We start from the raw sequence: 118,170 nt of genomic DNA, 5'->3' as shown, positions 1-118,170 counted from the left end.
ACCAGGAAGTGAGTGAGGAATTACCTGGCCAAGAAGCAGAAGGGGATAGTGTCTATACATTCAGAGTGCTTTTGTCCTGGGGGGCATTTTTAGATTCAAAAGAGATGGCTGAGAGGTTTAATGTCCACTTTTGACATCTAGGGGAACAAAATATGGAGTCTAGGACCTGTCAAAAGTATAATTCTGAACCTGTCAAAAGTGGTGATTTTGGTAAACCGTATTTTGGGCTGGTCTTCACAAGGACAGTACCCTGGGAAGTAAGGGCAAACCAAACTGAAGCAGTCTCCCCAAGAGTCCCAATCATCTGGGTTTGTTGGTATCACCAGGTGCCTGCCAGAAGAAAATGAAAGTCCTCTATGGAAAAAAATCATCATATGTCCCACATTATTTCTTCAAGTGATTCAATTATGATATCCAGAGAGATAAAAGCTAAGATCGACAGTTTTGGCAAAAAAAAAAAAAAAAAAAAAAAAATGATGTCATTAAAATGAATCTAACAGATTTTAAAAAGAATCAAATAGAAATTTTAGAACCTAAAATTAAAAAAAAACAAACTGAAAAACAAAATTAACAGCTCAACAGATGAATCTAACACTATAGGAGAGAGAATTAGTAATCCAGAAAATAAACCAGAAAAAAAGCTATTCAAAATGAAGCATGGGGGAGATAAAGGCATGGAAAATTAAAAAGAGAAGGTAAGAGAAATAGTGGATAGAAAAGATCTAACAAACATTTCATTGGAATTATAGGAGAGAAGAAAGAGTGGGGCAGAAGCAATATTTGAAGAGATAGTGTCTGAGAATTTTCCAGAACTCATGAAAGGCACCAATCAATATATTCAAGAGGCCCAATGAATTCCAAGCATCATAAATAAAAAGAAATACACTTCCAATAACTTTAAATCTCACATTTAAAGCATTTGTCATAATAAATCCCACTTATTCATTCATTAAAAAAAAAAAGAAAGAAAGAAATACACTTCCAGACCTACACAGTAAAGAGCAGATAAACCAAAGTCTAAGAGAAAAAATCTTAAAAGTAGCCAGAGGGGGAAATCTCCAATGACCTTCAAAAAAGTCATGCTAACAGCTGACTAACAGAATCTTGGAGTGATTTTTAAGCGTACTGAAAGAAAAAAAACTGCTTTTACCCCACTTCTCCTCTGACTCTTGCCTTGCTCTTTCACATATAGGACTCTTGTGATTCCTTTGGACCCACCAGGAAATCCAGGATAATCTCCCTATCTCAAGATCCCTAACTTAATCATATCTGCAAAGTCTGTTTTAGAATGTAAGGTAACATATTCACAGATTCCAGGGATTGGGATGTGGAAACTCTATGATGGGCCATTATTGTACCTACCACATTACCAATCTAAAAAAATGCTCTTGCCCTTTATCATGAGTGGCTCTTTTCTTCTACGAAGCCCCATAGAAAAAAGGAAATCAGTGTTTCCAAGAAGCAGAAGCAGATAGGCATTTTTCATGCTATGTCATTTAAACCACTATCAACCTTCAACCTTGGTGAGGTAAATATTATTACCCCAATTTTAAAGATTCTGAAATTGAACATGAGAGAGGATAGGTAACTTGAACGAGGTCATCTAGCTGGTAAAGTGTCTGACTAGAAATTTGTATCCAGATCACCAGACTGGTCTTTAAGACTCCAACCAAGCTTTTCTACCATATCAAGTACAGTTATCACTTGGCTTATCATTGTATGAATAATTTCTGGGCAGTATGTATCTTATGAAACACACTCTAACTTGGTGGGTTTTAAAAATGGTGAAAAAGAAATAAAGAATGGGAGAAGGTTTCAAACTGGAGAGACACCTTTGAATAAAGTGTGGTAGTCCCCACTTACCTGAGGGGATATGTTCCAAGACCCCAGTGGATGCCTGAAACTGCAGATAGTACTGAACCCTACGTGTACAATGCTTTTTCCTGGACTAATAGGTATTAACGCACATATGTGGAATTTAGAGAAATGGTATAGATAAACCTGTTTGCACAGCGGAAATAGTCACAGACGCAGAGAACAAACGTACGGACACCAAGGGGGGAGGGGTGGTTGGACGGATTGGGAGATTGGGATTGACGTATGTACACTACTATGTGTGAAGTAGATGGCTGGTGAGTCCCTACTGTACAGCACAGGGGGAAAAAAAAGGTACAATCTGTTTGCAGGACATATATTAAGTTAACCTTAAAAATGCATTCCAATATACTTTAGGTGCAGACAAATACTGTTTGATTCCACTTATACGAGGTACCTAGAATAGTCAAATTCACAGAGTCAGAAAGTGCATTGGTAGATGCCAGGGGGTGGGGGGTGGGGAGGGGGAATGGGGAGTTAGTGTTTAAAGGGGACAGAGTTTCAGTTTAGGAAGGTGAAAAATTCGGGAGATGGATGATGGTGAGAATTGCACAACAATTTGAATGTACTTAGTGCCACTGAACTGTACAGTTAAATATGGTTAAAATGGTTTGTTTTATATTATGTGACTTTTACCACAATAAAAAACCATTAAAAAAAAAAGTGCTAGACAAAAAGATGATTCATTTCCAGGGCTGGTTGGAGTGGGATGGCTAAAGATTACTTGACACTACTCAGAACGATAGCAACTTAAAACTTAGAAATTGTCTATTTCCAGAATTTTCCATTTAACATTTTTGGACTGCAGTTGACCCCAGGTAACTGAAAACCTCTTTAAGGGAGGACTGCTATATTGGTGGCAAAAGCTTTCTTTATTAACTACGTGACTCCGGTTAAACCACTTTGATTATATTGGCGGCAAAAACTTTCTTTATTAACCACGTGACTCTGGTTAAACCACTTTGGTTCTTTTTTTAAAAAATAAATTTATTTATTTGAATTATTTATTTTGGCTGCGTTGGGTCTTCGTTGCTATGCACGAGCTTTCTCTAGTTGCGGAGAGCAGGGACTACTCTTTGTCGCGGTACCCGGGCTTCTTGTGGTGGCGGAGCACAGACTCTAGGCACACCGGCCTCAGTAGTTGTGGCACACGGGCTCAGTAGTTGCAGCTCACAGGCTCTAGAGCGCAGGCTCAGTAATTGTGGCGCACGGGCGTAGTTGCTCCGCAGCGTGTGGAATCTTCCCGGAGCAGGGCTCCAACCCAGCTCCCCTGCATTGGCAGGCGGATTCCCAACCACCGTGCCACCAGGGAAATCCGATTCTTTAGGCCTCAGTTCCCTTTCTCATCTGTAAAAGATGTTTGGATCCAATGACACCTTTTCCAGTTCTCTGACATTCTATGAGTCTAAGAGTGAAGCCCTTGCCTCAAGATACCTCCACCTTATAGGGTGGGTCCGAGGGGTACCGCATTCAAGTTAGAGGCATTTAAACTATCCCAGAGAAAACCAACTGCAGCTCAAAGGAGGAAACAAATGAAGAGAGATGAAAGGTTGGGGGGGGGAGGTGGGACGCGGAGGAGATGAAAGAAGACGATGCCGATGATACAGATGGAAAGATAAACAGCATGCAAATGACACAAGTAGCATGCAAATAACTCAAGATAATCATCAACAGGTAACTAGCGTTTACAAGGCAAACGAAATTCTGCTGGTTTCTGAGGTGGCAGGGGTGAGACATCCTCTCTGGGCGCTCACAGAAAGCGGAGCTACACTTTGTATTTCATCGTGACATAAAACTTCCACCTCTCTAAAAGCCCTGGCTGTGAGAAATGTAAGAAAAACTGAGAAATGAAAATAGCACAAAACGCTTGAGTCTGCCAGGGACAACGTGAAACCACAGTCTCTGGAAATGACTGGGACCACCCCCGCCCCGCCCCGCCCCGCCCCGCCCCGCCCCGCCCCGCCCCCCAAGCCTAATCCAGACACACAAAAGAAACCGCTTGCGCCCGCCGAGGTGCAGTTTTTCTTCTCCGCCTGCGGAACGGGCGGCAGCGGAGCGGGCGCACGCCCCCGGCCGCCCCCGCCTCGGCCCTCGGAAGTGACGCAGCGCGCCCCGCCCCTGCCGCTAGATCCGCTGCTGCTGCCGCGGCGGGCGGACTTGCAGGAGGTAGCGGCGGCGGCGGCCGAGGCCGAGGGAAGATGGCGGACGGTGTGGACCACATAGACATTTACGCGGATGTGGGCGAAGAGTTCAACCAGGTACGTGAGGGCCCTGGGCCCACGCCGCCGAAGTAGGCGGCGGTGCGGCCGGGATGCGGACCCGGGGCCCACCGTGGGCCGCGAGCCGCCGCGGCTGCAGCCCGTGCGCCCTTGGCGCCTGTGGGCCGCGCCGCCCGACCCAGGCGCGGCGCCCCCCTCACCCCTCGTTCTACCGCGTCGTTTTGCGGGCGGCGGGCGCCGCCACCCGCCGCGGGTCCCCGAGCGCGGACGCGGACCGCCGTGCAGCCGCCGCCGACCCCTCCCTCGCCGCTGCCTCGCTCCCCATTGTTGGCGGCGGCCGGCGGGCGCTTCCCGCCGTGTTAGGCCTGGGCGGAGGGGCGGCTTGGGCGCGGGGGGGAGAATGGGCCGCCCCTGCGCCCCCTCCCCGGCCGCCGGGGCGAGGAGGAAACCTGGCGGGGCGCGCGCCGGGCGCCGTCTCGCCCCCGGCCCTGCCTCTCAGGCTCCGATTCTTCCGGTCGCTCCATTTTGTCTCTGTCGGCGCACGGTCGCCTCATGGAAGGCCGCATTCACGGCCCTTTGTATCCCGCGCGCTCTGCTTCCTGCGCTCCCCTGCTCGTGTTTGCGACAGGTTTCGGCGTGGCGCCTTCTCCCTCCTCCCCTCACACTCTGGGAAGGCGGCTTCGTGGCGGGCACGTTTGCAACAAGTCCTTTGACTTTCGGACCCACGGATCGTGTTTAAAAAGTCGGTGAGCTGCCTCCCTGCCTCGGTGGCTCAGGGCTTGTAGTGCCTTTGAGGCCCAGTCGTTCGTGCTTGGCCTTTGTGATGAAAATACCTGTGAAGATAGGTGGCCCGGGCGAAAAGGAAGACTTGGACGCCCGAGGGTTGGATGGAACAAAAAAGGCGGTAGCTCACCAAGAGATAAGAGGTGTGATGAAACAATCTCACCCGAAATTCACATGGTGTTAGTTTTAAAATAAAGGATTGTAGCTATGACCCGATTTCCGAAAGCAAAATGTTTACTGCCCTCCGAGGGGTTTTGAAAGGCTGGAGAAAGTGAGAATGCAAGGTTTTTCCGGTGTCTCACTGGCCACAGTAGCCTAGAAGGACTAGCTGCGGAGCTGTGATGTCCGATGTTGGGCATCCTTGCGAAAGGTTGTTACTAGAGTAGTGAAGTTTAAGCTGTAAGCCTGCTGCTCACATCTCTACTCCCTTTTATGTAGTAACACATTTAAAAAATCAAATTGTGCCTAATTGCAGTGCACCTAATCGCTTTATCTCTTATATTTTCCAGGTCCATATGAGAAGCTTAGTAAAATTCTGGTTAATGTGTTTTTGTGGGTTTTTCCCCCCTCCATTAAGGATCTTATTTGTGACTAGGGGCTAAAGATTTTTTTTTTAAATAGGGAAAGCTAGAAATCCTTTCTGGTTTTTTTGAGGGATGATTGTGCCCCTGGTTTAAATATTAGAAAAAAAAAATCCAATTAGCTTTAAATGTTTCCTACTCCGTTAAAGACTGAATGTATTTAAATGTAACCCACTGTAATCAAACATTAAGTTTAAATTTTTTTTTCTTCTTTTTGTTGTGCTTATATTTTGGATATGTGATGCCTGAGTTGTGTCAGTGACAGTTTAGAAAATTACCTTGAGTGCTAAACACAGTCAGATTCTAATCCTTTTTTAAGGTCAGTAGACAAAGACTTCTCGGAAATTTCTTTTCCTTTTATTTATCAAATGAGTGTAACAGTCCATCGAAAAGAGGTCCGTATCTGGAAGTAAAGGAAGAGTTAAATGTTCAAGACAGTCTTCATTAGCTTTCTTACAAGAAAATATATTTGCTTTGTCTTTCTACCCACAATAAAGGAAGAATTGGGCTACAATTTTAGAAGTTGAGCTTTCTTCAGAACGTTTTAATGAAATATTTTTTAGGCTTTTGCCTATTTAATTTGGGATGGGCATTTCTCTAACCTGTATAGCTGGATGTAGTGATACTTGCTTATCCCTGTGCAGTAACTAGTGCTGACTGAGCAGGAGGTAAGAAGAGATTAAAATTCTGTGGCCCTGATGAGGAACTGCTTTATAGGGTTCTTTTAAAAATGTAACTTTTTGTTGATTTGTACATATAGTATTATATTTCACACATAGTTGGATGATTTTTACCAGAAAGATATTTATACTTTTCAATCGGTTAATGGGATTAAATAGAGACTTTGTTTTTGTTATTATTTTGCATATCACTGGCCTTTGTAATCTTCTGCTTGCTGTGGTAATTCCTGTTCAAAATATGGCCACATAAAGATAGTTGGTGGTTTTTAAGGTTCATCCTTCATTTTTAATAATGTTACTATCATTGAAATATTTATCTGAAATTTTATCAGAATTAGAGGCAACTACAAAATTATTGTTGATTGTTTTATTTTGCACTCTTATTAGCTGGTGACATTACTTCTGCTGGTTGCTACAGTAAACTATGACTTTTTTTTGGCTGTGTTGGGTCTTCGTTGCTGCACACAGGCTTTCTCTAGTTGCAGCGAGCGGTGGCTTCTCTTGTTGCGGAGCACAGGCTCTAGAGCGCAGGCTCAGTAGTTGTGGCGCACGGGCTTAGTTGCTCCACGGCATGTGGGATCTTCCTGGACCAGGGCTCGATCCCATGTCCCCTGCACTGGCAGGAGGATTCTTAAGCACTGCGCCAGCAGGGAAGTCCCAACTATGACTCTTTATTTTGTTGTAGTTGAGTAAAATGTTTTGCTATGTATAACGGGTCTTGACTTTGGCTTCTAAACTGCTGTAAACATTTGAAAAAAATCTTTGTTCTTCAATGTGAGCTGTAGTTTTAATTGCACAGTATGCTTTGAAATTCTTTGTAATTCATGTATTTTTAATTTTTTTAAACTTTAAATGGTCATACTTTTATGATGCTTTTTTTTCATGTGTGTTTTGGTAAAGAACAGTATAAACCTATTTCAAAATGTTAGATATTCAGCTGTCTTAGAAGAACTTTAATTTGGAGATGGTGTGAGAAAAAGTTAGTGAAACTATAGAATAGTTCCTTTCTTCACCGGATGAATTAAGAATGGAGAATGAAATTGGAGAAGGGGAGAAGGCACAAGGGACTCAGCTATTCTTTTTTTTTTTTTTTTTTAACATCTTTATTGAAGTATAATTGCTTTACAATGGTGTGTTAGTTTCTGCTTTATAACAAAGTGAATCAGTTATACATATACATATGTTCCCATATCTCTTCCCTCTTGCATCTCCCTCCCTCCCTCCCACCCTCCCTATCCCACCCCTCTAGGTGGTCACAAAGCACCGAGCTGATCTCCCTTCAGCTATTCTTTATAGCTGTTCTTTTAGTTCTTAAGTTGAAGGTCTTTGCATGTAACCAACCAAATTGAGAACAGTTGCTCCAGTGGAAGAATTTGAACTTCCAAACCTCTACCTTGGATTTGGAGTTGAGAAGAAAGTGGTTGGTTTCAGCCTCTATAGTGTGTATCAATTCAGTTTGAACTGGGATTTGTACTTGAAGGTAGTAGTTACTAGCCTAATATTTAATAATTATAGATTTTTATTTTGACCAAAACTAAATTAAAAAATTTTTTAACTCAATTGTTTAATATACATTTCTTGAGTATTTGTTATATGCCAACAAGGAAGGATACAAAGTTTAGATAGTCTGTCCTTAGAGTGCACTGTGGTGGGATTGAGAGACACATACATAAATATAACACTCTGACAGGTCATGTGTTATAGAAACTACTCCTTTATGTGTATCTTTATCTGTAGAATTTTTGTTGGCAGAGGAGAGGAAAGTCAGATTCTATGAACTTCAGGAAAGCTTATACTGGGTGCGTCGAAATAGTGTGTATTTTGCTTGTTTGGGGAGCAAAAGCTCTTAATGTGGAATTTAGTTATTGATGTACCTGGTGGTAGGTCACTGATAGCAGTGCTCACTTAGTAATCTGACTATCCAACTTTAAAATGAAAATGTATATAGGTAGTGGGAAAAAATTCATTTGGAAGCTAGAGACCTAGACATGCTTATAACTACTTGCCTTTATGAGTCGTTATAGTTTATATTTAGTTATTGTGTATCTACTATAGCCAATGTCTAGCTAATTTTGGAAAATAAGTTTATTAGGCAAATATCAGTGAAATCTTACTTCTAATAAATTTATGTTGAATAGAGAACCCTCTAAGATAAGGCTTGTAAGGTGGAAACTGAGGTAGGTAGAGATTGATTCAGAAACTTGGATAGAAATGTTTAGGGGAGCTGGAACTCTTCTTACTCAGTTTTATTACTTATGAGTAGTTCATTCAGTTGCCCACTTTGTGGTTTATGTGGCATATTTTTAGTACCAAGTTGGCTTCCTTACCATTAGTTGAGCTTTTTACAGGGATTACAAACTAATTTTAATATCTACTTGAAACATAGACAAAATCAGAAAGTGAAGTATTTTCTAAAAAGATAAATATGTATTAGATTATCTGCTGTTGGATTTTATGTGCTGGTATATTATATTCTCGTCCATGGTATAGAGTACATTTTGTAAATGCAAAATAAAACCTTTCCCCCTGCTATATTTCTCTAAATGGAAATGACTATTAAATTTCCTTTTTTTTTTTTTTTTTAAACTACAGGGACTTTGAACAAGTGGCCTTTGCTGTGCCATTAGTGGTAGTATCATATAATGCAGGAGTGGTATTAATACAATTTTAGGACCACCAAAAGCAGTCTTGGGCCTATCAGGGAGAGTGAAGGTATAGTACAACTATACCGCAGTCATCCCAATAATGGTATACAGTATATCTGTGACATTAAAATTTTATGGGAGGTGATTAGGGAAAGTGTGTCTAAAAAATAACTCTTTGGAGGGAGGGTTAATGATAATGAAAAAAAGGTTGAGAAACACTGCTTTTAAAAGGAGCTAATTGAATTTTGGTTATTTTACTATCCATCTTAAGTGTTTTCTCTGACTCGGCAACAGCTACTCATATATCATGAGGAACATAATCTTGAAGTGTACAATCTTGAAAGGATACCTTGCCTTTAAAATGATTATAGTAATTAGAATGTAGGGAATGAAATAACTTAGTGGATTTTTTAACAAACCCTAAGAGCTGTTGCCTACTGGAATTTATATATAATGTACAGTTCTATTGGTGATTAGCTGCTATGAAAAGTAGATAGTTACAATTGGGCAGTATTTGGTATCTAAAATAATTAGAGGGGTAATGTTGATTATTTTTTGTTGTTGTTGTTTTTGAATGCCATTAAAATTTCCTAATGGTAATAATCGAAAAGACTACATAGTAGAACTTGACACTGTGGACTATCTCTCTTTGACAAAGTTTGTCCAATAGACTTTCAGAGCTCACCTTCTTTATATGTGACCTGTGATATACATTTTCCATAATTTCAGAATGTGCATGTTTTCCCCCTTTTTAGAGTGGGAACAGAAAGTAGGATGTGTTCTGTGTGTGTATATATATATATATTTTTTTTTTCCTTAATCTGGAGGATAGGTGTGATATGCTAAAGCTGAAAAGGAAGATTACTGATACTACAGAAGAGTATGTGTTTTGAGTTGCATTTTAGTAATGGTGGCAAATGTATTCAGCTTCATTAATATTTTTTCACCAAGTCCAAATGCATACCATTGGGGCTAGAAGTACAGGCTGTGGCCTTGGAACTGAGCGAAGCTAACTAGTCCACATGGAGATCAAACCCCAGGACCATGGTCTCAATTAGCATCATACTTCAACCAATTGGAAGCAGTCCAGCTACCAGACAAAATGGCTGATCCTAAATATTGGTAGAATCATATCAGTATGGAAAATTGGTTGGTGTCAACATAGGAATTCGTGGATGGACAAAAATAGTAAGTCATGGTGATTCACCAGGTTAGTGTAGCTGCAATTATGCTTGTAAACGATTGTCTACTTATGTGAACATTTTCCTAGATTTACAACTAATGAAAAATCATAATGTGTTAACCTGTTTCATGAAAGTGTAAATCTAAATACTTTTATTTTAGTGCTGCTATTAATAACCCTTGCATTCTCTTTTACTCTCCCTCAGACCATATAGTGTGATTATAGTCTCTGCTGAGGAGGATGGAAACACAACTGTTTTTGAATGATAGTAATAATAATTCTACTTGATGTACAGAACTGGATTGCCAAAGAGTCTAAAGTGCCCACTACCCCTTGCGGGAAGGTTTTTAGTATCTTAAGTGTGTGGAATCACTGCTGCAGCCATGCCACCCGAAGCTTCAGCTACACTGAAACTTCATAACAAAACTCACCCTTCTTTTTTCTAATTTTTGCTATCACTGCGATTTGATCATGTTGCTTGGTTTTTAAAAACTCAGTTCTCAAAGGTTATTTTGGTATTGTTGTACAAACAAAATTATGGCATTATTCAGTGACTTGTGGTCTTAGTTTCTGCCCATTGCTAATGATAGTTTTGTTCTCTGACTTACCTTGAGATTTTTGTTCCTTATTAAATGTTACAGACATTCAACCTGGTTAACAATGTTGTTATGTAGAGATTCTGTTACATAATCAGTAAATTGGATAACTTCGTTATGCAGAAGGTTACCTGAAATGACTTTACAAATTTCAGGTCCCTTTGGCTATGTGTTATAAGTGGTATTTCCCCTTATAGATTTTTTTCTTCTTTTTCTGTTTCTTTTTTAAAAAATCTTTTTCTGGCTCCCTTCTGAATAACAAAACAACAGCCATGTTCCCTTGGGGCCTATAATAAGAATATTTTGTTGATCTGTTCACAGTCATCACAAATACCTTCTCTGTGTCATTCTTTATCCATATAATAGTTAGTCCCTAAAACTATTAGCTTTTCCTTATGTGCCATTTGTATTCATCCTTAGTGAATTGTATTGATGGAGAGGATATGAGTTATGTCTGAACTCTTTAAGTTTATTGTTTTCTAAGTGTAATTGCCTCTCTTCTCTTATTATCTCAAATATTCTACCTCATAAGAATAAAATAGTTCACATCCATCTAGGTACTTAGCGGTGGAAAGGGAGGAAGATAAAAATAGAACTTTTCCTCTGATACTGGCTAGTCAAGCCTATGGCCCAGTAACTGTTACCAAAGGCAATTTAAATGGTGTTCAGTGTTCTGCCAGTACCTGCATTTCATTTTTTGTGCTTATTTACAGATTGAACCCTATTTTTCCATTTTTCTCCTGTTCACATATTTGCTTCTTTTTCGTTTACCTCTTACTTGCGTATCACTTGGGCATGTAAGTGGCATCTACTAGCATTGCTTTAATTCTGCTGGTGACAGTGGCAAAGCTTTACTAGATCCTTGTTCGTATCCCTTTTCTCTTGGGTATGTAGATATCTTTTGCCAATTGATTAATATCTAAGAAGTCAGGTAAGCATTAACTCTTTGTTGACTGAGAATAATGAAACTATTAATAGATACTAATTTGGATAGTTTAACCTGTGTTTTATTTATTGTTTCTCTTTCCCCTGTTCATTTGTTGTGACATACGGAATCATTTACATACCCACATTTCTTTATCCCTTTCCTATGGCTTAGCTCACTATGCTTTTTCTAAAACTAATAGCTTTCACAGAGTTGGGAAGCAAGATACTGAATACCAAAGAAAACAGTAGTTGTATTTTTCTGTTAAATATTAAAGATTTGTAATGGCTCTGATTTTTGTGATATTTTTGTGTCAAAAAAAATTTTAAGCCCATCTATTTGTATTCATGTGTTGTTACTTTTAGAGTATTTTATTTCCATGGAAAGTTTTTAATTATTTATTTTGTCTACATGTTATTCTATTCCTAGAGGAATGTTATTTCCTGTATTATAATAAATATCGGTGGGAAAATAGGATTGATTGTATAGAAATTCGCTTTATAGGCACTGTTCCAGAAGAATACGTCTGTGGCATAAAGTGAAAAGATTTGTCCTGAGATCTTTGGCTGTTTCTATCTTCTACCAAATGTTTAAAACAAAGTAGTTGAATGAATTTGCATTCAAATCTGTTTAGTAGTAGTCTGACTATTGTATAATCTAGAGCATTATTTCTGTATCTCAGGAAGCTGAATATGGTGGGCATGATCAGATAGATTTGTATGATGATGTCATCTCTCCATCTGCAAATAATGGAGATGCCCCAGAAGATCGGGATTACATGGATACTCTCCCACCAACTGTTGGTGATGATGTGGGTAAAGGAGCAGCACCAAATGTTGTCTATACGTATACTGGAAAGAGAATTGCATTATATATTGGAAATCTAACATGGGTAAGTGACTTAACATATGAATTAAATCATAGGTGATTGATTTCAAACTGTTCAGTAGTTGTTTTTCTCCAGTTTTATAAAGTAAGAATTTGAAGTTACTAGACTGGTTCTACATGCTTGCTTATGCAACGAGGAGGGAAATGAAATACAAGTACCTTTAAAATATCGTAAATTCCAGATCTTCTAGTTCTGAATTTTGTAGACATTCACCTTGTTTTGGTAGAGATTCCAGTTAATTATAGTTTGATTTTATCTTCAAATCAATTCTTTTTATTTTACTACTCCAACACTTCAGCTATCCCAGTTTTACAAAGAAAAATGCTCACATAAAGTCTCAAACTGGGATTCAGAAGTGCAGAAGAGAAACACAGTACAACTCCTGGTTTTAAGAGTTTTCATTATCTAAATCATACTACAGACATGTTGAGTTTCATTTTCGCTCATAATTTGAAATCTGATTTATGGAAATGCTGCTATATACATTGTATTTTAATTTGGGTTACTTATGAGACTGTAGGATTATTATTGGTTGGGAGTTTCATTAGCTGGATGTTCAGTGTTATCTATATTTTATTAGTATTAAATCTTAAATATTTACTAAAATAGTCCTATAGAATTTTTGCATCTCTACTTAGAAACATTTGTTACACATACTTGAAAATTTTTAAATTGTCTAGAAATCAAAACTTGTTACTGTTCCATTTCCTTAATAGCATTTTATTTTTAAATGTTTACATTTTTAAAAAACTAATTGATCTATCTCCCACTACCCAGTCTGAGGAAATTTTTTTTTTTTTTTTTAAGTTTTTTGGGGTTTTTTTGATGTGGACCATTTTTAAAGTATTGAATTTGTTACAGTATTGCTTCTGCTTTATGTTTTGGTTTTTTGGCTACGAGGCATGTGGGATCTTAGTTCCCCGACCAGGGATCGAACCCACACCCCCCTGCATTGGAAGGCAAAGTCTTAACCACTGGACCACCAGGGAAGTCCCTGAGCAATTTTTATAATATTGGAGACAGTAACAATGTAGTTATGAAGAGTATGGTTGCTAAGTAAGCCTCTGAATCTTAGTTTTTACATATGTTAATTTTATAACCTTGGAAAAGCTCTTTAAGCTCTCTATAACCTCTCTATCCGATGTGTAAGATGGGAGTGATATAGGACTTTTATGTTTTAAGAATTAAATACTTGATATAAAGTACATGTTAGGTGTTTTGTTTTGTTTTTTTTCATCTTACATTGAAACAGAAGATGGAGTTTATTTCCCCAAATAATTTCCTTTAAGGAAAGGAAGTGACAAGTGAGGTTGGTTTTATTGAAAATTTAAAGTTGTAGCAGTTGAAAGCTGTAAGAGACCAAAAACTCATTAAGAGTTTAAAAAAAAAAAAAATCTATGTTCTCTCTAAGGGTATGTACCTTCTAATTTCCAAAACTCTTATCAAGGGATAAAATTATGTCCTCAGGTGCTTTTGTGCTATTTAAAAATAGAAGGCTGACTGGCAGTAATTGTAATTTGCACTGAGCATTTTCTCTTGTTTATCCTGAGTTTACCCTTAAAAAATAAATGGAAACAGTAAAAATCTTGGATATGTTTTGATGGTTAATGAGGGGGAAATATCTTGCAGTGGACAACAGATGAAGACTTAACTGAAGCAGTTCATTCTTTGGGAGTAAATGATATTTTGGAGATAAAATTTTTTGAAAATCGGGCAAATGGCCAGTCAAAGGGGTAAGACTTTTGTTTTAATTCTTTTTTTTCCCTAATGGAAGTTAGTAGCTAGTGATTACAATTTTGGGGGTAACTTTCCTTGAAGTTAATGCTAACTACGCATGTGTAGGATGTTTTATTTCTACATTGTCAGGAGGTTCTTGGACAAAGATTCATACTCATTTCATGTATCCTGTGATCTACCTCACTAAAACTAGTGGAGCTGGGAGTGTAGATAGATTAGGTCTCTTTTCCAATTTTCCTGAATTTTCTCCATCTATGGTTGAAATGATTTTTGAAATGACAGTTTGAAGAAGCATTGCTATCCCTGTAATTAAGGTATAGTGGAAGATGGGCAACTGAAGAATAATGTAACATGGATGTTTTGCTTTATTTTTTTAAACTATTAAACTACACAAATGAGGTAGGATCATTACGGGATCATTATAAAATACAGATGTCCAAACGTAAGAAAATAAAAAGCCACAGTCTCACCATCCATAGATAATCGCTCTTGACATTTTAGTGAATATACTTTCAGGTTTTTAAATTTTTACTGCAAAAACAATAGGATTACAACTCACTTTTTTAATGTATTTGATACACGGAGTAAAACGAATATTTAACAATAAACATATATCTTCCTTAATGTATTAGTTCTTTCCATCATACCTTGTATGCTACTGTAATTTATTTTACCATTCTTATTTTTGGTTATTTGGGTTTCCAGTTTTTGCCTATTATAAATAATGTTGTGGCAGGCTTCATTTTATATAAATCTTTAGGTGCAGATTTTGGACTTTTTAAAAGGTAATTTGCTAGATGCAGAATGATAAAGTAAAAAATATGCTTAATGTACTTATTTTATATTGTTTAATGTGCCAGTTTTCAATAACTAGGAATATTTTCAAAATACGTTCAGAGTCTGGCTGCTTTTCATGAACTTCACTTCTACTACCTCATCCGAGCCACTGTTATCTCTTACTTGAACTTCTGCAATAGCCTCCTACGTGGTGTTCCTGCCTTCACTCTGATTCTCTACAGTCTATATACATGACACATAGCAGAAGTTGAAAAAAAGTGACATCAATATTTGCCTGCTCAGAATCTTCTAATGGTTATCTATTTTATTCAGAGTAAAACCCAGAATCTTCACTGTGGTCTACAAGGCACTAAGACCGGTTTCCCCACTACCTCTCTGACCTCATCTCCTACTACTCTTTACCTTCCCTATGCTGCTTCAGCCACATTAGTCTCTGATGTTCCTCAAACACATTGCTACTTAAGACCTTTACACTGTTTCTTCTTTTTGGTTTATTTTTTCCCAAAATGTCCACATTTGGGATCTTTCACTTCATTCAGGATTTTGCTTGAGTTCCCTTCCCTGGCCACCCTGTGCAAGACCTTCTGCTCCCATCACTGTTTCCTTTTTTTAGTTTTTCTTATGGTGTATTTTACTCATTTATTGTCTTGTCTCCTGCTAGGTTTAGATTGTAAGCTCCATAAGAGCTTTGCTCACTGTTGTATCCCTAACCCTAGAATGGTGCCTGGGATATAGGAGGTGGTGCTCAATAAATGTTTGTTAAATTAGTGAATTAATTAAATTATTTCTAAATGTTGTGAGCCAAGATAATCTTGAATCAAACAGCAGACTTTGTTGACCAAGGATCTAGTTTTTTTAAAAATATTTATTTATTTGTTTTGGCTGTGCTGGGTCTAAGTTGTGGCATGCGGGATCTTCGTTGCAGCATGCGGACTCTTAGTTGCGGTAGGCAGGCTTCTTAGTTGCGGCGTGAGTGTGGGATCTAGTTCCCCCACTAGGGATTGAACCTGGGCCCCCTGCATTGGGAGCACGGAGTCTTAGTGGGCCACCAGGGAAGTCCCAAAGGACCATTTTGAATACCAGGGAGAAAAGGCTCCTAAGAGTCCTTCTGAGAATAATTTAGAATATCATATAACTGTGAATTGACACTCGTTCATTTTTTTTTCTATTTTAAATTTATTTTTCCTAGTGAGATATAATTCACATACTATAAAATTCATCATTTTAAAGTCTTCAAATCGATGGTTTTTAGTTTATTTATAAAGTTATACAACCATTACCACTGTCTAAATATCCAGAATATTTAATCACCCCCAAAAGAAATCCCATATGCATTAGCAATCTGTCTCTGTGGATTTGCCTATTCTGAAATGGTATCATAAAGAACGTGGTCCCATGTGACTAGCATCTTACACTTAGCATATTTTCAGGGGTCATCATGTTGTAGCATGTGTCAGTACTTAATTTCTTTTTATAGCTAAATAATATTCCACCATGTGGATACACCACATTTTAAAAATCCCATCCATCATTTGGTGGACATTTGGGTTGTTTCCATTTTTGCTATTATGAATAAGACCCCTATGAATATTCATATACCAGTTTTTGCATGAGCATATATATATATATTTTTTTTATTTTTTATTTTTTTAAGGAAATTGTTTCATCTAAATAGGTTACACTGTTATTGTATCTTCTACCACTGCTACTACTCGATTAAATAGCTTGAATTTGGGGCAGTTTTATAAAATGTTAATTTTGAAAAATAATTTTGTATTTTTAAACACTAGATTCTCATAAGCAAAGTGAGCTACTCATACTGTGAGAAGCACATGGAGATGAGATCTGACTGGAAACTGTGTACTAAGCATCCCATTTCTTCTTCATTCTAAGGTGCAAATTCTCTGAGCCAACAATAGGTTGAATTGCACTATTAACTTTTTTTGTCTTGTTTGGGGGGAAGTTTATTATTGGTCCAACACATTATACCTGATTTATGTATGTTAATTGTGTAAACAGGGAACTCTGTAATAATACTGATAAAAAATAAACAGCATCAGCATAGCATGTGAAAAAAAAAGATAGGTTACACTGTAGTCCCCATATGATTTGGCACTGTTCCAGAACCACCCTTTCATATAGACAGACAAATATTTAGTGAAAGAAGTTAAATTTATAAATATTTATAAAAATTTCCATTTTTGTTCTTATGAATAATGCCCCTGTGAATATTCATGTACCAATTTGTGTGAACATATATTTTCAATTCTGTTAGGTACACGTATACACCAGAAGATTTATTTTTCTGCCATGAGGCTTGCAGGATCTCAGTTCTCCAACCAGGGATTGAACCTGGGCCATGGTAATGAAAGCGCCAAGTCCTAACCACTAGGCAGACCACCAGGGAACTCCCAGGAGAGAAGATTTATTGGATTGTATTTTTAACTCTGTATTTAACCTTTTAAGGAGCTGCTGGGATATTTGTCAAAGTGGCTGCACCACTTTACATTTCCCATCAAACAGTGTATGTGGGTTCTAGTTTTCTCCACATCCTCACCAGCACTTGTTAATTGTCTTTTTGGTTACTGAATGTGAAATGGTATCATTGTGGTTTTAATTTACATTTCCCTGTTGGCTAATGATATTGAGCATCTTTTCATGGTGACATTATTTGTAATAATGAAAAATGTGGAAACAACCCAAATGTCTATCGATTTTTGGAAAATGTGGTATATCCATATAATGAAATATTATTCAGCCGTGAAAAGGAATTAAGCACTGACACATGCTACAACATGCATAAACCTTGAAAACATTATGCTAAGTGGAAAAGGCCAATCACAAAGGACCACATACTGTATAATTCCATTTATATGAAGTGTCCAGAATAGGCAAATCTGTAGGGACAGAATGTGGATTAGTGATTCATTAGGGTTGGAGGATGGGAAGAAATGGAGTGACAGCTAACAGTTATGGGGGGTTTTTTGAGTGATGAAAGTTGTTCTTAAAATTGATTGTGGTGATGTTTGTAAAATTCTGAATATGCTAAAAAAAAAAGGAAACCACTGGGGCTTCCCTGGTGGCGCAGTGGTTGAGAGTGCCTGCTAATGCAGGGGACACGGGTTCGAGCCCTGGTCTGGGAAGATCCCACATGCCGCAGAGCGACTAGGCCCATGAGCCACAACTACTGAGCCTGCGCGTCTGGAGCCTGTGCTCCGCAACAAGAGAGGCCGCGATGGTGAGGGGCCCGTGCACTGCGATGAAGAGTGGCCCCCGCTTGCCGCAACTAGAGAAAGCCCTAGCACAGAAACGAAGACCCAACATAGCAATCAATCAATCAATCAATCTTTAAAAAAAAAAAAAAAGCCTTTATTAAAAAAAAAAAAAAGAAACCACTGAATTCTATACACTTTAAGTGAGTAGGTAGTATGATGTGTTGTTATAAAAAAAAAGTTAAAGATCAAAGTGTGAGCTTTGTATATTTCTAAGAAATATTTTCCGTTTTCTTAGGTAAAATTAAATTCAGACCATTTCCTTTTTAGTAAGAGTAGTAACAGTTAATCCCTCCTCACTTTCTACCCACACCCCTTTAAACATCTTTTAGGTTTGCCCTTGTTGGTGTTGGATCTGAAGCATCCTCAAAAAAGTTAATGGATCTGTTGCCTAAAAGAGAACTTCATGGTCAGAATCCTGTTGTAACTCCATGCAATAAACAGTTCCTGAGTCAATTTGAAATGCAGTCCAGGAAAAGTAAGCAACCCCTCAAAGGCTTTTATTAAAAGTTGTACATTTTAACTAATCTTGCTAGCATTTGTTAGATGTTATATTGGAGAAGTCATCTTAATATTTATATTTAGTATTTAGTTCATTGTAGAATCCATTTTAGAAAGTCCATGCTTTGAATTTGATTTAAATTACCGATTATGACTGGTCCCATGTACTGGGAACCTACTCCCGTTTTTCTCTAGATGTCACAGACCCAGCATTATACAACAGTGTGCAAGTTCTGTAGCCCTGCCATTCTTGTCCTGTCATTCCCATCGTAAAGAAAGGAAGAAACTACATTCTAATCCTTAGATTGAAGGAAAGTTACATGGATGTCTGTTATGGTGGGGGAGGAACCATTGATAATCAGAAAGTATTTGTTGATTTTCCGCTTAGCACCAAGACCTTTCACCACTTGGTAAAGTGGCTATAGAGAAGATTTGCCATTATACACTTACAAATGTTATCACTTAAAGAGATAAATGGATGATCAGGCAATTAACAGAAATTCAAGTGGTTGTTTTAATGTTCTAGCACTTAAAACTCAACTGATGAATGTTACAAAATTTAAATGATTTATACTTACTGACATTTAGATTTCTGTTGGAGAATTTTGGTCTTGGCAGCTGCAGAGTACTGGTTTTTTGAAAGTAACTCATGTTTGCTTATTGGAAATACATTTAAGCCTGGATCTTTTGAGGCTTCAAAAGAACTTAAATAGATATGAATGTTTTCCTAAACCGGTACTTCTCATGTAGTTTGGACAGGCCCAAGGCATCTGCAAGTTAGTATATAGTGTAAATGAACTTTGAAATAGAGTTGTTTCAATATCTAACAGTGGTTATGTATCAGCTATTTTAATAAATGCTATTTATGAGTATTTGGATATTTGCAGCTACACAGTCAGGACAAATGTCTGGGGAAGGTAAAGCTGGTCCTCCGGGAGGCAGTTCACGTGCAGCCTTTCCACAAGGTGGTAGAGGACGGGCCCGTTTTCCAGGGGCTGTTCCTGGTGGGGACAGATTTCCTGGGCCAGCAGGACCAGGAGGGCCACCTCCACCTTTTCCAGGTAAAATTTTTCTTAAATTACCATGGATAAAATGTGTCTACCTAATACCTCTTTTCCTTTTCTCTCTTTTTCAAGTAATGCATTATTAATGTGACTTACTCTCCTTGTTATACTATTTTTGGAATCCAGGAAATTTGATCAAGCATCTTGTTAAAGGAACTCGGCCTTTGTTCCTGGAAACTAGGATTCCATGGCATATGGGGCACAGCATAGAGGAAATACCCATTTTTGGCCTAAAAGGTCTTTATTTTTCTCCAAACTTGCTTGACTTATATATAGAATATTTACATCCGTCTTATTTTCTTACCTCTTAAAAAATCCTTTCAAGACCATTTTTCCTTGTTTCACTTTCTAGCTTGGCATCAGAGTAGACTATAAGGTGGGTGATTTCACTGTAAGAAGTGTGTGTACGCTGAAAGATGGAAACTATCTCTAAGCAATGTAATCTATTGAAGTTTTTGTTTCAGTAATTTTTCTTAAGCATAAATTGAGCTAGTTAAATGTGTAAGGATAAACTTCACCTTTGTAATTGTTAGTGTAGCATTTACCATATGGGTTTCATTTAAAGAGAAAGAGTCTTGGTCTATGAGTTACGCTTTAAAGTATAATTTTGGCATGAAGATTAAACTACCTTATTGAAGTTTTTTTTTTTTTCTCTCTCTCTCTCTCTCCCCTTTATTCTATAGCTGGACAGACTCCACCACGTCCACCCTTAGGTCCTCCAGGACCACCCGGTCCACCAGGTCCTCCACCTCCTGGTCAGGTTCTGCCTCCTCCTTTAGCTGGGCCTCCTAATCGAGGAGATCGCCCTCCACCACCAGTTCTTTTTCCTGGACAACCTTTTGGGCAGCCTCCATTGGGTCCGCTTCCTCCTGGTCCTCCACCTCCAGTTCCAGGCTACGGCCCCCCTCCTGGTCCACCACCTCCACAACAAGGACCACCTCCACCTCCAGGCCCCTTTCCACCTCGCCCACCTGGCCCTCTTGGGCCACCCCTTACACTCGCTCCTCCTCCGCATCTTCCTGGACCACCTCCAGGTGCCCCACCACCAGCTCCACATGTGAACCCCGCTTTCTTTCCTCCACCAACTAACAGCGGCATGCCTACATCAGATAGCCGGGGTCCACCACCAACGGACCCATATGGCCGGCCTCCACCATATGATAGGGGTGACTATGGGCCTCCTGGAAGGTAAGTTAGTATGTATCTATAAAAGTAGACTTGGTGTATTTGATCTGCAAAAGGTATTTTTCTCTGTCAGTGAAGTTTTAAAAAAATCATGACCTTTTCCCCAGGTACATAATTTTCTGTATTGTTTTCTCTTAGAAGAAGCAGTGTGATATGGTGAAAAACATACTGAACGGGGTTGGGAATAATCCAGCTCTGCCACTTATACAGCCATGTGATTTTAGGGCAAGTCACTTTGTTTTCATCATTTTTAAGTTAAAAGAGGTTAATAAAGATAATTTAAGCTAGCAAATGGGATCCTTAAGCTATTTTTAAGGTTTTAAAGTCAATCTCATTTACCATTGATGACACTACATAGAATATTAAAGTTTCTTCATTGGTTTAGGAATTAGGTCAGTTTATTAGATAGGTACTATTGATTATTTCATGCTTATCAGGAGTCCTGAGTAGCAGAATTACTAACTTTTAATTAAAATGGGAACATTAAATAATTTACAAGCATATTTGGGTAGACAAAGACTTATAAAACACAGACTTTATGGAAATTAAAATGGTTAATGGCAATCCTTAGAAAAAAGCTGCGTGGAAATCACGGTGGAACTAAGTGATCCCTAAGCCCCCTTTCAAAGTACTTTTAAAGCTATCCATACTCAAATCATAATCTGGAGATTAATCTCTAAGAACTACTTGAATTTGCCACGTTCAGTTTCTTTTGAGTTTATCATTTGATTTTATATTCTTTAACTATCACTGTTGAATGACTTTGTATTTCGGTTTGTCTGACAGTGTTCTGCAGGGATGGATTTGAGCATCTGCCTAATTCCATACAGTTGCACAGGGCCAGGGAAATAAATTTGATGTTGTAAACAAAGTCTCCTGACAGTTATTTATCCATAGAGGTTGTGTCTTTATGTGACTGCCAAAATTGCTTCGTTTTCTTTTGAAAAACGTTATAACTAGGAAGCTAGCACAACTTTTCTCCTGTTCAGCTTAATTCCAGTGAACAACTACCTATTAAGTGTCCACTCAGTGTATAGGGGTGGGTTAGGTGGCTTGGTTTGACAGTTTAAAATTTGAATCTCATGTCCTTTTTCTAACATAATAGAATTTCTATAGTGCCAGTTTTTCTAAAAATACATTTGTGTATATATTTTTGGTTATTATTGAGTAATTTTTAATTGAAAATTGGAGAAAACTGATTATCTTGCGTGGGTTTTTTTTTTTTTTTAGGGGATCAGATGGGTATGAGTCACAGAAATTAATTGAAATCATACATGGATTTTGAACAACTTGTGATTTGGTTGGGCTGTTTATAAAGTTTTGGGAATAACAGTAATACCTTATAAACATGAGGAAGGTTATATTAGCTGTTTCCTCATTTCATTGGAATGAACTGCTACTGCTTGCCTCAATTCAACATCCTACCTAGTAACTAATAACTAAGATGGCAAAAAGTTTACCTTTTCCTATACTACACATGTAGTCACAATTTTTAAAGTTGTCCAGCAGCTTTAGAAAATCTTGGGATTTTACTGGTTTTTTCCAACAAATATTTACAGGTACTGAGTGCCTTTTATTTGCCAGGTAGCCTTCTAGGGATTCAGTGGCAAACAAGATAAGTCTAAAATCTTCTCCCTCCTGAAATTTTATTAGTCCAACAGACATTTATTATCCTCCTCTTGTGAACTGGGCCTTGCGCCTAGAGGATCCAAATATAAATGAAACCAAATTCCATCCCTTGATTGTGTAGGGTTGTATTTTTTGCAGTCAGGATTTTTTGTTTAGATATACATACGTGTCGGGGGGACATCAGAACAATTTATTATATCTGTTTTTGTATGACTCTGAAAAATAGTATATTATAGTTACATAAATAACATAATTTCTGGCCTCCAGAAAGATGAGGTTTCTAAGTTGCTACTTTATTTCAGCTGAAAGATAAGGGAATTTTGCTTAGACCTTCTCTCTTTGTAGGAAGAAGATCACATTTCAATCTGAAAGAGTAACTATTAGCTCTAAGGCACTTGTCAAAAGCAATTATTTGAATTGCTTTACACTATTGTGACTGATTTAGAAAATCTTTTGAGTATGATTTAAGGTTTATTTCGATTTTACAGGGAAATGGATACTGCAAGAACACCATTGAGTGAAGCTGAGTTTGAAGAAATCATGAATAGAAACAGGGCAATCTCAAGCAGTGCTATTTCAAGAGCTGTGTCTGATGCCAGTGCTGGTTTGTATATTTCTTTCTGTATTAACATTTCTTATTTATGTTATTAGGAATGACCTAAAAAGTACAGTCTTGAAGATGGGTAATCTACATGTAGTAGTTATTTCCAAATCATTACCTATACTTTATTTAAAAGGCATTGAAGGGAACTGTATGTCACAGTGTAGTGGAAAAACCCCTAATTTAAAAATTTTAGGTGTAAATTTAAATATTAGCCCTGACATTTAATGGCTCAGGGACCTTAAGGCAGCTCATTTATTCTCATATTTACTAAATGATTGTGTTTCACACAGCTATAATAGTAACAAATGGTGTTAACTTCATGTACATTAAAGCCTTTCAGAATGGTGAAACTCTGAAAAAAATTAAGACATCTTCTGTAGTGATTTTAAAGTGCATTGCTTTTGTAAAATGGTTGCCCCAAATGGTTTGGTGGTATTTTGAAAACAAAATTTGTTTGACTTTGGCCCATCTCCTTCCACTCACAGGTGATTATGGGAGTGCTATTGAGACATTGGTAACTGCAATTTCTTTAATTAAACAATCCAAAGTATCTGCTGATGATCGTTGCAAAGTTCTTATTAGCTCTTTGCAAGATTGCCTTCATGGAATTGAATCCAAGTCTTACGGTTCTGGATCAAGGTAAAACTTTCCTGTCTCATGTCTATTTAAAACTGCTGCTTTGCAAATAGAAAAAATACTGTGTTTGGGACTTTATAGGACTTTGATTTTACTTATTACTGTTTACTTAGCAGCTAGTGTGATTTTGTTGTTGTTTTTGTTTAAACCCTAAATCAAATGTTAGGTGTTTGCTTGCTTAAAACCCTTCAATGGCTTCCAGTTATTCTTAGAATAAGACTGTAAATATTGAAGTGCTGTGTGATATAGTTCTGCCTATCTTTTCAGCCTCACTGTGGACCTCTCCTCTGGCTCACTGTTCTCTAGCCACATTGGTCTCCCTTCTCTTCTTCTTGACACGTCAAGCATTTGCCCACCTCTCTGTTTTTGTACTTGGTATTTCTGCCCACCTTGCTGTTTTTGTACTTGGTGTTTCTTCTGCTGGGAGTCCTTTTCCCTGGCTCTAATAGCTGGCTCCTTATCCTTCATGCCTCAACTCAGTCTAACTTGCTAAGAGGGGTCTTCTCCCAGGTTATTCTGTCATGTTCATTCTGTTTATTTCTTTCATAATACTTACTATAGTCTATTCTTATTTATTACTAATGCACTTTTTTTTTCACTAGAACACATCGAAAGATGGAAAGGACCTTACCTGTCTTGTTCACTACAATATTTGTAATGATCAAACAGTGCTTGGTACAGAATGGGTGCTAAATAAATATTTCTTGAACAAAGGAGTTAATGAATAATCTATTTCTTAGTATTTTTATTTTAATTAAGCAGTTCCCTTTTTTTGGCATTACTGCTGACCTTGAAATTTTACATATTTTCAAAAGGTAGATCTTTAACCTTGACATGATACTTTTAGGTCTTTAGTGTACTTTATCTAGTGGTAGAGTTGTCTTCATTAAATTAGGAAAAGAGAGTTTGTCTTTGTCATAGTCCCCAGCTTTATAATTATTACCTTTTTGACCCAGTATAAAGATGTTTGGCTGTGAACACATTTGTCATACCTAAAGACCGTATTTATATAGTCTTCTTTTAACTATTTAAGTCCAGAATAATAACTTCTACTTTGATCACAGGCTTAGCACTTAATAATGTTTGCTAAGTTGAGCTGTCTGGTGCAGAAATACAAAATAGAGATTAAACTAATAGCCAGTTGTTATTTCCTTGTTGTGAATTTCAGAATTTAGAATAGTAGGATTTCTAAGATACATACTTTGGTTAAAGTACCTGTTTTTTGTTGTTGTTTTTAAAGGCAGTTCATGAAACATTTCTCTTTATTAAATAAAAATGAGAATAGTATCTCAGTCTTTTCTAGTGGTCATGTTTACTAAGTTTCTTCTCTGCTTCCCACCATGCCCCTCAGAACCACCACCCCCCAAGCATACCTATGTATATATTTCATTAGAAAGTTTCTTAGTGGGGTGACACTCATGATGAACCATATTTTGGCTAGTTTTACATGTAAAATTGATATTTACATATAGGTTTAGGTAACCTGTATTAATGGGTGGTAGTTTTATGTATTTAAGTCTCATTATATATTGAGTGATTTCATGAATTTTATGTCTAAAAAACTACCTTCTATATGTTCTTTAGCTTGAAACACAAGTCCTTTGAAATTTTCTCTCCTTTACCTTTCTGCTTTTCATTCAGTAAATACTGCATGTCTGTTTTAGGCTGCTAGTTATAATAGATGTAATAGACGATATGGTGTATTGCCATGGTGTGTCTGGTTCCCAATTTTTATTTATTTATTTGGCTGCGCCGGGTCTTAGTTGCAGCACATGCAATTTTTAGTTGTGGCATTCGGGATCTAGTTCCCTGACCAGGGATCGAACCCAAGGCCCCCCTGTATTGGGAGCGAGGAGTCTTAACCGCTGGACCACCAGGGAAGTCCCGGGTGAATGTTTTTAAAAATGGGATTTCTAGTTCATGCTTGTATGTGAGTAAATCATTATTGGCAGTTCAGGATATTTTAGTTTAAATTAGATTTATAAGTTATTTTTTGCCTTAGGTATTTTTAAACACCAAAATATTGAATATCTTTTTAAGCTATCTAATTATGGAGAGCATTAATCCAGTAATTTCTTTTAGAAGACGTGAACGATCAAGAGAAAGGGATCATAGTAGATCACGAGAAAAGAGTCGGCGTCATAAATCCCGCAGTAGAGATCGTCATGATGATTATTACAGAGAGAGAAGCAGAGAACGAGAGAGACACCGGGACCGGGACCGGGACCGTGATCGAGAGCGCGACCGAGAGCGCGAGTATCGTCATCGTTAGAAGGTGGGTATTCCTTGTTCCTGTTGTATTTAACATATGTATTATTAATAGTAATTATAACTCCGAGGCTATTGTTTATACAGTATATACCCACATTTTACATGGTTCAACTACTTGTTCTGAATTTAATCTTCTGGAAACATCTGAGATAAATGACAGGTGAGTAATAACAGGTAAACATTTTGACCTCTTATCCTTGAATATTGTGTTGCTTGCTTGAGTTACAGCTTTTAGGTTTCAGGTTAATGGTCCTAAGAAATAATCAAGAGGACTCATTGTCTACTTCTAAAAATCTAAAAATTGGAATTCTCTTAATCACATACATAGTTTGCATGTGATTTAAAATATAAAATATAGGGAGTTAATTCATACTATATATAATATGCTTGGACTTTAAAAAATAAAGTTTCTCTCCTGAACTAACTTTATTTATCCCTAAAAATTTTAAAGAAAATCTGACAGTATAATAGTTTATAATACAGGAAGAATATAGGAGGGTGGTTTCTCAGCATTGAGGAAAACTTTTTTTTTTTTTTTTTTAGAAAAGACACTTTTCCTGCCATCTGGGTTTTGTTTTTAAAAGAAAAGAAACAGTATTCTTTAATTTGCAAAGAAGATAAGAAAGTTACTCAATTAAAATGGATTCAGGGTATTCCATATAGAGAATTTTAAATTGTATCAAATCATACATCCCAGGTTAGAATAACCTTGAAATAATTTTCTTTGATGTTTCATTCATAAACCATAATCATTGTCTTTTATTTCTGTATTTTAAAACTATTGTGTACATTTTTCATAAAGCGGGAAGAGTCTGTTTATACTTCATTTTCACGTGTAATTTTATTTTTATATTTGTGAACAGCGTTTATTCATGTGAAAAGTGGGGAGAGGGCACTATAAGGCTTGTGCATGTGACACAAAGGTTATTCTGTAAACAGATTTTTTTTTCTTCATATGTTGGTGGCATATCCAAAATAAATTAGGCTAAAACAAACCCCTTATTGGTAATTACTCTTTACATGATTATTTTCCATAAATAAAATTGGGAAATATTGAAAATTCAGTTATGGTAATTGTTAGTATTTAAATTGTTATGGGCAAAATCAAAGGCTTGTATGTAATTCTGTGACAAAATAACAGTTTCTTTAAAGTAGATATATTTTAGCAAACAAGATCCTTTTTAAGTAATATTACTTAGAAAATAAGCATGTAAGTCTTATTTTTATGGTACACAAATAACCTATTACATTATTTACAGTTTTAAGGGCTTTTTGAAGTAAAAAGGCAAGTTTTAATACTTTTCCTTGCATTTTGAATATGCATCTTGAATATATATCAAAACCTTAATTTTAAAATAGTTCTCCATGTACTGTATTATAGAACTTAATATAAATAATTCTCAAACATTATTTTAATATGAGGCAAAACTTTTTATTTTTAAAACTAAGCTTATTGAAATTGATACTGTTTTTGGATGTAAGAACTGAATGTTGTATCATGTAAGACTAAATACTAAATTTTAAAGATGTAGCCCTCCGCCTCTCCCACTCCTGCCCACCCCACCCCCCAGTTGAATAGATCTGATCCCATCTTAAGAAAAAATTCTGTGTCCATCAGTGCTTAAGGTGAATTGTGGCCAACTTAGGGAAATGCTTAACGTATATCAGCCATTTCATTTAAAGTAAGATACAGGTCCTTCAAGTTATATTTTTATTTAGACTTTGTCAGTTATCAGCAAGCTTCTAGTTACTGAAGTCATGATAATGGAACTTGCATACATTTTCAGTCATCTCCAAGATTGGATATGCCCATCAAGGGCATTCTGAACCAGTTTATACCCAAAGTTAATTAACAAGTCTTCTTAACGGTTTTAGCATAGTTAAGTAAACTCCTTCTGAAAGGTCCATTGTTAATTTTAAATACTTTGAATTAACATTACATTCCGGTAATGGGTACACCTAACTATATAATGGTTTGAGTTTCATTACATTCAGACATTAACTATGAATTCCTAACTTGCAAACTATTGTTGACATTTTTTCTTAATCACTGATGTGTACCATACCCAAATTCCCATGTTTTGTTTGTGCATTAATCAGAATTGAGTTGTAATATTGTTATGTGCCTTCATCCAAGCAAAATTTTACTTAAGCATTTCCAGTGCAAAAAATTCTGTTATCCTGGAATATTGTACCTTTGCTATACCAAACAGTATTTATTGTGAACATAGACGTGACTAAATGGGTAGGGACTGGGATTAAATATATCTGAGTGAAAAACTTTTTTGAGCAAATAAAAAATATCTGCACATTTAATCACCATCATAATGAGGTCTATTGACCTTTTTTAGAAGTTTTAAAATATGAGTCCTTTTGAACTTCCATGTAAATCTTAAATGGACTGAATGGAATAAGAGTAACTTGGAAGCTAAAGTGAATGTCAGTAGTAAGTCTGTATACAAATAAAACAATAATGTAATCTATTATTAAAGTGATGATGAATGGCTAAAAGGGCGAGTTCTTAATTTAACTGGAAACTTAAATGATGTTGGCAAGCTGTTAATGTCTGTCCCATCTTAATTTTTTTGTGTGTTTGAACTGTTGGTAATGTTAATTGCATTCTCTCATTTAAAAAATGTATTAGTTTTTCTAAAAGCATTTAATATCTAAATTCAAATATATAATATTTTAATGGGAATATCGGTATTGTAAATTTCAGTATGTAAATATATTGTGCTTCATATTCTGTAATTTCTGCCTCTATTCTCAGACCACTCTGAGCAAAACAAAAGTAGTTCAGTGTTTTAAGATTATATGCTTTTTACAGAAATAATTTTGTTTTCATAGTTGTTTTCTTCTGTGTTCCTCTTATTATTTGCTGGGAACAACCCTACTCAGCAGATTTCTGTTAACAGTTCCACTTTTCTTTGTATACTGAAGAGTAATGAAATGAAATTATTTTTTTAAATACTCTTTATTCATGCTTTTTCTCTCTCTGACACATGATGTTTTACACATTCTCAAATCATTATCCATTCCTTTGATAGATTTTAAGCATCATGTACGGGGTATAGGTTAAGTAACTATACTTTCCTTTGCTGTATGATTACTTTTCTCCTATCACAAATACCATGATCTTAGATTTTGTTGTCATTGCACAGGATTTAGGGTGTTTTGCATTCCTTATTCAATTTATAGCTTTGCATTAATTTTGGGGGGAAAAAAAGCCAAAAGAATCAAAAGTTCTTGCATAAATGTTAAGATGTTTTTATCTCCTGAAGAGTTAGTGTTACTTTGAGTCTTATGTGAAAATTAAATTCTTCTAATTATCTGATGAATGATACTGGTGGTAATGAGATTTAAAAATTATTTCTGCAACTCTTAAGTCATCTGAGATCTGACTAATACTGTCCAGCCCTGTGTTTATGGTTTCCCCATATATCCTAACTGCTTCATCTGGATATGCCAGCTCTCACTTTTTTCGCTCTAATTTTCCTTGCTTTTAGTGTTATTTGCAAAACCTGCCTGACTACACAGTTATGTTAATTAAAGTGAGAAGAGGGTAAGAAGTGATCCTAGAATGGATGTATAGTGTGTGTTTTGCTCACTGTGGTTTAAGAATATGGTTTTGTTTACAAATGATTAATGTTCCTTGTTTAAAAAAAAAAAATCAGTGCCAATGTGAGTCACCTTGATCTCTCACCTTCATCTCAGTGTGAAATTTATTACCATTGTTTTAGCTTGTAAATTAGATTGTTTGAATAAATAATGATTTGAATGAATAGTTAGCATTGTTTAAAGGAAATCTAATAACCAAAAAAGGAGTAAGGGTGTCATATATGCTGTCCAAATTTACTAATTTGCCTTGGTGGTAGCATGTTTTAACTCTCACAGTGAAATCTAAATCACACAGCAGCTTATTTTGAAATGTCCATTTTGTCAAATTTTTTGGGCAAAGCTGGGTATTCTTTAACTGTGAAGTTTATTTCTACTATTTAGTGAACTGCCTAGAGCAACCATCCTGTATATGTTTTATAGTGTAATGAAATGCGTTAGTTAAAATGAGGTAAGTACTATCTCCAGAGGTGCAAAGATGAAAGTACGAAATGTTTTGGTAGTAAGGGAGTTTTTTGTAAACATCTACAACAAACAGGATTTTGTGTAATATGTTCTAGTCAATGCAAGAAGGGATTTTGATTTTAAAGAGTTCACTTGTATTTAGATACTTCTAGTTCTTTTGCCCACTTCATCTCCTTTCCTCTCATTAAGAAAAAAGTGAATTTTATTATACTGCGTTAATAAAAGTATATCTCTAAAATTATATTAGAATCCTTCTAATTCAGTGTATTAATGTGAAAACCTGTAAAAGATCCATATCTAATATATATTTGAATCTTTTACTTGAAAGGTGAATTAACTGATACCAATAAATTTGCTTGGATAAGTTTTCTAACAGAAACACTCGTAATTTGAGTTGTTAGTATTGACTTGATCTTGCATTATCTCAAAATGCAGGTGCTTCTCTGTATTGAAATTTTAACTTAGTGCTCACTTTATATACTTCATTAAAGAGCCATAGATTCTGTCTGTCTTAGTTTTTTTTAACAACTGCTTACGTAGATCTTCCTTCTATAACTGATAGCTAAAGCAAGAAATTGTGTGGCTTTGACATTATAGATTTGACCACATGGTATTCTGAAAACATGACCGTTGAATGTATTTGTCACTTTAAGCTTCTTTTTGATATCTTTGTTCATGTAGATTTCTACTTAGAAACTTGAGACTATAATATGGAATTGGGTTATTGGAAATGGGTTGTATTGCCTTCAAATTTGCTTTTTCTTTTTTTTTTTTTTTTAAGATTGTAAAATTTTGTATTTCCAAATGGATAAATGTAAAGTGTTTAGAAATAGAAATAAAAACTGTCAGATTATCCCCCAGATTTTGTCTGTATGGTGAAAATTAGAGACTTATTAATAGTAAAGGTCTATCTATAAGGCAAAAGATAAGTGCATTCATCCTAAAGATATGTGTTGTAATTTCACAAGCAGGATTCTTTACCTAAAATGTAGTAAAAATTCTCCATTGGAGTGATATAAAATTGCAGTGTATGCTATGTTTTTTGGAAGGGTTGGTTGGGTATTTTTGTTTTGCTCACTGTGACTTAACTTTTCCCTCTTATTTAAATCCCTTCCAGCATGACAAAATAATTAGGGAGATAACATCCTTTTGCAATAAGATTTATGAATTTCCCATTAATCTATTTTTTCAGATTAGAACATATGCCTTGTCTCTCTTTAATACTTCAATACCAGTTTTTTTAAGTATATTGCAAAGTAGTAAAGATAAAATGTGTGAAAGCTACCTTTCTAGATTTTTTTCCATGAAATAATTCCACCAAAAGCTTTATCAGCATAAGATAGAATACAATGAAAGGTAACATTAGAAATGGCTTAAGTATCTATTTGAAAAATATGGGCAAATTAAAAACTATTTAAAAGTCCAGGATTATAACATCTGCTTTTTCCTTTTGTAGTTGTAAAATTTAAGTTTTTACTGCTAGGCATTGTGAATGCATATGTGTACTGATGCTCTTAAGATGCTTACACCCTAATTGAGGAGGAAAGGACATAGAAGAAAATTTATAGTTGTGACAGAATATTAATTACTCTTAATTGTAGAGCAAAAAGTATTTTTCAGTTACTTTTATGGAAGACTATCACTAAACATTGTGCCCTTTTGCCTCTTACATCATATTATTGAAACACTCTCTTGGAATTTATATTTTAAATATCTGGTGTTTCAAGTGATCACTTATATCCATGTTAATTGAATGTTTCTTTTGTGAACCTCTACCTGAAGTTTGCATATTTATGTATTCCTGAAATTTTAGGTTATCTCATTTATTGGGGTTTTTTTTCTTTATGTGAGTTTTCAATGAAATTTATCATTGTAGGTTCCCATTTAGCTTGTTTTGGCTTAGTTTATATACTTACATTAGATATTTCAGTGTAGGTGGAATAGAGGGACGGTAATGTTATAAATTTGTATATGTCTAAAGATTTGTACGTGGATGTCATATTTATTTAAATGTGCATACTGAGCTTATATTTATAAATTTTGTAACATGGAGGACCGTTTGATTTATAACATTTGCAGAAGTTCCTGTATGTCAAATAAATACAACTAATTTGTAAAATAATTTATTGCATTTATATTCAGTTCTCATTTAATTGTTTATGAGTTATATAGAATTTATGTGGATGAATGAAAATATTTACATTAAAATCATCCAAGCGTTTTTCCATTTATTTTTGTAGTACGCATACTTTAGAAAAATGACTTATAATTGTTTCCATCTTCACAGAAACAGTAGCTGCTACATTTTCATTTCTGTTTCAGTCATTAAATTTATAAGGCAATAATATTTAAGAAGAATGAAATCAGAATGTCTCAGTTTTAATCATCACATAAATTTGGGAGCGTTTCTCCATCACAAAGGCAGCTACTGTTTCAGTTAATTCTTATTTTGTGTTAGAATACATAACAGTGTAGATGCACGACTTGTGTATGTATAGTTAAGCCAGCATTTTTCTGTGTATTATGGGGAATAGCAAAATCTACATCATAAATTTTGACACATTACAGCTGAAGGAAGAGGAACACCTTCCAAGACAAAACAGTCTTCATGGGGGAAAAGTGACGCTTGTCCAGCAGTTTGCTTCTTGTGATTGAACTGAACCTGTAAGGATTCATGGATAAAATGAACAGGAATAGATCTGAATAAAGCAAATCTGCATAAATGGTAACCAGTAGCTCTACTTTTATTTTTTATGTTGCTTACCTGTTTTATTTGAAGGAAACCTGTGTGATTTAAAAAGTTATAGCTTTTGCAACTTTATTACTGGTTATATACATTTAGCCATTATAATGTGCAAGCAATTGGAGAAAAACGTCAAGTAAATGCTTGTTTTATAGTAGTTTGTTCTTGTTAAAAATGTTCATATGATAATGTCTGTAAACAGCACCACTTTGATTACAATAGATGTAGTGTTGTAATAAACTGTTTAATGGGGCTGATGTGTAAAGCTGTTCAAGTTATTTGATGTTTACACCTCAGGGAAAGTCTTGTGTTCAGCAATATCTAAAGATAATGTTACTATGACATTTATACTGTCCTTTAAAAAAACATTGCAATAGCATTTTTGGATATGCATCAATCTAATCTTGCGTTCAGTGAATTAAACATACTAATTAAGTGTCTCTTGCCCTTGATTTTGATATTAGAATAGGTGATTACATGGGTATTTAATATTTCTATATTCTGCTTTTCTAGCTGTTTTTACCTAGTTAAGCTTGTGACTTTGCTGAATGGTATGTAAACTTGTAAAAACTGAAATTTCACAACATAGCAATCCAGTCATTGTGTTAGGGGTCAACAAAGATTTTGTGGTTTTAACATTTTAGTAAAAACCCACACGTGATTTGCTACAGTAATGAAGCTTAATTACAACACAGATGTACTGAAACGCTTAATTGTAAACTGCTAGCATTGAAGAAATATTTTGACAGTTCTGATTTGATGTGGCAGTTATTTGCTATTTTATATTGATAGTGCTTATGGTTTATTTTTGAAGCCATGGGCAACGTAAATATAGGCAGCCGTGCAGCAGACAAATGTGAGTAAAGAAAGCCTTAGTTTTATTTTCCAGTTACAGGAAATAGATTTCTGAAGGGTGTGATGTTTATTAACGTTGGGTTGTATTCTCCTATATGTGTAATAGGAGATTATAGGTGTACCTATCTCCATAGTTTAAGGAGTTCTATGTATTCATGCAACCTATTAATTCATGCTGAAGTTACCTAATCAAAGATTTTTTTCAAACCTGCCTTGCATATAAGCCCACATTAAAAGCACCTGGCTAGCATGTGTTCTTAATTGTAAAATTAGCATAGGCAGAGTGTCAATTTGATTAGACATTTTTATAGAAAGTTCATTTGAATCATTACTTCAGAAATTTGAGTTAAAATCCTTAAGCAAGTTAATTTGTTTTTAATGTTTTTAAAATCTGATTATCTTTGAGAGATCTTCTGACAATACACTTTTTTTTTTTTTTTTTTAAACGTATAGCCAAATTTTAGGACGTTGCTTATTTAGGCACCCTAAATATTATGTAAGTGCAACCTTAGAAGCCCTCCAGAGAACTGCAGTTCTTTACTTTCATGTTGTCCACCATCATACCAGTTCCTGCAGAATTAGCTGTTTTAAATTATCCATATTATTGCCAGCTTTATTTTAAAACATTTTGTGGTTAGAGTATTTGTGCATGGAATCATTGGTGTTTATCAGAACTGTTTGCTCTCAGAAATGATTTTTTAAGTGTTCTATGTTGTTGAAAATGCAGTTGCCTTTTTAACATTTGGGAGTTGTATCAAAATCCGTTTTCTTGCTTTGTGTATAGATGTTGTTAGTTTTTGTTATTTCTTAGATTTTTTAATATTACAATGCTGTAATGCGAAGAAGTATGGACATAAATATATTACAAGGGAATTAGTTAATAGTAAGCTTAAAAGGTAAGTAAATGTCCATGAGGATACAATTTTCTCTGAACAATTTAAAAATGGAATCATAAAAATCTTAACCGTGCTTGAACTTGAAATGAAAGCTGGAAATTTTGTACTAATTAAATCCTTCATTTACCTTTTCTTTTTTTTTTTTTTTTATCAGTGGAACCCTTTAATTGCTCATACTTTATCATTCTTCTCCCTACTTGGCTGATCTCATTACATGACTTTTGTTGCAGACAATGTGAGTGTACTAGAATTGTTTGCTGTTAGTCTATTATAAGTTATCAGAAGGGAATAACTTTTTGATTTGACCAATTTTTGCAAAGTCTTTCTCTATCTGATACATGAATATATAGCAGTGAAGGTGAAAATGCAAGCTATGTTTTATTCTTCATATCCCTTTTTTTTTTAATGGGCTGATGTTATTTGAAAAAAAATTTTTTAAATGTTTAAAAACAATCCAAAGAGATAAATCTCTACATAGACACCAAAAAAAAAAAAAAAGAGTCCCAGAGATCTTTTCATTTCTTCCTAATAATAATTATAGTGGATATGAAAACAAAACTGAATTTAATTTTAAACCATAGCACTTGTTAGTGCTATGCCATCACATTCCTTTCAGCCGGTAAAGTTATGAATGAGTGATGCAGCACCTGAATGGTATTGCTTTTGAAGCAGTACTTTGAATTGAATGTGCTTCTTTTGGTTAATGGACATAGGTTTTGGAAAGGATATTCCAGTATAAATTTATAAGTGTTTATTTTGTCAATTTTTATAAGCAAGATTTGGAGTAAGTTACAGTGGCTAGTGATCATAGTTTAGCCCATTTACCTAGAATATTCTTAAGCAGTTAACTACAGTTTGGAGTTCACAAAAAACTTATGGATTGTAGCTTAAGGTATTACTTTCAGTTAATTCTCCTGTGGAGAATATTGCTTTGTTTTCTACTAGTTTAAGGTCAGTTCTTAAAATAAACATGGAGATTTTAATGAATGTTGTATAACATTTTATAGTGAGGGGGAAAAATTGTTGGAAGGGTAAAGACTTTCTTTCCCTTATGTATTTAAATGTGCTAATAACCTAAATACATACTGTTTTATACAATGAGATGCTACTACAAGACTTTCTGTTGGCATGCTCTTGACATTTTGGTTTTCATACCTGAATAATCATTGCGTTTTCTGTATCTTGTAAAATGGCTTCACTTTTGTGTTTTAAGCTTCAGCTTGTTATTTTAAGAGGAAGTTTATGTTCTATTTCTTTACTGAGAATACAGTATTGAGATCCTAGCTGTTTTACAGATAACTGCCTTTTAAATTTTATTCATTAAGTTCATTTGCATCCCATAGCCATCTGTAATATTTCCCGTAGTTGTATGTACTTTAAGTGCACGCTTACCCATTGTACACATTAGACATTTTTGTGCTAAAATATATTAAGTGGGATTTTTGTAGCAAAGCATTTTTCTGTTTTTACAGTGTGTGTGTGTTGTTTTTTATGTTAACCTTCAGTTTAAACACTGGTGTATTTTATTTTTTAGCAACTTGACTCTTAGAAGCCTTAGACTAATTTTTTAATAAATATTCAACCAAAAATTATAAATTTATTAAGATGTGGCCTTACATATAGCATTCCTTGTGTTTGTAATGTGAGATTTTTGATTTAGAGAACTCAAAAGATTGAGGATTAAAGTATCTTATTGTAAGTTGAAATAGAAAATGTGTTAAAATGTCTAAAGTGTCTAGGCTTCTGGGAGGAAGTTCTTATACTCTTCTTTCTTGGTATTAGAAAGAAGCATTATGAATTTCTATGAATATTCAAAATATTCAGGCAGTTGTATCTTGTTCAGATTGATTTAGGTTTGTCTTAACCAATTTCTTTAAAATTTCAGGTTGTTGGCATTCACTCTGAGTATGCAGCTACTATGGTTTTTGTATGGGACATATAAACACTTCGTTAGGTATAGACAGATTTTAATGTTTTAAAGACTTCCTGCTATATTAATTAGCATATTGTAATGAGAGTTCTTTAAAATATTAGGTGGCGTTTAATTGAAGTCACACAAATCTTGAAGTGGTATCTGCAGATAATAAATACTATGGAGAGTTTTTCCTGTGGGAGTATCCTAAAACTCCGCCATGGGTGTAAATGTTTTACATTAATTTCATAATTGGACAGACCCTGCATTTAGTGAAAACATTTCATTTTGAAGATGTGTTCTTTTTGTCTCATTGTTACTGCGTAACACTTCTCAGCATTCTGTAAGTTAAATTATTTTAAAATGGTGAATTCATGTTTATTTTTTTACTTTGAAAATTGTAGTACTCAGGTGGTATTTAATGGGAAAGGATCCTTTGGGGTAAATCATAATGTATTCTAAGGAATGCATCTATAACATTGACTTTAGCCTTAAAGAAAGGTCTATTATTCCTTCTTCCTCTTCATTCCATGGTATGTTAGCAAAGTAGTTTACAGCCTTGTACAGCCTTACAAAGTTGTTTTACAATTTTTAATCGAAAGCCCTTAAAAAACTGTATCGTATTACCAGTATACATGCATTACTGAACCATGGTTTGTAAATAATTTGACTAATACCAGAAGGCCAAAGAAAGTCTTAAAATTTTAGCTATTGACTCTATGGTGACTTCACAATAAGATTTCTGTGCAAAAGGTAAGGTGATATTTGATCAAATAAACATCTTTTTGGTGTCCCTGAGAACTAGACTTCCATATTAGTGTCTATTAAAAAGCTCATCCCATTTTATTAAAATGTTTGTAATTGCAATTTTGTGTTTAATGTTTACTTTCTGTCTTTTCTTTCTTTAGCATTTAGGTGACTGTTCAGCAGTTTGCTATATGGCCATTGTTGGCCTTTAAACTGCACTAGTAACGCGCATGGTATTTATCTTGTATTGAAAATAAAACACAGTTTTCATAATACTTTGCAGTTTGTCTTGTTTGTTTGATTTATAATTTGTTAACCATTGTGTATGGTGTGAATAATTCATATCTAATTGCAATATGCAGTATAACAGAAATTGTACTGTTTGTATTTTATCTTTAAGCCAGCCTCCTAGATACCGGTCATTTTCTTTTGTATTGGCATTTTGATGGTCTTTAAAGCAGATGATATCTGACTAAAATTAGGATTTAGAAACCTAAAAGATTTCTAGGCTGCTTTATTTTTAAGTCTAAGATTCAGAAAACGTTTGTCTAATTTTAGAGGATTATTAACCTTACTAGACTTTAATCAAGTAAAAATGTTTCTAGGTTGCAGCAAAAATATTTCATACTAGCTTTGAAGTAATATAGAGTACTTTTTAAACAGGAACAAATTATGATTTCAATAAAGATTTGTGTGCCAGGTGTTAAATCAGGCCCCAGATTTCTCATCTGTATGATTCAGTGTATGTTGAAGGTAGCAATTCTGAACAGTTGAAATAACGATATAAGAAATAAATGACCATTACTAGGATCTCTTTCCACGACCCCATTAAAATTGTGCTTGAGGTTTTATTAGTTTCGCTAATACTCTTTGTTATATGTTTACATTTTAAAGAGGATTGTGTTCACTGATCCTCACTTGCATTGAGTTAATTGAGTCTCTTGAAGAGTATTTGAAAGAAAAGATTATTGGGAACATCTTTTAATCAGGTGCTACACAAAACTTAATTAGGAGTCAGTCAAGGCCTGATTTGGTGAAAGAGGGAGTTTTTTAATAAAGGATTTGTAAGGGAATTCCCTGGCGGTCCAATGCTTAAAACTCCGCACTTCCACTGCAGGGGCACAGGTTCGATCCCTGGTCAGGGAACTAAGATCACTGCAAACCGTGTGGCACGACCAAAAAATAATAATAATAAAGGATTCGTAGACAGAATTTTACCAGTCTTCTAGTTTTAATTCCAAAAATAAATGATATTAGAAATGGTTTCTAATGCTGTCTTGTATCTTTGTTTCTCTTTTATATTTTACTAACAGAGTTCTTGAATTTTCATGTTATATCAATTCCAGTCAGTTGCTATTTTCAGTGTTAGATTAGGAATATATATATATATTTTAAAAACCTTTCAAAAAACCTATAGCTTATAGGAAAACTTGAGAAAATAGTTTACTTCCTTAAGTTACACCGAGTCCTGAAGAAGGAATAAGATTTAACTTGGGGAAAAGGGAAGGGGAGTACCTTCTAGGCAAAGGGAGGTTTGCACAAAAGGCCTTTTGGTGTGAGGGAGCGTATTAGGAAGAATACTAGTTTGACTGAAGTAGGGAGTGTAGAACATGGCCTGTGTGGGGGGCTCAAGAAACAGACAAGGACCAAGACTCTGCAGGGCTTGTAAATCACACTAAAGATTGTCCCAGGAATGATGTGGCATCATTGAAGTGTGTGTAGTGTCAAAGCATTTCTGAAAGCTTCTTGGCTGCACATTAAATCAGGTAAAGAATAGATGAGGTAAACCAGTGAAACCATTACAAGAGCCCTTTGACTAGAGAGAGATTGGGAATAATAGTGGTAGAGAAAAGTTGATTTAGTGAAAGACTTGAGACAAAACTGGTAATAACTGTGAAAGTTTGGAAGGATGATGTTTAGAGCCTAGTGGTATGTCATTGCCTGAGTTGGGAAACATTGGAAAAAGATGGAGAGACACTGAATTTAATGCCTTTGAGATCCAAGAAATAGCAAGTAGTCATGTATCCAATAGTTATATGGTTTTGGAGTTTAGAAGACATGTGGATTAAAGCCATAACTTTGTAGTAACAATTAAAAGAAACTAAATAATGGGGAGAGTCTTCATCATTTTTCACTTTAATGGCTGTCAACCCAGCTGCAGAATAGAATCACCCATGTCCTCATTGTTTTTTGGGGGGTTGGGGGGGACTGCTATCAGGATTTATTACATGTTTGATTTTTTATATTCTGCATATAAATGATATCATAGGGTACTTGTCTGGCTTATTTTACTTAGCATATGCTCAACGTCCATCCATGAGCATTTTTTAAAAATTGCTGTTGTACCTATTATCTCGATAGAGTTTCTTACCCTGTCGAATACACAAGGTGGTTTTCTCCTTTTACAAGTGAGCCAACAGGCTCTGAGGGGTTATGGCTAGCAGAATGGTGAGTTGAAGTTAGAGTAGGTTTACGACTGCAAAGCCACACAGCTTGTGTGCTGAATGGTTATCAAACTAAGCCCCCAGTGCCTTTAAGTGCTAAATTAAAAAGCTTTATTGATAGCTGTAAGCATTTAGGAGTATATTACTTTAAAATGTTCATTTCTGGGACTTCCCTGGCCGTCCAGTGCTTGGGACTCCGCTGTTCCAATGCGGGGGTGGGGGGAGTGGGGGGGAGTTGCAGGGTTTAGATCCCTGGTCAGGGAGCTAAGATCCCACATGCCGTGCAGTGCGGCCAAACAAAACAAAACAAAAATGTTCATTTCCACAAATACTGAGCATACCTGTTCTGTAAAATATACTGTGCTGTATAGGACGGGCCATAGCAACTCAATTGTATCTTGTTATTTTTATTTAAAAAAATATTTCATATTAATAGTTGTACAGGTTCTACTGACATAATTACTATAGCTATCCTATTAGATAAAAGATCAGTGAGTAACATTTGTGGAAATGTTAACATTGTGGGAAATTTTGGCATTGACTCAGGAATTGGGCCGCACCCCAGTGCAGTATAGAAACTCGAGTATCACTGTGTACCACTTTAGTTCTTTTTCCCCTGAAACTGGTAAGTCATTTTACATTACTCTTTCTTCAGCTTTTCCCAAGTAAGGGAGAAAATGAAAACACAAAATGCTGGAATCTAAGCATCTAACTTAACCTGAGAACATGCTCACTTTATTAGAAAGTGATTTGCAGAGTGAAGACTGGAGCTAATGGTTATTCGCTGAATTTAGTGATGGCTGGCTTTTCACAGTTAATAGTAGTATATCCATTGTAAACATTTGTTGAAATCATTTTTAGGCATCTCAGAAATTGTTTCGGGATGGCTGGCAACCAACATGCTGTGTATATCTACACACTGGGAAACTGCCTACCTATAAACTTCTGTGGTAATCAGTTTTATGTTGTCCTTGGCTTTTTAAATGATCCGAGTATGTAGATGAACACTAAAGGGAGGAGGGAGATAAATGGCACAACTCCTCACCCCTGGGTGAGATAACCTGAAGGTACCTTTTACCAGTTGTTTCGCATGCTTACGTGAATGTTGAGGATGGAACATGCCCTCTTATTAGAAGTTGATCAGTTGAACATAAATAGGCAGATAAAATGGGGTCATAAATGAAGATTTTTAATTTAAAATTTTATTATTCCTTACATCCTTCTTAGTCTTCTGTTTCTCTTCCCTAACTTTTGAATTGTGGGGTACTCCCAGGAGGCTTAGCCTCCCTGCATTCCTTGGTGCTCTTTTCCTGTCTCATGGCTCTAAGTATTAATATGCTGTCAGTTTCTAAACTTATATTTCCGATTCAGACCTTTTTCTCAAACTGGAGACTTAAGTGTCTACCGACATCTCTACTTGAATATCAAACAGGCATCCCAAACATAACATGACAAGGCTGAATTCTTTCATCCTCACCCATTCCCCACCACCTGCTCAGCCCACAGTCTTCCTTAACAGCTAACATCAACATCATTTCAAATGCTTAGGGTCAAAACTTGAAATTATTGACTCTTCTCACACCCCATATCCAGTACATCAGGAAATCTTTTTGTCCACCATCAGAAAATACCTAGAATCTGACAGCCCATTACTGCTTGCACTACGTTCATTCTTTGCCTGTGTTACTGCAATGATTCCTAATAGCTCTTCGTGCTTTCTGCTCCTGCCTCCCTACAGTCTGTTCTTAGCACAGCTGTCAGAGCTTCTGTGGTTTCTGTTCAAAATCCTGCTATGGCTCCCCATTTGTACTAGAGTAAAACTCCAGTCCTTAAAAGGTTCCTCCATGATTTGGCTCCTATTACCTGTCTAACCAGACCTCCCAGTACCTTTCCCCATGCTCGCTGCATTCCAGCCATTCTCGCCTCCTTTTTTGGCCATGCCACGTGGCTTGTGGGATCTTAGTTCCCCCACCAGGGGTTGAACCTGGGCCCTCGGCAGTGAGAACTCAGAGTCCTAACCACTGAACTGCCGAGGAATTCCCCTGGCCGCCTTTTTCAAACAGTCCAGGCATATTCCTCTCTCTTAGCCTTTGTATGGGCCGTTTTCCTTGCTTGGAATGCTTTGGATATCTGCATGACAGTGTCATTTTAATGAGATTTTTTTTCACCTTTCTATTGAAGAATGGAACCCAGTATCTCCCTTAGTTCTGCTTTATTTTTCTATGTGTTACCTAACACAATATATGTTGTTACCTAGCACAATATGTTATCTTTGTTGTCTGTTTGACTATAAGGCACATGAAAGCGTGGATCTTGTAAGTCCCAAGTGCCTACATAAGAGTATGGCACATAGATGTTCAGTAAATAATGAATGAATGTCCTTAAGGTTTAGGTCTACCACATTATCCTGTTAGCTTATGCTTATGGTAGTACAGTTGTAAGAGCTAATTCAGCATCTTTCAAATTGTGAAGTATATAACAAAAATTGCCATTTAAACCATTTTAAATATACATTTTAGTGGCATTAAGTACATTCACAATGTGCAGCCATTACCACTATACGTTTCTAGAACATCCTAAACAAATTCTGTACCCACTAAACAGTAACTCCCCATTCCTGTCCCACTTCTAGCCCCTCCCTGGCAACCTCTACTGTACTTTCTATGAATTTGTGTGTCCTAGGTACATTATATAAGTAAATTACACAATATTTGGTCCTATGTGCTGGCTTATTTCACTTAGCGTAATGTTTTCAAAATGCACATTGTAGCATGTGTTAGAATTTCATTACTTTTAAGACTGAATATTCCATTGTATGTATATACCACATTTTGTTTATCAATTCGTCAGTGGACATTTGGATTGTTTCCACCTTTTGGCTGTGGTGAATAATGCTGCTGTGAACATTGGTGTACAAGTATCTGTTTGAGTCTCTTCTTGAAATTCTTTTAGATATATACCTAGGAGTGGAATTGTTGGATCACATGGTAATTCTATATTTAACTTTTTGAGGAACCCTGAAGCTTTTCCACAACAACTGTACCATTTTATATTTCCACGAGCCATGCGTGAGAATTTCAGTTTCTCCACATTTTTACTAAACCTATTTTCCAGTTTTCTTCTAATAGCCATCTTGTTGGGTGTGAAGTATGACATTGTGAACTGTGATTTTTATTTAATTTTTTTCCTGGAGTTCTATCAGTTTTTGCCTCATGTAGTTTGATATTCTGTTGTTAGGCACATACACATTAAGAATTGTTATGTCTTCTTGGAGAATGGACCCCTTTCTCATTGTGTAATGTCCCTCTTTATCAACTGTGATTTTTAAAGTGACTCATCTTTAGCCAGTCTTTCCAAAGCACTTAACGTAGTTTTCATTGAACCAGTTGTGTTTGCACTCACATTTTATTGGTTTACATAGTGTTAAGTCATGAAATCACAGGAAAAAATACTATCGATATAGTTTAGGAACACACGCACTGAGTCTTATGTAATGTAATTAGTAAGCAGAAGTTCTTGGACATGAATGTTGTGTTAATAAGTCAGTTTTATAGAGGGACTGTACAGGTAGGTTATGTGGAGGGCATTTTAATTCTTATCATTGGGTATTCAGGTTATCTCACTAGACTTTTGACTTGTATAAAGGATATTATAATGAAAATCCTTACAAGTAAATCTAAATGCACATCTTTTCCAAAAAGTGTCTTTTGGTGCTTGATTCAATAAGTATGAACAATTGAGGTTTTTGACACATGAAGTTGCCCTCTGATTGACCTTCACCACAGCTGTATGTGAAAATGCGTATTTCTCCACATCCTTTTCAATAATGGGTGCTTTAAAAATTATCGATTTTAGAGGTGAAAATTGGTATCCTTTAAAATATTTTGTGATTTTTTTACAGAGGCTTAATATTTTAAAATATTAGTGTGCTGCCATCTAGTGATAACTATGTAAGAAAAAAAAGGGTAAGTTGTAATTTAGTAAGTTCATTTTATAATTGAGGAAACAGTTAAGTGTATGCATTCAGACCCAAAGTAATAACTAATTAAGGACAAACTCAAGAACTGAAAAATCCAAGCCAGGCTCTCATCCAAGAAAGATCTGAAGGATTCTTTTCTAATCCATTGTCCCTGTTAAGTCACAGCAATATAGTCAAACCAAAAGATCAGAGTAATAATGATAATATTCTGATGAAATCAGTTAATAAAACCTTTTTTATTTCCATCTTTATACTGAAAATACTTCTAAATTTTCTCAGTGCACGTAATAAGGGTCATTTGAAAAGAAGGAATTTTGTACCTACATATTTTGTATTTATATATAGATTATTTATATGGAGAATATATTTAACATTTCTTTGAAAAGTATAGTATTCTAATGTCATTCTGAATAGAATTCTTGTGGTAGGTATAAGAGTGTGGGCTTAATTTTACATAGCTATATAATACTTTTTTTGTTTTTAACCCTAGGTGAAAAAGCCTATCTTTTAGCATTTGAGTGCCCACTCTCTGCTATACGTGGCATTCAGGAAGGGGACATAAGCCAAGGAATATTCTTTCTGCCCTTCGAGAGTCAGGAAATAAAGTAATTTATACTCAGTGAATACTCAAAATGACTGCCATGTGCAAAATACCATGAATACACAAAGAAAGAAAACCATGTGCTGTCTGGAAGAAAGCCATTGAAGAGACTAATATATGCTGGCCACTTTCCCAGGTGGTATTTTTAATGTGAGCATCAAATCAATTCCATTGGAGTTCCTCATTTTACAGGTGAGGAAACAAATTTAGGAAGATTCAATAGCAGAGTAGTAATCCACTTTAGGGTCAGAAGAGCCAATCTAGAGAATGTGACAATGGGATTTACTGGTCATTACTTACAGAAGATAGGAGTTGGTATGAAAGATTCTACAGATAAATTATTAGAATCAAAAGGTTAGAAAGCTCTGTGGGCACAACATCAATATTGAAACTAGATATAAAGTAGCTAGTTTTAAATCTAATAAAAGATGTGCAAGCCCTTTTGGAGAAAGTTTTAAACCTCTAATGGAAGGCGTTCATATAGACCCAAATCAATGGACATACCATGTTCATGAATAGGAAGATTTAATGTAAATATGGCCATTCCCTCCAAATTAACTTAGCATCAGTGCAAATCCAATTAAAGTTCCAAGAGGTTTGTCAGGTCTTACTGGATATGACAATCTCGTTCTAAACTTTATGCGGAATTAAAAGCAAATGATAACCAAGAAAGAGAGGGAAGAGTTGCTCTGTCACATATCAAGGCCTGTAATAAGATAGTGCAGACTTTGTACACGAATAAGTAAGTAGGCCATGGAACAATATAGAGGGACCAGAGACCACATATATATGAAAGATAGATTTTATGCTAAGATGGAAATTGCTATGGGTTATACTGAAATAGAAAAATGGGATCTACCTAATGTTAAATGTAAATATCAATTCTAGGTGTATTAAATGTGGACTTAATGGGAGGGAGAGGCAAAGCTGGTCTATTAAGAAGAAAATATAGGAAATAACTTTATGACCTTGGATTAGAGAAGGATTTCTTAAGATACAGGTACAAATCATAAAGGGAAAGATTGATAAATGTGAATAAATTAAATTAAGAACTTCTGTTCATTAAAAGACACCACAGAGAGTGAAAAGAGAAGCCCCAAACTGGGGAAAGACACTTGGAACACATAAAACTGACAAAGGATTAATATCAAGAATATATAATAAACTACAGACCTATAAGAGAATGACAGAAACCCAGTAGAAAAATGGGCAACAGACATGAACTGATATTTCACACAAAAATATTCCATAAGTATATGAAATGTTACCCAACTTCGTTAGTAATCTAGGAAATGCATATTGAAATCACAGGTACCATTTCACACCTACTAGATTGGCCCCCCCAAAAAAAGTTTAATCAGTTCTAAATATTGACTAGGAGATGGTGCAATGAAGAATACTGCTGGAAAGGGTGTGAATTGTTAAAACCACTTTGGAAAACAGTTTAGCATTACCTTGTAAAGTAAATGTGCATGTATACACCAGGGAAACTTGTATCTGTGTACTTGGAGGCATTTACAAGAATGTATATAGCAACATTATTTCCAATAGCAAAAAAACTGGAAACAGCTCAGATGCCCACCAACAACAGAGTAGATAAATAGCAGGGCATCCATAACAATGAAATACTACATAGGCTGGAAAGACAAGAACTCTAGCTGCACACAACACCATAAATGAGTCTTAAAATTATATTGACTGGAAGAAGCAAGTCACAGAATTCACACAGTATTATTCTATTTATATAAAGTTCCAAGACAGGCAAAATTTTGAGTGTGTATTAGAGATTCCTATGTAAGGAAAACAATAGAAAAGTTCAAGGAAGTCATGAACAACATTTAGCATAGTAGTTCCGGAGGCAGGGAGGTAGAGGAATACAGTCAAGGGAGCATGCCACAGGAGGCTCCTAAGGTGGCATAATGTATTTGTTAATCGGAATGGTTGACACTCATGTGTTTTTACTCTTTGGACTGTAAATATATATATTTTAGATATATTTAATACACAATAAAATTGCAGTGATAGAAATAGCCTTTTGTTGTGTTAAGTACAACTGAATTCTAGATGAAGCTATCATCATACCTAGATAATGCTACTAACGAGTATTTAAGATAATACTTAAGGTATTTTTCCAAAAACATTACAAATGCTACTCTAAAACAGTTGATTTCTTATTTATATCTGAAGATTTATTTGAGTACGAGTTGACTTGAAGTGGGAGATAGCACAATCCATTGAGGGTATGGCGATAGCAGATAATGTTATAACCAGCCTCCTGCTCTGTTCTCAACATGAAAGATGTGTAGTTTGGAAACACTACCATTGCTTTGATGTGTTTTATTTCAAAATTTCAAATAACATCAATGTAAAGCATAAGGTTTATATTAGAAGTGAGCTTATGACACTACTTGCTCTCAGAACAGCCTTAAAATTAGTCTTAACACCGTACTGGTTAAAGGAAGCCACATGCCTGGTCACCAGTGTCCCAGCATACTGGAGTGGGTGTTGGGAGAAGTGCAATTGCCAACAATGGTCAGTAACAAGATAAACATTCTGAAACTTTGAGTTGCATGTCAGGCTGCACACAAGTATATTTTGTGTATTCATTGTCGTAGATGGGATGCAGTGGTCAGTACAATCAGTGTACTTGGATGTAGACTGAACAGTCGTCCTCCCTCATCGAGCAGACTGTTCTGGAGTTCTATGCCTCCTAGAGCCACTCTGGGTGAGAGCCTTTGCTCTTAGACAGTAATAAACGTGCCAAACCATCTCTGTCCTCCTTACGGTGATGTGGTGCCTCCTTTTTTTCAAAAACTGTTTTGAAAAACAGCTACTTGTGCTAACGGCTGCCAAATCTTGGAATGATGACCTCAGTTGGAGTCTGCTTCTTGAAGAAATTAGCTAAGATGGGGATTACCAGAACGAGTCTTCTTGGGACAGAATGGGCCCTAGTATAGTGTTAGAAGCAACTACCACTAGGTGGCAGGCCAAGATGGGTTAGGGAAGCTATCGATACTATGTGGGTGGCAGTGAAGAGTGTCTTCCAATACTTGAAAGGCCTTAATTACCAATGGGTTCTGTGTATTCATTCTTTCAGGAATTACTGAGTTGCTTACTAGATGCCAGGCACTGTTCTAAGGGCCAGATTGGAAAAAAAAATCCCTTCATCTCAAGATTAGTGAAGAAATGAAAAGGTAATTTTTCTCTGAAGCAGTGGATATATTTTCATCAATTTGGGGGGCTCCCAGTCTTCTATGACTGAGTTCTTTTTGCATATTATGGAGCTAACTTGGCTGAAGAAGATATAGCTCATGAACTTCACTTTTTGAGTGCTTTTATGTGCATGCTTTTAAGGGTTAGCCCCAAAAGAGGTGGTGCTGCAGTATTCAGGATGTCTTGGAAGAGGGGTTTATGTGAAGTCATATATGGTGTCCAAATCAGGACATTGTGTAGTTAGCATCTCTCTCCAGGTAGGAGAGATTCATTCATTTAACAAATGTGCCGACCACAGATCTAGGAGCTAGAAATGCAGCACTGAGTGGAACAGACAACATCCCTCTTCTCTTGGAGCTTATTTTTAATGAGGAAGGATAGACAACGGTCAAATATACCAATTGGTGTTAAAGTTATTAAGTGAAATAAGGCAGGATATTTTTATACAGGTTCATCAGGGAAGGCCCTTTTTTATAAGGTGCAGTTTGAACAGAGATCCAAAGATAGTGAGGGAGTCAGCTATGTAGATGTCAAGGAGAAGACCATTCTAGCAGAGGGAATGGTAAGTGGAGATGCCCTAAAGGGTAAGTGAAGCAACAAAGGATGGTAGGATGAGGGAAGAGGAGAATGGTTAGCAATGGGTTTAGGGAAGTGTTTGGGGGCATGATTGTGTAGGGCTTTATAGGGAATGGTAAAGATTTTAGCTTTTACTCATGGTGTGACAGGAAACTTGGAAAGATATGAGTAGAGGAGTGATATCCTAAATTTTATCACAAGTCGCTATCTGAAGAAGCGGCTGTTAGGGAGCAGTTGTGGTAGCAGGTAGACCAATTGGAATGATTTTGCATTAGTGTAGGTTTGAAATTAAAGTGTGTGTGTTTTTTTTTTAAGATTTTTCTTTTTTTTTGATGTGGACCATTTTTTTAAAGTCTTTATTGAGTTTGTTACAGTATTGCTTCTGTTTTATGTCTTGGTTTTTTGGCTGCAAGGCATGTGGGAATATTAGCTCCCCGACCAGGGATCAGACCTGCACCCCCTGCAATGAAAGGCGAAGTCTTAACCACTGGACCACCAGGGAAGTCCCTAAAGTGGTTTTGATGAAGGTAATAGCAGTGGAGAAGCAGTGAGACTGAGTATATTTTAAAGGTAGAGCCAACTACATTTGTTGATGGACAAAAGGTGAATGTGAGAGAAAGAAATCAAGGCTATCTCTGTAGTTTTTGACCTAAGAAATAAAAAAATGGAGTTATCTTCCACTGAGATAAAGAAGACTGGAGGGTGGGGTAGAAACATTTTCTGGTGGGAGCAGGAATAAAAAGTTTCATGTTGGGCATGTTGAGTTTGAGAGAACGATTAGACTACCAAGTGGAGATATCAAGTAGTCATTTGGATGTACATATCTGGAATTCAGGGACAATTTCATGGCTAAAGATATGACTGTGCAAGGTATCAGTGTCTAAATACTATTTAAAGCTGTGGGACCAGGTGAGGTCACTGAGAGAATGTGATGGATAAAGAAAAAAATGTCAGCAGCCTGAACCATAGAGGACTCCTATGCCTAGAAATAGGGAAAATAGAATGATGCAACCAAAAAGACAGAGGCGGCAGCCCGTGAGTAAGAGAACCAAGGAAGAGGGGAAGAGAGAGAGGAGAGAAAGAAGGGGGCGGGGGGTGGGGGAGACAGGGAAGGAGGGTGGGAGAAAGAGAGGAAGGAAGGAAGAAAGGAGGGAGGGAGAGAGGGAGAGAAAAGGAGGGTGTCTCAGAAGTCAAGTTTCACAAAAGAGGGAGTGAAGTGTGTCACGTGCTACTGAGGGTTTCGATAAAATGAAGACTGAATTGACCTTTTGGTTTGATATCTGGAATTCATTGGTGACTTTGAGTGGAATGATTTTAATGGAGTGGTGAGGATAAAAGGATGATTGGAGTGAATTCAGGAGGGAATGGGAGGAGAGAAAGGAGATAGTTTTTAGAAGTATTGTTGTAAAGAGCAAAGAAATGGGAAAGTAGCTGGAAGGGGATGTTATTATTAATCAGTGGATGTCTGGGGTCTCACACAAACCGAGTGTCATGATGAATATTCAGGAATGGCCAAGTCACATTTGAAAGGCCATCTTCCACTTGTTGCCTTATATAAAGTTGAAGCTCCCAGGGAGCACAAATTTTTACAAAATACCCACCCTCCAGTAAGCTACTAACTGGTCAGGGAAAAGTGAGAGTACATAAAAGTCTGGAACAGTGACCTCATTAAGGCCTCCACAGTCCTAACAATGGAGCTTCCCATTTTTTCTAACAATGCAAGTACTTGACAAGGACACAAACTCACAGTAACGCAATAGCTTTACATATTGCAGTCACACTTATACTATGGAGAAGTTCATTTGCCTCCATGTACGAATATACTCATTATATATATTTATTTATTTATTCAGGATAATTTGTGAGTTAGCATATGGAATTAGGACCCAGTCCTTTTTTTTGGAAATCATGTAAGCAATTCTAGTAACAGAATCCTTTTGTAAAAGTAGAGAATAATGGTGGGCAGTGAACTTGATGACAGTTTAGATCCAAAGTTCTTCTACCTTCTAGAAACCAGCCAGAGCAACAAGGGGGCAGGGGAGACACCCTCTGTATTTGTTTCCTAGCGCTGCTATAACAATGCACCACAAAAACAGTAAATGTATTGACTCACAGTTCTGAGACCTAGAATTTGGAAATTTAGATGTAAGTAGGGCCATGTTCCCTCTGAAAACTGTATTCAATCCTTGTCTCCTCCTAAAACTATAAAACTCCTAGATGAAAACATAGGAGAAAAACTTGATGACATTGGATTTGGCAGTGATTTCTTGGATATGACACCCAAAAGCACAGGCAACAAAAGCAAACATAGATTAGTGGGACCACATCAAACCTAAAAACTTCTACACGTTAAAGAAAATAAACAACAGAGTGAAAAGGTAACTATGGAATGGGAGAAAATTGTAAATCATATTTCTGATAAAGGGTTAATATTTAGGATATACAAAGAACTCTTAACACCTCAACAACAAAACAATTAAACCAATTAAAGAATGGGCAAAGGACCTGAATAGACATTTCTTCAAAGAATGGCCAACAAGCATACGAAAAGATGCTCAACATCAGTAATCACTAGAGAAATTCAAATTAAGCCAACAATGAGATACCACCTCATACCCACTAAGATGGCCACTATCAAAAAAAAAACCCCAAAACAAAAAATAAAATAAGTGTTGGTGAGGATGTGGAGAAATTGGAATCCTTGTGTACCTTCGGTAAGAATGTAAAATGGTGCACCCACTGTGGAAATCAGAATGAAAGTTCCTTAAAAAACTGAAACTAGAACTACCATGTGATCTGGCAATCCCTCTTCTAAGTATATATCCAAAAATATTGAAAGGCAGGATTTTGAAGAAATATTCACACACCCATGTTCATTGCGGCATTATTCACAATATCCAAGAGTGGAAGCAGCCCAAATGTCCATCAACAGATGAATGAAGTGTGTTTTATTCATACAATGGAATATTATTCAGTCTTAACAAAAGAAGGAAATCCTGTCACATGCTACAACATGGATGAACCTTAAGGACATTATGCAGAGTTAAATAAGCCAGTCACAAAAGGACAAATACTATATTATTCCACTACCATGAAACATCTAGTTTAGTCCCCAGTCAAAATTATGATTCCAAATTTTCTATTAAAATCATGGAAACAAATTTGAATGGTGGCTGCCAGGGGCTTGGGGAGAGAAAAATGGAGAGTTGTTTTTTGGTGGATATAGAGTTTTACTTTTTCATGAAAAAGTTCTAGAGACCTATTACACAACAATGAATGTTGTGAATACAGTTAACTCTACTGAACTGTATACTTAAAAATGGTTAAGAGGTTAAATTTTATATTATGTATTTTACCACCATTTTTTAAATTGCAAAAAAGTGATAATAAAAGATTTTACCATATTGTAAAAATAAGCGTGAGCTTATACAGATATAAACAAATAAATTGAAGTTATGGGTGAATTGATAAGGAATGGGATATTTGCACAGTTTCAAATATCTCCACACAAAGTACTTACTAATTATAAAGGGGAAAACATTAATTTTACAGTGGAGGTACGTTGTAGACACACCTTAATTGAAGTGATCAAAGTGATTATCATCAGTAATGAGACAAACAGAAACCATGTGCTACCTAATAGGATGCATTGAAAAGAACACAGCCTAGTATCTGCAATATTCCTGCCAAAGGTACACAATCTGAATCTAGTCATGAGGAAAAATCAGACAAACTGAAATTGAGGGACAGTTCTACAAAGTAAATTACTATGATTTCAAAATTGTCAAGGTCATAAAAGTCGAGAAAAGACTATAAGGAACTGTTCTAGCCCAGAAGGACCATAGAGACATGACAAAGTCAATGTGTGATGGTAAACTGGATTATTTTGCTCTAAAACACATTATTGGGATAATTATCAACACTTGAATAGGGTCTGAGTTGGTAGTAAAGTATCAGTGTTAATTCTCTGATTTTGATTGTGGTTATGTAGGAGAATGTCCTTGGTTGTAAGAATACACCTAACATAATGGGTATTAGTTCAGCAATTTATTCTCAAATGATTCAGGGAAAACAGTTCTTTATAATATTCTCTTTCACCTTTCCTATAATCTTATGATTGTTTTAAAATTTTAATGGTTTATTTGAGCTTTATCAACTTTTAGGAAAAAACATGTTGCACCTTCTTGTGAGTTTTCTCTCCAAATCTTTGAAAATTTGTTTTAGAGTCCTTAGTATGTTTTTGAACCCGTGTTGCAAAGTTTGAACAGCTTTATTATGGGCAGATCTTCTAAGTTGGCATGTATGTTTAAAAATACTTCATCTGCCAGATGAACCTGAAAAGAACACAAATAATAGTTGCAAAACGTTGAATCCAAGTCAACACAGGCTGGTAGTGAGGAAGCGACATTTTCTCCAATGAATTTAAAGAAACTAGACAGAGCACATATTGTGTACTTGTTCATGCTTTAAAAGAATGCTTTGTTCACATCTTTCATTACAGCTTTGTTATCATACAGCTGACCACAAATGTCATTCACAAACAGATTCAGATCATCCAAAACTTGCTTCAGTTTCTTGAATAAAGTCATAGCTAGTTTATAGTTGACAAGAAAGTTAAAAATCATTCATAAGGTTTTCTATAATAACCGTATTACACAAAAATCAATAATTGGTCAGGGCTGTCATATCTGAAATAAAATCTCCAATAATGGACTATTACTTGCTGTTTGATTTATTTACCAGCTAATTTTATACATATTTTCCCATTTTAAAATTCATTTTTAATGAAGTGTTTTGGATAAATGTTAAATTAGCTTTTCTCATTTTAGTATTTTCCCGAATGCTCATGGATTAAAAGCAGCAATTATTTTGATGATTCCTATGAAATATTTGTTATTTAAGAATGCCACTGTTCATTCTGACCTCTGAAAAGAAATTCTCTCTTTTGCTTTAAAATCTTAAGATCCACAACTATTAGCACTTCAGAATAACACTTAACGTTCTTTCTTGTCTGTGTTTAAGACTTTGGTCTAGTGCATTTTTATTTGATTTATGTGTAAACCAAGAAAACATAAGACATGAAAACAAATGTAATGTGGTATCCTATGTTGGGTCCTGGCACAGAAAAAGGACATTAGTGGAAAAACTAGAGGGATCTAAATAAAGCCTAGAATTTAGTTAATAGTAATCTACTAGTGTCAACATCTTAACGTAACTCTAGTTCATTTGTCAAATCTAAGAAATTAACATTGGGGAAACTCAGTGACGGAATTGTCTGTACTACCTTTGCAACTTTTCTGTAAATATAAAAAATGTTTTAAAGGCACAAAGGCAATGTAGTGGAGAAAGGATAGCCTTTTAACAAGTGGTGCTGGGACAATTAGACATCCATATGCAAAAAAATGAACTTGAACCCATACCTTACACTACGTATGGAAAATAACTCAAGGTGGATTGTAGACCTAAATGAAAAACCTATAGAACTTCTAGAAGAAAAATAAGAGAAAATCTTGTGACCTGTACGTTAGGCAAAGATTTCTTAGATACAACACCAAAAGCACAATCAAGAAAAGAACAAATAAATAAATTGAACTTCAACATAATTTATAAAACTTGTGCTTTTAAAAAGACACTGCTAAGGTAATGAAAAGACTGGGAGAAAATCTTTGCAAAGCACATATTTGATGAAGGAACAAGAGGAATCTTTTGGAGGTGAAGAATATGATCATTCTCTTGACTGTGGTGATGGCCTCACAGGTATATGCATATTTAAAAACTTATCAAATTGTATTATTTTAAAATGTGCAGTTTATTATATGTTACTTATACCTCAATAAAGTTGGGTTTTTTCTTTTCTTAAAGAAAAGGAACCAAGGGGAAATTCAGATAAAAACTAATAGAATATGAAACAAAAATTATTTTTTAAATGAGCATATAAATGAATAAAAGTTATCCTGACGTTGAGTAGCAAATTGTAACAAATATTTTCAGATCATACAAAAGCAGTAATTCATAAGAGAAAATTTTAATAAAAGTAATAGACTTATGGACTGTCTGATAATACAATTAAAGAAGAGGAGTGAATTATAAGAACACAATAGGAAATTTTAAAATTTCTCGCTGATTTGACACAAAATAGTGACATCTACAAAGATAACACAAAATTCATGTCACTATGACAAGGATATTGGTGAAAAACTGGTTGTTGAGTATTTAAAATTAGTCAATTGCACAAGAAAATTTTGAAATGCCCTGAAATCTGACAGCTCATTTATGAAAAAAAACTTCATAGAAGTTGTGTCAAATTTGATCGCCACCCTAAACATTTACTAGAAAATACCTTTACTTTGTGATGCTGGAACTTTTTAAAATATCTTCAATAGCAAAAAGTAAATTTTGACCAACCACTCTAGAACAAAGACTGAATTCTCTTTCCATTTCCCATAGGATATATTACAAAATTGCTGTCATATAAAGGTAGTCACATAATATACACTATGAAATTCTAAGGAAGGAAGTATTATGAAAATTTTCAGCAAACATGTACCTATCCCCAAGTATTACCTATTCAAAAATAAAGTAAAATGCATCAAGCATGTTTGCATAAGCCTTAAGGATTTTGAGGGGCTTTCTCTCCCACTTTAATTGTGAAATAATTCACTAGGACAACATTTTTCATTGCCTCATTTATTATACAACTTCCTTTTAATGAGGATGCAGTATTTACCAGAAGCTGAAACAACCACCCTTATATAGTGAAAATAACCACTTGGTCGTATGATTCCTTCCTTCGAGGGCCAGTCAGTTAGGATAGGTTAGGTTATGCTACAGTAACAACAACAACAACAAAGTCCTGAAATCTCAGTGGCTTAAAAACGAAGATTTTTTTCCTTATTCATATTACGTGTCCATGCTTGATCACTCATCCTCATTCAGGAGCTCAAGTTGAATGAACACTCCATCTCTATCTACAAAAATTTACAATGGTGGCAAGTCAAAGGGAGTGCGGTGGTGTCTCACACTGGCAATTAAATGTCACTCCCATGTTTCATTAAAGTAAGTTACATGGTATATTAGTTTCCTATTGCTGCTGTAACAAGTCACCACAAATTTATCCACCCCGGCCTAGAACAACACACTTTTATTATCTCCAGTTCTAGAGGTCAGAAGTCCAAGATGGGTCTCACTTAGCTAAAATCAAGGTGTCAGTAGGGCTGCATCTCTTCTGGAAGTTCCAGGGGAGAGTTTGCTTTTGATTTATTGTTGTTGTTGTTTTTCCTTTTCCAGCTTCCACAGGCTCCACCTTATTCCTTAGCTCATGGTCCCTTTTTATCTTCAAAGGCAGTAATGGCCAGTTGAGTCTTTCTGACGTTGCATCACTCTGACACTGACTCTTTTGCCTCCCTCTTCCATATTTAAGGACCCTTTAACTTACATTAGGCCCATCCAGATCATCCACAATAATCTCCTTATTTTAAGATCATCTTATTAGCAACTTTAATTCCCTGTGCAACCTTAATTCTCCCTCACCATGTATCATAACATATTTACATGTTCTGGGAATTAAGACACGGGACATCTTTGGGGACCCATCATTCTGCCTACCTATGTCTAAATTCAAGGTCCATCCCTGCACCTTCTTACTGCAATGCCAGATGAGTTGGCATAGTGGATAATAAGATAATATTTCTGGAAGTCATTTCTACACCAGGTCAACTAGGAATAATTTTGCTGTATGTGAAAGTGACTGCCATCCACATAACCGAAGCTAAAATTGTCTCTTTAGTCTACTTTCCCTTAACCATTTCCCCAAAATGTTTACAGCCAGATTCCCTCTTTTCCCTTCCCCACACATCACACAAAAGGAGAAGTAAAGGAGGGGAATTTGGAGTGGAAAGAAACAGCAAGGTTAGTTGTTGAAGTTAACACATCTCATTTTTGGAATTTTTACAAACACATATGACCACGTAAATATGTTATTAGGGCCCCTCTTGGGGCCTCATGAAGAGCCCATGCAAGTGAGGGGCCCCAAAACTTAAGCTTCATTAGCTTCAGGGTAAATCTGCCTAATAATGTAGCACAAGGTATAAATTCAAAAAGTACAAGAAGATAATGTAAGGTGAAGTTTCCTCCAAACATGTCCTTCAGCCACCAGTTCTCTTCCTTGGAGACAATAAATATATTCTGTCTCCTATGTCCTGCCTGAAATATTATGCATAGATAAGCATTTTGTGCTGAAATATTTGGTAACCTCCCTCCCTCTTTTCTGACACAATTAGCCTGTTATATACAATGTTCTGTACCCTGCTTTTTCTCTTAGACACCTTTATTGAGATATAGTTCACATACCATACAACTCACCCATTTAAAGTGTACAATTCAATGGTTTTTAATATATTCACAGAAATGTATATCATCACCAACGTTGATTTCAGAACATTTTCATCACCTCAAAAAGAAACCAGGTACCCTTCAGCTATCACCCACCTGGCCCTTAAGCCCAGCATAAGGCAACCACTAATCTACCTTCTGTCTCTATTTTCCTGGTCTGGGCATTTTATATGAATGGAATCACATAATATGTGGTCCTTTGTGGCTGGCTTCTTTCACTTAGCATAATTTTTCAAAGTTCGTCCTGTATCAGTACTTGTACTAATCAGCACATGTATCAGAATTTAGTAATTTGTGTCTTCTTTCTCTTTTATTTGGTTAGCCTAGTAGAGGTTTATCAATTTAATCATTTTTTCAAAGAACTAGATTTTGGCTTTGTTGATATTCTCTATTTTCCTGTTTTCAATTTCATTGATTTCTGCTCTAATTTGTATTATTTTCCTCTGCTTTAGGTTTGAATTGTTCTTCTTTTTCTAGTTTCCTAAGGTAGAAGCTTAGGGTTTTTTATTTTACATCTTCTTCTCTACCAATATATGTATTTAATGCTATAAATTCCTCTGTAAGCACTGTTTTCACTGCATCCCATACACTTTGATAAGCTGTATTTTTATTTTCATTTAGTTTAAACAATTTTTTCATTTCTCTTGAGACTTCTTCTTTGACCCAAGTATTATTTAGAAGTGTGATGCTTCAACTTTATTTTTGAAAGATATTTTTCTGTGTATAGAATACTAGGTTGACAGTTTTTGCCTTTCAGTACTTTAAAGATGTTACTCCAATGACTTCATTGTATTATTTCTGACAAGAATTCTGATGTCACCCTTTGTTTCTCCATATGTAACAAGTCTTTGTTCTTTGGCTCCTTAAAAAAAAATAACAGCTTTATTGAGATAAAATTATTTTCATCACCCATTAATAGTCACTTCTCATTTCTTCCCAATGCTCCTAGCACTAGGCAGTCACTAATCTACTTTCTGTCTCTATAAGATTGCCTGTCTGGACAACTCTATACAACATACAAACAGAAGCATATAATGTGTGGTCTTCTATGATTGTCATTTTTCACTTAGCATAATGTTATCAAAATTCATCACGTTGTAGCTTATATCAGTACTTCATTTCTTTTTATGGCCAAATAATATTCCATTATATGCATTCTGTTAAATATATGTACCACATTTTATTTATCTGTTTATCAGTTGATGGGCATTTGAGTTGTTTCCATTTTTGGGCTGTTATGAATAATGCTGCTATGAACATTTGTTTACAAGTTTTACATGAACGTGTGTTTTCATTTCTTTTGAAATGAAACCTAGAAGTTGAATTTCTGGGTCATAAGGTAACTCTGTGTTTAACCTTTTAAGAAACTGCTAGACTATTTTCCAAAATGATAGCCCCATTTTACATTCCTGCCAGGAGTGTATGACAGTTCCAGTTTCTTCACATCCTAACCAATGCTGGTTATTATCTGTCTTTTTGAATCTAGCCCTCCTAACCAGTACCACACTGTCTTGATTACTATTGTTTTGTAGTAAGTTTTGAAATTGGGGAGAGTGAGTCCTCCTACTTTGTTCTTCTTTTTCAAGATTGTTTTGTCTATTCTGGGTCCCTTGAATTCCATACGAATTTTAGAATCAGCTTGTCAGTTTCTACAAAGAAGTTACTGGAATTCTGATAGGTGGAACAGTTTGGAGATTTTGGGGGGGGGGGGATGTACCACTGTTTTTTTTGTTTTTTTTTTAACATCTTTATTGGAGTATAATTGCTTTACAATGGTGTGTTAGTTTCTGCTTTATAACAAAGTGAATCAGCTATACATATATCATATATCCCCATATCTCCTCCCTCTTGCATCTCCCTCCCACCCTCCCTGTCCCACCCCTCTAGGTGGTCACAAAGCACCGAGCTGATCTCCCTGTGCTATGTGGCTGCTTCCCACTAGCTATCTGTTTTACATTTGGTAGTATATATAAGCCCATGCCACTCTCTCACTTCGTCCCAGTTTACCCTTCCCCCTCCCCGTGTCCTCAAGTCCATTCTCTACGTCTGGGTCTTTATTCCTGTCCTGCCCCTAGGCTCTTCAGAACTTTTTTTTTTTTTTTTTTTTTAGATTCCATATATATGTGTTAGCATACGGTATTTGTTTTTCTCTTTCTGACTAACTTCACTCTGTATGACAGACTCTAGGTCCATCCACCTCACTACAAACCACTCAATTTCATCTCTTTTTATGGCTGAGTAATATTCCATTGTATATATGTGCCACATCTTTATCCATTCATCTGTCGATGGACACTTAGGTTGCTTCCATGTCCTGACTATTGTACAGTTTGGAGAATATTGCTGTCCTAACAATGGTAAGTCTTCTGGTCCACGAACATGTGGTATTTTACCAGTTATTTAGATCTTTAACTTCTTTCAACAACGGTTTGTTGTTTTCAGTGTATACGTTTTGCACTTTTTTTTTGCTAAAGTTATTCCTAAGTATCTTATTCTTTTTTATGCTTTTGTAAAAGGAATTCTTTTCTTAATTTCATCTTTGGATTGTTCATTGAAAGTGTATAGAAATGAAGTTGATTTTGTATATTGATCTTGTATCCTGCAACCTTGATGAATTTGTTTATTAGTTCTAATAGGTTTTTTTTTTTAAATGGATTCCTTAGGATATTCTATTGGGCTGTCCAAAAAGTTTGTTCAGGTTTTTCAGTAAGCTATAACAGAAAAACCCAAACAAACTTTTTGGCCAACCTAATATATACAAGATCATGTCATCTGTGAATAGAGGTAGTTTTACTTCTTCCTTTCTAATCTGGATGCCTTTTATTTCTTTCTCATAACTAATTGGCCTGGCTAGGGCCTTCAGTATAGTGTTGAATAGAAGTGGTGAGAGTGGTCTTCTTTGTTTTGTTCCTGATCTTAGGGGGAAAGTATCCAGTCTTTCATCATTAAGTATAATGTTATCTGTGGGTTTTTTATAGATGTCCTTTATCAGATTGAATATGTTCCCTTCTATTCCTAGTTTGTTGAGTAGTTTCATCATGAAAGGGTGTGGGATTTTTTCAGTGCTCTTTTTCTGTCTACTGAGATGATCGTGTGATTTTTATTTTTTATCCTGTTGATGTGATGTGTTACACTGATTTTCAGATGTTAAACCAACTAGTATTCCTGGGATAAAATCCATTAGGTCATGGTGTATAATTCTTTTTATGTGTTGTTGCATTCAATTTGCTAGTGTTTTGTTGAGGATTTTTACATCGATATTCTTAAGAAATATTGGTCTGTAGTTTTCTGTTCTTGTGATGTCTTTCTCTAGTTTTGGTATCAGGGTAATATTTGCCTCATAAAATGGGTCAGGTACTGTTTCTTCCTCTTCTATTTTTTGGTAGAGTTTGTGAAGAATTGGTATTAATTCTCTTATCCATTCACATTTAATGTTATTATTGATATAGCTGGATTTACCTCTGCCATTTTACTTTTTGTTTTTTATGTCTCATGTCTTTTTTGTTCCACTATTTGTCCTTTACTGCATTTTTTTGCATTAAACGAATTTTTCTAATATAACATTTTAATGTGTTTAATGATTTTTCACTATTTTTAGGGGTTTTGTTTAGTAGTTGCTCTAGTTTTTACCATCTTTATCTTAAGTTATCAAAATAAGCTTCAGATTTATACCACCAAAAAATAAAACTATTCCTCTTGGTCTCTTTATTAGGATCTATTTTGATTTGTAGGCAGGGGAATTCACTTTCTTCTTAAAAACAATTCTATATTGTATATAATTTTGCAACATCTATGTTCTTTTTACAGTCATAAAACAAAATAAAAATAAAATAAATAAAACAAAAATAAAAACAATGTTGAGGTTCAAGCAACCTGCAACAGATACAGGAAAAAATTTAAAGATAAAGGGTACACTTTCATGCCCAGCTTATTTTCTCTTTCCTAAAATGACAGAATGCCCAGATCATTTATGGACACCTGGCAGTTACACATTTCTCACTGGCCTGTTTTGTCCATACCAGCTTCTAAGTGTCAAAATAATTCTGTCGAAAGGTTTTCAATAAAAGGTAAGAGAAGAAAGTAGGTTTTAGATTCAGTAAAGTTGAACAAATATGAAAGTCTTTTCAGTGTATCTGACAAAATTATTTATCATAAATTATATTTTTCAAATGTTCATAGCAGCTTTAAAAAATTCTTTATTTTGAAATAATTATAAATTCATAGGTTTGCAAAGAAATGTACAGAAGAATCCTGTGCACTCTCCCTCCAGCCTCCTCCAATGTTAACATTTTGCACAACTATAGAACAGCATCAAAGTCAAAAAACTGACATTGATACAATCTAGAGAGCTTATTTAAATTTCACCAGTTATACATGTACGTATTTGTGAGTATGTTATGTGTGGCCTTATGCTGTTTTATCACATGTGGAGCCTTAGATAATTACTGCCACAATCAAGATATTCAACTGTACCCATTACCACAAGACTCCTTTCTTTCGCAACTTTATAGCCATACCCATCTCCTTCCTCCCATCCCTAACCCTTGGTAACTGCTATTCTATTCTCCATCTCTTTTATTATGTTATTTCATGAATGTTAAATAAGTGGAATCTTCCAGTATGTATCCTTTCGAGATTAGCTTTTTTCATTTAGTATAATTTCCTTGAGGTTCCTCCAAGATGTTGTGTGTATCAACAGCTTGTTCCTTTTTTTTTTTTTTATCACTGAGTAGTATTCCATGGTGTGGACACAACAGATTGTTTAACCATTCACCCATTCAAGGGAATTTGGATAGTTTACAGTTTTTGGCTATTAAGAATAAAGTTGCTTTGAACATTCATATACAAGTTCTTATGTGGAAAGAAGACATTTCTCTGGAATAAATACCCAAGAGTGGGTTGCTGGGTTGTATAATAAGTCCATTTTTAATTTTGACAGGGATTGCCAAGATATTTTCTAGAGGGGCTGTAATATTTTACATTACCACGAGCAATGTATGAGTGATCCAGTTTCTCTGCATCCTTGCCAGCTTTTGGTGCTCTTGCTATTTTTAATTTTTTCATTCTCATGTGTATAATGATATCTTATTGTAGTTTTAATTTGCATTTCTCTAATGGATAATAATGTTAAAAATATTTTCATTTGTTTATTTGCCACCTGTGTATCTATCCTTTTTGGAGAAATGTCTGTGAATGTCTTTTCCGTGTCAATGCCCAGTTTTCTAATTAGATTATTATTTTTTTAATGTTGAAATTTGAAGGTCCTTTATGTATTCTAGATAAAGGGATTTTGTCTGATAAGTGATTTGCAAATTTTTCCCCTGGTCTCTAATTTGTCTTTTCATCCTTTGACTAGGGTCTTCTGCAGAGCAAAAGTTTATTTTGATGATGTCCAATTTATCTATTTTTCCTCTTATGAATTATGCTTTTGGTGTCAAGTCTAAGAATTCTTTACCTTGTTCTAGGTCTCAAGATTTTTTCCTGTGTTCTTTTGTAGTTTTATAGTTTTATAGTTTTAAGTTTTATAGTTTTACATTTAAGTTTTATAGTTTTATAGTTTTATAGTTTTAAGTTTTATAGTTTTACATTTAAGTTCAAATTTTGTTTTGAGCATAATTTTGCATAAAGTGTGAGGTTTAGGTCAAGGTTCTTTTTTTTTCTTTTTGCCAATGGATATTCAATTATTCCAGCACCATTTATTGAAAAGACTATCCCTTCTCCATTAAGTTGCTTTTGCTCTTTTGTCAAAAATTAACTGGGCATATTTGTATAAGTCTATTTCTGGGCTTTCTATTCTGTTCCATTGACCTATGTGTCTATCTTTCCTTCCACATCATACTTTCTTGATTACTATGATCGATTTTTAATAGCTGTGTTTCCAGGTGTATCTTTTTATTGTTTATTTTTCCTCAAAAATTTCTTAAATTAACTAATAAATAGATGCCATGAAGGTAATATACTTTCTCTGTTTTCTCTCATTCTTATTCTAGTATCAACTATGCTCTTATATTGTATCAGCTGTGATGAAATCTTCTCATTTTATTCTTGTCTCTCTGGATTTGTGGTTTATTCAGACAGTCAGAAGAGTATTATATGTAAATGCTGTGGCATGTGATGTATTAAAATAATAAGTTGTTTTTATTGTTTAGAGAGAAAGAACTGAGAGGGGAAGAAGAGGAGCTGTCATTTCTTGATTGTTTAAAATTTGCCATAATCTTCATGGTATGATTTCAACTAAGCTACAGAGTAAACATTAGTACTCTCATTTTATAGAGGAAGAAATTGAGCTTCATAGAGTATGAATAATGAGTATGAGCATATACTTCATAGAGTATGACTTCTTGAGGATGATCCTGGTTAGGATCATAGAGATTAGTGCAGCTTTTTAATCTTTTTTTTTTTTTTTTTTGAAGAGAGAGCAGTTACTTGGGCAAATATGTATGAGGCACCTGGAGCCAAGTTTATATCACTTATAGGAAATGTAGATTCTGATGGTGCTAATTCAGCCATGGATAACCTCTTCATGGTAGGATGGTTGGAAAGAAAGGATATTTATCTAGTACCTGAGTTGCGTAATTCTATATCCTGCAAGGTGCCCTGCCTTAGTGTCCTACTTCACCATTCAGAGGTGTTTTCCCAATTAAGATCCCACTTGGCCACATTAACAGAAAAGTGTGTTCTATCTTCTTTTAAACACCTCTTCCTTTGAAGTTCAAAGAATCCAAGGATACTTACTCAGTCCAGAGTATCTATCCTATTTACTCTCACTTCATCCTGAAACTGGACAGCCCAGACAACTCAAGAAAATGACCTGTTCCTCATAGCTGTTACCACTATTGCTAAGCCTCAGCCCTTCTCAGGGAGAGGCCAATATACTGTACCTTTCACCAGCCTGGAGACAGTTGTTGCTGAAGCATGTGGGAAGCCCTGGCAGGGAGAATAGACTTTATTCTCTGTTGCAGGATGCTGATTGCTTGGTGACCCATGATTGACCTCTCATTGGGTTTTATACTGGGACTCCCTCTCTTCCAGCCCCAGAACTTGGATGTCGGTCTTCCAACGAAGAAAGCTCCTTCCAAAGTACCCTTATTCCCTAGTCTTGCCCACCCCTGACCTCCAACAGTCTAGAAGGTCTTCCTCTTAGTGGAGCTCTCAGCCTTATCCAGGCAGGCTGCATTAAAATGTGGCTATGATAGAGGGAAGGCAAGGCCTGGATCACCCAGAGAGAAAAAAAAACTGAATCATCTTTCAGAAGCTGCTGAGGTGAGAATGGGGTTGACAAAGACAAGAGGGACTATGAAAGAAACAAACACTCATAAAGCCTGTATTAATATGCCAAAAATAATATGTATTATTCTGTTTTATCATATTAATCATGTTTTTATTCTTTGTATTTTATGACAGTTAGCATCTTGGGGACCTTGTTGGCTGGGGAGAGACTGCCCCTCCCAGGACTAGCTAATTCCTAGAGATAGTAAATAATTTGCCTGAACATACCTTTCATATGCAAACCGACCAGTTGAGAGCCCATACTTCTGACTACCTCTTTTATCTAACTCTCACACATTGAGCCAATATTTCTCCTGCCCTAAATCACCCCAGGCCCAGGGACCAAACAACTAGAGACCACTCCTATAGCCCAGAGCCCACTGAAATTATTCAAACTAACATAGGCAAAACATTCTCAGACATAAATCATACCAATGTTTTCTTAGGTCAGTCTCCCAAGGCAATAGAAATAAAAGCAAAAATAAACAAATGGGACCTAATCAAACTTACAAGCTTTAGCACAGCAAAGGAAACCATAAACAAAACGAAATGACAACCTACGGACTGGGAGAAAATATTTGCAAATGATGGAACCAACAAGGGCTTAATTTCCAAAATATACAAACAGCTCAGTTACAATTCAGTAACAAAAAACAAACAACCCAGTCGAAAAATGGACAGAAGACCTAAACAGACATCTCTCCAAAGAAGACATACAGATGGCCGATGGGCACATGGAAAGATGCTCATCATCACTAACTATTAGAGAAATGCAAATCAAAACTACAGTGAAATACCACCTCACGCCAGTCAGAATGGCCATCATTAAAAAGTCTACAAATAATAAATGCTGGAGAGGGTGTGGAGAAAAGGGAACCCTCTTGCACTCTTGGTGGGAATGTAAATTGGTGCAGCCACTATGGAAAACAGTATGGAGGTTCCTCAAAAAACTAAAAATAGAGTTGCCATATGATCCAGCAATCCTACTCCTGGGGATATATACCAAGACAAAACTATAATTCAAAAAGATACATGCACCTCTATGTAAATAGCAGCACTATTTAAAATAGCCAAGACATGGAAAGAACCTAAATGTCCATTGACAGATGAATGGATAAAGAACATGTGATATATATATATCACACACACACACACACAATGGAATATTAGCCATTAAAAAGAATGAACTAATGCCATTTGCAGCAACATGGATGGACCTAGAGATTATCATACTAAGCCAAGTAAGTCAGCAAAACACAAATATATGATTCACTTATATGTGGAATCTAAAAAATGATACAAATGAACTTATCTAGGAAACAGAAACGGACTCACAGACACAGGAAACAAACTTATGGTTACCAAAGGGAAAAGGCGGGGGAGAGGAATATATTAGGAGGTTGGGATTAACATGTACACACTACTATATATAAAATAGGTAACAAGGACCTACTATATAGCACAGGAAACTCAATATTCTGTCATAACCTAAATGGGAAAAAAATAGATATATGTATAACTGAATCAATTTGCTGTACACCTGAAACTAACACATTATAAATCAACCATACTCCAATATAAAATTTAAAATAATAAAATTTTTTTTAAAAAGAAGGAAAATCAGCAGCAACAACAACAGCAACAAATAAATGGACACCTGAATTCCATGATTTAAAGAGGAGAGAAATTGGTAAGGAGAAACAAAGATGAGTGGAACATAATTTCAAGAAATGAGGCAATGGAAACTTCATTCACCAAGAATTTCTTTTTTTTTTTTTTGGCTGCACCATGCGTCTTGCAGGATCGTAGTTCCCCGACCAGGGATCAAACCCGGCCCCCCGGCAGTGGAAGTGCAGAGTCCTAACCACTGGTCCTCCAGGGAATTCCCCCACCAAGAATTTCTAATCATAAAAAGTAGTTACTCTTGCTGTATCTCAGGAATTCTTAATTGCTGACTTCCCCCCTCCCTATATTTATTTCTGGATATATAATGGAATTCTTTTTAAAAATTGGAACTCCTATTTATTGTTGTGAATGTTAGAGAAGTCACACTATGATATGAATGCTTCACTTTTCTAAGTTAAGAATTTACAGCTCCAGCCCAGACCCTTTTTTCTAAAGCTGAAAGATCACAGGACCCAGCTGCCTACCAGACATATGGACTTGGGATTTCAAACACAACATATTAAAAATTGGACTTATCTCCTACCCACCCTGTCCTCCTCTAAGTTTATTCACTGTCCTGTATTCCCCTTAATTGGCCTGCCAGAAACCAAAAAATCAAGCTAGCTTTCCCCTTCTACCTTGTATCTCCCCATCCAAGCAATCCAAAAATTCCCCTGGTTCTGATCCTTTGATATCTGTCTTATCTGTCTCCTGTTCTCTGTACCTCCTGACTGCTTCTGTCCTGGTCTTTCATTATTTCTCTTGTAGATTGTAACAGCAATTTCTCAAAGAATTATTTGCAGTCCATGGTCCTCCTAAGAGACCATGAATTGGAAAAAAAAAAAACACATTAAAACTTTTTTCCCTCATTTTTATGGGCTAATGATGCATAACTCCATATATTTTCATTTGTATATACAACAAAGGATTAATTATTAATAACCACCTACATGAGTTACTAAGGACTACTGAAATTTTGTATTAATAAGCTAAAATTAGCACACGAATAGGATTTACCGATTAAACTATACCCTATAAAGAAGTCTGGCTGAATGCAATGTTATTGTACATCAATAGTTGGAATTACCCTAATTTTCAGAAAGGATGCCTTGTTACCAGTGTCATGGTTTTCAGTTCCTGCTTTTTGGCTTTTTAACTATAATTTCCCATAAATGTAGATTCATATCATAGTGCTTTAGGTTTATAGCTACCCTTAAAGACATATATTCATTTTGATTCAAATATTAATCATTCACAACCCTAATGATAAAGTAGATGTATATATAATCCCATCAAACTTTGGTTTAAAAAAAATGATACTTCATCCTAAAGACTCAGTACCTGTTTCTCAGGAAAGCGGCAACAGTAGGGTAAGGTATCTTATGGGATCATTTCTTCCCCCTGCAAAGTAGACCACAATCAAAAGAGTTTGAAGATCATGGTCTTTATTACTATCTTGGCTTTTAACTCCTGCCTTCCTCCTCCAAACACACATACATTATCACTTTAGTCTGTACTACCAAGAAGGGATCTCTTTTGCACACAAAGTATAATTGTTTTGGACTTCCCTGGTGGTCCAGTGGTTAAGACTCCATGTTCCCAATGCAGGGGGCATGGGTTCGAATCCTGGTTAGGGAACTAAGATCCCGCATGCCACATGGCACTGCCAAAACAAACAAGCAAACAAAAAACCAAAATATAATTGTTTCATATCTCTTGCTCAGAATATTTCCGTTTCAACATTACCTTCAGCAATGATTATTAACACATTTAGGTGTTTTTCCCTTTAAGAATAAGTAAATAATAATTAAAGCTTTTGACATTCTTCTGAGAAAAACGTACATATACACATACACACAATAAAATCTTATACAACTTCAGAGGTTTTGCAACACCCCTGAAGCCCATCCACAGATCTTCTAGGAATTCCTCACCCAGCCTATACAATTTACAAATTGAATCTCCTTTGAATAGCATAAAAGATCTTTTGCCTACCTAGCCAAACTCTTTACTTCCACTCCCCACTTCAAAAGGAATTTCCAGAACATACTATGTTCTCTCTTATACCTCTTTTTTTTAAATAAACTTCTAATTTTAGAATAGTTTGAGATTTACATAAAAATTGCTAAGATAGTACATATAGTTTCTGTATTCCCCAAACCCACTTTCCCCTATTTTTAACATCTTACCTCAGCATAGTACATTTGTTACAATTAATGAACCAATATCGAAAAGTTATTAGTAAATAAAGTTCATACTTTATTTAGATTTCCTTAGTTTTTACCAAATGTCCTTTTTCTGTTCTAGGATCCTATCTAGAGTACCACGTTACATTTAGTTGCTAGGTTCTTTTGACTCCTCTTAGCTCTAATAGTTTCTCAGACTTTGCTTGTTTTTGATGACCTTGACAGTTTTGAGGGGCACTGATGGGGTATTTTGTAGAACAATGCTTAACTGGGATTTGTCTTGATGTTTTTCTCATGGCTAGGCAAGGATTATGTGTCTTGGGGAGGGAGACCACAGATACCATTTTCATCACATGGTATCTAGGATACATACTATCAACATAACTTATTACTGTTGATATTAACCTTGATCCACTGGCTGAAGTAGCATTTGTCAGGTTTCTCTGCAGTAAAATTACTCTTTTTGCTCCTTTCCATGCTATATTCTTGGGAAGAAAGTCACTATGCACAGCCCACACTTAAGGAGTGGTTAGTTACACACCACTTCCTTGAGGGCAGAGTATCTACGTAAATTTTTTGGAATACTTTGGCATGGGAGATTTGTCTATTCTCCCTTTCCTTTGTTTTTTTCTTTTTTTTCTCTCCGTACACCAGTCTGTAATTTTTAATTAGAATTAACTCTCAAAGACACTGCACCTTTGAAGTCTTTGAGCATAACAGTGTTTAACAGTGGCTTTATTAGGTGAATGCTTGAAAGTATTCAACATGAAATTCAATTTACTTCACATGTTTGCAAACATATTATTAGCAATTCTTAAATATTTCAAATCAACTAATTCGAAGTACAGAAGGCTTGTTCTCAAGTAACTCTTCTGAGGTGACACGAAGACTGAAAGAAGCCTATGACTTGAGTCCAGGTCTCTAACCAACAATCACTATATCATCACTGGTGAACTCATATGAGGGAACTTCAAGGTTGAGAGGTGCAGACCCCTTCCTGATCCTGCCAGATGCATCATAGTGTGACCCACGGCAAGGGCAATAATAACCACCAAAATCTCCTGCATTTGCAATGGGTACACAACCAAGATGAGTGCAAACACCTATCAAGACAAACCATTCAGGTTTCTTTACTCGTTCTAAATCATGCTGTGAGTCCCTCAACTGGAGTACTTCAACTGCAGCTTTCTGGTCAATTTCCTTCTTGGTTCTATGGCGCACAAACAGGGGTTGGCCTCTCAATTTGAAAGCCATGTTCTTGCCCTCTGGAAGATCGGATAACTTGATTCCGGTTTTGGACATGGCCAACACATCAGCAGAAGCACTCATGCTGGAAACGAACTGAGAAACGACATTCTTGGCAGCATACGCGACACCCACAGTAGTTGTTGCCGTTAACAAGTAGGAGAAACCTTTTCTAGCCTCACTGCTCTCTTTTGAAGACTTCGTACTATCTAACACTTGAGCGCAATGATAGAGAAGTCAGGCACTTTGATGTTCATATGGGAATAACGAACAGAAGCAGGGACATTGAGGCCCACGGAGGCGACCAAAGGCCTGCCTGCGCGGCCTGGCCACTCGGCGACTCCCAGCACAAGAAGGACTGCTTCACGTCCAGCCCTGGCGACTCCGAGGTGGCGGGCACCGCGGCCTGCACTAGTGGCCGACAGGACGGGCGCGAAAGGGCCCGAGCGGGCGGCGACCAACAACATGGTGACAGCAGCTCCCTCCCTTTCCTTTGTTTTTAAAATTGTTTTACCTCCATCTGAAAAGATGAAATAACAAAACACTCCCAGAATTTCCATGGCTAAACACACAGTTGATTTCTTGTTCATGCCACAATGTCTATCATAGTTCAGCAAGTGGTTCTGTTCCACACAGTCACTCAGGCACCCGGGCTGACAGAGGTTTTACCAACAGGTAGCTACACCTTCTGACACATACAACTTCACCAGCTGCCAAGGCAGATAGAAAAGTACTGGAGTGTTTTGCACTAGCACTTAAATGTTTCAGTTTAGAAGTGACTCACATCATTTCTACCCATAGCTCATTGGCCAGAATTAGTTACATAGCTCTCCCTAAATTCAAGGGTGTAGGGAAGTATAATCCTCCCCTGTGCCTGGAAGGAAGAGAACCAGACATGGGAAGTTCCTATCACAAGTCTCCTACCCCAGTTGCCCACCATACAAAATCCTATTCTCCCTCCAGTTCTCATCCAGCTGAAATGCTGTGAAGCCTTCACTGTCTCTTCCCCACTGACTTCAGGTCCCCTCTGTGCTCCATCAGCCCTCTGTGCAGACCAACAATAAAGCAAGTATATATTGGGTTGTAACTGTTGGTTTGCAAGTCCTATAGAGGAAAACAGTCATGCCTTTTCACCTTGGTATCCTCAGCATTAACATGGTGCCTCTAAAATAGAAAGTATCCAATCAATCAACTTTCATTATTTATTGAATTAATTAATGGACAAATTCCTAAACTTACAACCAAATGTACACAGAACCTTCTTCCATAATACAATTATTCATGTATAATTTCTTGACAATTGAAGTAGAAATTTTTTTCCCTTACTAACTTTAGTGAAGCGTTGAATAATACCTTCAAAAATTTTTACATATATTGGCATGAGGAATCCTGTGTCTCAAACTTATTGTCTTATTTCTAATTTATTCCAGAGGCCTGAGTTAACTCTTTATAAAAAAATGATTCTTTCTTTAAAATTCTAGGTTACCTTTTTGTAATTGTTTTCTCATGTTGGAGAAGCACATCCTTATGTAGTTTGTGGTTGGTTTTTATTTGTAAGTGTGTATTATTTCCTTGCATCATTTGTAATATCAAAACACTGTTTTAACACAGGTAGTCAAGAGAGAAGAATAACACCTTAATTGTAGGTGGAATGCATTTTTTATACAGGGAATTTACCAATTTTGTTGAATGTCTACACTGTACACACGAGTGTGCTTCTTTCTGAGACGGCAGAGGAGAAACCTTAAAGGAGCATAAGTCCTCAAAGAGCTCATCATGATGAATATGAGGACAATATGACAGCAAACCACAAAATAGACAATAAAGTCATAGATGACATGTGATTGACATATGTGTGTTATAAACTCTGAGTCCTCTGAGTTCAGGGTTGGCATGCTCTGGATGCAAAATAGGTTGGAGGGGAGAGAAACTGGACATAAGAAGACTACTTAGAAAGACATGTCAGTAGTCCTGTCACAAAATTCAGATCTAAACTAGATTTCACATGCCAGAGTACATTGAGGATATTTGACTTGCAGTGAATTGAATTTCTTACATGAGGAAGATATTTTAAGTGTAGTTTTTCTGTATTTAGGTTTATTTTATTCCTATTATTTTTCACAAAAATTAGTAGTCATGTGTGTATGTATATGTGTGTATGTAAACTTTTCCATTTTAGAAGATAGTATTCTTATGAGGAAACTGAAAATTATCTTAACTTCCTAGATGTTAAAACATCCATTCATTTTTTTTTAGCAGGTTAGAGTTTACCATTCTATATTTGTATAGTATTTCTAATTTACTAAGTTACTCTTTAATTGAAAATCATTTTGAATCGGCAGTCAAAGAAACTATTTTCCAAAATAAATGTGTAAGGCACTGACACTAGCCCTCATCATCTTTGGGTCAGGTCATTGTGAGACCTGTGTGTAAATGGTGCTATGTTTGTGAGTTCAGTTCCTTTCTGAGTTGGAAATAAACCACTCCCATGCCAGCAAACCAGCCACCTCACAGAGGTATGATATTGACCTGAGATGGGGGATTGGGGTGAGAAAATGTGTGGCTGCATCTTAAACAACTTAGAGTGATGTCAAAGGGAGAACAGCACCATCTCCAATTAAATGTGTACATATAAATTGTTGTTAATAAGAAGTTAAGCATATTATCTTATTTGCTTGCTAAGGGTAGCAATAAAATGTTTGTTTGTCGAGAGGGGGGAAAATACAACCCAAATACAGGACCTTATTCCCCAATTTGCAACAATTTCTTCTCTCCTCCCCCAACATTTTGTGATGTTACCAGAGCTAATGTACAGATTGAGATCATTGTTTTCTAGTTCAATGAAAGAAGTTTAATGATTATGCAGTTGCACTGGCACAAATAAAAAGATCAAACAAACCTGAAACCCAAAAGTCATACTTAATAGAGAAATGAAATCAGAATACTCTTCTGGAAAGAGGAAACTAAAGTGGGAGCATTTCCATCTCTTTGTAAACAAGACTGTTTTATTACATGTTTGAAAAGTCAGTTACCTATTTCATTATAATTTCTCAATGATGAATGCCCAATTGTGTAAACTGATATAGGATTTTGTAACCCAACCGATTGTGGGAAGGGAAATACTTGTTCATAATGTGAAAAGGGGAAGTGAAGTGAGATCCAGCCTAAGTTCTGATTGCATAATGATAACAGAAGTAATAGTACAAAGAAAGTATTCACAAAGAAATCAAAAGCTTGCCACAATTATCAGTTGTTCACATATCAAGAATATTGATTTTTAAATAGTCTCTTAACTGTTCCATGGCATTGCCTGGTGTTAGATCAACCTCTTAGAGAAAAATCACACTCTTAAAATAAATACATAAAATGGGCTTGCACAACTGTATTGGGAACTAAAATCAAGGTAGACAAAGGAGTTATAGTGTGTCAAAGTGTGAGAATTGGGTCGCGGTAGTATTTCTTCCCATTCACTTCAACTTTTACAAGGTAATGTGGTAGACTGAAAAGACCATGGAACTGACCTGAATCCAAATCCAAGCTCTTCCACTCACTAGCTATATGTCTTTGGGCAAGAGGCTTTTCTTCTCTGGGACACATATTTTTTCATCTGTAAAATAGATATAATACCTACCTTTAAGACCCCTGTGAGAACTATAAGTAATGTTTATTAAGTGGTTAACACTTCATAAGCATTTGATAAACAAAAGCTAGTATTATTTACCTTTCCTTTTCCCCTGTATCTCGAACTGGTCTGGATAATCTCTAATCCTGATTATTCAAACCTCCTAAATATCTCTGAAACCCTCCCAGTTCTCTCTGTTACCCACCCCCACCTGCCATCTGGATTACTTGCCAGTTTTCTAGCAGCGGTCCCTGAATCCAATCTAGAGTGTTTTGTTTTGTTTTGTTTTGTTAAGATTTTGATCCAGTTACTCTCCAGTTTAATACTCATGAATAGTTTCCCATTGTCTTTGGGATTAAGCGCTAAATCTCACAGTTTTGGGGATTAAGCTTCCAGGTCTGGTCCTGCTCACCCCTCCAACTTTCTCTTTGCCACCAGATATCCTAACATTTCTTTCATTGTCTACATAGTACACTGAGGAAACAGCAGGAATGAAGACAGAAGAGAGTGAGTACGTGGCAAGTGTCAGGAATGGTAAAATCTCCTCTATGACTAGCAGTAAAGTACATGGCAGATTACTAGGCTAGTACTGTTTTTTAGGCTTAATGATCAATTGATGGGTCAGTAACTTGTGGCTCTGTGCTAGAGCACAGTAACTAGAGACTCTTACAGCACAGTATTGCTACCATAGTAGAAATAATTTCTCTTGTGTATGTTAAATAGTATTATTTTTTCTCAGTATGAACCAATTACCTGACTCAAAACACAAAAACAGCAAGACCATAGAGAAAATTAAGTACAAAAGTGAGATGATTTCTGGAGTTTGGATGGTGTCAGGGAACACAGGAAATTATCTTGTTTGATCTATTTTGCAAAGAGTGGGAACTTAAATTACAGGGATATCGAGAGCTAAAAGAAGAGAAAGTGGTCACTAACCCTTGAGGAAAAAAATACAGTGGTCTGGATTAGGCAAACCCAAACCATTTACCATTTTTCAATGACCCATATACCTGAGGGGCCAACAAAATGCCACCTTTGGATTGGGGTCAAGCACTGCTCCTAAGTCAGGGAATGTCCCCACAGGGAGCCACTCTGACCTGTGGCCAGGCTGCTGGACTTGCTGGGAGCAGCTGTGTGCTGGTCCTGTTTCACAAGGCTGTTACATGCTACATTAGTTGAAGAAGAATTTACTCCACCTTAACCTGTCAACATGTGGGTTTCCCCAGAGAGCCCAGCGGTGTTTCCCGCCACAGCCCTCCCAACTGCCCCACCCCTCCAAATTCTCCTAGGAGCCATGCTGCCACAGCAGAGATGAGACTAGGTCCTCTGCACCCCTGAGCCAAACTACACAAGGACGGCATCAGCTGGAGAATGCAGTGAGTGCAGCTGCCCTGACCGTGGTCTCCCAAGGTCCATAATGGCTTCAAGAAAATGGCACTGCTTCACTAACAAGTGATTATTTATACCTTTTGACAAAACTCATGCCAATGCCTCTTTTCATTAATACAGACAATTTTGATTTACCAGTGTCAGTTACTTTCTAAGGTTATCCTATTTTCATACAGTTTTTCATGTCCCTCATATACTGACACAAATAGATTTTAATTTTGTGCTAATAGAGAAAAACAGGATTGTAGGAACGACAACAAAAAAAATGATGGGATAGATGATAGCAAAACAAGATTATCAAGACAGAGTGGTCTGTCCCTATGGTCTGAGTCACTGAAAACTGAAACACCTAGGCTTACCTCCAGAGTTAATGGTGACCTGAATCATGGAACCAAAGAGCCATTTTCAGGAAAATAGTTTCATCTCTAGGGCTCCCAAGAACCATCTCACTTCCCACTCTCCAATCCCATTCAGAGCAGGTAAGTGTAGATCAAATAGTGCAGTGGGTATAAATTTGCTATACCATAAATGGGTGTGAGAAACACCACTTTGCTTTATTTTTCTAGATCAAACAAAATTTGTCTCTAAGCCCCACTTCCCCAAATGGTGAGTCAGTGATAGTCTTTTTAAACTTCTTTAGCTAATCCCCTGCCCAGGAGCTTCCAAGCATCTCAAGAAACTACAAAATCCAGAAAACTTGAGGAAGACCTTAGAGTTTCGGTCCATCACTGAGATGTTCATACGGTGGTTATTACCCAAGCTGACGTGGTTCATTTGCAGGCAGAAGCTCCTTTTCAAAGCTTCATCAATTCCCAAGGCAGGGCAATTTGTGTTCAATTTCCCCAGCAACTACATGCCATCCAAGAGACCTCTTGCCATTGCTCTGGGCACCCCATGGGAGTGGGATGCAGGGCCCTGCCACTTTTTAAGCCTGCTACCACTATCATCTTAGATCTGGCCAAATTTGCCTCCTCAATACCCCTGGCCTCAGGGAGTCTCCTCCCCAGTTTATCCTCCTTCAATGATATAGTCTCCCAAAGAAAAAACCTGGATGGGACATAGTGTTCCAGGAGCTTGGCAACTTGTGCTTTATTCCAAGGAATATAAATTCTATTCTTGTAAGAGTATTTTTTAGCCTTTTAAAAAAATTAACTATACAATAAAAATGATCCTACCAAAACAGCATTGTTCCAAGATACTCTCTCACGTTTCTTTTTATGTAGCTTATATGCCATTTTAATGCGGCTCATGAAGCTCAGTGAAAATTAATATTTAACTCCTTTCCATTGAAGCTTAAGAGACCACTGATCTGGGTACAGAAGAGCTGTATAGGAGAAAGATAATTTTAAAGTTAAATGGCAGAATATTTCTACAAATATGGCTGAGTTCATATACACAGAGGGATGTCGAGGACTTCAAAATAATCATCCTTTTTTTTAGTGATTCTGCACATTCCTCTCTGTGTGTGTAATTATTTATTATTTTGCTAATTGCAAAAGTAATATATGCTGAAAGAAGAAAACTTGAAAAATGCCAAAATATACAAATTGAGTAAAAATTCTGAAGAGTATTCATAAATAACCACTGTAAACATTCTGGTGTATGTCTTTTAGTTATTTTTCTTACATAATACATTTTTTAACTTTTTTTTTATCATAAAATACATGTATATATTTTTAAAGTCAAATAAAGTGTTATAAGTTTAATGATGAAAAATAGCCCTAACCTTTCTCATCCAGTTCCCAACACTAGAGGTAATAATCCCTTTCAACTTATTTAGCTATTTTTAGCTTCTTTAGCTATATTCTAGTATTACAGCCATATATCTCAAGAGCACGATTATTCTTCTCAGTTTTGATTTTCAGTCATAGACATTTTCTATTTATTTCCACCAAGGAAGATGAAGATTTAGCTCTCTCTCAGCTCCCCTTGCCTTGTTGTTCCCCTTTACAAGCATGCACAAACACTCACAGATGAGTATAATTTGATGGTATAATTTGGTTGCATTTCTCTTCTTAAGTTTTTTGGTTTCCTTGGAGTTAATAATTGCCTTACTTTTCTGTTTGCTTAGTTTTCCATGTACTTATTCAGTGATTTTTTTTTTTTTTTTTTTGTAGTGCCAGCCCAAAATACGGGGAAGGTCTGGACCTGGTGGGGTCTGCTTACAGAGTAAGGGACAATAAATCAACTCTTCCAGTGCATTTTCTGAACCTTTATCAAAGCTGTTTCCTGGCTATCAATATTTACGTAAGTTGTACACCTGCTTGAGTGCCACCTGCACTTCTTGACGTTTGTTCTCTGATCTTCCCCTCCTAATCTTGTAAAGGAAGTGTTTTGTTTTTTCTCACACTAGCCAAGGTATTCCTCTGTATCTCTCTTCTTTCTTCCTTCCTTTCTTTCTTTCTTTCTTCCTTTCTTTCTTCCTTTCTTTCTTCCTCTTTCTTTCTTTCTTTCTTTCTTTCTTCCTTCTTTCCTTCCTTCCTTCCTTCCTTCCCTCCTTCCTTCCTTTCTTCCTTCCTTAATCTGATCTTCCCATAGGTACCAGTAGGACATCTGTTTAAGATGAGGGCTCTCTTAAAAAGCCTTTCAGATGTAAAAGTCCAAATCTTTAATATACCTATTTCAATTGTGACTCCAAACCAGTAAGTCTTTTTATGTCTTAAAACCAATTTCAAGGCTTAACCATGGACACAAAAGGTGTCCCCTAAGAAATGTAGCCCTCTCAAGATGCAGAGCCACTCCAGAGATAGCCTAAGAAAGCAAAGACCTTCATTGTCACAGGTGTCAAAGAAACCTCTATCTCCCACAAAGTGAGACACCTAAAATCACTGACCTACTTATCTGTGTTACCAGAAACGGGATACTGGGATGAGAATTTTTCCCTCACGAACAAGGCAATAAAGGTAGGGGTGATAAAGGCCCCTTATGGACTGAGACCCTTTATTAAGACAAACTCCCCTGAGAGCCAGCATGGTTGGACAAAGAGAATGTTGCCTGTCACTTCATGTCTTAGGCTCTTAGCTGGCTGACTAGCTGCTGATGCAAGCCTGACAGACAGTCTGCACCCCCAAGTGGCAGAAACCAGAGGGAATATGCTCACTGGTTACAAAGCCAAGTTCTCAGTACATAAAATGAGACAAAAGGAGATTCTCATCTTACGGTTTTTCATCCTTATGACAAATGACGCAAAAGACAGAGACAAAGGAAAACATGACTCTTTCTGGGAGGCTAAGAATCAATACCCATAGGTGTTGATTACCAACAACAAAATCACAAAAGTCACGGTTCAAGATCTATCTTCACAAATGTTTTTCTCCTGCCACTGTGCATTTGGAAAGGAAGGGACAAGGAGAAATGTTTATCCTCCTCTCTTGACTGTGCACTACAGACAGAGATCTGGGAGACTCACATGGTAAGAATTCTTACCTTCTGCTGGTCTGTTGTCAGTTATCCCATATCTAAACTATAGTCTCTAGGGAGAGTGGAGTGTTCCAGCCTTTTACTGTCCCATCACCAGAAACTGTACAGGAGGAAAAATTTGTTTCCTTTTACCCTTTTAGGTTTTTGGCTGGGGCTCTGGAACAAAAGACAGATTAACAAGAGAACAAGTTTATTAACATGTATATCTCATATATACTTATGAGAAATGCAGGGATGAGTAACTCCAAGAGGTGGCTAGAACTTGGACTTACATATCATCTTAACCAAAGAACAATATATTTTTAGAGGAGCAACAAGCACTAGGCTTCCAAGGGTGGCAAATTGTGGGACGATCAATATATAAGAAACCAATGGAAGATAATAGCTAGTCAGTAAATGTTGTTTTGTAGAGTCCTCTGGTGCTGTCTTGGGGCTAAGTGTCTAAGGTTGTAGGTGATTAATTTCTGCACAAATTTATGTTCTGCTTTCAAGAAAATAGGGGGAGGGCAGAGAACTTTTCTTGGATCTGCTTCTTTTCAATTGCTTTCAGCTCAAAATCATTCTCATGCCAAAGGGCAAGATTTTTTGGTGACATATTCTGGTATTCTTCTGTAGGTTTTGCTATAAAGTTCCCTTGCTTTATAATGACCCTTTATGTTCTCACATGGAAATGTGAAGTAAGGCATTGTCAGAAAGGAGTTAGGAATGTTGTTCACATGAGACTTATTTATAATAGTAAACATTGATTTATAAATTAAGAGTTTACAACAGTAACCAAAAAAGTTAGTATAGGAATCTGGCTGAGCAACATGGTGTTGTGCTATATAACTATCAAAACAACAAACAGAGTGTCGTGTTCTTTTGTGGAAACTATATAAAGTAATTTTAAGTGAAAAAGATGAAGACAACATAGTGAAGGCACATAAAACAATTTAATGAAAATGAATATTAATCAACGGTTGGAGCTCATTTGCAGTTACGTAAAATGTTCAGTTTTTTCCCTTTATAGTTGCTGAAATTCATGATAAAATAGGAGGAGGTTCCTCTTTTGGCAATAGTGCTAATCCCAATTCTTCCTGAGCAATGTCTTTAAGCAATGTCATTTCATTATTTTCTTGCAGGTCATCCTTAGGACCTCAGAATATCCTTCTTCAAACATAAGGAAGAAAACTTTTAAAGTCAGTGGACCAATAAACGGTTCCTGTTTTCCACATGTCTCAAAGGGTGGAGCTGCCAGACCGCTCGGAGAAGAAGGAAGTGAAAAGATGTTAAATACCAGGGCCAGCTCAGCCTGGTCAGCCTGGAGGTCTGGCTTCTCGGTCAACATGAAGGCTGTGCTTATTCTGGGGCTTCTCCTCCTTTCTGTCGCTGTCCAAGGCAAGATCTTTGAGAGGTGTGAGCTTGCCAGAACTCTGAAAAGACTTGGATTGGATGGCTTTCAGGGAATCAGCCTGGCAAACTGTAAGTTAACTCTTCTTCATCCTTCCAAATAGTTAGCCAGCTGTGGAACAGATACTCATAGAGGATGAAGAATAAGAAAGGGACTTTGAGTGAATGGACTTTTTTATTCCTTTGATGGTTTGTACACTTACAATGGTTAAAAACATCAACTTGTTCCTTCAGAATCAGATGTACCAGGTGAAGGATTGAGGCATGGGAGGAGCAAATTCTATACCGTTCTAAGCATGCCAGGATCCGTTGTACTCTTCTAGTGCCACTAAATTTGCCAGCTGGCAGATGTAGGCTGACTCAAAGATTCATTTGTGCACCGAGGATATGTCTATCAAGCCCTTGGTGTTGGACTCCAGCCATTTCCAGTTTGGAACTTGGGTTCTGCAAGCCTGAGTAATGTAGTATTTTTTTCATTTGTAATCCCCCTACCATGATGTTGGGTTTTTAACAGCAAAGTTTTTAAAAAATTACATTGAATTCTTAAAACAGGGACAGTAGGAACCTATTTCCCCTCAATCAATATCTATATAAGGATTCCTGAAATGCAGCATGAAATGACATTTTATTATTCTTACTCTAGTTGATTATTTTTCATTTTCTTCCACAGAATTCAAGATGTGCCCCAAGTAAAAGTTACTTTATATTTTAGTCCATATCTGTCAATGTAATCACTGAATTTTTCAGATTGAATTCAGACATTTCCCCTCCATAACTATTTTTGAATGAATGAGCAAATGGCTACATGGGCAGATGGATGACACAGTCTTTCCTATTCTATGACTCCCGTTGTCTGGATTCTAATTTGATATCCAAATTCACCTTTAGGTATCATAAGAAATTTTCTTTCTCCCAGAAAATCCTTATTTTTCCTAATAAAAAGCATTAGCATATGCATCTGCTGCTAATTACCAAACCCACTCAACAACTCTGTTGATTTTCCTATTCTAGGCTGAATCTTACCTGAGGGATGGGAGCAGAGGAAGGGTAATAGCAATGGAAGAAACAGCTATTTTAATATTTAAAAAAATATGTTACCTTGTTTCATTAGTATTACCAAATGATTTGCTAACAAAAAAATTCTCTTAAGGGCCCTTTAACGCCAAAGTGTTAAAATATTTTACAAGTAAAATACATCTTTATAAAGTCGTTAGTAAAATAGAATTAGTTAAATAGAACTATATAATTATGCTATGAACTATAAATCATATGGTGTTGCTGTTTATTACTTAAAATACGTTTTTTTCAGGGGTGTGTTTGGCCAAATGGGAAAGCAGTTATAACACACGAGCTACAAACTACAATCGTGGAAGCCGAAGCACTGATTATGGGATATTTCAAATCAATAGCCGCTACTGGTGTAATGATGGCAAAACCCCACGAGCAGTTAACGGCTGTCACATACCCTGCAGCGGTAAGACAAGATAATGTTGAGTGATGGCACAGGATCCATCTGGTTATACTTACAAGAATAGAGATTCAATACAAATGAAAAGGCCTTGAAGGGTTCATCAGAGACCTAGAAAAACTCCATCTTAACTTCTAGAAACTATTATTCTCATAATTCCTTAAGGAAGAAATTAAAGAGCTGGTATCATAAAAGGTTGCTGTTTTCTAATATACAAAAGCTTCTGGAATGACATCACTTTATTATAACTGGACTTGTTGATGCTCTGTAAAGAACAATGCCAATTGGACATATGTACACTACCAAATGTAAAATAGATCGCTAGTGGGAAGCAGCCACATAGCACAGGGAGATCAACTTGGTGCTTTGTGACCACCTAGAGGGGTGGGATAGGGAGGGTGGCAGGGAGACGCAAGAGGGAGGGGATATGGGGATATATGTATACGCATAGCTGATTTACTTTGTTATAGAGCAGAAACTAACACACCACTGTAAAGCAATTATACTCCAGTAAAGGTGTTAAAAAAATAAATAAATAAAATAAAATTTTTAAAAAAGGGAAAAAAAAGAACAATGCCATTCCTCCTACTTACCTTGTTTGGGGAGGTTTAGGGATAATTTGGTGTGTGGTCTTTTTTTTTTTTTTAATCTACCCTCCTTTATTGGAAAATGAAAGGATTAGTAGTTAACCAAAGAGGAGGAATATGTGTGGTCCTTTTTAAAAAATTGTTTTTACTTTTTATTTATTATGAAATGTTTTAAATATATGGAAAATTAGAAACATTAGTATATTAGTATAATAAACATCAATATGCTCATCATGTACTTTAACAGTAAAACATTTTGTCATATTTACTTCTTTTATGTATATATTATATATATATATATATTTTTTTTTTTTGCTGAGTGATTTTAAAGTGAATTAGAAACATTATGACATTTCATTTCTAAATTCTTTAGTTTGTATCTCTAAAAAATATAGTTCCTATATAAACATTGTTATTCTAACAAGTTAATTTACGGATTTGTTTAATTGGGGTGAAACAAATATTCTATTCAGTTCCTTTTAAAAGAGAGATAACATGTGGAATCTTTAGTACATAAAATATTGGAGAAGTATTACAAAATTGATATTGTTAAATTTTTAAATATTAAAAGAGAAGATTCGTCTTAGAATATTCTTTTGTATCCAGTTAATTTATTTAAAAAAAATTCTGTATTATATAATAATCTGTGGTCATTGAATAAAAATTCTTACTACCCAGAGATGTATGACCACTGGAAACTTTGGGTATACATATATTCTTTGAGGATATGTATCACTTACATATATGAATGTAAAGCTATGTTATACACATATGATGTACACACATACAAACATGTAAGCAATGTGTGTTTCAACAAAAATGAAATTGTACTATATTTACTGCTTTACAATTTGCTCTTTATTACACCAAATTATTTTTGTCAACAAATACCAATCTTTATTATTTTTTAAAGATGAATAGAATTCCACTTTATAAATATTCTATAATTTATCAATCCAACTCTTAATGTTAAGCACTTAGGCTGTTTCCATTTTCCCCTATTATTAATTGCTATGAAACAGCTTGTACATACATCTTTGGGTACATCTCTTATTATTTCTTTAGGGTGAATTTCCAGTAGTAGAATTGCTGAGCAAAAAAGTGCTAGACCGGTTTCTGCTTGTTGGTTTGTTTCTGTTTTGTTTTGTTTTTTACAGTGCCTAGTAAAAAGAGAACCTTCTATCATATTAGTTAATAATTCCAGAGCTTCCTATGACTTTGGTAAATGAGAAACAGAATGCTTTATTTCATGCCAAATGGGATGGAATGAAGAAAGAGTTTTCCCCCAACATTCACAGATACATGGACTCTTAAAAAATAATTTTAGTTGTTCTTTTCTCAGCCTAAGAGAATGAAGCTGGCTGAACCTAAACTTAAAATGAAATTTCTATGAGCGTTGTTTCCATTTCTCACCAATTCTTTTTCAGTGTTGCTGAAAGATGACATCACTGAAGCTGTAAAATGTGCAAAGAGGGTTGTCCGTGATCCACAAGGCATTAGAGCATGGTATGCTTCTTTTTTTCCCTTCCAGTTTTATTGAGATGTAATTGACATACAGCACTGTATAAGTTTAAGGTGTACAGCGTAATGATTTGACTTACATACATCATGAAATGATTATCACAGTAAGTTTAGTGAACATCCATTATCTCATATGGATACAAAATTAAAGAAATAGAAGAAAAAATTTGTGTGTGTGATGCAAAGTCTCAGGATTTATTCTCTCAACAACTTTCGTATATAACATATAGCAGTGTTAATTATATATATCATGTTGTACATTATATCTTTAGTACTTATCACTGGAAGTTTGTAGTACCTTTGACTGCCTTCATCCAATCCCCTCCCCTCACACCACCCACAACCTCCACCTCTGGTAACCACAAATCCAACCTCTTTTTCTATGAGTTTGTTTGTATGTTCGTTTCTCTGTGTTTGCAGTATAATGGACCTACAACACGATGTTAGTTCCTGTTACAGAGCATGCTATGTGTTAATCATTAAAGGGGAGAGCTGTTTTACCCTACTGTTATGAGAGAAGTGAGGGAATATTTCCAAAGACCAACGTATGCTACTGAGAACTGAAAATTGCAGCTTTAGGTATATGCTAAACAACGTATCACATAGAAACCATCTACGTTAACTGATTCAGAATCTTATTCTTTTACTCCTCAATTTTTTTTAGGGGATTTCTAGAGTTTTTTTCTTTTTAAAAATATTTATTTATTTATTTATTATTTTTGGCTGCGTCGGGTCCTCGCGGCAGCTCGCGGGCTCCGTTGCCGTGCGCGGACTTCTCTCTAGTTTTGGCGCACCGGCTTCAGAGCACACGGGCTCTCTAGCTGTGGAGCTCGGGTTCAGTAGTTGTGCCACGCGGGCTTAGTTGCCCCGCGGCATGCGGGATCTTACTTCCCTGACCAGGGTTCGAACCCGCGTCCCCTGCATTAGAAGGCGGATTCTCAACCACTGTACCACCAGGGAAGTTTTTAAGATTTTCCACACTCTACGAACTCCTTGTCATATCTTGAAATTATTTTTGTAATTAAGTAAATGTGGAATGTATTTTGCAGTTGTGGACTACACGGGACTCAACATTCTTCTTCAGCATTCTGTGCTCTAGTGAAGGCTTGGGGGGAGACAGGAAGTACTTGGTATACATATCTCCTTTTAATACTTGGATTGATCTGTAGCCTGTATTTCAGTACTGAAAAACTATTTTGTTCTCCCAAAGGATTTGAAGTATGTGTATTACAACGAAGGTATGTTTTAACCTTATTACCATTTGTTTCATCTTTCTCTGCAGGGTGGCATGGAGAAATCGTTGTCAAAACCAAGATCTCAGGAGTTACGTTCAGGGTTGCGGAGTGTAACTGTGGAGTTTTCTTTCTTCAGCTCATTGTCTCTTTTTCACATTAAGGAAGTAATAGTTGAGCGAAAGGTCATACTACCATTCTTTCAAACAAATAATGTTTTTACAGAAGCAGGAGCATATGGTCTTTCTTCTAAGAGGCTTAATGTTTACCTCATGTGTTTATTGTTTGATAGTAGGCCTACAATATTTTTCGGTTTGCTAATAGAACTAATGCTGGTGAATATTTGTCTAAAATCTTAATTATCAAATATATGTCCAGTACATTCAGTTCTTAAACAAATAACCCAGACTTAATCTTGAATGATATAAGTACTCCCCAATATGCAATAAAAATATAACCAAAGAATGTGTTTAAACAAATTGATCTTAGGCAAAATCCCACTTGTGTAGGCATGTGACGCCTTCATCTGTTCTGTCATCTCCAAAAACAGTAAAAGATAACCACTCTTTGTTGGGCAATATAAAATTTTAAAAAGAGCAGAATGCCAAGTGGCTAAAAATAAAAACAGCCTGAATTAAGAATTTTGTTTCCATAAAGTGTGACCTTTGATTTAAATGTTTTCTTAGAAATGTTGCATTTACACAGCTTTAAAAATAAACTCACAATTTGTATATCAATCTATCTTATCCCTTTTAAAGAACTCATTTATGCATCTTGCTGATCATGAAGGAATATAAAGAGGGATTAGATGACCTGTTGCTTTTCCTTAATTTTATTAAGTTAGATTCATGCATTATGACAAATTCAGAGGCAGATGAGTTTTCAAGTATTGAAATAATTGCTAATTAACCACAGGTGTGAAATTCTGCATGCTGTAAAAAAATACAAACATTTTCATTAAAAGCTTTGCAATTCATGCCTTGTCTCTTTGTTTAGAGCCGTTTAGTATCTCTGAAGAAATACATATGTATATATTTGGAAAAAAATGATCTGACACTTAGTATTTCCTATATCCTCACCTGTACCGAAACAGCCGCATATTGCTGGAAAAATCCAAAAACATGCTGACAGATGTTACTTTATTTTTTTTATTTTTTATTTTTTTGGCCGTGCCGCGCGGCTTGTGGGATCTTAGTTCCCCGACCAGGGATTGAACCCACACGCTCGTCAGTGAAAGTGCGGAGTCTTAACCACTGGACCGTCAGGGAATTCCCCTCACTTTAAACTCATAACCACAAATCTCAAATGGGCCTTCAAGTCTGCCTGGTCATCTTAGTCACTTCTCTGCAATCCTTCTGTGTCGGTGTCCCCACTCTCCAAAATGACTATCACTATTTACTTCTCTCATTTCAAAGTCCCAGCACACATGCCCAACCACTGGCCTTCCACACTCTCTGTTGTCAGTAGAGGACCTGGCCTCATATTACACTGAGAATAGACACAACCTTAGACAAAATTCTCCCCCTCCTCACCACCATTAACAGAGGTCACATCTTTCCCTGGGCCCATCGTCTCTTCCTTCCCCTTTATTACTAGGATGAAGGGCCTCTGCTCCTGCCGATGGCAGTGTCTCCACATGCAATCGTCATCGAAGCCCTCTCACTACTCCAATTTAGGCTGTTTCCTGCATCCTGAGTTTCTCCCTCTTTGCTGGATCACCCCCGTCACTGTACAAACTGCCCTGGTAACCTTCCATCTTACAAAGAACTCTGTATTCTCTATATAACCCTCCAACTACAACATCATTCTCCGCTTTCTTTTACAGCAGCCCTTGTGGGATGAGATATCTATATTTACCAACTCCAAGTCCTCACCTCCCTTTCTCTTTTCAACTCTTCTTCATCTGACTGCTATCCTCACTCAGCTGAAAACTGCTCCAACTGACTCCTTCCATGATGCGTTGGGGCCAGTTCTAGTGATCACTTGTTTTCTGTTCATCTTACTTGATCTCTCAGCAGCATTTGTCATACTTCTGGTTTCTTCCTCAGCTTCTTCTCATTTACATCCTGCCTCGTTGATGGCTCCTTCTCAGTCCTTCTTGGCTGGCTGTTTCTCTGCTGTTTGATTTTTAACTGTGGGAGTGCCCCGGGCTCAAGCCTATAACCATTTGATAGACATGTTTTACTTATTTATTTGTCTCTTCTTGCTGAATTATAACTTTCAAAAGAATAAGAGTTTTTCCCACTTTTTAAAGACATTGACATAATCTCAATCTTTCCCAAAATTTGTAAGTAAAGTACAGCCTTTTATGTTTTCTGAACAGTTTGAGAATACACTGCCAACATGGTGCCCAGTGGCTCTGAATCCTTCTGTGTGTAATTCCTACATAACCTCAAAACATCATCCAAATCAGGACGTTAACACTGACTAATTAGAACCACCTAATCATCAGATCCTATTCAATTTCATCAACTGTTCCCATAGGTCCTTCTTAATTAAAAGGTATAATTCAGAATCATGTGTTATATTTGGTTGTTATGTTTTTCAGTTTCCTTCAATCTAGATCACTTCTTCACTTTTTTTCTTGACTTTGCTGACTTTAACCCTTTTGAAGACCACAAACCAGCTATGTTGTAAAATGACCTAAGATTTTTCTGATATTCTCTTGATTAGATTAGGTTATGCATCTCTGGCAGGGATACCGCAGAAGTGATTGTGCTCTTCTCGTTGGATCCTTTCAGGTGACATGCAGTTTTTAAATATTCTGTTACTGATGGTGTTCACATTCATCATTTGAATAAGGTGATGTCTGCAAGTCACCTCCACTGTGAAGTATTTGGGAGAGGGTAAGTTACTTTGAGAAATTTTGTTCCTCATCAAAATGTCAATGTATGCATTTACTTATTATATCAGTATGGACCCCTGGCTTCCTACTTTATTCAAATTATAATGAGTCATAATCCATTACTATCATTTATTTTGATGTTCACATTGTCCCTGATTTGGCCACTAGAGCCTCTGCAAGCTAGTTTCTGTGTCATTTTGACATGTCCCCATCATTCTTTGTGCACTTTTTTGTTTTCTGGCATAAGATATTCTAAGGCTCACCTTGTTCTTTTCCTGCTTCAGCCTGGAATCAGCCATTTCTCCAAAGAGCCCTTATTCCTCATAGTGGATAATGGTATTTAAAAAACAAGTTCTGGTCACTAGAGTGTCATTGTTCCCAGGCCCCATCAATGGCCAGGGCTAGAGGATATGTGTATTGACATAATATTTATCTATTTAAATTGAATTCGTATAATACGTCCAATTCCAATCCCACACCACAAGGTTAATTCTAGTTTTTTCCTTTTTCATGTTGGTAACTCCCTTCTATGACAGTGAGAAACCTGGTACCCATTGTCCTTCATAGCCTGAAAACATATCCTTAGCACATGCATATATTTGATCAATTTGCCTGTATGTAACCAATCTCCAAACACTGCCACACCATGGAATAGATGCTCTGCACTCAGGCTTTGATACCCCTCATTGGGCCACCCCTACTTCCACATCTGGACACCTTCTTTACTGTGTTACATGTGTTACTCTGACACACCATGCTGGGCCACTGTCCTTACAGGAAGAAGGGCAGAAATGTTTTACTCTTGTTTACACCCATATTCCAAACACCTAGAACAGTGCCTATAACATGATACGTGCTCAATAAATATCCACTGATTGAATCTCTCCGATTATTTAGTATATTCCCCCATGCTGGGCATTCTGAGATTTTTCTTTTCTTTTTTTAAAATTGATTTATTTTATTTTATTTATTTTTGGCTATGTTAGGTCTTCGTTGCTGCACGCGGGCTTTCTCTAGTTGTGGCAAGCGGGGGCTACTCTTCGTTGAGGACCACGGGCTTCTCATTATGGTGGCTTCTCTTGTTGTGGAGCACAGACTCTAGGCGTGCGGGCTTCAGTAGTTGTGGTGGACGGGCTCAGTAGTTGTGGCTCGTGGGCTCTAGAGTGCAGGCTCAGTAGTTGTGGCGCACAGGCTTGGTTGCTCCGTGGCCTGTGGGATCTTCCCGGACCAGGGCTCGAACCCGTGTCCCCTGCATTGGCAGGTGGATGCTTAACCACTGCGCCACCAGGGAAGTCCCTCTGAGATTTTTCTTACTCTCTGATCCCACATGATTCCAGTACAGCAGCTTCTGGGGTTCCAAGGGTCAGGTCTCAAATCTATGTGACCAGCCATGGGAGGACAGCAAAGGGCCCCAATACAGGTGCAGCCTCAGGCTTCAAGATTCTGGGACCGGGCTTCCCTGGTGGCGCAGTGGTTGAGAATCTGCCTGCCAATGCAGGGGACACGGGTTCGAGCCCTGGTCTGGGAAGATCCCACATGCCGCGGAGCAACTAGGCCCGTGTGCCACAGCTACTGAGCCTGCGCGTCTGGAGCCTGTGCTCTGCAACAAGAGAGGCCGCGATAATGAGAGGCCTGCGCACCGCGATGAAGAGTGGCCCCCACTTGCCGCAACTAGAGAAAGCCCTCGCACAGAAACGAAGACCCAACACAGCCATAAATAAATAAATAAATAAATAAATAAATAAATAAACCCAAAGTTTAAAAAAAAAAAATGAATAAAAAACCCAACTTTGAAAAAAAAAAAAAAGATTCTGGGACCATTTTGATATGATTAAACAAAAAATATGGGTTTATTCATATCAGGATATCCAGAGGTGTATGAAGAATGAGTCAAGGTAGGGGAGAGAGGCTTGAAGAGTGACAGCTCAGATGACAGCTCAGATGCAGAGATAGGATATATCCAAGAAGCACCAGGACAGACCCATACAATGGCTGACTGAAGAAACAATCAGAGATTAGCAAAAGTTGGCTTAAGAGGGAAAGCAATATTTTTTGGAGATTTTGCTTAGTGTTTTTGATAAGTATGTCTTACTTATACCTGTTACATTAATACAATCAAGTTCCCAAACCAAATTTCGACCCTTATTCTGAGAATGAAGTAAAAATCAATATCAAAGCTTTGATCATTTTTAAAAGAAATTCAATTCCTATGTTGCTTAGTTTCACCTCAGGATATTATTTGAAATGCAGAGTGATATTCCAGATGATAACGGGGCTCTTCATGTAGCACTAATTGTAACTAAGCCCTGAGCACATTTCTTGAACTTGTATTTAGCGGACTTATTTAAAAAATATTTTCTTATAAGTTGCTAAAGGGAATTACTAAAAGTTACAATCATGAGTGACTAATGTCATTCATAGTGTTTTTCAATTAAATGCATGTCTTTTATGCAAATTATATTTTGAATCATTTTAAATTTTAACAAGGTTATAAATTCTCAATGTTTACAGAGTCAGATATTTCTACAAGGTTTGTTTTGAAAGATGTAACTCCCCATTTCTCCCCCTTCACATGCACAATTTTCTACTCTTTTAGCTTAATGTTAAGAATTTTAGGGAGTTCCCTGGTGGCCTAGTGGTTAGGATTTGGCACTTTCACTGCTGTGGCCCGGGTTCAATCCCTGATCGGGGAACTGAGATCCCACAAGCTGTGTGGCACGACCAAAAAAAAAAAAAGAATTTTATATTTACTCCCATGCTTTTAAGTATTAGGCTTGTATTGCTCCTTCTGGATTTTTCCATTTTAAGATATTGATTCCCACTATGCAAGTTAAGGATTAAGTTCTATTTTCTCCTCCATCTCCATCACACATGGCACCTTTCCCTAAAACCCATCCTTCCAGTGTAGTTACATATGTTTTTAGATCAGTACTCAGTATTTACATAGCCATAAATACAATTACTTTCTTCTCTTATGCAAGAGTTTATTTTCCCTAGAGCTAATACCTGCATGATTTTTAAATTGGCTTAGCTTTCTTTGTATCTATCATTAGTTCAGTTCCCAAACTCTAGGTCTTTTTTTTCTTTATTGAGGTATAGTTGATGCGATGAAGGTCTTAGTACCCGGCATGTGTTTGGCTAATCTACCTATTTTCTGTAGGGTATTCCTCCCTCAATCCTGTCTGGTGATCCTCAATGCAGAGACCCTGCTTTACCACTGTTCTATCCCTTGGGGATAAGTAAGGGGTAATTGCTGGGCTGTAAGGACCTGAATATTTCTTAAACAGAATCTCAACCAGTCTTTTTTTGCTAACTCTTCTCCTCCTCCTCCCTTCCCTTATTTCCAGAGATCCCTACAACCACAAATTCTTGAGATTCAGGGGGTTTCTGCAGTGTGAATTGAATAGCTTATTGTCTCTGACTACTCAGCTCTTAGGACTGCTGTATACCACTTGCCTTTTGTATTCCAAGTTTCAAGATTTTGTTTCTGCCTTCTCTCCCATTCTCCCCACCCTTTCTAAAAGGTTTATGCCTTTTTGAAAATCTCTTTACTTATTTCAAAGGAGTTTTGAAAGGAAGCAGAAGATGTGTATTCAATCCACTATCTTTCCCTCAAAGTTCCCAATGTGTTTTAACGTATTAATTTCATTTTATTAAATGTTAAAATGTTATTTTGCTTTAAAAATACTTAGGGTAACACTTTGAGCAAAGAATAAAAAAATTCGTTGAGAAACAGGGGGAAAGCAGAAATACGAAAGCTGGAGAAATAATTACAAGGGCAAATTTGTGCTCCAGAGATCATGTTCTGAAAGGTGAAATGGAGGAGAGGGTACAGGTGAAACTGCACCTCAGATTGGGACTTGAACCCAGCCTAAACCCAGATTAGGACTTGAACCCACGCGGCCGGGACTCAAAGTCAGCCAAAACCCTGATTGGGACTTGAACCCACACAGCCAGGACTCAAACCCAGCCAAAACCCACGGTCTTCCAACTGAGATCACACACCTGGTTCTTGAGGTCTCATGGCAGAAAGAATTCAGTGAGAGACAAAGTAAGAAGTGGATTTATTTAGAGAGATACACACTCCACAGACAGAGTGTGAGCCAGCTCAGAAGGCAAGAGTGGCACCAGGGTATGGGCTTGTCAGTTTTTACAGGGGTGGGTAATTTCATAGGCTAATGAGGGGGAGGAGTATTCCAGCTCTTTTGGGAAAGGGCAGGGATTTCCAGGAATTGGGCCACCGCCCACTTTTTGATCCTTATGGTCGGCCTTGGAACAGTCATGGTGCCTGTGGGTGTGTCATTTAGCTTGCTGATGAGTTACAGTGAGTGTATACTGAGGCTCAAGGTCTAGTGGAAGTCGACTTGTCTGCCATCTTGGACCCATTTGGTTCTAATCAGTTTATGTCATGTTCTTGGTCTATGTCATTCTTTCAAAGGTTGTGCCCTGCCTCCTGCACTCCTGTTTCACAGGGGACAAACAATCCTATATTGTGGTATGAAGGATGTTGTATGAGAGCGGACTTCAACAGATCTCACTGATTTCAACCACCTTTGGAAAAAGAGCCTCAAGTCTTCTTAACTTCTCCATTTTTCATTTATTCACTAGTCAACAAACATTGATTACTAGAAATGTTTACTAGGGCGTAAGAACATTAAGGGGTATAAGATATGATTACTGCCCTCGTGGAGTTCACAAATAACTCATATATAATCTTGTTAAGTGTTTCAATCCCTTAGGCACCATGGAAACAGAGAGGACAGTGTGACTATAAACCACCCGGAAATCAGCTGCCAGAGAGATAGGAGAAAAACCAAGAGAATGTATTTTATAAAAGGAGGCAGTAGATAGCAGTGTCAAATCCTGCCAAGAAGCTAAGGGAGTTAAAAGTGGATGTTGGATTTACTGATAAAGTCAGTAACTGGTCAGAGAGGTTTCTGTGAGGGTGAAATTCAGGTTCAAATTTGACTTTGAAAGATAATACAGAGATAGAGTTTTGCAGGATTAGAGATGTGTTTGGTTGGTTTTTAACAGGAAAGATTAAAGTTTGTTTAACTCTTCTTAAGGGAAAAAGCCTAAGAAGAAAAGTTGGAGGTACAGGGCAGAATGGAGACGGCTGATGGGGCAAAATCCTCAAGAAAGTGAAAAAGAATGAGATCAAGAACACTGAAGGATTGATTTTAAACTGGAAGACAGACACACAGTTTTGAGGGCACGAGCCCGCTGTGTCCCTTTGCCTAGCAAAGCAATAAAGCTATTCTTTTCTACTTCACCCAAATAAATAAATAAATAAACTGGGAGGCGATTCTCTCTTGAACAGAAGAGAAGAAAGGAAGGGAGGGTGGATATTGGGCAAACCAAAGCTTGTGTTTAGGTCTGGTGGCATGGAGGTCCGTTATCTCTGTTGAAATAAGATGCAAAGTCACCTGATCAGAATGAGAGGCTTGGTGTCAAGGTTGGAGGTTTGAGGAGACTAGGGAAATAGAATAGCTTCCAGTTTAAAACAGAAGAAAAAGGAGAGCGAACCTCTGACTAGCACCTCAGATTTCAATTAAATTGGAGGTCGTTCATTTAGCACTGCACTAACCTGCAAAGTAGTTAGCGCCACAGAAGGGCAAGGGAGGGGAGGTTTGCGTCACGTTATGGACCTGAGAATCCAAAATGAGTAGAAAGGAAGGAAGGAGAGGAAGAAGGGAGTAAATAAAAAAAAGAAATTAGCGGTTCAAGTCTGAGAACGTCTGGATGAACACAACGAAAAGCTGTCGGTGGGCGAGATTTCATGAACTTAATTTCAGAACTGCCATGCTTTGGCGATGGCAAGGTATTACCTCCAAAAGCCAGTTTCTCGGTCATTACGAAGCCAGGCGGTCTGGCCTGTCGACAGGCACTGGCTACCAAGACCGGGCTTCCGTTCGCCTAAAAGCAGCGGGTCGGCGCGTGCGCAGTGTGCGCGAGCTCGTCGCGCCTGCGCACAGAACGTCGCCGGTGCCACCCTTCCTGTCCCGCTCTCCAACCGCGCGGGGCTGAGTGGGCTTCCGCGACGCCCTCCGCTGTGAGGCGTTGGCGATCCCTGAGCACCCCGAGCTCAGCTGACTCGTCCTCCTTCGGCCAGAAACCCTCCTCCTGGGCCCGCGCGGGAGGAGCGGGGCCTCTGAGCGGAGCGGCGAGTCCGCCGGCCCCGGTCTCTTTCCCTGGCGGCGGCGGCTTCTTCCGTAGGACAATATGTTCAAGAGAATGGCCGAATTTGGGCCTGACTCCGGCGGGAGAGTGAAGGTCAGTGTCCGGCCTGCGCCTCCCCTCCGGGAGTGGCTCTCTCGCGCCGGCTCCTCCTGGCGCGGCCTGGGGAGGGCCTGCCTGTTTCCTCTCGCGCCTTCTCGCCTCGGGCTGGAGCCGCGGTTTCCAGGCGGACGGCGAGTCAAAGCCCCAGAGGGAAAATCATGATTTCATGTGGCCCCAACTTCATGTGTCACCGCCTCCCTTCCATCCCAGACAAAAAACAAACATAATCGGTGGTGCCTGGGGGAGAGCTGGACATTGTTGCCGAGGAAAAAGCCACTTGCGGGGCTGGGAGATCCTGGCTTGCTGCTCACCCTCTGCCAACCCAGGTCACCTGTAAAAAGGCGGTGGGGAGGGCAGTACCCACCTATTGTGAGGATAATAACAGTAGCAGATACCGTGCGAAGTAAGCACGGTGGGTGGACGTTTTACCCGATTCTCTGATTCAGTCCCTACAAAGGCAGTATCACCCCCAGTATTTACAACTAGGAAAGTTCAGAAGACTTCCCCAAGTCCATGGTGTTCCTAAAGTCCCAAGGCTACAGCCAAGATACCAATCAAGGCATGCAAAGAACATAACACTGCCTGGCACATAGGGAACATTCAGTACACGGTAGCTTCTTAGTTTTTAATTAAAGTGATCATAGAGCCTAACGTAATGTATGACACTGTGACACATTTCCCTCCCACTTTACTACATCCCCTGGCACATTTATTTTTTATGAGACGACCAACTGGTTCCTGATATAACACCTATTTTTACCCCTTCTGATTTTTATTTACCGCAGAAAGGAAAATTTTTTTAAAAAAGAAATCACCCACTTTTGCACCAATCTAGTTGATCTAGGTTTTTGTTTTTTTTTTTTGAGTCTTTCTCTGTGTCATATTGTTTTCACATAATTTTATACTGAATATACAATTGTCATACACAGTGCTTTGAAAGTTTCAAAAGCTACTGAAATTTAATGGAAGGGGAAACAGATGCCAGGTAAAATTCATAGTACTGTAAGGTTCATAAACATACGTTTTCCCCCACTTTTGGGCGAGGTTTTGGAATGATAAAGTACTACTGAACAAAGGATTAGAACACTAGCTTTTGGAGAAGAACTTACAGAACTCTCTCTACTTTTAATCATGTTAGGTTCTAAAAGTCTTTTAAGTCCAAAATCACTTGAGGAGATTAGGCCTGTAGTCCTCAAATGCTTTTCCACCGAAAATGGGTCCGAGTTAGTCATGTAAAACTTTAAAATTAGGGACTTATTTCTTCTCCATGCTGATTATGTGGTCTTGTAAGCATCTTTTCCCAATTTAGATAAATTTGATCCAGGTAGAAAGTCTTTTGGCAGATGGGCCCACTTTTCATCATTGAGGAACTCCCCAAGTTCCTAGCAACATTGTAGCAGTTCAGGATCTATTATCCCTCACCATGTCAGTGCTCCTTGTACTTATTCACTCGAGCCTTGAATGCGAGGCCCCATCTTTGGGTGCCACAAAAGGGCACTTGCTGTGATTTTTTTTTCTTTAAGTTTGTGTACAAACTGCTTGCCTTCTTCTGAACTAACTTTAGGCTAATAGGTATTGGTTTTATTTGTGAATTATCTAGTCACAATGAAAAGTTTTTCCATTTGTTCACTGCTTTTCCTCATTTCTTATTAATTGTTGATTACATTGGCACAGCACTTTTCACGTGTGATATATCTTGCTCTTTGACCTTCAGATACAGTCTTACTATTGAACAATTGGTTTCAAATTCATGTGCAACATTCAGCAATATTCTTCACTTGGAATTTTTTCTATCTCCTTTCCATCATAATCTGCCTTTACACTTAACCGGATGTGATGAGAAACATGTATGTACATCTCAGAACTGAACACAAATATAGCACACATGCCATCAGTCCAGGGTTTACCGAGCTTGAGTCATCCAGGTGCCTCTTTGCCATTATCTGAATCGAAATGTAGTGTTTAACATTTTTGTTTAAATCAATTTTTTAAAGTCCCTTCCTAAGCATTACTATTTTTGAAATTGTGGGTTTGAATTGCTAGTTATAGTTATGGTTTTTCTAATACAGATTAAACACAAGTAATAAAATGAAAATGTTTGCCCTTATTCTACCTAAAATCCCCTTCCAAACTGTCTTTCATTTTTGTACTGTGCTTTGGAGAACCCTGGTGTAAGCTGATAAATAAGGACATAACCATCAGGTGATGGTAAAGTTGGTGAGCGTTATTGCAGGCTGCTCTTTAAAGTTTGTAAATAGAGCTTTTTTTGTTTCTTTAAAAAAAAAAGAGAGAGAAAGAAAAAAGGAACTCTCAAAGTACTCCACATGATTTAAATACACGTTTTCAAAGTGGGAACATTGTAATTAATGTGGTGTTTAGTCATTTGTGGTATTATGAAATGAGGCTAATTGTCTGGAAATGATTTGTTGAGGGAAATCCACGTTATAAGCAAACTCTACGTTGTTAGACTGCCTGCCATTGCTTAAAACAAGCTTTCAGAGTTCGAATTCTGTTTATTTGGGTAATAATACAATGTGTTGGTTTTTTTTTTAAAATAAATTTACTTATTTATTTATTTATTTTCGGCTGCGTTGAGTCTTCGTTGCTGCACGCGGGCTTTCTCTAGTTGCGGCGAGCGGGGGCTACTCTTCGTTGTGGTGCGCAGGCTTCTCATTGCGGTGGCTTCTCTTGTTGCAGAGCACGGGCTCTAGATGCGCGGGCTTCAGTAGTTGTGGCTCGCGGGCTGTAGAGCGCAGGCTCAGTAGTTGTGGCGCACGGGCTTAGTTGCTCCACGGCCTGTGGGATCTTCCCGGACCAGGGCTCGAGCCCGTGTCCCCTGCATTGGCAGGCGGATTCTTAACCACTGAGCCACCAGGGAAGCCCAATACAATGTTAACTGGTGTTGAAATTGTTTTCTTGTAGGGGGTTACTATCGTTAAACCAATAGTTTATGGTAATGTTGCTCGATATTTTGGAAAGAAAAGAGAAGAGGATGGGCACACCCATCAGTGGACAGTATATGTAAAACCATATAGAAATGAGGTAGGTAATTGTTTTTCCTAAAACTTTTTTGAAGCTATAGTTTTTTTTGCTCAGAGTTAAATTGTAATATTGTATAGTAACTGATAATAAAATTGGCCCATTGTAGAAATGTTACCAAAAATGTTGAAAGAATAAAGTAAGAGCTGTCATCTTTCTATAATTGTTAGTAGAATCAACGTTCCAAAAATGTTTTCTAATTAAAATTAAGTTACGGTAAAAAGAACTATGCTATATGCACAGTACGTCTTCCAATTACCGCACCTTAAGGTAGCCTAGTATATAATCAGGTATTTCAGGAATAGTAAATTTAAGTGATAATTTGGTAATCAGACCATCAGAAAAGATGAAAGACAAACTGCTACATAATCTAGCTGCTGGTAATTTGGTTTTGCTACTGAATCTCTAATGCCTGGAATGCAGTAAGTACATAGTGGGTATTCAACAGATACTTAATGAATGAATAAACTATTCCTCTATTTAAAACCCTTCATTCTGTATTTCAAATATCATTGTTCCAATATAGTGGAAGCAAAAAGGCAGGTGAGAATTTATGTTATCATTGCAATCATTCGTCACTTTTTAGAAACATCTGAAAAAGCATTTAGAGATGTCACGAAGAGTTGTTACTTCTGAAAAGATGAAAATGGTGCCAAATAGCCCAAGGGTAGATTCACAGCTTGATGATGGTAAAGGTAGTCTGCTTCAAACACTTTGAATTATATTTTGCCACATGTAAGAGACTAGAATTTTGGACATACATTTACTTTATCAAGGGGTCACATTTTTAAATTAAATTTAATAATTATTCAAAATAACTTTATAGTGTCAATTTTAAGAGTAGAAATGCTGACTTATCATTCAAAATTACTTCCAATGCTGAATACTCTTTCTTCCCATGTAACCCCACAGTATGTTCAGTCACATTTAATAAATTAAGAGATGATAAATTTAGAGGTAAATCAAAAGAAGGCCAATATGCCACACATTAAACTGCCATGTAGGACAGTTTATGGTAACTGAACTCAGTGCAGCTGTAGCCACAATTTAAAGGTGACCACTTGAATGTAGAGCTCTTGAGCTGAAATCAAACATCTACAGGACATCAAGTAGTGATGCAACCCAAAGTTGTCTTAATTTCAAGGACAAAGAATAAGGCAGTTGACTTTTGAGTTCTATTTATCTTTTCTTCATATATTCCACCAAAAGACTGAGTTAATACATGTTGAAACCAATTAAGCTTGATAATGTTTTTTCTTCAGCATTTATACTATTCTCTATTAAGTAAAGTTAAAAGACGAAGGAAAATAAAAAACCTTCAAAGTCCACACAAAAACTTGTATATGAATGTTTGTAGTGACATTATTCATAATAGCCCACATGTCTCTAAACTGATGAATAGATAAATAAAATGTAGTGTATCCATATAGTGGAATATTATTAAGGAATAAAATGAAGTATTGATACATGCTACTAACACATGGAAAAAATTAGGAAACATGGCAAGTGAAAGAAGCCAGACACAAAAGCCACATACTGTATAATTCCATTTTTTTAAAATGTCCATAATAGGCAAATCCATAGACATAGAACCTAGATTAGTGGTTGACAGTGGGTGGGAGGAAGAATGGGTATGAGGTTTCCTTTTGTGTGATAAAATGTTCTCTAATTGATTGTGGTGATAGTTGTACAACTCTGTGAATATATTAAAAACCATTGAATGGTGAACTTTAAATGGGTGATTTGTGTAGTATGTGAATATCTCAATAGAGCTGTTAAAAACAAACAAACAAACAAACAAAAAAAACACCTTCAGTGACTACCTATTGCCCTCATCATAAAGCTATCATGTTTAGAAGGCCTGCCATGACCTTTCCCTATCCTATCTCTGCAGCCTTATCCCTTGTCTGTGTTTGCCTCATTTCTTTATATCCTACATTTTACCAATACTAAATTACTCTCAGTTTCCCAAAGGAACACTCTTAAACCCTTCCTTTCTTCCCACCCACTCCATTCTTATTGTTCCCTTAGGTCTTAGTTCAAGTGTATTTTCTTTAGATCTACTTTCTTGATCTCCAAAGACTAAAATAGCTGCCTTTCCTATGGATTTGTACCTAATGTCCTCATAACACATGACCTAATATGCACACAACAGATTACAGATTACAGCATTGAAATGCTGATTTTCTTGTCTGCCCCCCACTTTACAGTGAGACCCTGAGGACAAGATTCTGTTATTTATCATTATAGCATCTGCCTATATTGGTAGTCACTCATATTTGTAGAAAAAATGAATGAAAGTATTCCCAAAATAGTCTTCAAAGATGCTTATGAAAATCTGCCTCAGAAAAAATGTTCACAAAATAATGTTAAGTGATGAAGGCAGATAGTAATATATTATTACAGTAGGATCCCAGTTAAAAAAATATGTAGATAATAAGCACATAAAAATTCCTGAAAGCAAATAAAAAGATTAATGAACATTACTGTTGAGTGCGACTTACTCTGTTTTGCATTTTCCTGTTTTTCTATTATGAATTATTTTTGAAAAGGCCTCCTTCGCTAGCAGAATCCCTTTTGTGTGCCGGAACTAATGAATATGCTTTTGTGCTTCAAAATATAATTAAGGAAAGGAAGAGTTTTATATCCAACAGTTTTAGGTTGCTTAGTTTAGTTGACCTTTGTATAATATAATTTTGTTTTTTGAAGTTGCTTAATTCTTAGATTTGCTTTGGTGTATATGTTTATTTCTGTAGAAAATATTGGAAGTGTACTGTTGTTTTATGGAAAAATCAAAATTGATTTTGAGTATTGTCTACAGAGATATATAAAAATAGGAATGCAAAACAATGAATTAAGGACATATATATTTCCATATATTATGAATTTTGAAAGAATTCTGCACAGGCTTCCTTTGTTTAAGATAAAAAACAAACCTCCAGGGTATAATTCATGTTTCTTAGAAAATTGGTTTCCATAAAATTTAAGGGGAAGTGTATTTTATAAAATTGACACAGGTGCTCTGTGTATTTCCTTCCTAATTGTTATGTGTAGATGGCAGAACTAATTAATTAATTCCTCTGTATTTTAGGATATGTCAGCATATGTGAAGAAAATCCAATTTAAATTACATGAAAGCTATGGCAATCCTTTAAGAGGTACAATAGTTTTTTTAAATTCATAATATTATAAATTTTAAAAGAGCTAGGAAACTGTATCAGTAATTTACAATTAATAATTGTTTTATTTTGTTCTTTCTTTTAGTTGTTACTAAGCCTCCATATGAAATTACTGAGACAGGTTGGGGTGAATTCGAAATAATCATCAAAATATTTTTCATTGATCCTAATGAAAGACCTGTGAGTAATGTTAATCTCTGCAAATATAAAATGAATTTTTTAGTAATTGTGAAAATTTTACAATATTCAATAGCTTGTTATATGTTGACATTTTCATTCAGGTATACTTTATGTAAGCTTATGGCTTGGTTCATCTTGCTATGAGTTAAGGTTTTTCATTTTTAAGTGAAGTGCCTTTCAAAACTCTCTTGTTTTTCAAGTATAAAAAGAAGGGATAGAATGTGAACAGTTATTTGAAAGGAATCATGGAAATTACATGATTACTACAGCAAAAAAATTTAAAATTCATTAGTATCGTTTGGTTATTAGTAACAAACAAGTGGAGTCCATATGCCCTCTGAAATGGCAGTGTCCGGTTTTTTACAGTTAAAAGCCCTAGAAAGTCTTTTTACATTTTCAAACTGTCATCAGTACTAGCAGCTTTATCTTATACCTGAATCCTTATTTATAACCACTGACTTTTTCATTATTTGATCTCTTCAGATTGTTGCTTGATAATGTAAAAAGTCTCTCAAAGCTTTCACTTTGACCCCTCAGCAACTTTGTGAGGTTGGTGAGATCCTCGTTTTAGAGATGAGCATATTAAGGCTCAGAGATGAAGTCATGTGCTCAAAAACACAGTTAATTGTGGTGGAGCTAGTTTTTGAATCCAGGTATTTGCATTCAGACCTCACACTCCTTCCTTTACTCTTGCTTTTGACTAAAACCACTAAGCCTGTTTTATTTTTAAACCTAAAGGGTCACAACTCAGGCTGTCTCATTGCACATTTGTGTGGCTGGTGTTTAACTCCAGTTTCAGGGCTTTAATGTTCATCACCATTAATTTTCATCTTGATAGATTCAGCTCGCTCCTTTAGCACCAAACATTGACACTTTAATTATCAGATTACATTTGTAAAACTATGTGCTTTTAAAGGATTTGAATGTCACCTGGGCCAGTGATACAGAGCATTAGTTCCTAACTAGTTGCATCAGAAATGCCTGAGGTGTTTTTTAAAAGTTCAGACTTCTAGGCCCCATTCCATGGAGCGTGATTCACAGGTTTGGAGAGGGGTCAGCACCCCAGGTAATTTTGATGCGCAGTAATATTTAGGACCCATTGAGGTAGACCATACTCTTCCTACATAGAAGTTCCTTTAGGCAGTCCAGTATAGCAAGAAGAGAATATTGACTTCCGTTATTAAGTGAAACATCCTATTCAGGTTTGGGGTAGTTCTAGTTTTAAGAAAGCTGTACTTTATGTTAAGCTTCCTTGAACTTTTTACTGGTAACTATTCATACTTCAGTTTTCTTTTCTCCTGAAGAACCATCTATAGCTCATTTAAATATCTTCCATGTGATAAGGTTTCCAGGTCTCCTACCATTCTTGTCCTTCTGGGATACTCTCACAGACATTATATTCTGTTTGACAAGAAATTATTAAATATCCATATTTGGAAGATATTGCCCAAGGGGTGGGATACAAAGATGAGACACTACACCTATCCTTAACCAAAGTAGTCTATTAGGGAGAATAGAGCACAGAATATGGCAGATGTTGAGAGAGAGGGAGAAGTTGGTCATGTTACTAGAGCAGAGGTTCTTGTTAACTTTGTAAGATTGCTTTGAATTCGTTTTATTTTGAGAATGTGCTGCCTTACCTGTCTGCCTCCTCATCTGTCTCCCCCTTCTCTCCTCCCTACCCTGCCCTCAATTGGAATATACATCTCTGAAAGAAATCATTATATAATGTAACCTCATTATGAGACAGCTCTCGAAGTCTACTCTTGGGAAAGTAGGGTAATATGATCTTTTGCCTTTCTGGAGTGATTCATTTATTGAATAGGTTTCCATATAGATCTACATAGGCCTGAGTTTTATCCCCTCCAAACTATTGTAGTGTTCTTTTAGTATAATGAAACCATTATAGTTTTTGAATAGTTGGCTCTTACAGAAAATAAGTCATATGAGGTTTATTTAAAATATAAAAGAAAGATATGGGTAACTTGTGATTTACTTCTGTTATCCAGTAACCTATTACACATCAAACCACTGTAAAAGGAATGGTTGTTTCTAAAAGCAAAATGCTAATATTGGGTTTTTATTCCTAGAAATATCTCTGGCAAGTATAGGCATTTTCATTGCTCTAAGAATCTTTAAACACCACTGAAAATTAGAGACATCTGTCCTGAAATTATTCATTGCCTGTTATTCATCTGCATGAATGTCTCTCCAGGTCTGAATAATAATTTGGGAAAGGAAGGCTTTATGATGTAGTTTTTAATACTTCTTAAATTATAAAAGACATGCATATAGTTTTTAAAAAAGATTTAAAAAATAAAAAGTACAAGTCTCCTGTATTAGTTTCCTAGGGCTGCCATAAGAAAGTATCTCAAACTGAGTGGCTAAAAACAACAGAAATTTATTCTCCCGATTCTGGAGACTAGAAGTCCCAAATCAAGGTGTTGGCCATGCTCTCTCCAAAGCCTCTAGGCAAGAATCTTTTCTTGCCTCCTCTAGTTCCTGGTGGCCCCAGGCGTTCCTTGGCTTGTGGCAGCGTAACTCCAATCTCTGCCTCCATTTTCACATGGCCTTCTCTCCCTCCCTGTCTCTGTGTCACTTCTCTTTTTATGAGGACACCAGTCATATTGGATTAGGGTCCCCCCCCCCAATGACTTCATCTTAACTTGATTACATCTGCAAAAGGCTCTTATTTCCAAATAAGGTTACATTTACATGTTCTGAGGTTTAGTACTTCAACATATCTTTTGGGGGATACAGTTCAACCCGTAACATCTTCTTTCCCCCATCTCTGACCCCTTCCTCGGGAATACCACAGTTACTGTTTTCAGTTCCTCTAGAAATTATTCCCACTCATCTCATGTATTTAAATCCCTGAGGTTGGATTTTTCAATTTTAGATAGTGCCTGTCAGCTCCTAGTGATGACAGCTGATCCTTTTTCTTCATCCTTCTTGGTTTCTTTTTTCGTTTTGCTGGAGGAATTTCTTCAGAAAGGATGCGTGAGAAGTAAAATTTCAGAGCCATTGCTCTCTGAAAATATCTTTATTTTTGTTTACCTTGTACTTGATTGGGTGAAGAATTCTAGGTTCCACAGGAGGATGCGCTCTCTCGTCTGTGAGTGAGGGGAGAAGAGGGAAGGTTGGCCAGCCTAGCCGCCCCCCCAGCATTCTTGATTTCTATACCTGCCAACTTTGCGCTCGCAGTCTCTCTGGGGCTCCACTGGGGGCAGTGGCTCCCACCTCTGATGCAGTTTTCTTCTTTAAGATTTTAGGTTTTGGATTTCCCTGTTATGGTTTATCCATCTGTGTAGTCTCATCTGCTTTCTGTCTGTTCCAGAAATTTGTCAAATTATCTGCTTTAAATATGGCATATGATCCATACTCCTTATGATGATTTTAGCTAACTTTTTGGAAAATTCTTTCAGGCCTCTGAATTGGTTTCTATACCTTCAACATGAACCCTGATGTTTTACCAGCTAGGTTTTGTTTTGCTCAAATAATCACACATTGTGCTGCAAAGCTTTTCCTTTGATGTCTTACTGTATCTGTTTTTAAATATTTTGAAGACATACTGCTCTTGCCGAAGTGAATTATCACTGACTAACTTTGTGTTTGTTTATTATGCTACTTATGTATTAATTTTATTATTACACTAAAGAAATTAACTTGTCCTCACTGAGCATTTTAGTACTGATCATTCCTTTTGAAAGTATCAAATCTTTTTTCACCATAGTAAATTTGTAAACTTTAACTGTCACAGTTAATCAAATTTCACCTGTGTAAGTAAAAGAATTCATCTTAGTGACTTAACAGTTTAATTTCCATAGCTGTATCTTGTGTTATTTTTGTATATAGTCACTCTCTAGAGATGCTTTGTAACTAATGTTTGCTTACCCTCTTCAAAACATACATATTGAATAGATGTGGATAAATGGTAATACCTAATAGGAAAATAAAAGTACACGCAGAATTTGGGTGACCTGCCACAGTAAGTTGTAGTTGAAACAAGATCCTGAATTTTATATGTTTACTAATTCAGTCTCTGAATCAGTTACAGAAATGATGATGTCTCATGATGATGATAAAAACCATTGCACAGATGTCATGTCTGTTTTTATTTCACAGGTAACCCTGTATCACTTATTAAAGCTATTTCAATCAGACACCAATGCAATGCTGGGAAAAAAGACAGTGGTTTCAGAGTTCTATGATGAAATGGTAAGAAAATTTTATAATGAGAGTTTTTAAAGCATTTTAAATTGTAGATTTTGCAGTTATTGGGCTTTTTTTCATTCTCTTCCATTAGATATTTCAAGACCCAACAGCAATGATGCAACAATTATTAACAACATCTCGTCAGCTTACCTTAGGAGCCTATAAGCATGAAACAGAATGTAAGTGCCATGAGTTCATAATTAATCCTGAGAAATAATGTATTCTGTAATGGTGAAAGGATTGTATGATTAGCGACTATTAAATTTTTTTCCTTAGTAGATACAGGTAAAATTTTTAGGAGTTAAACAAAATATGTATTACTAAAGAACAGGTAAGAAGGATGTTGTAAATAGTTCTCAAAGTAGGCCTACTTTTAAAAAGGTAAAAGACAGCCTCTGACACACTCTGAAATACTGTTTGTCTTTATTCACTAATTACATTTAAGCATAGCTTTTCATTAATCTTGCTTAACCTGTCACTCAATCATTTTCTGTTTACTAGTCTTTGCTAACAAAATTGGTGTGAAGAACCTTGCAGAACATAAACTTGAGTGTACTGTGAACTAGTTTCTCTCTCTCTCTCTTTTTAACCTGTCACCTGACATAGTTTTATATTAACGCTGGGGTGGTGAAGACCAGAATGCCTTATTGATAGTCAGTCATGCTATCTTTTCCCTTTAGCTTATGAGGCCTCAGAATCCCCTACACATCGTTTCATGCAGCTATTGCCAACCATTTGCAGTTGTCATTCAAGATGAAATCTGCTTACCAACCCTGTGTTGACATTTATGTCACCATTTATTTGGTTCTTCCTTTGATCTTTCATTTATTTGCTTACAGTATATATTGAGCAACAGTAAGACACCAGGCATTGTTCAGAGGATAGAGCAGACAAAAGCCCTGCCCTCATGGAGCTTACATACTAGTGGAAAGAAGACAAATATTAAATAAACAGAACAGTGAAGTGTGAAGTAGTGATTGGATGGCATGAAGAAAACTAAAGCTGGGGAGGGAGCGCTTTTGGTGGGAGGATATGGTTAAGAGTTTTAAATATCAGGTCAAAGAATGCTTCCTGAAATGGTGGCATTGGAGCAAATACCAAAAGGAGTGGGGAACTGAGCCGTGCAGCCACATGAGAGACGAATGTTACGTGTAGAGCGACCGCAAGGGCAGGAACCCTGAGGTAAGAGCCTGCCTGGCATATCCGAGGAACAGCAAGAAGGCCAGTGTGGCTGGAGTAGAGTGAACAAGGGGACAAGGAGTGGGACATGAGGCCAAAGAAGTTATTATGGGACCAGCTCATATAGGGACTTTAGGTTATTAACCTGAAGGAGATGGGAAGTCTTTTGTGGGTTTTGAGCAGAAGAGTGACAGTATAAGACTAATATTTTAAAAAGATCAATCACCCCGGTTGCTGTGTTGAGAATAGACTGTAAAGCAGAAAGGGTAGAAACAGCATAGTTAGGAGGCTATTCCAGTAATCCAGATATAGAATTGTGGGTAGTACCAGAGTGATAGCAATGGAGGTGGTGAGAAGGGGTCAGGTTCTATTTTGAAGATAGGTACAGTAGGATTTGCTGATGGTTTGATAATAAGATGTGAAAGAAGGAGATGAACAAAGAATGACTGTTAAGGTTTGGGGCCTGAGGAAACAAACAAAAAAAAATTGTTGCTTTTCATAGAGATGGGAAGTCTGGGAGGGGCGGCTTTGAGGTGAAAGATTAGGAGTACAGTTTTGGACATGATGGATGTGGGATGCCTGTAAGACATCTAAGTGGAGATGTTGAGAAGGGAATTGTACTCAAAGTCTGGTATTCAAGGAGAGGTCTAGGCTGAAGATATAAATGTGGAAGTTAATATACACATGGATTTATAAATTGTGAGGCCAAATGGTATCATCACAAGAGTAAGTGAAGATAGAAAAGAGGTTCAAAGATTGAGCCCTGGGCACTCCAACATTTAGGGATTAAGGAGATGACGAGCAAAGGAATTAGGAAAGAACAGTGAGTGTGGAGGGAGAAAAACTAGGTGCACATAATATCCTAGAGCCAGGTGAAGAAAGTGTATCAGGAAATAGTCATTAACTGCGTTCAGTACCTCTGATAGGTCAAGTAAGATCAGAGCCAAGAAATAGGCTATAGCAAGGTGGAGGTCCTTGGTGACCTTAACAGGAGCAGTTGAAGGAGAATAGTAAGGACAGAAGATCAGTTGAAGTGGATCAAGAGAGAATGAGATGAGGGAGTTCCCTGGCAGTCCAGTGGTTAGGACTTGGCACTTTCACTGCCGTGGTCTGGGTTCAATCCCTGGTCAGGGAACTAAGATCCTGCAAGCCGTGCAGTGCCGCCAAAAAAAAGAGAGAGCAAGTGAGATGAGAAATTGGAGACAGGTGCTGTGGACAACTCTGTCTTGGAGCTTGACTATAAAGGGAAAGTAGCCCTTGAAGCAGTAGCAGAAGCAGGATTTGGGGTCAAGAGAGCAGAGTTTTCGGGGGAAATAGACCAGTATCGTTATAGGCTGGAAGAAGCGATCCAGTAAAAGAAGGGGGGTGGGGGATGAGAAAGCAGGAGAGAAAGAGGTTGCTGTTTAACCATTGTTGGTTATAGTAGTGTTTTGTTTGTATTTTCGTGAAACCCTGACCAAGAGTTAAAAGATCTGAATACTGATGATAATTGCTACTTGGTAGTCATTTAAAATTGAAAATCACACTCATTAAAAAATTTTATGTTTCACTTTCTACATCTGAAAAAATACTTGGGCTACTTTGTTATGAACATAAAACAGATATGTATATGATCACTTTGAAAAGGTAAAAAACACTAGTCATATGCTATTTTCATTTGTTACTGGTCATATTCTCTCCATTATAGATCTTCTTTCTCTCATACTATGAAATGTGCCCAATTCATAGAGGAAACTTCTCTTTTTAAATTCAAGTACCCACATTTCTGTGTTTTCAACAAAAATAATATCATTAATTCATATATGTGTAATAGTAGAGACAAATGTGTTTCATGAAAAAACTTTTCTACAAATTAATTATTAATGTGTTGAAGTTTATGTGTGGAGCTTTATAACCTTGGGAAGTTTTTATCAGTAAATTGCATGTTTTGTATTATCTTCAGGTTATTTTCTCAACAGTGTCAAATCCATAAGGAAGAAAAAGATAATTCTGTAAATGGTATTGACACAATTGATAACTTTTGAGAAGAAAACTTAATTTAGATCATTGCTTTATAGCACTTATCAAAACAAATTCCAGTTTAATTAATGATAGTTAACTGTTTTTTTTAAAGTCAGTTAAGCTGTTTAAATAATTAGAGAAATGACTGTCTGTCCTGGCTAGTGAAGACTTTCTAAATTTGAGGTGTTAGAAGAAATCACATTGAAACAAAGGCAAACTTGATTTTGCAAAAAAATATTTAACTTCTGCATTTCAAAAGGGCAAAAAAGAAAGATAAATTTGTAGAAAATATGACAAAGGATTAGTATCTTTAAAACCCTAAAATAAATAAACTAGAATAAAATTTTAAACTTCACTTGACAAATGGACAAAAGACATGGACAGATGAAAGAGGAGATGACTAGTAAATAAAAAGGGAAAATATTTGACCCTGCTAGTAATTTTTAAAATGCAAACCAAATAATAATGGGTGGTTATATTTGTATCAAATAAGCAAAAGGAATTTATAATAGTTGTGCCTATTAAGGATGTGGTGAACCCTGTGTTCTATGAATTGTTTGTGTGAGTAGGCCTTTTAGGAAAGCAACTTGGGAATATTAATCAAAGGTCTAAAAAAGATAGGTATACTTTTACCAGTTTGAGAGCATTATACTCAATATTTGGTAATAATATCAGTTAGCTTTACTGAGTGCTTACTGTTTGTACTCTTGTAAATCTGTACTTGTATAAACTCATTTACATCTACAATAACTTTATTAGGTAATCCATTTAGAAAAGGAAACTGAGGCACAGGGAGAGTAAGAAACTTGCCCAAGTTAACATGAGTTAGTGGTAGAGCCAGGACTTTATCCTAGGCAGTCCTCAGAACTTAGGCTTTAAAAACATAGTAATATTTTTAGAAAGAGTAATAGCCAGGATAGAGGTTGCTCATTATAAAATTTAAAACACACTAAAAGTTTATAAAGATGTTTATACTGGTAAACCCATGGAAATTTACTTAAGTATTAATGATCTAGCTTTTAATAGAAATTGCTTCTACAAGGAATAATTAAAATGATAGTGAATGCTTAAAGGGAGTTTACATGTACTAGATAAGTGCTTTGCATTTCTTAATTTATTGAATACCCTTAACAACTCTAGGAGGAAGGTACTACTGTTAGCCGCATTTTCTAGGTAAGACCCTAGAGCACAGAGAGATTTGATATCTTGCCCCAAATCACTCAGCAAAGCCAGGATTTAAACCGAGACAGAGTGTGTGCTCTTAACTGATAAACTGTTCTATCTCTTTGTAAAAAAGCCTTACAGGGACCTCCCTGGTGGCACAGTGGTTAGGACTCTACGCTCCCAATGCAGGGGGCCCGGGTTCGATCCCTGGTCAGGGAACTAGATCCCACATGCATGTCGCAACTAAGAGTTCGCATGCCACAGCAGAGGAGCCAGCCTGCCACAACTAAGACCCGGTGCAACCAAATAAATAAATAAATATTTAAAAAAAAAAAAAAAAAAGCCTTACAGTCTATTTTTCTAACCAGTAAGTTACATTGGCTTTGCAAAAATAGTAATTCTTCTTTGGATTGACTTACTCTAAATTGAGGCTTTATTTGGAAATTTAAAACAGAAATTTTTATATTTATATATACATATATATATACATACACTCACACACACACACACATACACACACACACACACATATATATATCTTAAATGTATGTATAAGCATTTAATATATTGGAAGCAGAAAACCAGAACAGGCTAAAAGAAGTTTTTAAATGTTTTCCCCTCTCATCTCATTGGTAATTAACCCAGTTCTTTCAATATATGGTACCCTTTGCAGTCTTATGATTTGTCAAAAATAAAGTATAGTGACTAAATCAGACCACAAAAATCTGTATCTACAGTGCATGCTGTCCTCTGACAAATGAGTTAAATCAGGTCTTCCTGACTAGATTTAAAACTACCTGTTACAGTCATATAGGACTCCTTGTTGTTTCCCAAATCTTTCTGTACTCTTTCCAAGGCCCACTATGTCCACTTCATCTACCTAATTCCTTTCTCATTCTTTAAAACTCAATTCAGATTTTACTACTGCCAAGAAGCCTTCTTTGATATACACACACACCCTTTCCCCTTGGTATGTCATAGCGCCCTATGATTACCTCATGACACTGTAATGCATTTTTCTTTCTTGTCTATCTCCTACTTCTGTATCCCACCATCTCACAATGTGCCTTTCACTCCATATATGTTTTACAATTGATATGGAGAGAGAGGGGGAGAGCAAGGGGTTAAAAATTTCTGCATAGTAAAAAAGCATTGTCAACAAAGTCTAAAGACAGACAAGCCATGAAAAAATATTGTACTCATATCACAAATGACTAGTTTCTTTAATGTATAAAGAGCTCCTGCACATCATTTAAAAAGGCTGATAACCAGTAACTAAACAGCTTCTGCAGAGCAAAGGAAACCATCAACAAAAAGAAAAGGCAACCTACTGAATGGGAGAAAATATTTGCAAATCGTGTATCTGATAAGGGGTTAATATCCAAAATATATAAAGAACTCATACAACTCAATGGCCAAAAAATGCATACAATTTAATTAAAATTGGGCAGAAGAACTGAGTAGATATTTTTCCAAAGAAGACATGCAGATCGCCAACAGGTATACGAAAAGGTGTTCAGTATCACTAATCATCAGGGAAATGCAAATCAAAACCACAATGAGATATCACTTCATGTCTGTTAGAATGGCTACTATCAAAAAGACAAGAAATAACAAGTGTTGGCAAGGATGTGGAGAAAAGGAAGCCCTTGTGCAATGTTGATTGGTGCAGCCACTATGGAAAACAGTATGTAGGGTCCTCAGAAGAATAAAATTAGAGCTACCATATGATCCAGCAATTCCACTTCTGGATACATATCTGAACAAAACAAAAACACTAACTTGAAAAGATATATGCAACTCCATGTTCATTACAGCATTATTTACAATAGCCAAGACAGGTAAACAACATAAGTGTCCATCAGCAGGTGACTGGATAAAGAAGAGGTGTTTTATTTATATATACATATATATATATATATATATATATATACACACACACACATATATATATATATATATACACACACAGATGCATACACACACACACAGATGCATACACACACACACATGCATATATACACGATGGAATATTACTTAGCCATAAAAAGAAGAAATCTTGCTGTTTGCGAGAACATGGATGGACCTTGAGGGCATTATGCTAAGTGAAATAAATCAGAGAAAGACAAATACAGTAGGGTCTCACTTATATGTAGAATCTTAAAAAAAAAAAAAAAAGCTCACATACAGAGAATAGGTTGGTGGTTGCCAGAGGCGGGAGGTGAGGGGTGGGCAAAAAGGTACAAACTTCTACTTATAAAGTAAGTCCTGGGGATGTAATTTATAGCATAGTGACTGTAGTTAATAATACTGTATTGCATATTTGAAAGTTACTAAGAGAGTAGATCTTAAAATTTCTCATCACAAGAAAAAAATCTGTAACTATATGTGGTGACAGATGTTAACTTCAGACTTACTGTGATGATCATTTTGCAATATATACAAGTATTGAATCATTATGTTGTACACCTGAAACTAGTATATGTCAGTTATACCTCAGTTTTTTTAAAAGGGTGGTGGGGAGAGCCGATAACCTAAAAGAAAAATGAGCAAAGGAAAAGCAGACAATCCATAAAAAGAAAGGGAGGAATGTCCCCTAAACATATTAAAAGATTGCCTCAGAAGTAATAGAAATGTAAATTAAAACTATTCTGAAATACCATTTTTAATCTTTCAGATTAACTAAGACCAAAAAGTTGATGCAGTAGGGAAATAGACGTACAATGCTAGTGAGATTATAAATTAAGAGGACCTCTAAGAGTCACTTGGCATTCTTCCAGATTTACAAGATCAAATGTCCTTCAATTACTGTTTACTGGAATTTAGCCCACAAGTATACTGAAATGATTATGCGCAGCATACACGTTATAGCATTGTTTGTAATAGAGAAAACTGGAAATACTCCAAATGTATATCAGAGGGGACAGATGAATGAATTATGTATGTCCATTCAATGAGGTCCTCTGCAGCCTTTGAAAGAATGAGACAGCCCTGTGATATGGAATGAGCTTTCAGATGTAGTAATGTTAAGTGAAAGAGCAGGGTGCTGAGCAGTGTGGATAGTGTGACACCACTTGTGTTGGGGGTGAGGAGAAGTCACACTTAGGTGTATGCTCGTCTCTGAACCAATTATTTCTGGAAAGATACCAAGGAAACCTAACAGTGGTTATCTCTGGGAAGAGTGCTGGTTGGTGGGGGGCAGGGGTAAAAGGAGGCTTTTTTTGTTTTTGTTTTTATTGGAGTATAGTTGACTTAAAATGTTGTGTTAGTTTCAGGTGTACAGCAAAGTCAATCAGTCATACACATATTAAAAGGAGACATTTTTTTCCATTGTCTACACTTTTTAGCCTTTTAATTTTGTATCATGTGTATGTACTACCTGTTTTCAAAAATAATTTAAAAAATAAAAGCAATGAAAAATTACAAAGAAAAATATGGATTGTTTTGGCAATATAAAAGTTTACCTGTGTTACAAAATATATCACAAAAAGAAAGCACCAGCAGTGAGGAAAATAAGGACACATTGCGTGTTTTGTTTTTGTTTTTTTATAAATTTATTTATTTTATTTATTTATCTTTGGCTGCATTGAGTCTTCGTTGCTACGCGCGGGCTTTCTCTAGTTGTGGCGAGCGGGGGCTACTCTTTGTTGCAGTGCTCGGGCTTCTCATTGCGGTGGCTTCTTTTGTTGAGGAGCACGGGCTCTAGGCGCGCGGGCTTCAGTAGCTGTGGCGCACGGGCTTAGTTGCTCCGCGGCATGTGGCATCTTCCTGGACCAGGGCTCAAACCCATGTTCCCTGCCTTGGCAGGCAGATGCTTAACCACTGCACCACCAGGGAAGTCCCACATTGCGTGTTTTTAATGCGCTAGATGCTTTAGGTATATTACTTAATCCTCATAAATCCTCTGAGAAATACGAAGTTTTAACTGTATCATATAGAAAGAAGAGATGAAGGGAGACTTAGAGATATTAGCATTCAGCTATTAAGGGGCCAAGGGTGTATTTGAACTCAAGTCTTTCCGATTTCAATGGTTTTGGTTTTTTTTCTTCACCAAACCACACTGCTTCCAATTAGTGATCCTTTTACGTTAACAAAAGTACAACTGTGCCTCAACAGTCATCAGCAGCAATTACCTGAAATGTCCACAAGGTGGAAATGTTGGATGATAGTAGTCATTTTTCTCTGTAAAACTTGATGCTACACTATCCAAGTGGAATAGTTAAATCGATATAATCTATTTTGCAGTAATGATATTTTTCTTTTGTAATTTGTTATGTAGCCAGCCAGAATGTTTTAAATATTCAGTAATAATAATAATAGTAGTTAATATGGCTTTTTATGTACCAGACAGTATTCTTTTTAAATCTTTTAAACAAATAATATGAGGTGTTTGCTATTATAATCTTCATTTTAGCAATGAGGAATAGAGCAGAGATAATAAGTAGCTTATTCAGAGTGGCACATCTAGTAAATGATAGAGCTGGAATTCAAACCTAGACACTTATTGATATCTTTTTGAAAAAAGATACAGGTTTGTTTTACCAGTGTGATTATGTAAGTTTTACCTGTACATAAATTTAAGAGTACTGTTTTTAGTAAACTCTTATTAGCTGGATGTCTCTTGGACTGTATACTCCCTCATTTCCAAATCACATTAGGAAATTAGACATAATTTAAGACATTATGTCTTAAAATGTTAACTGTGAATTAAAATATTAGTGGTCAGAATTTCATTCTTAGTGGTAGAAAACATCTTAGATCCTCTCTGGAGAGTTCAGACTTTCTTACCCACCCCCCTGTGTCTAAAGTTACGTATCTTAAGTTGTCCGCATTTCATCATGAAAACATTGACCTAAGGAAATGCCACATTTATTGCTCTATGACATATCTTGTACATGTGAGAAAAATGAAATAAATCAGTAAAAGTGTATGTTTTCTTTAGTTGCAGAACTTGAAGTGAAAACCAGAGAAAAATTAGAAGCTGCAAAAAAAAAAACAAGCTTTGAAATTGCAGAGCTTAAAGAGAGATTAAAAGCAAGTCGTGAAACTATAAATTGTTTAAAAAATGAAATCAGGAAACTCGAAGAAGATGATCAGACAAAAGAAATATAAACAGTTCTGAAGAGAACTCGATAGTAAGTGAAACTAAAAATGAGGTGGAGTTTAAAGGAGAGATGGACTACAAATGCTGCGATGTTTCTTAGGGGAACTGCACATATAGTTGTCAGCCATAGATTTCTCAGCAATGGGGGCAAAGTATTTGTACTTTACAAGCAATCTTTAACGTAAAATATATGTGTCTAATGCTGTATAGGCATTTTATCAACCCATTTTGGGGTAGTTCTGTGATATTAAGCACAATTTTAAAACATTTTTATTGCATTGTATGTATAGCTTATCCTTTTGACAGACATCAAAATTTCATTATAAAGTATAACTTGTACGAATTTTGTACTTCCCTAGTAGTTAGAATTCGTGGTAAAATTAACGTGTGTATTTAATTTCTTAAGTTCTTACCTGCCCCCATCCCAACTCTTTTGTATCTGATGTGCCCAGTGCCCAATAAGCACTCAATAAATGCAGTTTACAGATGCTGTTTCTGCCTCTTGATGTGTTTCTTCGCCTTGAAGCAGTTCGAACTCTCTCATTACGATTAATGTATCTCCATAGTATTGTGACCATGCATCTCTTATTTGCAGTCACTGTAGAATACAGAAGCTCTCTGACAGCCAAGATCATATCTTAAGTATTGTTCTGCCTAACTCCCACAGTGTCATTAGTTTTCACATAGAACAATATTCAGTCCTTCATGCATGTTCCAAAGACATATAGTAGGGGACCCCAATCCCCCGGGGCCACAGACCGGTATCGGTTTGTGGCTATTAAGAACAGGGCCACACAGCAGGAGGTGAGTGGCAGGCTGGCAAGCGAGCAAAGCTTCATCTGTATTTACAGCCGCTCCCCATCACTCACATTACCACTGAGCTCCACCTCCTGTCAGATCAGAGGTGGCATTAGATTCTCATAGGAGTGGGGAACCTACTGTGAACTGCGCATGCAAGGGATCTAGGTTGTGCGCTCCTTATGGGAATCTAATGCCTGATGATCTGAGGTGGAGCTGAGGCAGCCGCATCACCCCCAGATGGGACCATCTAGTTGCAGGAAAACAAGCTCAGGGCTCCCACTGATTCTGCGTAATGGTGAGTTGTATAATTATTTCATTATATGTTACAGTGTAATAATATAGAAATAAAGTGCACAATAAATGTAATGCCCTTGAATCATCCCAAAACCATCCCCACCCCATCCCCAGTCCGTGGAAAAACTATCTTCCGTGAAACCGGTCCCTGGTGCCAAAAATGTTGGGGACTGCTGACATATAGGATGCAGCTGTGCATCAATTTCACATACTACCCCTAATTTCTCTACCTTCTCCTCAGGCTGTCCTGTTCAGATCCACATGGTGAGTCCTCTATTTTTGACTCATCTAATTTGAACATTAGTGGTACTTACTTTTTAAGGCCATGTTGGCTGACCCATCTTGGCAACCTAGGAGCAACAATAAGTAGGAAAGTATTTTGGAAAACATGTAATATTAACATGTTACAAAGCTCCTAAAAATGGAAACCACGCGTATGCCTAATGCAGATTCTATACCTTCTACAGAGTGATAACTAGCCACTCTAGTACTTTAAGATACTTTTAATCTATCTGCCCTGGTGGATTGGTTAATTTTTACTTTGTTGCTTTACTTTCTAGGTTGTGACATTTATAAGCATTATGGAGGTTGGACAAAGCTGTGGTCTGAGATTTCTGCCAGGCGTTCTCTGGGGGGTTGGAGATGGCACTTCTAGTTGTGCTAGGCATCATTCAGCTCTCCCCTACCTCTTACCTCAATGCCCACAGTATAGGGTAGGGCTTGGGGATAGATCAGAAAAAAGAATGGGGGAAAATTCCCATTCTATTGGGTCCGCCGAAAGGTTCATTTGTTTTTTTCCATAAGATGGCTCTAGTAGCACTTACTTGTCTTTAACTTCATTTGAAACAATTTTGTTAGATTGTATGTGACAGCTGTCATATCAGCATGCATTTAAAAGACATCAAAATTGGTGAATTTTTGTGTAGCCATTTTAATGTTGAAGATGGAAGAAAAAAAAGCAACATTTTCAGCATATTATGCTTTATTATTTCAAGGAAGGTAGAAACGCGGGACTTCCCTGGCGGTGCAGTGGTTAAGAATCCGCCTGGCAATGCAGGAGACACGCGTTTGAGCCCTGGTCCAGGAAGATCCCACATGCTGCGGAGCAACTAAGCCTGTACGTCACAACTACTGAGCCTGCACTCCAGAGCCCACGAGCCACAACTACTGAGCCCGCGTGCCACAACTACTGAAGCCCGCGCACCTAGAGCCCGTGCTCCGCAACAAGAGAAGCCACTGCAATGAAAAGCCCGCGCACCGCAACCAAGAGTAGCCCCCGCTCGCTGCAACTAGAGAAAGCCTGCGTGCAGCAACAAAGACCCAATGCAGCCATAAATAAATAAATTTAAAAAAAAAAAAACAAATATGCAAGATATATACAAGAATGTTCACTGCACTATTGTTTACATATCAAAAAATTGGAAGCAAGGTAAATGCCCATCAATAGGAGCTGCATAAATTATGCTATGATACAGTGATATGATGGACTCCTCTGTAGTTGTCAAAGTGGATAAAGCACATCTGTACGCTCTGACATGAAAAAATACCTGGATTATACTGGTTGGTGAGCAAGAAAAAGGCACTTTGCAAAATAGCGTTCATGATTCCATTTTTTGTAAATAATATTACATTAGTGTATAGAGAGAAAGCATGACTTGGAGGAATTTTCACCCATCTTAACAATAGGAAAAGGAATTATAGGGACTGTCAGTATCTACATAATGTGTGTGAATGTTAGAATTTTTTACAGTAATAGTGCATTTCATTTGCATTAAAGAGAATTTTAAAATAGTTTAAAACTTAAATGAAAAGGAAAAACTGATGTCTTTTGATTATCAGAACCTTGCCTCCGATGAACCAGATCATTATGAAGTGTCATGTGACAGTTCAGAGAAATGAAATGTGACCTGTGAATGATGTGAGAAGCTGATGGGCCAGGACTTCTTCTGGAATTGTATTGGAGGGACTTATGGGTAAGATCCTTGCTCTTCAGTGCATCATCCAGTGAACTAGGATGATAATCCTGATGTAAAAATAGGTGGTGAAAGGTGTGGGGTTTATCTGACTTCTGTCCCAGTCTGGATGCTCTGAACTGGATTTTTAATTACTTTTAGTTATTTTTAATTAAAACAATGTGTAATTAGTTAACCAACTAGGTTACAGTAGCCTGTGTAATATGCCCCATGACATCCCCAACTCTGGGTAGCCGCCCCCACCCCAATCTGCTTACTTTCTCACTTTCACTGGCTACCCACTCTGGCTTACCTGCTCTCTGTCCCCTACCAGGCTTCATTGCTCTTCAGTAATTCCTTATCTACCCTTAGTGAATTCCCCATCAATGCTGTTTGAAAATTCCCAGTCCACTGAATCACCACTCCCCTTATTCACTAAATTAATAGAGTCGTAAAACTGAAAGGCAGCTTAGAGAACGTCTAATTCAATTCCCTCATTTGATGAGGGAGTAAAGTCTTGCAGATATTAAATGACTTGCAAAGTCACACAGTCCTTTGGGGCCAGAGGTAGAATTTGAACTCAGCTTTCTCTGACCGAGCAGTCATGGTATATCACTGTACGGCTCCACCAAGGCTTAGAGAAGAGTGTGTGAATTGGCAGGTTACTTGGGGAAAAGCTTTCCAAGGAAAAAGGAATCTCTAAGTTGCAGTGTGCTGTTATTGATACAGTCAAATCTCTATCATCAAAATTTTGGTTTATTCTCCTTCCAGTTTATCTGGTCAAATCATGATCTCAAAATTAATGAGAATTGTCACCCCAACTTGGTTTCATTACATGCATGAATTGAAACCACAAGTCTATTTACTCTTATTATGCACATCAGCAGATGACCTCAGTTCTCATGTCATTGAGATCACAGATGCCATTCAAATTGACCCTGTAAACTTCTAGCTGTACAAAGTTTCTCTTTGTTCTCACCAAACCCTGCTTTCTTTCATCTCCCTAATGTTCTTCTCATCTGTGGTTTTGGTTTCAATTTATATGATGTATTACTGCAAATTTATATTTAGGGTAAAATCACATTACTTTCCTGAGCCTCAGTTTGCTTCAGTGAATATGAGCATACTACCCACCTCATGCAATTCTGTTTAAGGTAAGTGAAATAGTACATGTAAAAGCACTTTGAATGGTAGGAATAAAGAAGATAATAATGCTAGTAGCTGCTCATAAAAATCCTCCACAAAATACTAACAAACTGAATCCAGCCACAGATAGAAAGGATTAAGTCGTCTCATCACCAAGTGGGATTTATTCCAGAAATACAAGATAAGCTCAACATATAAAAATCTGTGTAATACAGTTATGGGCTGAATGGTGTTCACTCAAAGTTCATATGTTAAAGTCCTAACTAACCCCCAGTCCTTCAGAATGTGACTGTATTTGGAGATAAGGCCTTTGAAGGGGGTAATTAAATTAAAATGAGGTCATTAGGACAGGTCCTAATCCAATATGACTGGGTTCTTGTAAAAGAGATTAGGAAGACCATGTGAAGACCCAGGGAGAAGATGGCCATCTGCAAACCAAGGAGAGAGGCCTCAGAAGAAACCAATCCTGCCAACACCTTGATCTCAGACTTCTAGCCTCCAGAATTATGAGAAAAATTTCTGTTGTTTAAGCCATGCAGTCCATGGTACTTTGTTATGGTAGCCCTAGCAGACTAATACGTATACCATATTAATAGAATAAAAGACAAAAGCCACATGTGATCATCTCAATAGATGCAGAAAAAGCATTTGACAAAATACAATACCTTCTTAGGATAAAAACTTTCAACAAACTAGGGATATAAGGAAACTTCCTCAACCTGATAAAGGGCATTTATGAAAAACCCACGGTTAACATCATACATGATTGTGAAAGACTGGATGCTTTCCCCCTAAGATCAGAAACAAAACAAGTATGTTTGCTTTCACCACATCTGTTCATTGAGTTACTAGAGATTCTAGCCAAGGCAATTAGGCAAGAAGAAGAAAAAGCATCTAGATCAGAAAGAAAGAGGTAAAAGTACCTCTATTTGCAGATGACATGATCTTGTACCTAGAAAATCCTAAGAAATACACACACACACGCACACACACACAAACTATTAGAGCTAATAAATGGGTTTAGCAAGGTTGCAGGATACAAGATCAATATACAAAAATCAGTTATATTTCTTTTTTTTCAATTTTATTTTATTTTATACAGCAGGTTCTTATTAGTTATCTATTTTATACATATTAGTGTATATATGTCAAACCCAGTCTCCCAGTTCATCCCAGCGCCCGCCTGCTTTCCCCCCCAAAATCAGTTATATTTCTTTCTTTTTTTTTTTTAATTATTTATTTTTGGCTGTGTTGGGTCTTCGTTGCTGTGCGCGGGCTTTCTCTAGTTG

The 118,170-nt window shown here is 36.7% G+C and overlaps 3 protein-coding genes and 1 pseudogene across 6 annotated transcripts; 3 read left to right on the top strand and 1 right to left on the bottom strand.

Annotated features, from left to right (window-relative positions):
• Positions 1 to 4,049: 4,049 nt before the first annotated feature.
• On the top strand, positions 4,050 to 32,882 carry CPSF6 (cleavage and polyadenylation specific factor 6). Of its 2 annotated transcripts, XM_061206540.1 has the most exons (11): positions 4,050 to 4,133; positions 12,170 to 12,379; positions 14,006 to 14,109; positions 18,516 to 18,661; positions 19,572 to 19,745; positions 19,875 to 19,985; positions 20,432 to 20,936; positions 23,051 to 23,166; positions 23,652 to 23,805; positions 25,888 to 26,077; positions 32,722 to 32,882. In XM_061206540.1, exons 1-10 carry the CDS (start codon positions 4,074 to 4,076, stop codon positions 26,072 to 26,074), a joined length of 1,767 nt encoding a protein of 588 aa, XP_061062523.1. In that variant the 5' UTR covers positions 4,050 to 4,073; the 3' UTR covers positions 26,075 to 26,077; positions 32,722 to 32,882. The 2 variants fall into 2 exon arrangements, with proteins under 2 accessions (XP_061062523.1, XP_061062524.1); XM_061206541.1 differs by lacking the exon at positions 19,875 to 19,985.
• Positions 4,064 to 83,755, top strand: LYZ (lysozyme). 2 transcript variants are annotated; one of them, XM_061206542.1, is made up of 6 exons: positions 4,064 to 4,133; positions 76,004 to 76,133; positions 78,428 to 78,767; positions 80,005 to 80,169; positions 82,178 to 82,256; positions 83,554 to 83,755. In XM_061206542.1, the coding sequence occupies exons 1-6, from the start codon at positions 4,111 to 4,113 to the stop codon at positions 83,618 to 83,620; spliced, it is 804 nt and encodes a 267-aa protein (XP_061062525.1). In that variant the 5' UTR covers positions 4,064 to 4,110; the 3' UTR covers positions 83,621 to 83,755. The 2 variants fall into 2 exon arrangements, with proteins under 2 accessions (XP_061062525.1, XP_061062526.1); XM_061206543.1 differs by lacking the exon at positions 4,064 to 4,133 and adding an exon at positions 47,457 to 47,524.
• LOC133101254 (cytochrome b-c1 complex subunit Rieske, mitochondrial-like) lies at positions 68,525 to 69,342 on the bottom strand (annotated as a pseudogene).
• Positions 83,756 to 92,344: 8,589 nt separating the features above from the next.
• On the top strand, positions 92,345 to 114,948 carry YEATS4 (YEATS domain containing 4). 2 transcript variants are annotated; one of them, XM_061205126.1, is made up of 8 exons: positions 92,345 to 92,621; positions 95,550 to 95,669; positions 98,758 to 98,824; positions 98,931 to 99,025; positions 103,151 to 103,243; positions 103,332 to 103,419; positions 112,527 to 112,719; positions 114,779 to 114,948. In XM_061205126.1, the coding sequence occupies exons 1-7, from the start codon at positions 92,571 to 92,573 to the stop codon at positions 112,694 to 112,696; spliced, it is 684 nt and encodes a 227-aa protein (XP_061061109.1). In that variant the 5' UTR covers positions 92,345 to 92,570; the 3' UTR covers positions 112,697 to 112,719; positions 114,779 to 114,948. The 2 variants fall into 2 exon arrangements, with proteins under 2 accessions (XP_061061109.1, XP_061061108.1); XM_061205125.1 differs by lacking the exon at positions 114,779 to 114,948 and having other exon boundaries at positions 112,527 to 113,180.
• Positions 114,949 to 118,170: the final 3,222 nt, after the last annotated feature.

This window comes from Eubalaena glacialis, chromosome 11 (assembly GCF_028564815.1).
Source record: "Eubalaena glacialis isolate mEubGla1 chromosome 11, mEubGla1.1.hap2.+ XY, whole genome shotgun sequence".
NCBI lineage: Eukaryota > Metazoa > Chordata > Mammalia > Artiodactyla > Balaenidae > Eubalaena > Eubalaena glacialis.
Note: the sequence above shows the minus strand (reverse complement) of the source record. Positions and strands in the feature narration are given on the sequence as shown.

Coding starts and splice junctions, on each gene's coding strand:
- CPSF6 (XM_061206540.1), top strand. CDS start 4,074: ATGGCGGACGGTGTGGACCACATAGACATTTACGCGGATGTGGGCGAA. Junction 4,134..12,169: donor TGGGCGAAGAGTTCAACCAG/GTACGTGAGGGC, acceptor TCTGTATCTCAG/GAAGCTGAATATGGTGGGCA. Junction 18,662..19,571: donor TGAAATGCAGTCCAGGAAAA/GTAAGCAACCCC, acceptor GGATATTTGCAG/CTACACAGTCAGGACAAATG.
- LYZ (XM_061206542.1), top strand. CDS start 4,111: ATGTGGGCGAAGAGTTCAACCAG. Junction 4,134..76,003: donor TGGGCGAAGAGTTCAACCAG/GTACGTGAGGGC, acceptor TTTTTTTTGTAG/TGCCAGCCCAAAATACGGGG. Junction 82,257..83,553: donor CCACAAGGCATTAGAGCATG/GTATGCTTCTTT, acceptor CTTTCTCTGCAG/GGTGGCATGGAGAAATCGTT.
- YEATS4 (XM_061205126.1), top strand. CDS start 92,571: ATGTTCAAGAGAATGGCCGAATTTGGGCCTGACTCCGGCGGGAGAGTG. Junction 95,670..98,757: donor TAAAACCATATAGAAATGAG/GTAGGTAATTGT, acceptor TCTGTATTTTAG/GATATGTCAGCATATGTGAA. Junction 103,420..112,526: donor CTATAAGCATGAAACAGAAT/GTAAGTGCCATG, acceptor TGTTTTCTTTAG/TTGCAGAACTTGAAGTGAAA.